This window comes from Mesoplodon mirus (assembly GCF_964341445.2).
Source record: "Mesoplodon mirus genome assembly, chromosome: 6".
Classification (NCBI taxonomy): domain Eukaryota; kingdom Metazoa; phylum Chordata; class Mammalia; order Artiodactyla; family Ziphiidae; genus Mesoplodon; species Mesoplodon mirus.
This window is the reverse complement of record NC_138982.1, coordinates 88,616,294-88,738,189: the sequence shown is the minus strand read 5'-3', so window position 1 is coordinate 88,738,189 and position 121,896 is coordinate 88,616,294. Positions and strand designations below refer to the sequence as shown.

The following is a 121,896-nucleotide window of genomic DNA, read 5'->3' as shown; positions in this document are numbered from 1 at the left end:
AGGTTACACATTAGATCTCGTAATATACTTTAGTGGATGCAGACAAAAATATAAATGACTTGTAAATATTTAGGGGTTGTTGGACTGTATCCTTGTGAGGCAACCTTGTCTTGAGGCTGGGCTCTGAGAGGCCTGACTCATATTAGGGTAACATTAAAAAACCTTTAGTTTGGGTTTGCAAGGCTCTCTGCTAGGTCCCTTTAACATTCACTATATAGTAATGAGGCAGCTTCAGTTTCTGAACTGGAGCCGGTGGAGGTAAATTGATTCCTTTCCTCTGAAAGCTAGCTTGAATGTGGCAACCAATTCTTCTCAAGCGGGAATGTAAGGGGCTGAAAACTGGCTTGGATGTACCTCTGGATGTTCACCTGCAGAACAACTAAAAATGGACAAAGAAAACAGCGATGTTGCATCCAAACCTGCTGATGTGAATGTAAGTACATTGAGAGAAGCCTTCTCTGTTACTCGAATGCCATTTATTGCTGACCCTTTTAGTAAAATGAGACTGAGTTACTTTGCAAAAATAAAGGAAACAATAATAAAATACTTAGCCTTCCTTTGGAACTTAATGGATTTTACAAATTTGAGCTTGTTTTAAAGTGCTGTACTTGGCAATTGATTTGCAGCTGTTTTTCTAAAACTCCAGGGAAATGGTACTGATCTCTCCACAAATTCCACTTTAAAATTTAATCAGGGCTAACTGAGACTGCCTATAGTGTGTTCCCGCACTTAAAGACCAAACCTTGACCTTGTCAGTTGTACACGGGCTAGCATTTCTGTGTGTCTTCCTTTTTTACTTCTTGGGGGGAATATTTGAAAGTAACTTGACACCATAGTCAAGTCATCCAACAACAGAATGTTTTTCTCTTTAGAAACACCATCCTCAGTCCTGCAGGACATCACATTAGCTGAGATCTGGTCTAGTTCAGTTTCAACAGGAGGCATATAAGCTACATTTCACTCCAGGGGTTGACAGGAGTGTTTGGCAAAAAGAATGAGGGAGCCATGAATAATTTAGAATGTTCTTGGCCACATATTATCCCATTAATTGGTAAGATTAAAGACTGGAAGACATGTACTTTGTAGGGAACAGTGAGAGAGAGAGAGTAAGAGAGAATGAGAGCATTCTTAGAGGAGAGCTCGAAAGATTATTTCTTTGGAACTGGTGTTCCAGATTCTTGCCTTTAAAAGAATGTGTGTTTAAAAGTTATTTTGTCACTGAAGTTTAGTTACCCTGACATGTATAAATCTCTCCTTCAAAGAAGTTAAACTCTCACTTACATTATTAAAGAATTCACAGCATCAGATGACAGAGGATAGAGGAGAAAAAGAGGAGGGGAAAGAGTTAAATAATGTATTTTTTCCTTTTGCACATAACACCTTGCACTAAACCTGGTAATTTTCTAATCTAACATGAGTCCCCTATTTCATTCTTTATCTTTTAATCATCCTTTCATTTGTATTGAAAACCTGAGTCACTGACCAGTTCAGTGGCTGGCTTCGAAGTGCATGCCTGTGAGGCGGTGGTAAAGCAAGCAGTTTGATCCTTGTCCTGCATCCCTACACAACTGAGAGCATCATCCTCAAATTTTTCTTCCGACTGAAGCTGAATCCGGCCTCTGTAACCCCAACACTGAATTAATTTTTGGAGACAGAGTTTTGGGTGAAGTAGAAAAGAATAGCTTTATTGCTTTGCCAGGCAAAGGGGGCCACAGTGAGCTAATGCCCTCAAAACTGTGTGTCTCAACCTGGAGGGGATAGTGAGGAGTTTTATAGTAATGGTTCAAAGAGGGCATGATCAGCTCATGGACAATCTTCTGACTGGTTAGTGGTGAGGTAACTTCTGGTTTCAACCTGTCTGGGGTCTACGTGTTTGTGGGCAGCATACTGTTAATTTCTCCTACCTGATGGGGGTTTCAGTATCTGAAAAACAGCTCGTAGATACTGTTATGTATATCCCTTGATGGGGAACCAGGACCCTGCCCCAAGGCTGCACTATTGTTTCTTTTGACTTTTCCTCCCTTGTCTCCCTTCCTTAATTAGCAACTGTTTGAACCAGCTTGTTGGAACTCAGGGAAGGTCATGGAGGCTGAATGAAGCCTATTTCCTGTAATCAAGAAATACGGGACACAGAAAGACTTTTGTGCCCAGGAGTCCCACAGGGTCCTGCTCAGTATCATTACCACCAGGTCCCGAAGGCATAATTAAGAAATCAATTAGTTTCTCTGAGGAACTCACTTCTATTCTTACTTTCAATCTGCCTCAGCCCAGAAGACACTGACTGTGGGAGAAAAGCTACATCGTACAAACACACACATCCCCAGAGTGGTGGACAGATGAATCAACCCCCATAGAATCCTGTCTGACCTTCAGGTCCTCTAGTCTACACTCCATAAAATTCAGGCCTATCCTCTACAGTGTCAGTTTAGCAGAGTTGGAGAGTTGAGGGGACCAGCTGAGGACCTGGGAACTGTTTCACTAGAGTTCATGTACCGCTTGCTTTTTTCTGATTGGTCTTAACTGTGTGATTCAATGCAAGTCAATGCTTATGTAAATAATTTGACTTATTTAGGCCTTTTAGCACCAAGATTCTCCTGACTAGGTGGTTGCATTTAAGCTCTAGACTACTTCTAACTGTTAACACATCTTTCATTCTTTTGAAGATATCCAATATCTCAGTTCAGGTGGTCAGTGTCCAAGGGAAGCTGCCAGGGAGACGACCACCAAGAAAACCCATCAACAAACCCAAACCCAAGAAGCAACTCAAGAAGAAAGCTCCCTTTTGGAATGTCCAAAACAAAATCATTCTCTTCACAGTATTTTTGTTCATCTTAGCGGTCATAGCCTGGACACTGCTGTGGCTCTATATCAGTGAGTTGAAATCTGTGTACCTTTGGGGTTAAGACTTGCCCTGTGAGTTCTGCATCAGCAATGCAGGCCCGATCTGACCTTGGGGGTTTCTGATAGAATTTTCTTATTTCTCAGACTGACAGTCATTTTCAAAACTATTGAGGTTTTAAGGAAGAAGCCAGAATTGTCTTTCCCATTTCTTCTTTTACCACCACTGCTTTCTTCCCAGAGGAGCAGAGATGGGGGGATAAGATGAGAAGAGCTGAGGAGAATGCTCAGGAGCTTTTGACTCGTTCAGAAATGTAATGCAGTTTTAGCTTTAAAAAATGAATGGAATGCTAAGCTGTTTTATTTCCTCATCCACCCACTGCCTGTTTCTAGGCAACCTTATATTTCTAGTTCCCTGAGCTTCATTTTACTCATGCGTCTTTCTCTCCTCTGATTTTTTTTTTTTTTTTTTGCGGTACGCGGGCCTCTCACTGTTGTGACCTCTCCCATTGTGGAGCACAGGCTCCAGACGTGCAGGCTCAGCGGCCATGGCTCATGGGCTCAGCCGCTCCGCGGCATGTGGGATCTTCCTGGACCAGGGCACGAACCCGTGTCCCCGGCATCGGCAGGCGGACTCTCGACAGCTGCGCCACCAGGGAAGCCCTTCTCCTCTGTTTTTATGTTTTTGTTTATCCAATTGATTGTTTTTGTCAGTCTTATTGATCCTTTTGGATAGGAGTCATAACTAAGTTCTTCCTTAGAGAGTACTTACCCAAGCAGCTCAGTAACTACAGCATTCATTGATTTATGTTGGACTTCCCACCCTACGCATATTAATGTACTTGATACAAGATATGTGAACTCTCAAGGATATTAAAATTTGGTTGGAAAGCTAGATTTATAGGCAAAGAATGAATGAATATTGTCTTGAACAGTTCAGTTCATTTACATATAGAAATTGACCACCTGTAATTTGTGTGGCACAATATAAGATATCAGGCACACCAAGATACATCTCCTACCTTCAAAAAGCTCTCAGATGCATTTTTCTACTTTCAAAAAATCTCATAGTTCAGTATTAGAGAGGGAGCGAGAGTTGATTTTTTTTTTTTTCTCAAGCAATTACTTTGCAATCACAAAAGGGAGACATCCAACAACCTGCCCAGGGATAGAGTCTAGATAAGGCTTCATGAACTCCTTGAAAATTCATTTGACACATCTTGGGAGTGCCCACTATGAGCTAGGCTCTGTGATAAGCATGGAACAGAGTGGTAGACAGGAAAAAATCTGTCTTTACGACTAGTGGGGGCAGTCAAGTCAATGAGCAACTAAGAAAAACACAAAAGACACACAACCTCAATCCAGAGCAAACCAGTTTATTTCCCTTCAGTTCTCTGCCAGCCCTAAACTGATATATTTGCATTGCCCTTGCATTTTTGTACAAGGTTTTGGGACATGATTGTGAAGAGTTAATTTGTTGGTTGTGTGAAAATCAGAGAAGGGCATTTCAGAAAAACAGACCAGTACAAACAAAGGAAAATAAGTGAGAATTGTTCAACAAACAACAGGGGTTAGTTTTGATACATGAAATTTGGGCATGGAGGGTGGCCTTGAGAAATGTTAAAAAACAAAAATTCAACCAAGTAAATCTGATGATCTAATTGGCTTTATTCAATGGCTCATGAATCTGGCAGCATCCCTTCTAGTAAATAAAAGGGCTCTCTGAGGGGGTGTACAAAATGGAAGGTTTTTATAGGCAGAAGGAGGGTGGGGCAAGGAAGCTATTAGCAAAAGAAAAGAAAGGATTGTTTCAGGCCAGGCCATCAAATTTTGGGTGAAGGGAACAGCAGGGGTTTTTATCATGCAGATTACCACACTAGTGTTGATCAGAAAATTTCTGTTTAAAGGTCACATTCCTGAGAGAATTTGAAACTGTAATTAAGTCTTGGTTTGCAGTCTTGGGAGCAAAGGACTCCATTTGGGGCTTGTGATTTTTTTTTTTTTTTAACAGAAATGAGATGGACAGCTCATCAGGAAGACCATGTGTTACTGAATGTAAGTTTGTGTGCTCAACACACAGTGAGACCAAACGAACCAAAATGGAGCTTGGATCAGAGAAAGGTTTATTGCAGGGCCAAGCAAGGAGAATGGGTAACTTGTGCTCAGAAAAACTGAACTCCCTGATGGTTTTGGAGGAGAAGTTTTTATAGACAAAATTTGGGGTGAGGACTGCAGGGTGTGTGACTTTCCTCAGATTGGTTGGTGGTGAGGTAACAGGGTGGTATTCCAGGAACCTTGTGCTCATCCTGAAGTTATGATCCTCCACCTATGTGGGGCCTTAGTTCCTGCAGAAGAACTCAAAAATACTGTTATGTATATTCCTTGAGGAGGAATCAGAATCCTGGACTATAGTTTCTTGATTGTTCCTTTGTTTCTGCATTCCCTTACTTCCCTGATTAGCAGCTGTCTGAATCTGCTCTTTGTATTCAGGAAGGTCTAAGAGGCAGAAGACTTTTTTTTCTTTTTTGCAAATAAGTAAAAAGGGGACACAGAAAGGCTTTTGTGCCCAGGACGGCCCCAAAGGGTCCTCCTTAGTTTCACATGGAGGGCTTGTATGTTAGGCTGAACTCAAGAGTTAGACAAATGTAATCTGGTTGAAGGCTAAATTGATCTCTCTTGCATTGCTTATCCCTTGATTACTTACTGATAGAAGAAGGATGTGTGAGCCTCTAGGTAGAAGTCATAGCTTTCATTCAAATTTTAAAGAATCTGCAACAGAAAAAAAAAATCTAAGGACTTTCTTGGTAAAAATCAAAGACAAAAACAAATATTGCTTTATACAAGAGGCGTAGTGAGGCAAGGTGATTTGTCCAAGGTTACATTGATCTCGGGTGGCCTCGGCCTGCAGTGGCTTGAAGCAGAGTTTTTGTTCCCGTCCAGGGATTGAGCCAGGAGAGCACTGAATCCTAGCCACTAGACTAGTGGTCAGTGACAAGGCCCTGGCCCTATGGCTTTGCAGAAAAAAGAATTCCCACAAAGACAGAAAGTAGTGAAACAAGTAAAGTATTTATTAGGGGAAAAAGAAGTACAGTATGTGTGGATAGACACACAGGCAGGCTCAGAGAGAGAGTCGCGAAGTGGCAGTTTGAATCACTTTTATGGGGCATTTCTTCCATGTTTCCTTTGGCCAATCATTTTGATTTGCTTAGTTCAGAGTCCATATTTGGTATATCTCAGGATCTTCCCATGTGTGCGCGTGCATCTCTTAGCCAAGATGGATTCAACCAAAGAGGCGTATGGGTAGATTTTGCCACTTGGCATCACTCCCCTTTTGACCTCCAAAGAGCCTTTCTACGCATGTGTAGGCGGAGAGGTCTCCTGACTTTGAGAATAAAATATGTGGTCTCTTATCTTCTATCTGGACAGGGCCCAGCCTCCTCTCTCAATTGTCCTGTTATTCCCATCTGGATTATGGTCCACAGGGAATAAACTCAAACAGTTTGCCCTGAGGGCCCATCTGTCTCCCGCCTCAACATAACTTTTGTTGAACCTAAGTTCATGTGCCTGATGTACAGTGAGGCCAAACAAATCGAAATGCTGGAGTTTGGAGCAGAGAAAGTTTTATTTTAAGGGCCAAACAAGGAGACTGGGCAGTTCATGCTCAAAAGACCCTAACTCCCTGATGGTCTTCAAGGAAGAGTTTTTAAAGGCAAATTTTGTTGGGAAGGGCTATGGGGTGTGTGACTTTCTTCTGATGGTTGGTGGTGAGGTAACAGGATGGTATTTCAGGAATCTCAACTATCAGCCTTCTGGTTCCAACCAGTCTGGGGTCTACGTGATTGTGCTCAGCCTGAAGTCAACATCCTCCACCTGGATAGGTCCTTTGTTCCTATAGAAGAACTCAAATATATGTATCAGATTATTAGTTTTATCCCTTAAGGAGGAACTAGGACTCTGCACTATTGTTTCTTGACTGTTTTTCCTTTGTTTCTGCATTCCCTCACTTCTAATTAGTAAGTGTTTGAATCTGCCTTTTGGAACTCAGGGAAGGTCTGGGAGGCTGAAGCCTTTTTCCTACAAACAAGAAATGGGGAAAATGGAAAGGCTTTTGTACCCAGGAGGGCCTTGCAGGGTCCTGCTCTGTTTCAGTCCCCCCTTTTCTTTGCTACTCCTTGATCTTGAGGTGAACAAGTACAGGACAAGAAAGGGAGTAAAGTTTTGGATAGAGAGCTTAGTCATAAACTTGACAGAGGAGCTCAGTTTTAGGGGCCTCAGTTTCATAACTTCAAAGAACCAATCTAAGACAGGAGCTCAGGCCTCCAGCCCCTTCCCCACTCTCCACAGCCTCACTACACTACAGGGCTAATGTGAGCCTGGATGGGTCACACAGGGAGGCTGCTCCCTGTCCTTCACAGAGGCTGCACCTTTTTAATTCAGCCATCACTTATTTAACATTCCCACGCACTGGGTATTGTGCTAAGAGAGATTATTCCCTCCTTCTCTTCCTCTCTCTCTTCCTTCTCAGGAACAATTACTGAGCTTGAAAGCTAAGTCAGGCACTCGTTACCCTGACTTGGGGTTGAAGGACAAGAATTTACTGTTCATCTAGAAAGACAGAAATGCAGACAGAAGCTATGATACCGTGGGGTATGTGTCACAGGAAAGAAATGTATGTATCACAGCCATGGGAGCCTGGGAGTGATGCCTCATACCCGTAAGACCTTGTAACAAAAAGGAACGGCTGAAAGGAGAGTCCCTCATCTCCCTAGGCTATTCTCAGGTGCCTGAAGGCAGCTCAGACACAGCAATGTCTTTGTCTGTCTTCGCAGCAGTTTCTGGCCCACCTGATGCCCAGTCCCCTGGTCCTCGAGGCCTGGGCAGAGTTTTTGAGCAGGAGTTGATCTCAGGTGGCCTCAGCCTGCAGCAGCTTGAAGCAGGATTTCAGTTCCCTGGCCAGAGTTTGAAGTCAGGTCACAACAGTGAGAGCACCGAATCTTAGCCACTAGACCATGAAGGCCACTGGCCAGTGATAAGACCCTGGCCCATGGCTTTGTAGAAATGAATTTCCACATAGAGACGGAAAGTAGTGAAACAAGTGAAGTGTTTATTAGGAGAAAAAAGAGTAAGTGTAGATAGACGCATGGGAGGACTCGGAGAGATGCACCCTCGTGGTAGTTTGAATCACTTATATGGGGCATTTCTTCTGGGTTTCCTTTGGCCTATCATCTTGCTTTGCCTGGCTCTTCCCACCAGGGAAGTCCAGAAGAGATGTTATTAACTACATTTAGAGCTTCACAGTCTGTAAAATATGAAGCTATCTAGGATTTCCCCAGTGGCACAGTGGTTAAGAATCTGCCTGCCAATGCCTGCCAACGCAAGGGACACGGGTTCAAGCCCTGGTCCGGGAAGATCCCACATGCTGCGGAGCAACTAAGCCCGTGCACCACAACTACTGAGCCTGTACTCTAGAGCCCGCGAGCCACAACAACTGAAGCCCGGATACCTAGAGCCTTTGCTCCACAACAAGAGAAGCCACCACAATGAGAAGCACGTGCACCGCAACGAAGAGTAGCCCCTGCTCACAGCAACTAGAGAAAGCCTGCATGCAGCAATGAAGACCCAATGCAGCCACAAATAAATAAATGAAATACAAATAAATTTTTTAAAAAGACAGCTTAAAGAAGCTGTCTAAATAAAATCATTTTAGGAGCCCGATAGTGACATAGATCAGACAATGCCTCACTGTCACACAGATGGAAAGACTCCTAACCACCTTCTCTCCTCTCTTACAGGTAAGACAGAAAGCAGAGATGCTTTTTACTTTGCTGGGATGTTTCGCATCACCAACATTGAGTTTCTTCCTGAATACCGACAGAAGGAGTCCAGGGAATTTCTATCAGTGGCCCGGACCGTGCAGCAAGTGGTGAGGTGATGGGGGGAGCTTGAAAGGCTGGGGAAGGTGAGGTCAGGGGGTAAGGGATGGGGGGTTGGGGTTACAGTGTCACAGGTGAGCAGGGTGGATGAAGGAAGAACTCAGGGAAACATGGAATTTAGCTCATCTTGGTTGTAAGATAAAATTGTTTATTTGATAGAATTGCTTATTTTTTTTTCTCCTGAAAGTAAAAAGAAATGGTTCTCTGAGCTTCACTTTTTCTTATCTATAAAATAAAATAATTGGATCAGGTGATATTTAAAATGCCTTCCAGTACAGAAATCACATGCATACTGATTAATTCTGTGATCCATACAGATTTATTTCAACCTTGATGCACTGGCATCTCTTCACTTAAGAAAACAAAAAACAAAACAAAAAAACCCTTTCCTATTGTAGAACTGGTAAGTATTTATTGTAAAAATTTATAAAATTTACAAAAGTACTTAAAAAATATAATCTCCTTTAACATCGTCTCCAGAGATAGAGCCCCTTTTGATTCTGGACCACATAGACACAGGACATAGGGCAATATTGGAGTATTAGTAGATATTCAGTTTTATAATCTGACTTTTTCCTCTTAACATAAGATTGCATGTTTCTACGCAAGTTCATATTCTTTAAAAAGCATAAGTTTTGATAGCTTCAAGTTGGCAAGTCCCTTTTTATTGGATATTTAAGTTGTTTCCAATTTTTGCTATTAACAGATAACACTATAACAAAACCGCCATGTAAATTGTGTGTATCTCTGATTACTTCCTTAGCTGCTTTCCTAAAAGTATAATTGGTCACATAGAAGAATATTTATCATGGCTCTCGTTACCCATTACCAATAGAAAGTTTCTGCCAGTTTGCGTCTGCACAGTAATGGAGAGGGTGGCCTAGCAGTGGCGACTCTCCTGCAGTGACAGGCACTCTGCAGTGTAAAATGAAGAAGGGCTGAGAGCGAGCGAGCGAGCAAAGACGGTAGCAGGCATAGTGGCTTTTATTGATTGAAGGCCTCCTATATACTGGGTAAAGTGCGAAACCTTTTACCATTTCAATATATCAATTATCCCTCAAATTAGCCCAAGGAGATGGACATTCTTTTAAAATCTCTTTACCATTTTTTTTCCAATCCCAGGCAGTATTCTTCCTTCAACACCCAAAGCCATTCCTCTCTACTGCTGAAGTTATCCTTCAAAAATAACATTTCTCCTTTGGCTTAAGGATAAAATACTGATTCTTAAGAATAGCAGGATAAAATACTGATTCTTAAGAATAGCAGGATAAAATACTGATTCTTAAGAATAACAGGCAAGCACTTTTCTAAATCTGTCCCCTGATTGTCCCAGTCTCATTCCTTACCACTTTCTCCCAACAGAAACCTTGTGATCTAAGGCAGTCATTACTTGTGTTATGAATAATCATTGCATTTACATGTCTGGCAGCCCTGGTTTCTGCTGCTATTCACTCAGGACCTAAAGGCGTCTGTCCAATTTCTATGGAGTGAAATTCCACCCGTCATTCATGACCCGTCAAAAAGCCTCCTTCTCTGTGAAATCCTTCCCGGCCTCCTGCAGAGTCAAGGCTGCCTTTGTGTAGACCCTGTTTGTATAGTTAGTATTGCATTCAATGCATTTTGTTACAGTTATTTAACATCCCACCCAAAGAGGTAGGCATTTTGATCACCACTTTACAGATTAAAAAAGAGAGAGACAGAAAGAGAAAAACAAATACCACATGCTAACACATATATATGGAATCTAAGGGAAAAAAGGTCATGATGAACCTAGGGGCAAGAGGGGAATAAAGACACAGACCTACTAGAGAATGGACTTGAGGATATGGGGAGGGGGAAGGGTAAGCTGTGACAAAGCGAAAGAGAGGCATGGACATATATACACTACCAAACGTAAGGTAGATAGATAGTGGGAAGCAGCCGCAGAGCACAGGGAGATCAGCTCGGTGCTTTGTGACCACCTAGACGGGTGGGATAGGGTGGGCGGGAGGGAGGGAGATGCAAGAGGGAAGAGATATGGGGACATATGTATATGTATAACTGATTCACTTTGTTATAAAGCAGAAAACTAACACACCATTGTAAAGCAATTGTACTCCAATAAAGATGTTTAAAAAAAAAGAGAGAGAAAAAAAGAAAAAAGAAGCTCAGCAGACCTCGGTAATGTGTTCTGTGTTGCATAGTGAATTTAAACTCCATGGCCCATTTTCTTCTACAATGCTATATTATTTCTAAGGTTTTTCATTTTTTGGTTTTTTTTCCTGGGCAATTAGGTAGGTGATTTTGCTATTATGTAAAAAGGGGACTACAGGAGGAGAAGATTTGGCAGAAGAAATTGGTTTTAGAAATGCTAAGTAAGGGCAAACAGTCAATTGACTGAAATAGCTCTCTTTTGAGATCCTTTTATGGTGTTTTCAAAGATCTGGGTGTGTCCCTGGAAACTGGAGAGTTCTGCAGTGGGATGTGGAAATTGGACTGTGGGCACCACGCGCCCTCTAGCGGCTAATATACTTTTTCCATGGCGTGCATTGGTAGAAAAGAGGTTGGGCGGAATACCTTGAAAATACGCTTAAAGGAGTTTCACTTATTCATTGTGGAGAAAATTAACTTTTGGAGTAGGCAGAATGCAGCAGTTAAGCTTGGTTAGGGTGTCTAAAGACAGCAATAAATGAATAAAGGTAGCTGATTAATCTTCACAGAGAGCAGAATGACAGTAAGTAACCCTGATACAGGAAGTAAGAATTTATTTGAATTCAAGGAATAATGTCTGGGTTTGGCCTTAGAGGCCTTTAGTTTGAGCCTTGCTTTTCTCCTTGCTAACTGTCAGAGCTTGGACCTACGGCACACTGGGTATCATGAGAGGAAGCCAATTTGAAAGACTTCAGTCATCTTGTTTCTTCTTTTGCAGGTAAACCTGGTTTATACAACATCTGCCTTCTCCAAATTTTACAAGCAGTCGGTCGTTGCAGATGTCAGGTAATGAATGTCCCTTGCTTTGGGACTTCCACGTTCACTGCTGTAAATACCTCAAAAGGCTGTGGAAGGGCTGAAAGAGCGCCATTCTCAAGTAACCACTTAGGGGCAGTTGTGGGTTAATACCCTTCTAGCACAATAGCAACCCAACTCTTTTTTCCCCCTTTTATTTATTTATTTTAAAGACTTTATGTATGTATGTATGTATGTATGTATTTTTGGCTGTGTTGGGTCTTCATTGCTGTGCGCGGGCTTCCTCTAGTTGCGGTGAGCAGGGGCTACTCTTCATTGTGGTGCGTGGGCTTCTCATTGCAGTGGCTTCTCTTGTTGCAGAGCACCGGCTCTAGGTGCATGGGCTTCAGTAGTTGTGGCACACGAGACTCAGCAGTTGTGGCTCGGGGGCTCTAGAGCTCAGGCTCAGTAGTTGTGGAGCATCAGCTTAGTTGCTACGCGGCATGTGGGATCTTCCTGGACCAGGACTCGAACCCGTGTGCCCTGCATTGGCAGGCGGATTCTTAACCACTGCGCAACCTGCAGCTGAACTGTTTGTCACACCATCATGCTGAGTTTTTTTCTTCATTTACCAAAACCTGCTCTCTTTCCAGAACTGGGATCCTAGACCTTTGTATTAAGGCCACTGGGCAAGATGACCATAAATACGTCCACTATATTGGGTGAGGGCAAACAGAAAACACAGACCAGTCAATGTCTCTCAAAATATGTTCAGTAGGGCTTCCCTGGTGGCGCAGTGGTTGAGAGTCCGCCTGCCGATGCAGGGGATACGGGTTCGTGCCCCGGTCTGGGAAGATCCCACATGCCGCGGAGCGGCTGGGCCCGTGAACCATGGCTGCTGAGCCTGCGCGTCCGGAGCCTGTGCTTCGCAACGGGAGAGGCCACAACAGTGAGAGGCCCACATACCACAAAAAAAACAAAACAAAACAAAACACATTTGGGCTTCCCTGGTGGCGCAGTGGTTGGGAGTCCGCCTGCCGATGCAGGGGACACGGGTTCATGCCCCGGTCTGGGAAGATCCCACATGCCGCGGAGCGGCTGGGCCCGTGAGCCATGGCCGCGGAGCCTGTGCTCCGCAACGGGAGAGGCCACAGCGGTGAGAGGCCCACGTACCGCAAAAAAAAAAAAAAAAAAAAAAAAAAAATATGTTCAGTAAAAAACTGGTCACTAGAGATCTTCTGAGAAAAAACGGATCCCATGGTCAAATAATTTTTAGGGAAATTTGTGTGCCTTGTACTGTATCCCATCTCCCCCCACCCCTAATATATCTGCAGAGATTCACAATTCGTTTGGGCAGATTAAAGGCACTGAGAAGTCTTGGAGTAAAGCAATTTGTTTCCTCTCCTTCACCTTCCATTTCCCAAATTATGTACTATAGAACACTATCTTATGTTTTTTTCATAAAATATAACAATATTTGTGCAGGTAAGAGCTCCTACTCCAGGGTCAGATTGAAAATCAAATTAGGCTTGATTCCTGATTTGCTACTCAGTAGCTGTGTGATTTTGAGTTGTAGATGACCTTAATTTCCTCATCTATAAAACTGGAAGCGTAACAAGACCTTCCTCAAAAGATTAAATGGGATAAAGCAGATTTAGCACTGTGTCTGGACATGGTGAGGTATCAAACATTCTAACTGTTGTTATTTGTAATAGCAGTGAATACTGATTGACATCCATAGAAATAGTATATTCTCCATGGAGATGCAAAATATACTAACAGTTCTAGATTTGAACACAGCACAAGAATACACATACCATGATGCTTTCCTTTCCAAATTCCCATGATAGGAGTCAATGGCTTCCTAAAGAAGGAAGTTATGTTCAGTTGAAAGATGGGTTCATTGGCCTCACCTTGAATTTATCACTTGGGTCACTGGCTCCTTATGAAAGTCTACTTCCTAAGAGGTATCCCTGAACTTCTTTCTCTTTTCCCTACAGCAGTAACAACAAAGGTGGCCTCCTTGTCCACTTTTGGCTTGTGTTTGTCATGCCACATGCCAAGGGCCATATCTTCTGTGAGGACTGTGTGGCCGCCGTCTTGAAGGACTCCATCCAGACAAGCATCATAAACCGGACCTCCGTGGGGAGCCTGCAGGGTCTGGCTGTGGACATGGACTCTGTGGTACTAAATGGTGATTGTTGGGTAATTCTCCTTCAAGCACTCCTTCCTACAGCACTCTTGATACTGTCGTTGTCATAGTCAATGTTGCCGTGAAGTACAGTCTTCCCTCTATATCCACGGACTTCGCATTCATGGATTCAGCCAAACATGGATAGAAAACATTTGGAAAAAAAAATTCTAGGAAGTTCCAAAAAGCAAAATTTGAATTTGCCACAGGCTGGAGACTATTTACACAGCATTTACACTGTATTAGGTATTAGAAGTAATCTAGAGGTGATTTAAAGTATACAGGAGGATGTGCATAGGTTTTATGCAAATACTATGCCATTTTACATAAGGGACTTGAGCATTCATGAATTTTGGTATCCTTGGGGGTCCTGGATCCAATCCCCTGTGGATACTGAGGAATGGCTGTATTCTCCTCCACAATCCCAGTGGAACAGGATTAGCTGAGGACATTGGAGCTACATTGATAAAGGAAGTTGCTAAATGTTATATGCAGTGATTAGACAATAGAATTGGGGTCAGAATATACATGAAAATGAATTTATTAAAGTGTACCCTTTTCTATATTTAATTTGGCTTCATGCGTCTTCAAACTAAGGCTCCAAGGGACAAGGTCCTGGAGAAGGAAAATTTTGCTGAGGTTTCCTTCCTTGTTTCTTCCCTTGTTCAGACAGAACTGTGCCTGTGTTCGATAGTGTGCCCCAATGCTCCAAAATGGTCTGCCCAAAACACAGTCAGAATGCAAATTCCATCATTTGTCTTGACAGTAAAGTGGTTTAATTATTGTCTAACCCAAAATTTATGCAGTTTTCTATTTTGATTTAAATTATATATATACGTTAGGCATATAGTAGGTAGTTGATAAGTATTTGTAATAAGTAATGAATCAATAAAAACATCTCTAGTGGAAAATTCTGTACCACATATATTACTTCAGATATAGAACCAATTATTACCATGTTTAGCTGCTTTTTTATCTTCAAAAAATGTTTGAAAGTTGTTACAACAGATGATTTCAAGCACAAAAGTTAAGAGAATTGTTTAATGAACTCTTACATACTTGACTCAGCTTCAACAACTCTCAACTCATAGCTGTCCTATTTGATCTCTAAATACCTAAACAACCTCCCTTTTACCCTCACAGGATTATTTTAAAGTAAATCCCAGATATGTTGGATTGCTTTTAAAGGACAAGATATTTTTACTGAGCAAAATTCTAACAAAATGAAATGCTGGGACTGATAGTATTTTTTCTATGTGCTTTTTCAATGCAGCTGGGCTTCGGTCAGATTACTCTTCAACCATAGGATCTGGTAAATTATGTCTGTGGTTTCTCCCCTGCCCTCCAACCTCCCCACCCCCAACTGCCTCCAAATCAGTATCCTTTTTGGCTGTAGTTTTCCTGTTCACATGATGGTGTTTGTTAGTGTTCTTTCCATTGCAAGTGACAGATATAATATATTCAAACTAGCTTAAGCACAAAAGAAACGTGATTGCCTCATATAACTGGGACATACGTGGAATATGCTGGCTGCAGGTATGGTTGGGTCCAGGTTTTAAGATAAAATATTGTGAAGACTCTGCGTTTTTGTTTTCTTCTGCTGAGACTTCATCAAGTGGGTTCTTCCAATGTGGTGGCATAAATGGCCACCAGCAGATCCAAGCTTATGACTTATCAGTTTAGCTACCATGGTGGAAAAAAACCTCACCTGTATTTTGAGAAGTCCTTGGGCTGAGTTTCATTGTCTCAGATTGGCTGACATACCCACTCCTGAAACAGCTGCTTTGGCTCTGATTGGTCAGTCTGGGTCGTGTGCTCACTTCTGGACCTAGGGTGAGTTTAACCCCAACCAAGCCACATGGACAGGGTAGGAGTAGTTTCTCAAAGTAAAATCTAGGTGCTGTTATCAGAAGACATGAGAGTGGATTCCAGGCTGGCAAAGACAGCAGATATTCTCCATGTGAGCTCTTTTGCTCTTTACTCTTCTATAAAGATTTCTAGAAAAATCATTCCTAAAACAAAACAAAGCAAAATAAAGTTCTGTCTCCACAGACAAAGGCTGCTCTCAGTACTTCTACGCAGACCACCTGTCTCTCCGCTACCCTCTGGAGATTTCAGCAACCTCAGGGAGGCTGATGTGTCACTTCAAGCTGGTGGCCATAGTGGGCCACCTGATCCGTCTCTCGATAGAGTCCGTCCGGATTGAAGCCGACAACTGTGTCACCGACTCCCTGACTATTTACGACTCCCTCTTGCCAATCCGGAGCACCATCTTGTATAGGTATTATGCAGGCACTCTGGTTGGCAAGTGAAAAGAATTTTTAAAATGTCTCTCTTTTGCACTATTTGGCTTGCCTTTGGATTTTTTAAAACCATTTTTGTATATACTCATGACGTCAAAGATTGACCCGTGCCCTATTTAGTGCCCCCTGTATTAGCCAGAGCCTATCAGACACAGTGTTTGCTTTTCACTTGTAGCATACAACAGTCAAAATCATTGGGAACTTCAGTCAATAGTTTTGATACATATTTCAGATTTTTTTTGGTTTAATTTTACTTTCATTGCAATCACAGTGAAGGCTACTGTTTCAATAGAATGTGAGAATAAATATTCTATTATGATTGCATAGCATTAGTAAAACAAATTTTTTTCCTTATAAAGATAACACAATGTTTATTGTGAAAATGAGGTCAATCAGAGAAAACAATGTCAATTATCTTACATTTCCATTACCCAGAATAAATGTCTGTTATATTTTTGCATACATTCTTTCATTCATACGTGTACATAATTACACACATGTATACATATACATATCCTAGTATTTTTTACTCACTAGTAGACATCTTTTTATGAGTGCTTAATATTTTGGTAACCTAGTAATGTCAGTTAGGCTTTATTAAGAATTTGCTATTTTTACTCATTGTGCTAAAAGGCATATGAATTATCTTATCATTTTAAATGATGTTTATGTATGTATATAATAGTATTTTATGTAAGTTTACGTATTTATATTTTGGTGGTGAATGAACATGTTAAAAATTCAAACAGTGTCTAAAGATTTGTAGTGAAAAGTAAGTTTGTCACTGACGCTCAACCCTCAATCACTGTTTTTGGTTTCTTTTCACTATTCCCAGACATATTTAGTTATTATCTCATTTAATGCTCACCACAATGCTATGAGGACTATACTGTTATCATTACTACCATTTCAGAGTCGGGAAACTGGCATTTATGAAGAACTAGTTACTTCATTGCCCAGTTAAGTGATAGAGCTGAGTTCTGAACCCAGTTTTCCCTGGTGAAGAGCCCATGACTTTAGCTATTAAATACCCTGCCTGTATACCTTGTTTGTTCTCAAGGAGTGTCCACTGACAGCCATCCAAGAGAATTCTTCATTAGTCACTAGACAAAAATTTCTGCAGCTATATCAGCTCCGCTCCATCTGTAGTGCCCTCTGGCCACTAATTGATGAAGACCTGGCTGGTAGAGTCTGATTCACAGGAACTGTGTGGATGGCCCAAGAAATGTGTGGAATTAGTGGTGGATGGAGGTCCGATCCTCAATAACCTATTATTTATGTGCTTTTGTTTTGTTATCTGGTTTCAGAATTTGTGAACCCACAAGGACATTAATGTCATTTGTTTCGACAAATAATCTTATGTTGGTGACATTGAAGTCTCCTCAGATACCTAGGCTATCAGGAATCCGGGCATATTTTGAGGTCATTCCAGAACAAGGTAAGCTTCCCCAATTGAAAAAAGTAATGAGAAATACTTGTTACGATAGATACTCCAGTCTTATCTCTCCCAAGGCTGTGTTGTAATACTAGTTGCATTAGTCAGGACCCTGAGTCAGGGTCTGGTTCCAGGAGGGAGATGGTATTCGTTATTCTAACAGATAACTTAATGTAAAGAACTGTTAACTCGTACAGAGGTGTTAACTGGGTAACTCAAAAGGCAAAAAAACAAAACACAAAAAAACTGTAAGGTATCATGGATGTAACACATGTAGGAAACAACTAGCACTGTAGATCTAGAGGAACAAAGGAAAGGAATTGGAATGATTACAGTTTAGGGCTTGGAGGAGGGGGGGTGGTCTGTGTAACGGAACTCAGACCTCCGCCCATCTGGTGTTGGTGTCTATAAATTCGGAGGCAGGTGTTCATGAACCTGGGACCCAGACCTTTGAGGAGAGGGTGCCAGACAGCTGAGCTGGCATCATTTAGGGAGACACAATAAAGCGGAAGTTGGAAAACCTGCTAACAGATTCAACTCTGTTACAGGAAGGAAGAGTAGCTGCGAGGGTGAAGCAGCATTGCTGGGGTGACACTCCCAGGAATAAGAAACAGAGTGAAGTTCTATTCTTCCCTCTCCAGCCTTCTAGTCTCCCTTTAGCACCCCCTACTGGCAGAGCCTATCAGGTAGTGAAGGACAGAAGTGGTTTGTATAGTCCAGCCCAGCCTTGCAGAACAAAGTAGAGAGGGGTGGGTTTGGAGCTGAGGGACAATAGCTCAGTAATTAGCACATTCTTTCATGAATTCTCATTTATAGTAATGCATGTAAGTGCCATCCTAGAAAGTGCTCATGATGCAAAACCCAGAGGTCTTTTTTTGTTTGTTTGTTTGTTTTTGCGGTACATGGGCCTCTCACTGTTGTGGCCTCTCCCCTTGCGGAGCACAGGCTCCGGACGCACAGGCTCAGCAGCCATGACTCACGGGCCCAGCCACTCTGCGGCATGTGGGATCTTCCCGGACCGGGGCATGAACCTGTGTCCCCTGCATCGGCAGGAGTACTCTCAACCACTGCACCACTAGGGAAGCCCAAAACCCAGAGGTTTTAATGGGTTTTTCTAGTGAGCAAAAAGTGACCTCCTCTTTACTCTTCTCTTTTTGACTTGGGTTGACAAAGTCAAACAAAACAAAATGAAAAGAGCCTTCACTGAAACTCTAATGTTTTTGTAATATTTGTTGCCTTGGAAACTGGTCAGATCTTACAGGTCATGTCTTGGTACCTTCTTTATGAGCATCAACAAAGCTAAAGGAGTCAGAACGGGAGATGGGGGTGAGGAGGGAAGAGAATTGGGCTTAAGTAGATGGTGAGAGCTACAGGTTCATCACTATATTAGGGCAGTGGCTCATTTTGATAGGTTTTCCTCTGTCAAATTATTACAAAAAAATGTAAAATTGATTTATTGAACTAGATATTTGAGATAGTATTAGGTTGAAAATTATCTGTAACTCCAAAGGTTAAAAATAGAATTATAACAGAAATATTATAGTGGGATTTGTCTATTCACTCAACAAATATTTACTGAACATCTGTTGTATGCCAGAAATGACTGTAGGTGTTAGGGAAATAGTAAACAAAATAGAAAGAAAATCAGTGCTCTTGGACCGCTTATATTCTAGCAGAAGGATGACCATAACAGTAAGAATAGACATGTAGATTGTCTTATTTAAATAGTATAACACATTATGAAAACTGGATATCTCTTGAACAACAAATACGCACTAATTTGAGCAAAATTAACTCAGGAGCTTTAAAAATATATATTTACAATGCTGTATGTCAAAATATACATACAGTGTTAATATGTTAATTATATCTCAATAAAACTAGAAGAAAAAATATATTTAAACCATGTTTTTTTAAAGAAAGGAATAGCATCCTATAGATCTGTAACCAAAATAAATGATTTGAAATAGCCAGGAGATGGAAGCAACCTAAGTGTCCATCATCAGATGAATGGATAAAGAAAATGTGGCACATATATGCAATGGAATATTACTCAGTCATAAAAAGAAACGAAATTGAGTTATTTGTAGTGAGGTGGATGGGCCTAGAGTCTGTCATACTGAGTGAAGTAAGTCAGAAAGAGAAAGACAAATACCGTATGCTAACACATATATATGGAATCTAAGAAAAAAAATGTCATGAAGAACTTAGGGGTAAGACAGGAATAAAGACACAGACCTACTAGAGAATGGACTTAAGGATATGGGGAGGGGGAAAGGTAAGCTGTAACAAAGTGAGAGAGTGGCATGGACATATATACACTACCAAACATAAAATAGATAGCTAGTGGGAAGCAGCTGCATAGCACAGGGAGATCAACTCAGTGCTTTGTGACCACCTAGTGGGGTGGGATAGGTAGGGTGGGAGGGAGGGAGACGCAAGAGTGAAGAGATATGGGAACATATGTATATGTATAACTGATTCACTTTGTTATAAAGCAGAAACTAACATACCATTGTAAAGCAATTATACTTCAATAAAGATGTAAAAAAAAAAGATTTGAAAACAAGTATAGACTTTGAACAGTATATTAGCTATACATTGTAGGGTACTATTTTTTTAAAAAAATAGTTTAATTTCAAAAATATATAAGCTTATTGACCAAGAAAATGTGCATTTGTAGTTAAAGAAATGTATGCTGTCTATTTCCCATAATCTCACAACTGCAAATCATTGTGTGTTACTGGATATTTTTTTCAGAATGTGAAAACACAGTGTTGGTCAAAGAAATCACTGGCTTTGAAGGGAAAATTTCAAGTCCATATTACCCAAGCTACTACCCTCCAAAATGCAAGTGTACCTGGAAATTTCAGGTAGCCTAGTTTTAACAGTATCTTAGAAAGTTATTGCTATCCTATTTTTAGTAGCTATTTATTTTTGAATTTAATTATACTTATTTTTTTTAATTACAAAAAGAATGTCAGTTAATTTTATAATATTTAAACCTTATTAAAATATATTATCTAGAACATGAAAGTTTGTTGTAATTTCAAGCCGCTGCTCACAAATTAACTGCTTTTTGCAGACTGGGGCTTATTTGTCCAGTTTCTTACTTTGTATTAAAAAGAGCAAAGACATTGTTATAGGATCAAACAATCTATTTTATTATGGTAGAGCTCATTTATTAATTTTTAATTACTTCATCAGCATTATAATGAGAATAATAAAGAAATAATAAATTGAATTAGGCAATATATATTTCAGCTGTATAAGCAAAGCGGAGTGTAAATTTATATGAAATACATATGTCTCCCTCTGGCACTAGACAGGTAGTCCCTGGTTTTTGTTTGTTTTTCAAAATCTCGGTGTGTAACCTATTTTTCTTCTCCAGCTGTTATATTAATGCAGAGGGAGGTCGCCTTTGCTCTTTCAGCATATACATATGAAATCATTTTTGTGGGGCATAGCAGTTAGATGTAAGTGACAGGCAGTGTCTAGTTTGTATTCATTCAACATATTATTATTAAATGCCTGCTCCGTGTCAGGCAGTATTCTGAACACTGGGATGCATGAGATCTCTCTTTCTCTCTCTCTCTCTCTCTCTCTCTCTCTCTCACACACACACACACACACACACACACACACACACACACAAGCTCTGCTGTCATGGAGTCCTCTATAAAGTACGGGGAGACAGGTGACAAAGAAATAAACAAGTAAAATACATGCAGTGCGTTCCATGATGGTACAATGCTATGGAGAATACAGCTGGAGAGGGGCTCTGTAGCTGAGTGGGGGGGTGGCGGTGTGAAAGGTAGGAAGTCTGGGATTTGTTGTCTCAAGTAGGATGGTCAGGGAAAGCCTCACTGACGAGGGGACATTTGCATAGAACCTTGAGACACGAGGGAACTAACCTGGTGCATGCTGAGGGTAAGAGTGTCGCGGGTAAAGGGAAGAGCTGAGGCAAAGGCCCCGAGGAGGCAGGAGAGTGCTTGCTGCATGTAGGGTTCGTGCGCAGTCCTAACAGTTAAATATTGAAATAATTTTATTATACCCAAATCTCTACCTACTAGTAGGCATCCTTAAATTATTTTTTTATCATTATCCCAAATATTTAAAATATAATTAAGACATAAAGGTTCTGGATTCTTGCTCACTGCCAGATTCTTGGTGCCTTAGAGCAGCAAAAGCTCAGAGCCTCAGGTGACTAGCAAGTCTGAAGGTGGGGAGAGGGGTAGATGGAAAGAGAAGAAAAGAAGCGTTGGGGAAAGAGGAGGGAAAGACATCAAACCTCTGCCTCTTCAACTCTCCAATAAGCAGAGTTATCTTCTTTATAATATCTAGAACAAGAAAGACCCCATTCCCAGAAGCTCCATCAAGTGTTTGAAAGTCCTTTGAGATAAAACAAATGTTGATCCCATGGTAATTCATAAGATTTAAAAGGAAAATCCCGAAACGTTGTTGTGATTAAGTTTTAGTCAGGGTACAAACAAAAATATCAGATCACTTTCTGTTTCACTGGGTCAAGGGTTAGAAATGCTGAACAATAGGAAATCTCTATAAGGAAAAGAGCATGGGGGTGGGGGATGGGAAAGGCGAGACAGGAAACACTGGGGACAGACTTGAGCGATGACACCATTCCCCAGAGGTCAAGGTTGGTTGTTCTCAGTGAGGAGGTTAAATAAAGCTGTTGCTTCGTTGGAAGGCTTTGAACAGCCACTGATAGCTGTGTGACAGCACGTTTCTTTTTTTTTTTTTTTTTTGAATTTTTGAATGTTATTTTTTTTTATAGAGCAGGTTCTTATTAGTCATCTATTTTATACACATCAGTGTATACATGTACATCCCAATTGCCCAATTCATCACACCACCACCCACACCCCCGCCGCTTTCCCCCCTTGGTGTCCATACAATTGTTTTCTATATCTGTGTCTCTATTTCTGCCCTGCAAACTGGTTCATCTGTACCATTTTTCTAGGTTCCCCATATATACGTTAATATACAATATTTGTTTTTCTCTTTCTGACTTACTTCACTCTGTATGATTGTCTCTAGATTCATCCACATCTCTACAAATGACCCAATTTCATTCCTTTTCATGGCTGAATAATATTCCATTGTATATGTACCACATCTTCTTTATCCATTTGTCTGTCGATGGACATTTAGGTTGCTTCCATGACCTGGCTATTGTAAATAGTGCTTCTATGAGCATTGGGGTGCATGTGTCTTTCTGAATTATGGTTTTCTCTGGGTATATGCCCAGTAGTGGGACTGATGGATCATATAGTAATTCTATTTTTAGTTTTTTAAGGAACCTCACCTCCATACTTTTCTCCATAGTGGCTGTATCAATTTATATTGCCACCAACAGTGCAAGAGGGTTCCCTTTTCTCCACACCCTCTCCAGCATTTGTTGTTGTTTTTTTCTTTTTTTTTTATTCAAACAGAAAGTCACAAAAATTATAATCATCCTCATCAGTTCACTCAGTCCCAGGTAATTAATTTTTTTTTCATCTTTATCTTTTTTTAACACTTTTATGAATTCATCAGGTTTCCATTAGAGTTCTGAAAATGATTATTCATTCAGTTCAGCAGTATAGTCAGTTACGAGAAACCTGTACTTGTCTGAGTCTTTTCCATGAATTCCTTGAAGATGAAACCCTTTTAGAGGAACATTTTTGCAAAAGCATCAGAGTATACCCAGAACTGTCTGTAAATGACAAAAGACTTTAAAATGACCATAGATAAAGATTTGATGAATGTTCATAATAATGCAATTGACAAGGAAATTTAGTTATTTCGGAGATATACATTTTAAAGTAATAACTAGAATTATAACTTATAACATTATACCAGAACATATAAGATATTAGAAATTTCATGTAATGTCTGAAACATTTATATTGACATATTTCCATACAAATAACCCAAAGAAAGTTTAGTATTAGTTGTTTTTTGTTTATTTTTTTTATATTGCAGGTTCTTATTAGTCATCAATTTTATACACATTAGTGTATACATGTCAATCCCAATCGCCCAATTCAGCACACCACCAACCCCACCCCACCGCGGTTTTCCCCCCTTGGTGTCCATAGATTTGTTCTCTACATCTGTGTCTCAACTTCTGCCCTGCAAACCGGTTCATCTGTACCATTTTTCTAGGTTCCATATACATGCATTAATTTATGATATTTGTTTTTCTCTGACTTACTTCACTCTGTATGACAGTCTCTAGATCCATCCACGTCTCAACAAATGACTCAATTTTGTTCCTTTTTATGGCTGAGTAATATTCCATTGTATATATGTACCACTTCTTCTTTATTCGTTCAGCTGTCGATGGGCATTTAGGTTGCTTCCATGACCAGGCTATTGTAAACAGTGCTGCAATGAACATTGGGGTGTATGTGTCTTTTTGAATTATGGTTTTCTCTAGGTATATGCCCAGTAGTGGGATGGCTGGATCATATGGTAATTCAATTTTTAGTTTTTTAAGGAACCTCCATTCTCCGTAGTGGCTGTATCAATTTACATTCCCACCAACAGTGCAAGAGGGTTCCCTTTTCTCCACACCCTCTCCAGCATTTGTTGTTTGTAGATTTTCTGATGATGCCCATTCTAACTGGTGTGAGGTGATACCTCATTGTAGTTTTCATTTGCATTTCTCTAATAATTAGTGATGTTGAGCAGCTTTTCATGTGCTTTTTGGCCATCTATCTGTCTTCTTTGGAGAAATGTCTGTTTAGGTTTTCTGCCCATTTTTGGATAGGGTTGTTTGTTTCTTTAATATTGAGCTGCATGAGCTGTTTATATATTTTGGAGATTAATCCTTTGTCCATTGATTCATTTGCAAATATTTTCTCCCATTCTGAGGGTTGTCTTTTCATCTTGTTTATGGTTTCCTTTGCTGTGCATAAGCTTTTAAGTTTCATTAGTTCCACTTGTTTATTTTTGTTTTTATTTCCATTACTCTAGGAGGTGGATCAAAAATATTTTTGATCAAAAATCATAAATAAGGGGCTTCCCTGGTGGCACAGTGGTTGAGTGTCTGCCTGCCGATGCAGGGGACACGGGTTCATGCCCTGGTCCGGGAGGATCCCACATGCCGTGGAGCGGCTGGGCCTGTGAGCCATGGCCGCTGGGCCTGTGCGTCCGGAGCCTGTGCTCCACAATGGGAGAGGCCACAACAGTGAGAGGACCACATACGGAAAAAAAAAAAAAAAAATCATAAATCAAAAAGATTTATGTCAAAGAGTGTTCTTCCTATGTTTTCCTCTAAGAGTTTTACAGTGTCTGGTCTTACATTTAGGTCTTTAATCCATTTTGAGTTTATTTTTGTGTATGGTGTTAGGGAGTGTTCTCATTTCATTATTTTACATGTAGCTTTCCAGTTTTCCCAGCACCATTTATTGAAGAGACTGTCTTTTCTCCATTGTATATCTTTGCCTCCTTTGTCATAGGTTAGTTGACCATAGGTGCCTGGGTTTATCTCTGGGCTTTCTATCTTGTTCCATTGATCTATCTTTCTGTTTCTGTGCAAGTACCATGTTGTCTTGATTACTGTAGCTTTGTAGTATAGTCTGAAGTCAGGGAGTCTGATTCCTCCAGCTCCGTTTATTTCCCTCAAGACAGCTTTGGCTATTCAGGGTCTTTTGTGTCATGATACAAATTTTAAGATGATTTGTTCTAGTTCCGTAAAAAATGCCATTGGTAACTTGATAGGGATTGCATTGAATCTGTAGATTGCTTTGGATAGTATAGCCATTTTCACAATATTGAGCCTTCCAATCCAAGAACATGGTATATCTCTCCATCTGTTGGTATCATCTTTAATTTCTTCCATCAGTGTCTTATAGTTTTCTGCATACAGGTCTTTTGTCTCCCTAGGTAGGTTTATTCCCAGGTATATTATTCTTTTTGTTGCAGTGGTAAATGGCAGTGTTTCCTTAATTTCTCTTTCATATTTTTCTTCATTAGTGTATAGGAATGCAAGAGATTTCTGTGCATTAATTCTGTGCATTGATTTCTGTGCATTAATTTTGCAACTTTACCAAATTCATTGATTATCTCTAGTAGTTTTCTGGTGGCATTTTTAGGATTCTCTATGTATAGTATCATGTCATCTGCAAACAGTGAAAGTTTTACTTCTTCTTTTCCAATTTGTATTCCTTTCATTTCTTTTTCTTCTCTGATTGCCATGGCTAGGACTTCCAAAACTATGTTGAGTAATAGTGGTGAGAGTGGACATCCTTGTCTCATTCCTGATCTTAGAGGAAATGCTTTCAGTTTTTCACCATTGAGAATGATGTTTGCTGTGGCATTGTTGTATATGGCCTCTATTATGTTGAGGTAGGTTCCCTCTATGCCCACTTTCTGGAGAATTTTTATCATAAATGGGTGTTGAATTTTGTCAAAAGCTTTTTCTGCATATATCAAAATGATCATATGGTTTTTATTCTTCAGTTTTTTAATATGGTGTATCACATAGATTGATTTGCGTATATTGAAGAATCTTTGCATCCCTGGGATAAATCCCACTTGATCATGGTGTATGATCCTTTTAATGTGTTGTTGGATTCTGTTTGCTGGTATTTTGTTGAGGATTTTTGCATCCATATTCATCAGTGATATTGGTCTGTAATTTTATTTTTTTGTAGTATCTTTGTCTGGTTTTGGTATCAGGGTGATGGTGGCCTCATAGAATGAATTTGGGAGTGTTCCTTCATCTGCAATTTTTTGGAAGAGTTTGAGAAGGATGGGTGTTAGCTCTTCTCTAAATGTCTAATAGAATTCACCTGTGAAGGCATCTGGTCCTGGACTTTTGTTTGATGGAAGATTTTTAATCACAGTTTCAATTTCATTACTTGTGATTGGTCTGTTCATATTTTCTATTTCTTCCTGCTTCAGTCTTGGTAGGTTATACCTCTCTAAGAATTTGTCCATTTCTTCCAGGTTGTCCATTTTATTGGCATAGAGTTGCTTGCCATAGTCTCTTAGGATGCTCTGTATTTCTGTGGTGTCTGTTCTAACTTCTCCTTTTTCATTTCTAATTTTAGTAATTTGAGTCCTCTCCCTCTTTTTCTTGATAAATCTGGCTAATGGTTTATAAATTTTGTTTATCTTCTCCAAGAACCATCTTTTAGTTTTATTGATCTTTGTTATTGGTTTCTTAGTTTCTATTTCATTTATTCTGCTCTGATCTTTATGATTTCTCTCCTTCTGCTAACTTTGGGTTTTGTTTGTTCTTCTTTCTCTAGTTCCTTTAGGTGTAAGGTGAGATTGTTTATATGAGATTTTTCTTGTTTCTTGAGGTAGGCTTATATAGCTATAAACTTCCCTCTTAGAATTGCTTTTTCTGCATCCCATGGATTTCGGATCATTGTGTTTTCATTGTCATGTGTCTCCAGGTATTTTTTTATTTCCTCTTTGATGTCTTCAGTGATCTCTTGGTTATTTAGTAACGTATTGTTTAACCTCCATGTGTTTCTGTTTTTTACATTTTTTTCCCTGTAACTGATTTCTAATCTCATAGTGTTGTGGTCAGAAAAGATGCTTGATATGATTTCAATTTTCTTAAATTTACTGAGGCTTGATTTGTGACCCAAGGTATGATCTATCCTGGAGAATGTTCCATGTGCACTTGTGAAGAAAGTGTAATCTGCTGTTTTTGGATGGAATGTCCTATAATATCAATTAAATCTATCTGGTCTATTGTGTCATTTAAAGCTTGTGTTTCCTTATTAATTTTCATTTTGGATGATCTGTCCATTGGAGTAAGTGAGGTGTTAAATTCCCCCAATATTTTTGTGTTACTGTAGATTTCCTCTTTTATAGCTGTTAACAATTGCCTTATGTGTTGAGGTACTCCTATGTTGGGTGCATATATATTTATAATTGTTATATATTCTTCTTGGATTGATCCCTTGATCATTATGTACTGTCCTTCCTTGTCTCTTGTAACATTCTTTATTTTAAAGTCTATTTTATCTGATATGTGTATTGCTACTCCAGCTTTCTTTTGATTTCCGTTTGCACGGAATATCATTTTCCATCCCCTCACTTTCAGTCTGTATGTGTCCCTAGGTCTGAAGTGGGTCTCTTGTAGACAGCATATAGATGGGTCTTGTTTTTGTATCCATTCCACAAGCCTGTGTCTTTTGGTTGGAGCATTTAATCCATTCACATTTAAGGTAATTATCTATATGTATCTTCCTATGACCATTTTCTTAATTGTTTTGGGTTTGTTTTGTAGGTCCTTTTCTTCTCCTGTGTTTCCCACTTAGAGAAGTTCCTTTAGCACTTGTTGTAGAGCTGGTCTGGTGGTGCTGAATTCTCTTAGCTTTTGCTTGTCTGTAAAGCTTTTGATTTCTCCATTGAATCTGAATGAGATCCTTGCTGGGTAGAGTAATCTTGGTTGTACGTTCTTCCCTTTCATCACTTTAAGTATATCATGCCACTCCCTTCTGGCTTGTAGAGTTTCTGCTGAGAAATCAGCTGTTAACCTCGTGGGAGTTTTGTTGTATATTATTTGTCATTTTTCCCTGCTGCTTTCAATAATTTTTCTTTGTCTTTAATTTTTGCCACTTTGATTACTATGTGTCTTGGCATGTTTCTCCTTGGGTTTATCCTGTATGGGACTCTCTGCACTTCCTGGACTTGGGTGGCTATTTCCTTTCCCATATTAAGGAAGTTTTCTTCTATAATCTCTTCAAATATTTTCTTGAGTCCTTTCTCTCTCTCTTCTCCTTCTGGAACCCCTATAATGCGAATGTTGTTGTGTTCAATGTTGTCCCAGAGGTCTCTTAGGCTGTCTTCATTTCTTTCCATTCTTTTTTCTTTATTCTGTTGCATGACAGTGAATTCCACCATTCTGTCTTCCAGGTCACTTATCTGTTCTCCTGCCTCCATTATTCTGCTATTGATTCCTTCTAGTATAGTTTTCATTTCAGTTGTTGTATTGTTCATCTCTGTTTGTTCTTTAATTTTTCTAGGTCTTTGTTAAACTTTTCTTGCATCTTCTTGATCTTTGCCTCCATTCTTTTTCCTAGGTCCTGGATCATCTTCACTATCATTATTCTGATTTCTTTTTCTGGAAGGTTGCCTATCTCCACTTCAGTTAGTTGTTTTTCTGGGGTTTTATCTTGTTCCTTCATCTGGTACATAACCCTCTGCCTTTTCATCTTGTCTATCTTTCTGTGAATGTGTTTTATGTTCCACAGGGTGCAGGATTGTAGTTCTTCTTGCTTCTGCTGTCTGCCCTCTGGTGGATGAGGCTATCTAAGAGGCTTGAGCAAGCTTCCTGATCAGAGGGACTAGTGGTGGGTAGAGCTGGCTCTTGCTCTGGTGGGCAGAGCTCAGTAAAACTTTAATCCACTTGTCTGCTGATGGGTGGGGCTGGGTTCCCTCCCTGTTGGTTCTTTGGCCTGAGGTGACCCAACACTGGAGACTACCTGGGCTCTTTGGTTGCATTAATGGTGGATTCTGGGAGGGCTCACACCAAGGAGTACTTCCCAGAACTTCTTCTGCCAGTGTCCTTGTCCCCACGTGAAACGGAGCCACCCCCCACCTCTGCAGGAGACCCTCCAACACTAGCATGTAGGTCTGGTTCAGTCTCCTCTAAGGTCACTGCTCCTTCCCCTGGGTCCTGATGCACACACGACTTTGTGTGTGCCCTCCAAGTGTGGAGTTTCTGTTTCCCCTAGTCCTGTCGAAGTCCTGCAATGAAATCCTGCCAGCCTTCAAAGTGTGATTCTCTAGGAATTTCTCCTCCTGTTGCTGTACCCCCAGGTTGGAAAGCTTGACGTGGGGCTCAGAACCTTCACTCCAGTGGGTGGACTTCTGTGGTATAAGTGTTCTCCAGTCTGTGAGTCACCCACCCAGCAGTTATTGGATTTGATTTTTACTGTGATTGTGCCCCTCCTACTGTCTCACTGTGGCTTCTCCTTTGTCTTTTGAGATCATGTTTCTAAATGGAAATCATGTAAAAAATAATTTGTGACCTGTAAAATATCTTTGCATTTAATAAAAATGATGAAGAACTGCATGACTTAAGTAACAAAAATATTGACTCAAATCATGATAAAACCTTTTCTACACAGGAGTTAATTTTATCATCCCCAATCCTTCTTAGTGACTGGTTTGATTTCCAAATCTACTGAAGAACAATCAATTCCCTTCTCAAACTCACTTCCAGCTGAGTTTTTAAGGTCTTATTTATCTGAGAAGGATTAACTCTTGCTCCAACTTAAAACTCATCTGATTCTTCTCTCAAGCTCTCCTGTCTGTTCAACAAATGTTTGTTGAATGTCTGCTGCATGTCACTCACTGTACAGGGATGCCTAGTAGCAAGGTTACCAAAGTCCTTCTCTCACAGAGCTAACAGACTACAGGGCAGGAGGGAGATATTAAATCAATAAAACCAAAAAAGGACTTTGAGGTTATAATATGTCATCTACATTTGTTTAGTACTTCAGTGTTTTCAGCACACATAATTTTATTTGCGCTTCAAAGCATACCTCTGATGTAGGAGCTATATTCTTGTCATTTTATAGATAAGGAAACAGAAATGGGGACAAAGCATTTGCTAGAGGCCACTCCAATAGTAAGTGACCCAGGTAGGATTAAAAGGAATCATGCCCCCTCCATAAATAAATTCAGCAGCCTCTCCTTTTCTGGGCTCCTAAAGATGTTCAGCTTCCCTATCTGTCATAACATTCACTTATCTGAACATTCATCTCCCTCTCTCTTCCTTCTTTTTGTTTTCCAAATAATCAGTTTTGTTTCAGAGTCTTAGAAGAAAAAGTAAAGCAGTCCCTTCAGTTGTTTTATCACAGATGTCATCAGCCCAGCACCATCCAGTTAGGTCCACCAGACATAAACAGGGATCACTGTGGGCCATGCAAGTTCACCTTCTCATGTCACACAGGAAATAGATGGGATTCCCCAGAAGAGAGCCTCTCTTCCATGATTCTGTGGCAAGCATATTTGCCAAAGAATTTTCCAGTGCTCATCTGAGGTGGGTTCTTGTTTGTGTGTACACGTGTACACAACCACTGGCAAGTTAGGGGTTACTGAAAGTAAGGCATGTCCTGCATTTTGTTACCATCACTGACTAGAGAGATATTTAAATACAGCAGTTCCAGATCAGAAGAATTCCTCTCCTTACTTGGTTACAGTTTCCAAAACAAAGGTACAGCGCTGGGCAGTGGGAACAGAGAGTACAGAACATAGAGGGAAATAGCGTACTTAGTAGTTTCACGTTTCTCATTCATTTGTTGAAATAGCTTGCAATACTTTGTGAAACTGCACCTCATCCATCATTTATCAAGCACGGTAATATCAGTAGAGTCTCTTGGCCAATCTAAGCATGAAAGTAGAATTGTGTATGATTCTGTGTCAGCGGAATCAGTGTGCAAGGGGACATATTTCCTTTCACTGTGGAGAGGCTTTTTGCTTGGGGTGCATATAAATCCATTTTGTTTCAGAGCTCTGGAACTCAGTGAAAATGCCTAAGCAAGCTTCTTTGTGGAGGATTGCATTGGAATATGTTCTCATGCTATAAAATTTAATTGATTCCTTAAATATATTTACTATCTTTCAGTTCACATCTTTTTTTTTTTTTTAATGTGAAGAAATAACCAAATGACAAGAGTGAAAAAAATGTGATGTGTGTTCTCATGAGCCTTGTGAGTCTTACGGTGAATGAAAGACAATCCTGTTCCTCTGGGGTTCCCGACATGGGTTTCCAGGCAGTGCTGAGAAAAGGGAGGCCTTCAGAGAAATGCAGGACTGGTTTGAGTTTCTGGTCTGTGTTGGGAAAGTTGCTTGTCTTTGGTTAGTCTAGGTTCCTTCTTCTATAAGATGGGAATCATACTATCTGCCTAACCATGTTGTTATGTTTAAATCAGTCATAAAGTGCCCAATCCATTTCCTCTCAAAGGTAGATTAAGGTGGGAGGGGAACTATATTTAAACACAAGTTAGAAAGAAGCACACCACACAGCAAAGAAACTATAACATAAAATATGATGACATAACTGAAAAACCAAATGTCTGTCAGAGCAATAAAAGTCAATGGACAAAATTCATCTGTTAAAGGAATAAGGCAGTAGGATTGAATTGCAACGTATTACCTAAAACTTAAATGTATGTTGTTTTTAAAAGACAAAATGAATTTAAAAAGTGATTTTGTAAAGTTGAAAATAAAAGGATGGGCAATATCATACTAGGCATATATAAACAATCAGAAAGCAGGGATCACAACCTTAATGCCAGACAATGCTGGAATTATGGCACTCAGTGGGAAAAGGAAGGCAGTCTTCAGTGATAAAGAGGGTGATCCACATAACGATCTACGATTATTTATGCACCAAAGGATATAGCGTTAATACTCATAAAACCTATATGAGGTACAAAGGGAAATGGAGAGTGCTTCAATAAGAGATTTTCCTTTCTCTTGGCTCATGACAGAGACAGTGAGGGACAATAAATAAGGCTAGGAAGAGTATTAAATCATACAAATAAAGAGTTTGGTAATATATATAAACAGAAATTACCCTTTTAAAAAAATGACCTTGGGGCCTTCATAAATTTGATCCCAACAAAATTGTTAGTAAATTAAAAAATTAAATGCTATACTGCAATAAATAATCTGTTATCTAACTCAGGTAGAATTTAAAACCTTGAAAATAGGGAAGCCAAAATTCTGCTCCCTGGAAATGTAAGAACTCTCTCTTAAATAATTCCTGGGCTAAAGTGAAAATTAAAACAAAAATTATGGCATATCAGATGTGATGTATGTGCATGTCATACAATGCCACAACAAGGCCAGTTGCATTGCGTGTGTGTACATGTCAGTGTGTGTGTGTGTATGCGCTCACTTGTGCACGTACCACATAAGTAGCTGCTTCTCTTGTTTGATCTCTTCCAAGAAGACATAGGGATGACTCAGAAACGTCTGAAGTACCAAGGTTTAATATGAAGAGGATGCTGATTCATTCCTCCTTTACCTAAAGAATCAGAATAGTGCCTTAAATAAACTGTCATTATTGTCATCTAAGGAGGAAAGTGTGTAAACTTGCTAACAAGTGGGTGTTTTCAAAGTTAAGCTCAGTTACTTGGAGGAAACTGAAACCTAGAGGTGATCTAATGTATCTGTCTCAGCTCATCACACTGGGGCATCACAGCTGCTCCTTGAGCACAGGGTGTGCTGGGGGGGCAGCTCACTTCCCTCTCTGTCGTGCTCTCCTCTTCAGGTCAGTTTGTTCAGGGGAACTGGTCTACCCCACCAAGGGCCACAGGGCACAATGAATAAAATGCCCTTAAAATAGCAAGCCCAAGGAATGCATTCTGAGTAACAAAATCTTAGTCTGAAACATATTCTTCAACTGAGTCATTTTTCTGACTTACGTTTGTTTTTTATAGACTCCCCTATCAACTCTCGGCATAGCACTGAAATTCCATAACTATTCAATAACCAAGAAGAGTATGAAAGGCTGTGACCATGGATGGTGGGAAATTAATGAGCACATGTAAGTGGTTTCCATATGTGAAGAACCCAATGAAAAGCCTCACCCAGGAGTTCAAAGCCTTGGATTCCTTTCCCCCAGAGAGTCTGCACTTTACTATTTACAGACCGGGGAACTGAGGACTACAGGAGTTAAATAACTTGCTCAAGGTCACTCAGCTCATAAGAGGTTAACCCAGGATTCAAGTCCTTATGGCTCCCAAGTCCCTGTTTCTATCACTGCTCTGTGCTGTTGGGCTATGGATGTACACGCTCCATACTTTACAAAAATAATTGGCAGAAAAACCATTGCAGCCATGGAGGAAAATAGTAAATAGAAGTCCTGATGATTACAAAAGCTAGAAACCATTAGCCAATTCTGTGCAGTAGGAGAAAGAATCTGAGAGAAATTTAGGCGCCTGGGCTTCCCGAACTGATCTAGAAGGTCCTTACTCTCTCCCTTAATTCATCCTTTAGCTCTTGTTATGTTTACTTGCTTCTAAAGTTATAATAGGTCTTGTATTAAAAAAAAATACAGGATGCCCTGTCTTTGCCAAATAGCTTCTCAGTTTACTTTAAGGAAACTTGTGAAGTTAGCCTTCGGGACTTGTCTGCTAATTCTTTGCTCACAGCTATTCCATGAATGAAACCTTCCCTTTCTAAATGATTTTCCTGAACAACCTTCTTTGATTTCATTTAGACTCTTAGATGACTTGCTAAATAGTCATTGATCCTAGAATCAATGACTTGGAATAGAATCTCCCTGATTTAATGGCTTTCTTGGATCCATTATTAACATGTGGCTTGTACTCCTTTTGGGAGTATTTTTGAATCAAGGGTCTATTAAGTAGGAGGCAGACCTAGGTTCAAATTGCAGCCTTGTTTAGTAGCTACATTAACTAGGACAAATTATTTAATCACTTTGTCAGTCTGTAAAATGAGGTAATGAGGTGGGGATTTTTGGTAAGAATTCAATGAAATGATGCTTACCACACACCAGAACATCTTAGCTATGATTAATATGATTAATAGGATTGCTAAGGAAATGACATTGGATGCATAAATACTATGGAATGTGCCCCAAGGCTTGAAAGATATTGCATTTTGGTATTTAATTAGAGGTCCAGAAAACAAATCTTTACCAATCTATTGTAAGCTTGTATGCTTAAAATTAAGCAGTGCTTTGAAAATGAGATGCTTTTTCCCCCTAAGTAACAACCCCTGCCACCCATGATGTATTGCTGCCAAAATATGAATAGTTTCCTCCTGCAAATACCAGGAAAGCTCTCTGCCCTAAATACTTTCCCTGAAGGACCAGCTCTTCATTTTGTCTTGTGGGTTGGCTGAAATTCTATCTGATTCTTTTGATACTAGTTGTACCCATGGGATTTAAAATGCCAGCCCTTCCCATTATCAGTCCTTCTCATTAGAAAGGCTCTAATTGAACTAATTCCTGGCACCTTGCTGCTAAGGTTAGCCTAAAGGCTTTGGGTCTGTCATGGAGAAGGAAGAAAAAGTAATGCTGACACCAGGAAGCCTAGTGATCCTGAATTCAGAGAACATAGGGGTGGGATATGAGTGCTCAGGGCACCTAGAATGCAGTATATAAACCTGAAGAAATGGACAGCCTTCCTAAGCTTTTGTCCAGCAAAGTTCCGGAGGGCAAGGCTGTTGGTGCATTAGAAAGTGCTAGGGTTTAGTATCCGGTGAACTGTGTCCTAATGCTGCCTCTGCTTACTTACTATTTGGACTTTAACAAATTACTTCACCTCTTTATGTCTCAGTTTTCTTACCTGTCACGTGTCTGCCCACGTAAACTAACACTTGCTGGGTTTCTCCAGTCTCTCGCTTTATTTTACTTTCATTTCATAAACCTCCACTATGCCCCATTACATACTGTCCCCCTGTAAACTCCAGCCCAAGCATGGTTTCATGCTTGACCCCTTTCCTCTTAACTCCTCTTTAATGTCGAAGTGAGGCTAATCTTTGCAAGAAAACTCTAGTAAATATTAATGGAGAATTCCAATAAAAACTATGAGATACAGATAACAATCATCATGATTTTAGAATGCAGGCTTCTGATCCCAAGATGACCAACTAGAGTAGACTCTGGCCCCAAAAGCTTGACTAGGCTTTCAGGCACCTCTCAGATGCTGGCTTCTGCTTAGCCAGGTGGCCACCTGCAGCTGCTGTCTCTTCCTCGTAACCCAGGGGCTGGTCTACCCGCCGATCAGCTCCTGAACTTCAGCCAATTGCAAAGATTTGTCCTGAAATATACGTGAATGTTTTGAACTGTAAAATGATAGGTTATCCTTGTGCTCTTCACACTGAATGCCAACATCTGACCCATGAAACGTGTGGTTCCCAAATGCTTTGGGGACCTGGAGTGATGGGCATTCACAGATTCCAGTGGAGGACGTCCTCCTTCAAGCCTAGTGTCTACTGTTTCCCTTTGAGAAACAATAGACACCTGGGAAAGTCTTGCTCACACAAGACAGAAGCCTAACTCACCATGGGCCCCAGTGTAATTATACTTCATGTTCCACTAACGGCAGTGCTCATGCAAGGATAACTAGTAGGGGGGACATTTTCTCCTAGGTGATGAAAAGAAAAACCAAGGTAGGGGGATATTGCGGATGGACATCACTATTTTGAAATTTTGCCAAGGACAAGCCCTGAAGTGCATATCAGAGTTCAATTTAGATTGAAAGATTGTTGTCTTTTGCTTTAAGTGTTGCTGGAATTCTCTGCACGTTTTCAACCTGAGCTCATGGATTCCACTCTGCCCTGTAGAGAGATTTGTGGCCAGAGTAGGCAATTCTTTTTTTGTTAGGCAGTTATTTATGTTCAAAGAAGAGAGAGGCGTAGGAGAATTAAACCCGTATTTCTTCTAATTATAAGTATTGGTGAGGAAAACAACAGGTAACAGATAGTTGGTAGACTGCTATTGTTTTATTTAGCAGAGGAGAAAATCAAGGGGACAGAAGTGATTCAATGGCAATCACTTAGCATAGGATGGATAACTACCATCAGCTCTACCATAAGCATCTCCGTTTATGAAGCTTAAATGACCAAAGTATCAGTGAATTCGCTGATGACAGAAGACAGGAATGCAGTTGACAGGCCCTCATGCTGTGTGTCCCCCTACCCTTACTCCTCAGGTACTGCGGCTCCTACATGGATCACCAGACGATTTTCCGAGTGCCCAACTCCTTGGTTCACGTTCAGCTTCAGTGCAGTTCAAGGCTTTCGGACAAGCCACTTTTGGTGGAATATGGCAGTTACAACATCAGTCAACGTAAGCCGGGGATCAGCCCCTTAGAAAACCATAATGAAGGGTTAAACAGAGGCTAACACTTTATGACTCTAAACGATGAGAATTTAAGGAATGAAAACTCCTTCTTTATTTCTGCTATTGACTAGTATACTTTTATAATAATATTTAAATAACTATATAGTAGGAACAAAATATATGATAAATATTACATACAATTATGTATTTATTATGCTGAAGTTTAAATTATAGAAGAAATAATATCATTATTACAATTGAAAAGTAGTTTCTTACATTATTCATGAAATATAGGACAATTTCTTGATTCATTGTTCTTCTTGCTGGCCATAATTTTTTGTAAATATGAGGTTTACGCCAACATTTGATGGATCGGAGGGCAGCAGTTGCAACTTACTGTGGCTTCTGATGCATAGAAGGACTGGTCTTTCAAGGAGAGTCCAAATATCAGCCTGCAGAGTGTTGAACTTCACACTGAGAACTGCTGGAACAGTGGCCAGGAAGCGGTCAGCAGAAAAGGCAATGTCTGAGGGAAGTCATTAGTGCTGGAGAGAGTAGATACTGACTCAGGAAATTCTCAACCCCTTTTTTTTTTTTTTGTCTTAAACAGTAGTCTCTGAGGTTTAATAATCTAATTGTATTTTTTGGTAGTAGAAATTAAAATATATGACAATTCAAATAGGAGACTTTCGTCTGTATTCCACCTACAGTCACTTCTCCTGCCACTGGGATGCCACTCTGTGCTTGGAGAAACAGTGATTGTGTCTCAACCCATTTTAAAAGAGGGAAAATAAGAGTTGACCACTTAGGAATCCATGAGGTTAAGTCCTGAGAGAAAGCTCAGTTAGACCCTTCCTACTTTGTCAATGCTAATATACCTGCTTCTGGATTCAGAATTATTACACTTCTGAATATCAGAATATTATAATTCCCATCAATGATACAGGTAACTAGTAAGCTATCTTTTTTTTTTTTTTTTTTGTGCTGTATGCGGGCCTCTCACTGCTGTGGCCTCTCCCGTTGCGGAGCACAGGCTCCGGACGTGCAGGCTCAGCGGCCATGGCTCACGGGCCCAGCCGCTCCGCGGTATGTGGGATTCTCCCAGACAGGGGCACGAACCCGTGTCCCCTGCATCGGCAGGCGGACTCTCAACCACTGAGCCACCAGGGAAGCCCAAGCTATCTTATTTTTAACTCTTATTTCAAACCATGAATATTTCCTAGGAGCTCATGCTCTCCATCATGTGCCGTTGAGTTAGTGGTTGACCTGACCATGCAGCCTCCCCATTCTTTTGCACGAAGCACAGGCTAGGTAGCTTATAAAGAACAGAAATTTATTTCTCACAGTTCTAGAGTCTGGAAGTCCAAGATCAGGGTGCCCGGCATGGTTGAGTGAGGGCCGTCTTCTGGTCTCAGACTTCTCGTTGTGCCCTCCCATGGCAGAAGGGGTGAGAGCGCTCTGTGCGGCCTCTTTTATAAAGGCAGGCACTCATCCCATTCACGAGGGCTCTGCCTCCATCACTTATCACCTCCTGAAGGCCCTGCTTCCCCCTACCATCACCCTGGGCATTAGGATTTCAACATATGAATTTGGGGGCTGGGGAACACAGATATTCAGACCACGGCAGAGAGAAAGGATTTACTATTACTATCATGTTTAGCTATAAGCCCAGGATTAAAGATTCCATTCCAGGGAATGGATCTTTGATGAGTAGCCTGGTTGAAGTGCCCTAGGAGTCCTGAGTTTTGAAACCAGTCACTAATCTCTCTAGGTCCAACTTCTAAGATCAGTGGTTACTAATACATTTTGCCGTAGAGATCCCTTGAAAATGTAATTAAAGGCACAGACCATCAGAATAATGCATCTGGTCATAGGGGATTCAGAAACACCAGAAGGCCATTTAAATTCCCTGGGGATTCTAAAGACTGCACCCTGAGCCTACTGGACTCAAAGGCATCTTCCAGCTTTCTCTTTCTTCAAGTCTGTGATAAAGCCAGTTTGCTGAGTCGAGGATGGAGGTGTAGGAATTTGTACATGTGACCTGCCTGCAATGTTGACTCAGAGCTTCTGGTGGATTAGTTTGATTTCTTTGTTCCTAAATAGTCCTTTCTGGTCTTTCAATTACTAGCTATAGCTTTGCTTTGATGGAGAAATTGTATAATTACTACCGCTATGTTGCCACTCAGCCACTTAACAATTCACATTTCTTTGTTAATGTGGTCTGGTGACTTTTAGGGACCCACACAGATTTCCTATGTCTTATTGTCTCTAGCCTGTCCTGTTGGATCTTTTAGATGCTCCTCCGGTTTATGTGTCCCTCAGGCCCAGCGCTGTGATGGAGTAAATGACTGCTTTGATGAAAGTGATGAACTCTTCTGTGGTGGGTATTTAAGCTTTTACTATGACTTTCTTAGGAATAAATAGCTTGTCAGGATCACTGTTGCTGCTGATGCACATCCTGGGTCTTTTGTAGCTGTTATCTATTGCCACATAATAAACTATCCCCCAAACTCAGTGGCTTACGACAATCATTTGTTCTGGATCATTCATCTGTGTGTTGTCTCAGGTATGACCAATCTAGGCTGGCCTCAGCTGGTTGGCACTGCTTTAAGCCGGAGCCTCCTGAGCTTGGTTCTTCTCAGGTTGGGGTTGGTTCTACTCCTCATGGTTCTTTTCCTTGTTGAGCTAGTGGCCTGGCCCTGGCAGTGGTAGAAGCAAAGGAGGGGTGACCAAAAATATAAGGTTCCTCTTAAGTCCTGGTCTTGGAGCTGGCACATCATCACTTGTGTCATATTCCATCGGTCAAATAGCTGAGGCCATAGTCAAGGGGCAGGGAAGTTTATTCTGCACACTTTGGGGCCATGGCAAGGGTGGGGATGCATAATACTATCATAGAGAATGAGGATCTATGGTTAGTAAATCAATCAGCCACAATCTGAAACATAATCCTATTTTAAAGCACGGATCTTTCCTCTAGAAAGAAGTTCAGAATCTGCAGAGAAGTAAACACTTTCAGCATGCTCATTTATGGAGCACAGGTGTTGAGAATAAAAGAATTGATTTTTTTTTTTACCAGTATAGTTTGCATCAACATCACATTGGTAATAACTAAGTGGTGGGGTTTTGGATATTCTTACTTTGGGCAGAGAGTCTCTGTATTGGTTTTTCATTACTATTTGCACATAATTCCTGAATCTATCTCCAGTTTCAGGGAGTAATATGGGGAGAGTAGTTCACTGGACCATATGACACCACTGGCAACCCTTTCTCCTAAAGATCCAGAGTTTAATTCCAATACAATTGCAATGATGAAGCTATTTAATCTTTCTATATTTTGGAGAAATATTAAAGTTAATATAACTAACTGAAAAATTATGTTCATAAAAAAATAACCTGTAACTCTACACCCCTTTTTTTAATTGATAAAACCCTCTTAACTTAGCCTTCATTAACAATTTAAATCTATAGGGTCTTCTATTTCTTAAGAAAATAAATACCATTATATAGTGATTGAGGTTGCTTTTGTTTTTTATGTTATTTTTATTCCCTACTATTATGCTCCAAATGAAAGTGATTATTGTTACTTTGTAACAAGGACTGTTTTTTAGTAATTATCATTTCTCATCATGCCATGTTGGGAGCTATTCTCTAGGAGTTGCCTAGGTACTAGATACTCTCAGAGTAAATAAATGAACTATTTCAGGGCAGCAACGTCCTCCCCCCTGCTCCTCACAAGACATACCTCTGAAAAAACAGGAGCAGATAACAAAAATGATAACTTTTCAAAAAACCAGAAATGTCTAAGGAATTATACCTTCTAAGAGCGCTTGCTACTATATTGTGTCTGTCACTGGTCTAAAGGCAATTCCCGAAAATATTCCAAAAAGAAAAATTGTAATAGATTTACACTGGTATTTCCTAGTTCAGGGAATGAATGTCTCAGGGTAAAATAATTTTAAAGAGAGTTTTCCTTACCAATAGACTACAAGTTTGTTGTTCTTTAAGATCTCACATTCGTTAATCTAGTCTACAAACTTTTAGTGAGCACCTACTATTTGATCAGGCGCCAGAAGAACAGAGATGAGTAAAACAAAATCCCCAATCTCAGGACACTCCACTTTGTTTAGGAAGATAGACAAGTCCAATTTAGATAACAGTTTATGATTTTTATTTTCCTTAACATCTTATGATGCATTTAATTGTAATTAAAGAAACAAACCACCAGAGTTTAATGTATTTCTCCACAAGCAAAAGTCATATCTGAAAAATTCAAAGTGCTAAGAATTACACCAAAATTTAAACATCTGCTTTTCCTCATGGAGGTGTCAGTTTTGAGAAAACACATGTTTTGTTTTGTTTAAGTCATCTTAACCATTTGCACATTTTGAGGGGCACTGCTGGTCATCAGGGAGTCCCAACTGATGTCTCGGGCTCACGAGCTTTCTGCCTGTTCTCCTTCCAGTGACTCTTAGACCTGCCTGCAACTCCAGCTCCTTCAGGCAGCATGGCCCTCTGGTCTGCGACGGCTTCAGGGACTGTGAGGATGGCCGGGATGAGCAGAATTGCACTCAAAGTGAGGAGGAGCCCTCTGCACTTTGCTGTTCTTCTAACCAGACTCTTCTAAGCCCAAATCAAAATATCTCTCTTGGGTTAGGGCAATCGGCTTGTCCCAGTTTCCCCACGGAAAATCCCAGGTCCAGGGAATCCTCCTGGGCCCAGACAAAGTGGAAGAGTTGGTCACTCTAATTGGGGTGGAGCGTGTGTGTGTGTGTGTGTGTGTGTGTGTGTGTGTGTGTGTGAACTCTGGGAGATTTTCCTTGCTGACTTGCTTCTAATGCTGTTCACGACTCAAGGAAACTGAGGATCGGATATAGGGGGATTTGCCAGATACTGTGATAGGGTATGATCTATTCTGGCCCCTGCAAAAACACACACTGCCAGAGTTGTGAACAAATGTGCAGTAATTCACAAAATCTGTCCATTCCCCCCCACCCCCAATGGTATAAAAGACTGAGTATGGTGTTGATTTTTGCTCAGAAATTTTCTTGGAGAACAAGGTAAAGTAATGGCAAAGAAGCCATGGCTTAAGCCACCGATATGGCCAACTGCTTGGCATCTCCCCTACAGTGGAAGAAAGGAGAAACTATTGGGTTGATTCTCAACCAGTGCACCTGCCTGCCTTCCTTTCAGTGGCTCTGCTGAGATGCAGGGACGGGACAGTGTGGGGTCGCTTCATTTCCCTCTGCCATGTTTCCCAGAGCAGCAAACACCGATCCTGTGGCTAAGCCATCCGTTGTGGACGGAATTCAGTGTCATTCACTCAAATCTGTCTCTGAGTAGGAAAAATCCTTTCTCCTTTGCTCATTTTTAGGTATTCCGTGCAACAACAGAACTTTTAAGTGCGGCAATGATATTTGCATTAGGAAACAAAATGCAAAATGTGATGGCACTGTGGACTGTCCAGATGGAAGTGATGAGCAAGGCTGCAGTGAGTAGAAACATGTTCCTTCTGATCCTTTGTATTTGTTCCTCAGTTGGTCTGTTTTTTCATTTTTATTCCCTTCTTGGTGTAATGCCCCAGGCAGAAGTTGCCACAGGCCAGGGAAGAATAGTAAACATTGGTGAACTGAATCTGAAATGGTTTCTCAGAATTAAAAATTCTAGGGTGGAGTCTGTCTTCTTTCTTGATAATAAGCATTCATGCACTAGATGTTTATACTGAGAACTTTCACTTTCTAATAACTCTAATCAAGGGATAAGCTCTTAAATTAAAAAACCTATGAGAAAGGAAATAGGTACTGGAATGCCATGGATGACTTTGTTAATTATGCCTTATGTTGTGATCAATGTCAAGTGCTGGTTTGTTCCTTAGCTATGACCTGGGAACAGTAATCCACCCTATGTTATTATTAGTTGTGTGGTTTCTAATTGGCCATGTGCCAACTTGTTAATTATGTATCCTTATCAATACTATTTACACTGGAAAATAATTGCTCTGATAACTAGTTTTTCTTAGCTAGGTTTTTTTTTAAATTAATTAATTATTTTACTTTTGGCTGCATTGGGTCTTCATTGCTGTGCGCAGGCTTCCTCTGGTTGCGGTGAACAGGGGCTACTCTTCGTTGTGGTGCGCAGGCTTCTTATTGAGGTGGCATTTCTTGTTGCAGAGCATGGGCTTTAGGCGCGTGGGCTTCAGTAGTTGCAGCACGCAGGCTCAGTAGTTGTGGCTCATGGGCTCTAGAGCACAGGCTCAGTAGTTGTGGTTCCCCGGGCTTAGTTGCTCCACGGCATGTGGGATCTTCCCGGACCAGGGCTCAAACCCGTGTCCCCTGCATTGGCAGGCAGATTCTTAATCACTGTGCCACCAGGTAAGTCCAACTAGGTTTTCATTTGTTTGGGACTTACAAATTCTCTCCCAAATCAGCACAACTTCAAGGACACTCTTCTCAATTCTGTTGCATTTGGAACTAATCTTTTTTCTCTACCTAACAACCTGAACTCCACGGCTCCTGTTCTTATCAGTACAGCTGTTACTAATAGGTCCCCTCCTCCCCTCATGTGTGTTATTGTACAGAGACTCTGTGTCAAGGCCTAATTTCAGGAGGGAGGTAGTGATTTCTTGGTGCTGGTTTCAGACAGACCCCCATCTCGCCTCTCTAGATAAGCAGGGGATTTCAAATTGCTTATCTGGTTAGTCAGTTCCCAACCCAGCTCAAAACTTGACTGGATTTCCAGTTTTTCTTCCAAGTCTGCCTTTAATTCATGTGACCCTTCCTCTCCTAAAGGCTGCAGCAGGAGTCCCTCCACCCTCCACCGCATCATCGGGGGCACCGACACCCTGGAAGGGGGTTGGCCATGGCAAGTCAGCCTCCACTTTGTTGGATCTGCCTACTGTGGAGCCTCAGTCATCTCCAGGGAGTGGCTTCTCTCGGCCGCCCACTGTTTCCATGGAAACAGGTAGGGCATCTCAATTCTTACTCTGAAGTGACCACAGACCACAGACCATACACCTGCTCCCATGTTGTGGGAAGAAGCTCCCTGTTGGACACATTCAATCCATTCAGTTGGTGGTTTTTTATTTTGTTTTGTTTTTGTGACATCAATTGTATGCCAAACATTCTTTTTAGGTATTATTGATATAAAGAGAAGAACACAAAGGAATATCAATAATGAACAGGCTTTTACCAGACTGAGAAAATAGGATAGGGCTTTCAAGTCAGAAGGAATTCTGTGGGAACGTGTGAAGACCATAGAGTATGGGAATGTGTGGAGAATGGGTATTAAGGGATTACTGGGGTACAGGTATCCCTATTTAGAGCGTGAGGGTAGCGATTCTGCATCCAATTTCCAGTGTAGAGGTGGGGAGGATTCCCACAGTCCCAAGCAATTCTCTGACATTAGCTGGGTGTCCTATAATTCAACTCAATTCTGACTTTGTCTACCCAGATAGACAGATTAAACAGTTTAGGGGCTCAGTCCTACAAAACTACCCCTCTCCCCCTAATTCAGATGCCAATCCAAAGCCTAGGTTGTCACCTGATCTTCTGACTGACTGGTTATAGAGTGGAGGTTCTAATGACCCCCTCCTTGGATTTTATTAATTTGCTAGAGCAGCTCACAGAAGTCAGAGAAACATTTTACTTGTTGGCTTACTAGTTTATTATAATAAGATATAACTCAGGAACAGTCTGATGGAAGGCATGCATAGGGCGAGGTATGAGAAAGGGTACAGAATTTTCCATGCCTTCCTGGTGTGCATCACTCTCTCCGAATCCCCATGCATTCACCAACCGGGAAGCTCTCCAAACCCAGTCCTTTTGGAATTTTATGGAAGCTTCCTTACAGAGCCGTGATTAATTAAATCATTGGTCATTGGCCATGGATTCAACCTCTAGCCCCTCATTCCTCCCTAGAGGTCAGGAGTGTAACTGAAAGTTCTAACCATCCAATCACATAGTTGGTTCTCCTGGTGACCAGCCCCCAGCCTTAGCTGCAGTCCCAAAGTAACCTCATTAACATAACAAAAGACACATTTGCCCCTCTCATCACTTAGGAAATTCCAAGGGTTTTAGGAGCTCTATGCCAAATGGAAGGAAAGCCAAGTATATATTTCTTATTATAAATCACAATATCATGGAGGGATCATGAAAAAGTCCATTAGGGTTGTCGTCCGAAGAGCTCTGTCTGCCATTACTAAATGGGGTTATTATGGGGCAGACACTCTCCCAGCTAAGGGTGAAAAGAAAGCTCAGAAAACAACTAAAAAGTAACCTTATTTGGAATCTATTGGAGCTTAGGTACAAAAATATGCCATTCATTTCTCATTCAGAATTTTTTAAAGTGGAGTATTTCAATGAATTTACACAATTAGAGTATTTGTTTCTCCTGGAAATTACAGGATTCTTGTTAATGACTAAAACGGCTACACTTCTGTTCCACCATTAGTCTTTTATGCTAAGAAACTGCTCCAAGTAATACGTGACCCTCAATACTCCCCTGGGTCCCCAGTGCTGCCCATGAGATGTCAGCTAAGCAGATAAGGGGCCACACTCTTTGGGATCTGTCCTTATTTTTCTTCCAAAGCTTCCACATTCTCTTCACCCCACCAGAGCAAGGCTGCTACACCCATGGAGACAGAAACCTCAGGTGGAGGTTACAAGACCCTCGGTGACTTCATGCCAGGATACTGGGGTCAGGATTAGAATTCTGGAAGGGCTCATAGGGAGTGGGACCCTGTGAATAGTCAAGTTTGAACAGTTAGAGCAGTGATCTTTAAGGCTTCTGGTAGTTTTCAAGAAGAAGTTTCCTTACATTCCTGCTTGGAATACTTTGATTTCTAATCTATTTTGGTATTCATATCATTTGAATTTGGTAAAAGGATCCCCAGACCACCGTCTTACTGGCCCTGTCTGTCTCCATCAAATACCACTGTCAGCTTGAATAGGGAGAAGGTAACAAATGAATTCCAGTCACTACCAATCTTGACCTGTGTGTGATTCCTGAAATACTGGTGGCAAGAAAATTGCCAGCAGGTCCTTAGAGTGTGGTTGAGGAAATTTTCTAGAACTTAACTATCATCCACCAGCCCTGCTCTACCTTACTCCATCTTTGGTTTTACTAAGGGGACAAGGGAGGCTCAGAGAAGTTGTGTTCCTTGCCATGCCCATGGACAGAGGCAACGTCTAGGATAGGGACTGAAAGTCAGACCTCCCTTCCTGCAGCCCTCCTCCCTCTGTGGAGTGCTCTTTTCCAAACCATGTCTGGTTCTTCAGGCCTCTGACTCTGTGCTTCATTCCTTTTGTACCAGACTCTCCGACCCCACACCATGGACTGCTCACCTTGGCATGTACGTGCAGGGGAATGCCAAGTTCGTCTCCCCAGTGAGAAGAATTGTGGTCCACGAGTACTATAACAGCCAGACCTTTGACTATGATATTGCGTTGCTACAGCTCAGTGTCGCCTGGCCTGAGACCCTGAAACAGCTCATTCAGCCAATATGCATTCCTCCTGCTGGCCAGAAAGTGCGCAGTGGAGAGAAGTGCTGGGTGACCGGCTGGGGGCGAAGGCATGAAGCAGGTATGTATGTGTCAGTGAACACCATGCCCTCCTCTCCAGATCATAGTAACTCGTGTTGGTGTAGTGCTTTAGGGTTCATGGAGAGGGTTTTTATATATGATCTCATGGAGCCTTCTAAAAACTCTGAGAGGTGGAATGGAGGAGAGTATTATAATTCTTGTTTTATGATGCTTTCCCCTTGCCTCAAAAAGAAGCAGGACCCACTTCTTAAGGGAAGCTCTTTGAGCAAGGCAGGGCTGGATAGATAGTATGGGCCCTTTGCAAACTCAGAGGGGTTTGCTAGTTCCCTTTCATCCAAAAAAATTGACTAATTTTCATAAAGAAGAGAAGGATACTCTGTCACACACAAACACACACACCTTACTGTGTCAATTCATAGACAGTTGTCTGGAGGATGATACGAGTATGTCCTTTACAAGGGCAACTAACTGGCCAAGTGAATGAGAGTGAGGGCTGAAATCCAGCCTGCCCTTAGCTTACCAGAGTGCAGATTCAGGCATAAGGGGTTAAATCAGCCTAGAATTGATCCACGCAGAGGGGATGCCTTTTTACAATTCTTCCACCCAGAGGGGGCATCCTTTTTCATATGCACAAAGGTCAGACTTTATGGTAGGGAAGTTCCTACATCTGTCCTGCCAAGGTTTTTATGGCCTAGGATTCTAAATACACAGTATGGAGAGGAATCCAAAGTTTTAATCCAAAGGTTAGAGCTAATGCTTTCCCTTGACCTCCCAGTCATCTTGGATTCCCTTGCAGTCATTTCCAAGGGCTTAGGACAGATACATTTTCTGTAAGTCTTGGCCTTGCTTTGACACTCTCTAAAGATTCACTATGGGCAGCTTCTCCAGTGCTAACTGCCTACATTTAGTTATTGAAATCATGAAATTCACCACCTGTTTGGCCCTCCTGAGGGAAGGCAGATCACTGCTCGAACACCTATAATCTATCAGGACTGTGCTCAGGACTTTAATTACATCATCATATATCACAAGAGGAAAGAGTCTATTCAACCACCATATCATGGGACATTTTCTTTACAAGCATGAGTGTGTGAGTGTTTATTTTTCTGAATCATCTTAGCTACATAGGTTAGAAAAGGAAGTGAAAGGGCTATATCCACAGTATTATGTTTTTATGGTTCCTAGGATACTCCCATGTGTCAGTTATCATGCTCCACTTAAGGGGTCTTCCTGACCAGTGAGTATTGGTAATAACTGTTGCTGATTCACAGTCCTGAAGGCAGGAGGTACTTGGTGAAGGAGTATGGCACAGTAGCTCAGATGGTCGAGTCAGGCCTTGGATCTGAATCCTGCTCTGTTACTCGCTATTCTTGTGCCACTGGTTAAGACCTTTATCCTCTTAAGCCTCCATTTCTTCATCAGAAAAATGGTTATCATAATAGAATTTACCTAAAAAATTGTTTTGAGGGTAAAAGGAGAAAATGAGTAAATTGTCTAATAAAGTAAATGTAATCATTACTGTGATTTCTACTTCTATGTGTTTTCCAGACAATAAAGGCTCCCCTGTTTTGCAGCAAGCAGAGGTAGAGCTCATTGACCAAACCCTCTGTGTTTCCACCTATGGGATCATCACTTCGAGGATGCTCTGTGCGGGCGTCATGTCAGGCAAGAAAGATGCTTGCAGGGTAAGTCATCTTACATTTCCCTTGCCTAACATGGTGTACTTTCCATAGATGCTTTCATGTTTAATCTATACAACACTGGGTAATAACTCGGGCAGGGGCCTACCTTCATTCATATATTAATTATAACCCAATTGTCTGAGATCAGGAAAAGGTGACTAAATAGTAATTGGATCTGTAAAACTCATTTTCTAGTCACCATGTATTTTCCTCCAACAATTAGGGAATGAAGTCAGCATTTATCATTCTGCCATGATTTTCTTATAACGAAAAACTAAAAAACAAAGCAGAACGCACACACACAGTGTTTTAGGATCACTACCTATTTCTTAGCAGTGGCCATGTACCTTCTAAAGAAACAGTGTTTTATTTACTTACTCCTTTAACGCATAGGCTGGGGGAAAGGAAAGCGGAGTGGGAGAGGTGACAGGGACACTCATTTTTATGCCTCTGGATAGGCCTCCTGACAGTGGTGAAGTTGAAGGTCACCTTTGGGGGGACATTTCTATGAGCCTCAGATTCCAATGTATGCAGATATCTATTTGATTGACAAAAAGTGAACAGGTGATTTAGAGAATGAGGAGGGCAGGGGAGCTGTTCCCGCATCTTTACATAACCTTAAAAATCATCTTATTATAATACTGTAGTGACTTCTATCTTCTAAGCTCCTATTTTGTGGCAAGCACTGTACTAGGTCCTTTACATAAATTCATTCAAATTATTTTTCATCCCCATTTTATAGAAGAGGAAACTGGGGCACAGAGAGCCTAAGTAAATTACCCAAGGTAACACAGCTAGTTGAGCTGGGATTTGAACCCTTACCTCTTAATGCTAAAGCCACTATATTTTGGGTGCTTCCTGCAGCTAGTCGGTTATATAGTCCTGTTCCCCATAGCCACCCGGGTTTAGAGGTTAAATTAGACTTCGTAGAGTCGGTGTGGCAACAGTTAAAATAAAAAGATCTCAGTCTCCTACTAGTTAGAATTCACCTAATCAGGTTTAGAATTGTAGGGGTGGCATCCAGGGACACATTCGGAATGCTTTTTTTATCTTTGCCTCTGAGTAAGGTGTAGCTTCAGGTATGCTCCAAAATAAGAAAATAAAAATCCAGATATTATACTTTAAATAATGAGCACTGTAGGAATTCTGTTTAAACATTGAATTATTTCAGCCTTTGCTTTTGGAGTTAAGATGTCAGAAAGGACTCTCAAGTGAGGGTGATTTCTCTGTGATAACTATCAGCCAGTGATCCTTGGGGTTTCGTAATTGGACCTGGCTCACTAAACAGGGTCTCCTTTTCTTTCTTCCTCAGGGCCATGAGCCAACACTAAAGTTGCATGGCCCAGAGGTAGAAGTGTACCTACCTTCCAAGATAACCATGCCTCAAAAGGTTACTGTGAGGATTAAATGACCCAAAACTGTGATTAGCACATACCAGCACTAAATAAATGTTAGCTATTATTATTATTGTCATTATTACTACTATTGAGGTTTGTTATTTTTTTAGAGGTATGTGAGAATTGTTTCCTCTGCAAGAATCTTCTAATGTCACTTTTGGCCTAAAGAATCTAGTTTCTTATGATGAATGCACCTTTTTAATTATAGGAAAAATAATTCTAAAATGACATTAGAAGTTTCACATTATTTCTTGTTACTTCCCCAAACTGCATAGTAGTTAGCCAAGCAAGAACCTGTCAGAGTAGGAGTTTGCTCACAATTCATTAGACATCTTAATGCAAAATTGATGATCATGGGACAAATGTGCTTTTTACTTACATTATCTTCTTGTGTAGGGAGATTCGGGTGGACCTTTGTCCTGTCGAAGAAAAAGTGATGGAAAATGGATTTTGACTGGCATTGTTAGCTGGGGACATGGATGTGGAAGACCAAACTTTCCTGGTGTTTATACAAGGGTGTCAAACTTTGTTCCCTGGATTCATAAATATGTCCCTTCTCTTTTGTAATTGTGCAAGTTTGATTTTTGACTATGTTTTATGTGATAGATTCTTTAAAAAAGAATGCAGTAATTATCAGTAAAATGAGATAATATTTTTCTTCTGGAACTCTCAGATTGCATACATTTGGTATTGAAAGACAGAAAGATTAATATGTATTTTATTCCCTGAAAAATTGTCTCAAGGATAGAGCTGTATTCATTCTTAAGCATCAAAGGGCCATTGATTCAGGAATGGAAGAAAACTAAAGTAATGTCATGAGCCAAATATCTAAAATAAGATAAAAAGTGGGTGAGAAGCTCAAGAATCCATACCTTACTTTATGTTCCTATTCAAGGGCATATATTTATAAGGATCCAGGCAAAACTGATTTATTGAAATAAGTTCCATTAAAAAAACCATGCCAGATCTTCAGTGTTCTAATGAAATTAAAAGCATAAAAATGACTCCTTCACAAATGCAAACAAAGCTAAACTCAGTTATTGACAGAGGAAGTACCTATATTGTTATTTTCCAATCCAATCTGTCTAACCATATCACAGGACTTTTCTTTAGCTGTAACATGGTAATATTGTGTGCAGAGAAACCATCAAACAACTAACAAAACTTATTTGTCAATTACTAATTAGTAATCTTCACTAAAATGATAGAATGAAACATTGTGGTAGTTAGATTAAAAGCACTTACAGGGGATTTAAGAAAATTGTGGCAATGCTGGTCAGCAGTTGAAAGACAAAGGAATTTTTGGACGACTGTTTTGAAAGTGAAAAATTTCAGAATGTTATCATCTGACTTCTGATCCCTTTATAAAACTCCAGTGGCCAAAACTTTCTTTTATTATCAGAGCCGTGTAATACCTAGCATAGTTGTAAACCTATAGTACATGCTCAATACATCATAGTTATTGATTTGTTTTATTTTGTTTGTTTGTTTGTTTTTTGAAGATGTTGGGGGTAGGAGTTTATTAATTAATTAATTTATTTATTTTTGCTGTGTTGGGTCTTCGTTTCTGTGCGAGGGCTTTCTCTAGTTGTGGCAAGTGGGGGGACTCCTCATCGCAGTGCACAGGGCTCTCACTATTGTGGCCTCTCTTGCTGCGGAGCACAGGCTCCAGACACGCAGGCTCAGTAGTTGTGGCTCACGGGCCTAGTCACTCCGTGGCATGTGGGATCCTCCCAGCCCAGGGCTCGAACCCGTGTCCCCTGCATTAGCAGGCAGATTCTGAACCACTGCACCACCAGGGAAGCCCCATGTTTTGTTTTTATTTAGAGTGTTTCACACATAATCTCAGAATAAACTTTTCATTAATAGAGGCTGTACTTAACAATATCACCAAGTAGGTAAAAACAGCAGAAAGGAGAAGAATGATATTATTTTTTTCCCTGGGACAAAGTCAAAGAAAGTAATAGCAATGTTATTTTTAAGTAGGGTCCAAAATAATGAAACTGGATTTCATAGGACCTCGGAAAATCTTAATGTAACAGCAAAAGAAGAGAGAGTAAAAGGTGTCATAACCCAGATCAGATAGTAAGACTGAAACCTGGATATGATTTCTCTGAGATAGTGAATGTTTTCCATTTCACAAAACATATTTTGATTTGCTAAAAGACTGTTTCCTTCAGATAAAGGAAAAATGTTTTAATGATACACCTCTGAATATATCCCTGAGGATTCAGTAAACTGGCTGTGGCATAGTGCAATTCAGAGGGCCAAGTGTTCTCCTTAATCCACAAAGGGAGATTTAGCTACTGAACCCGTGGCATAGAAGAACAAATTAGGCTGACAGTTCTTAAAACCTAGGTTTATTTTGCCTGGTATTGCTGTGACTTAGGTACACGGTGAATTGTACTTTTTACTTATGGTGATTTCTAAGGAGATTTACTATTCAACAAAATACCTCACAACCTTGCATAAGTTTGTGATCTCAGTTAGGAGATGGAGGATGGTTAGCATGATCTATCAGATTCATCAGAGGGAGTTTTCAAACCACGCATACATGCTACTATTCTAAGCACTTGCTGGTGCTAATGTGAGTGTACCATGTTCCTCATCAGTGCAGACATGGGGAAAATGTTGAGAAACACCAGTTTAACTTACTTGGCTACTTCATGCCAAGATGCCTTTAGAACCTGAATGATGTAGGAATATCGACTTTATTTTTGCAAAGGTGTGAGTAGAGGCAAATTCCAAGACTGGTTTAGTTAACAGAGTGGAGTGGTCTCTAAAAACAAAGGAGCATTTTCATGTGCTAGACTATTGGGGAGAATTTGTAGGGACTCACCCTTCACAGTGCCTGGAAAACTGCAAAATGAAATACCACAAGCCAACCAACTATTTCTCATTTGTTTTCTGCTTGATTATCCTGAGTGGCTGATCCAATTGCTCTAATTGCTGATGTTCAGCATAGTACTGCTTGCCATCTGTCAACATATGGTACAAAATGTGGTGTTTTGAAGAGGCATAGATCTATTTGAAGCTAATGAGATGCTTTGGTGACCTCACTTTAATGATGTTACTTTGTTTTATATGATAACCATTTAGGAAATTATTTGCTCTTAAAGGAGATGAAGAAAGAAGAACAAGTACTATGACAAGAAAAGCAAAGTTGAAAATCTTATATACTGGTCAGCAAGTCTTGGCAAGAAGTATGTTTGAATTTTTTAATGTTATTTACATTTGACCCCCTTGAACGAACTAAAGTACTTGAGTCAATAATAATTTTTAGATTATATTAAAAAGAACTATTTGTGCAAGAACAGTATACTTTTAAAAAGCACATTTAAAGAACTATTTATGAAAGAACAATATCCTTTAAAAAGCTACCCCTATAGAAGTCAGTTTTGAAGAAAATGCAAAAAGAAATCTAGATAGAACTTGATTCCTCATTCACAAATCCTAAACTTCAACAAGAATTATTTAATCTAAACCTGGTTCTACCTCCAGGGAGAAACACTTCTTCCTAAATCATCTGAATCTTCAGTTTAGAGTCAGACTGGCAGGATAAAAAAAGTCCTCAAGTAGAAGTTGGTACATTCACCTACATTCTAGGTCAGCTGTCTCGAGATGAAGACATTTGCAGTTATCAGAAATCAGGAACAGGTTGCAAGTAAGAATTTAAGTAGTTCAGGCAATATGGGGAGGTGTGAGCAAGTGTCAGCAATCCAGAAAATGTGACAAGACAGGAACACAAATCAATATCAAAAGAAAGTATATTGAATCAAAGGTTATTGCTGGGTGCAAAGAGTTTGGGGTAGGTGGGTATTAGTTACAGAGATACTCATAGTTATGGAAAGGAAAGGAATATTTACTGCGATTCTGCTTTTACCAGGTACAGTAATAAATGCTTTATTTTAATTACCTCATTTAATCCTCCTAAATCTACTGGTTAGGAATCATTTTATAAGGAGGAAAGAAGCTCATAGACTTTAAACAACTTGCCTAAGAACACACAGTTAGTGAGGGTCTAAATTTGATCCTAACTCTTCTTGTCTTCAAAACCTATACTACCATAGGGATGTCAACAGTGTACAGGGCTAGTCTTATGAAATTCTGGAAATGCATTCGAGTCTAGATAAGAGAATAAATAAACCTCACCTCGTGGTACTCAGAAGGCATTGAGAGACGTGGTGTAGAATATGCTTGTGACAGGAAACAGTAGCTTTCTGGTTCTCTGGGAGAGTGAAGGAGATTTTAGACATCTGTTCATGGAGAAACCAGGCTTGGAAGATAGCTACAATCCATCCATCCTACACAACAGAGGGAATCTCCCACTGAGAATGAGCTCCTGCAGTCAAATGAGGAAATTATGGGAAAGGTGGTCTGGGGCTGAGTAAGGCTAGGAGTCAGGATTAGAGAGGTTTTAATGGTTCTAGTCAGGGTCTAAGGCCCTGGGTCTAGCAAGCTGTCATTATCGAGAATATTCAAATGAATCAACATTTACAGAGGTCACTGTGCTGGATACAGAGCGGAGTACTGGGAACATAGATACCTCAAGGAGATTAAACAAATGGTGGAGGCAGACAAGGAAAAAAAATTCCTGCTTATATTCCATTTTAGCCATTCTGGCCTCTTTACTGATTAGCAGACAGTAAAAGTCAGACAGGCTCCAGTCTCAGGTCCTTGGTCCTGGAGTTCCTTCTTCTTTCAGAAATCTGCAGAGCTAATTCCTTGCCATCTTCAACTCTTTGCTCAAATTTCACTTTCCTAATGACGCCTAAGTTGGTCACCTTATTTATAATTGCAACTCCCAACGGCACCGCTCAGCTCTCCAACTTCCCATACTCTTCTTTACCTCTTTTTTTCCCCATAGCACGCACCACTTCCTAATATTCTAAAAACATTATTTAAGTTTGCTCCCCCTTAATAAATATTAGTTTCACAATGGCAGTGATTGTGTTTTATTTAGCTATCTCTTCAGATACATCTCAAGCACCAAGAAGAATGCCTGACACATAGCAAGCATTCAGTACTACTTGTTGAATTAAATTAGACTGTATATGTGACATGGTTAGTACAGGAACAACGTGTATGGGTAGCAGAGTGTGGATAACTTTTGGTGGAGGAAGGGAATCAGAGAAGGTCTATTGGGAAAAGTGTGTTTCAGCTTGGATTTAAAGATGAAGGGGAGCTGTCCATACAGAAAGTGGGCTGGAGTGGAAGGAAAAACATTTCAAGCAGAGGGAGCATCATATACAAAGACGTGGGGAGTGGCAACAGAAAGGGAGAGGGAAGGACCAGCCAGGAAGAGGAATCTGGTCAGACCAGAGGAGTCTACTGACTACTGAATGTCTGAGAAGGAAGACTAGAAGTTAGTTATTGCAGGGAAAGGTATACATGCAGGTTCCTCTCTCTTTTCACCTCTGATTCATTCTCTGCTCTTAGCCTGGGAGGCTGACCCCCAACCTCCATCACCAGTTTCCAATGGGAGTTAACGGGCAAAACCCTGGCAGGTGGAGAGAAAGATCAGAGAATTTTTCCTCTCTCCTGGACTATAGTCCTGGCAGTGGCTGCAAATTTTTGTGACTACAGATCCTAGCAAGAGGGTCCAACCGATGGTTCTAGTTTTTAATCCAGCTCTAGTCCCTTTTAAGCCTCAGGGTATGGAAGGCTTTCTGCTGTTGCTAGTCCTTGGGTGCCTTGGTGCCCCTTTTTGGTTCCCTTAGCCCTTGCTCCTTCATTAGAAAGCCTCTTACAAAATCCCAGCTGAGAATGCAGACTGAGTCCTGCCTTTTAGGGCAGAGAAAGCAGAAGTCAGTGCCCACCAGCAGCTGAGTGGCTACAGTTAGCACAACCCCATCCAGCAGGCAGATGGAGTCCAGAGTCCAGATGAGCTGGCAGCAGGCAAGAGACAACTAGAGACCCGATATCTAGGCAGTGTCTGAACAGTAGGCATCGAGGGTGCTGGATTTTTGGACACAAGTCAACATCTTCTGAAATGGAGCTGATTTATATGTGCCAGGTCCATGTCTCAAGCTCATCTCAGTATGTATGTTTGTTGGGGGCAGGGAAGTAGGGAAGCAAGCCAGCTCTGAGCAGAAGCTTGAGAGGATCAGCACACCCTGCATAGCAAACATAATTTCAGGCTCTCAAGACCAGACGTTCTGAACTATGGACTGTGGATTGTGAGTGGGTGCATATACTTTTTCCTCAGGGTGTGTGTGTGTGTGGGTGGTGGTGGTGGTGATGGTGGGATATCTGTGACTCCTCTTCCCAAAGGTAGATAATAGCCAACGTTTATGAATGTTTGCTCTATGTTTGAGTGCTTTGCTGATATCAACTCTATGAATCGGGCAACAACTCCCTTAGGGGGGTACTAACATTATGTCAGCTTTCCAGATGAGGAAACCGGGCACAGAAAGACGAAAGTCCAAGGTCTCGCAGTTAGGAACCCTGTGAGAGGGGATTAATCTGGGCAGCCTGGTTCCTGAGCCTGCTGTTCCCTCCACCACTCATTACGGTGTCTTTGCCTGACTCTGGACTCGTAAGAGGAAGGAGTGTATTCGTATTATGCACCTTCATTGGCTCGGAACCTCGCACGATGCCTGGCACGCAGGAGACAGTTATATGTTCATAGTTATATATTGATTAAATGAATGAAATTTTGCTAGGCAGCGAAAACTGGGGCAAGCCCGTGCAACAGACAGCTCCTGGAGGAGGGTGGAAAGTCCATCCATGCCACACTCCGACGCCCAATCAGGCCCTCGGCTCAGCTTCTGCTTTGTATATGTACAAATAGCAAAAGGCAGGGCAGGCAGCGCCCTGAACAAACCAGAAAAACAGCCCTTTTCCGCTGTGTTCCGGAGCTCACAGCAGGCCAAGGCTGCGGCACCTGGCGGGAGCTAGGGGAGCTTCCCGGGCGTCAAAGTCCGCCTCCAGCCCCCCACGCCCACCAGGCCCCGCCCACCTCCCGAGGGCTCCCCGCCCCGCCCACCGGGGACGTAGGGCGAGCCACGCGCGAGGCCACTTTGCACCCTCGGGTGTATGCGTCCTGCTTCCTGGCGGGCTGTTTAATCCTCTGCCCGTCCATGGAGGGGCCCAGGCCCCCATCGCCAGGAGATGAGCTGGAGCTCTCGGTAATCCAGGGGCAGCCAGACGAGCAGACGCCTCTCAATGGAGCCGTCCAGGGCATCTTTGCTCTGGAGGAGGAGCCCTGCCCAGTTCAGGTAAGGTCGTCTTCGCTATGGCGGCGTTATCCGACGGGCTCTGAGCCAGGCTGCCGGCCAGGACCCGGGCCTGGCACAGTTTCCGGTTTCCAGCCAGCTCTCTGGGCGCAGCAGACCCCAAGCGCCGGTGGTGCGCGCTGGAATATTCTGAATGGAGCAGACACAACAATGCCCTCTACCCTGAGCCTGCCCGAGGCCCCTCGGATCCCTCCGGCTCCAAGGAACTTGAGGAATCTTATCCGGGAGGTGTGCGGCTCCTCTCTTCAGAGAGAGAATCCCCAGAGGTAGAGGTGGTTTTAAAAAGTTATTTAACTTTTAATTTGGTTTTTCTTTTTCCAGTAGGGAGAACCAGCGATAACTGGTGTCCCCTTTTCTTGAGAATTCTTTGTCTTCCTTTCCTATACTGCCTTGCTACTTGCCCTCCCCTCCCCCCTCCCCCAGCCTACACCCACCGCCCACCATCCCCCATCCCGGCTCGCCATCCCCTGGGTCTACACTTTCTGTCTTCTCTCATTCTGGCCATTTGATTTCACAGGAAGAGATGTAGGGGAGAAGGGAGAAAAGAGCAAGTACAGAAGACCTGGGGGGTGAACTTGCCCCGCTCAACTAAGGGAAATAATTTCCAAGTTCTTGTCTCAAAGAACAAGACTATGCCTCATTTGCTTTGGCCTCATCTCAGTTTCTAAGAAAGTCACTGATGATGTTTAGGCTGAACTCTTCTGATTCAGGTCTAACAGGGGCAGGAAAATGATTCATTCTGATCAAATGCTTGTAACACAGCAGAGACTTTGAATTCTACCTTCTGATTAACCCTTCTAACTGGCTTGATGTTTACTTGGTATGTGGAACTCCGCATATATACACATATGGTTCCAACCTGATTTTTCTAGGGCCCTCTCCTCTACTGCCATCCCTTTGGCAGCTCAACTGTTGATTTCGGGGGTAAGAAGGAAATTCAGAAGTTGAAAGCATTGCTTTTGCTTTCTCCTTGATTCCTAGTAATACTGTAAAGTCTGCTTTTATAGGTACCCTGGAGAGTAATTTGGTACCTTATATTTGAATGAAAGATGAATACCATAGAAAAATGAAAGCTGGAGGAAGATGATTTGATCTCTGTGCAAGTGGCTGCAACTGTGGACTTGCTGTATGCATCCTCCAAGGCAATGTCTAGGAATGGGAATTGGGAGTACTTGCCTCATGTCAGATAGACCCAGGACACCCCACGGACTCCGTGGTTTGGGACTGAATCCAGAGATCTGAATTCTGGTGACAACTTCCCCATTAAAAGGTGTGTCCCAAGGCAAGGCATTAAGGTCTATATTTTCCCAGCTGTCAACTGGTGGTAATGTAATGTGGCCAACCAGTCTTCTTTGTGAGGCCTGGGAATGCATGTTGAATACAGTGGAGGAGTAGACCGTGCAGGACACATACAGGGTGTCAGTATTTTATTATCATTTAACCTACCTGGTAGAGATTGCTTTTTCATGTTTTAATTACTTCCTTGTTAGCCAGGTGTATACAGATATCTGAGACTTCCTTGTGAACTAGCTTTGTAGGAAATACAAAGCTGTGTAGGAAATAGGAAAGCTGTGTGAGGGACAGAATGGCGTGAAGATGAAGGGTTACATCAGCACTTGGAGAACATTCTAGAAATGCGTGAAGAGGAAAAATTTTTTAAAAGAGGAAAAAAAAATCCTCATCTAATGTGTTAATCATTCTCTTTGGTTCCATAGAATCAGTTGAAGTGTATTTTAAATAGAAAAGTCAACTAACGTAGCCAGAAACACAAGATCCAGACTCTTAAGACTTTTGTGTGTAGGTCTCTTTAAACTGTATGTTAAGATTTCTTTCCAGTTTTGAAATGTAGCATTAAGCCCATGTGTTTTTATTAAACATATGTTTTGTACCTATCATGTGCCAAACACTTCTGCTACATAAATGCATTTAATGAGCACAACAAACTTCAGAGGAAGGGGGTGGCATTCTGATTTGACAGAAGAAGAAACTGAGTGAAGAACTTGACACTCAGAGGAGTTACCAAAATACTCAAGTTCACCCAGTGGTGGCTCTGAGGTTGAACGCAGGCTGTTTTTCAAACCTATGCTGCTTTTGTTGATTTATTTTATATGTCTATATATGTACATAATTTTAATATATATATATATATAACTTAATTTATGTATAATTGCCTGTTATATATTATTACTAATTTCTGTAAGTTGTGGAACATAGGTGAAATATGAGGAATTGAGTAGCATATCTGGCATGATGAGGGAGATGTGAGCAGATGGGTAGATGCGTGACGAGCAGGGAACAGTTTGGGGATCATCGGGAAGAAGACATCCCATATCATGGGTATCTTCTTACTTGGAAGGGCTAATCTGGGAGGGTATTCAAAGGCAGTAGAAAGAACCTTCTGTTTCTTGATTTGGGTTTGGGGCTGGAGGGAAAAGGATTGTAAGCCACTGAACTTCACTTTGCCTGCCATCACTGTAAACATGGCAATATAGCTGGGTCAAAACTGGAAAAGGCGTTAGGGCTAATTGAGTAAAACTACTTGTCTTTTATGGCTCATTTCATGGATACTGAGCTCAGTTTTCAGGTAGAAGTCCCAGAGGCATTTTAAGGGATGGCAGCATCATTTTAATAATAGCGATACTAATCCATGGGTAGTTTTGAGTCAGGCAATACATATATGAATGGGCTAGCTGAAAATTAGCCCATTGACGTACGTTGTTCAGAATTTAGGACAAGAATCAACTGGCTCTTCCGTGTTTGGGTCAACAAGTGGATTAAATCCCATGATGAAGGTTACAAAGTATAGATTTTACTGTGTGCTAAGAAAAGTTTCCCCTGATCTATATAATACCTTTTCCTAATTGAGCCAAAGAGAAGAAAAGCTTTTTGTATCCAAGAGATATGTAGTCCTGCCGTTGTTTCAGGACCTTATGTCATGTATTTGGACCTTATTTGAAGAGGGTTGTGAATATATCTGGGGGAATAGTCAGAGGAAAGTCACAAAAATTCTTGGGCCATATACTGCAATCATAGAGTGTAAGATGCAGTTGGCAAAAATCTTCAGAAGCCACTCTGGAGAAAAACCTGCCTATGGCCTCTCCTTATGACCTAGAATTTGGGCAAGAAATGCTAAAGAAGGCAGTGAAGGAGGTGTTGTGTGTTCATGGCTCAGTGTGCATGGGTAGCATGCATTTGCTGGATGAGAGGCTTTCTCAAGGCAGGGTGGACTCTCCTGGGGGCACCTCAAAAAAACAGAATTTCTGTGTTGATTCTAGTGCACAGAGCGCTGAGAAGCACTGTACTCTGTTGATGGGTTGGGTGTGTCTGACAGACCATTTTACGATGACTTAAAATATGTGAAGTTTACTCATTCAAAGGATAGTGGTCTCTGCCTTCGGGCTGATGACAGGAGAAGGGGCCAGCCTGTAGGATGGCAGTGATGGGCTGGACAGGAAGAGGCATTTCCTACAGAGGAGGGCTATGTAATTCTGAGCTGAGTCCCTCCCCCAGGAAGTCAGAGTATTGGTCTCCTCACACCACCAGCGTCCTAGTTTGTGGTCTCTAAGGGATAGCATAGGTGAAGGCACAAAGGGCCAAAGAGGTGCATTGACCCTCCTTCATGGGCTCATTTGAGACTCCAAACCATTTCATTTTGCACTAATCTTAATGGTTCCTGCTGTGCCTTGTACAAGGACTGAAAATGGCATGTGTCTCAGGAGCTCTGTAAATAGGAAGATATGTTTCTGTCCCCTGAGAAGTTCAAGGCTTCTTGTACTGGGACTCCTCTTTCTTGTGTGTCTTGTTGAGCCTCTAGCTTTGGTGACCTTGGAGCAATGCTCAGTCTGTGGGTAGGGGTGAGCGGTGGTGCCATCCCTGGACTCCACACCCACTTACCTCAAGAGGGTCTCCCTCTGTCCAGATATTGACAGGGCCTTTACTGCACCCCTCATACCCCACCCGAAGGGCCAGTGCATGCAGGGGCTCCATAGTGTGACCTCTACTCTAGAACTTCTCAAAGTGCATTCTCAAAATTTTGGGCGCCCACTGTAACTAAGCAACACACATTTATTAAGGGCCTGTTACTTGTATGAGGCAGAGGTATGGGATATAAGAGTGGGGAATTTTAAGAGCCACCCTTCCTTCTATGTGGTTTCACTTTCCCTAGAGAGATACGGCCAGTATCTGTTTATAGTCGGACCTGAAACCAGACAAGGCAGGCAGTGGCAGCGGCAGATGAGCTGTGTGTGCTGGGAGATCTCTCCACGGGTGGGCTGGTAGGGAGACCTCCATGAAAGGAGAGATTTGACCAGGTTCCTGAAGGTCAGGGAGGCTCCAGACCAGGGGCCCACCTCTCGTAAAGCAGCTGATTTGCCTTGGGAAGTCTACATTGACAAACAGGGGCTGCTCCCACCTTCCCTGCAATCTGATCCCCTGGGTCCAGGTAGGGCCTAGGTGTTTGTTTGTTGTTTAAATTGCCCTTCACGTGGTTCTGATATGCAGGCTTGGACCCTCTCATTGAGAAAGATTAAACTGTAGTCCTTACGTGGACAGTTTCCTTTTCTGATGGCTGCCACTAAAATCACGACAGAAGAGAAAGTTAACGAGGCACGGATTCAGGAAGTGCCTGCGGCCGCTTGGTGAGGCAGGTGAATACTCCACGTAACCACTGGCTCCTGTGTGTTGAGAGCCAGTGTCAAGTGCGCTCAGGGGCTCCGAAGTTGACCTCCACTCTACCCTTGTTTAGCAAGTGCTTCATGTGCGTGATCTCTAGTTTTTATAACAGCCCTGTGAGCTAGATTTATTACTTATGTGTTTTACAGGTGAGGACCTTGGGGCTGGTGAGTTTCAGTAAGGAGTTTGCTGATAGTCACCCGGCCTTTAAGTGGTATAGCTGGGATTGGGATCCTGATACAGAAACACATTTTTTCTGCATCATATTGCATTGTTTTCTATGGTCTCCATGTAGGAAGTAGGAGGAGAGGAATGGGACCTTTTAGGGGCAGGTGGCAGTACTGAGAGTGGAGGTGGCCGGGCACACTCATAACCTGGAGCCCCACACAGTGCCTGGGGGACGCTCTAGACCAATGGGAGAGCGAGTGAGCGGGGCAGTGTCACGCAGCAGGGATTAGTCCTGGCTAATCTCTCCCAACTGCATCTTTGAAATGGGTTAATAATACCTCCCTTGCAGGGCTGTTCAGATGAAGTGAAACGGTGTTGGTGTTCAGTAGACCAGAGCGGTTGAAATTATTTACTTTAACCCCACCCTCTGCTTCACTACACACACTGCAGCTTATTTTCTGGCATCTCTCCCGTCCTTGTCCTCCCTTTCATTCCCTTTCCAGGCCCTTATTACATAGAGTCTGGGCCCCAGCAGAAGGTTCTTAGCTTTTTCTTGGTCTAAACTAGACATCATTCTCTTAATCTTCTACTCAGCTTTTGTGTGCCAAAAACCTTCAGTGAGTTCCCAGTACACGCAATTTAAGTCCAAACTGCTCTGGCAGCATTCAAGACCCTCTCAAATATGCTTCAACCTTTTCACTCCCTCTAATCTTAACTCTCATTACTTGCCTCTGAAACCCACCTTCCTATCAGGTGCATCTCTTGGCCAATTTCATTATGAGTCGACACGGAGGATATTCTTTCCTGGGTTTGGAATGCCTTTCTCTGTCCATCCTTCAAAATCCTGCCTGTCCTTCCCACCTCAGAGTCCCCAGAGCATTTTCTTGCTGACTTCTCTGTGAGGTTCCATTCTGTCCTTTTGTAAACTTGACTCAGTAGGGTGGAGCCCCTTGAGGTCAGGATCTTGCTGCCTTCGTTTCTGTGTCACTGGCCCATAGTGAGCATTTAAAAATGTTTGTTGAAACCAAATGACTGCCTCTAAGTCTCCCTCTGCTTTCCAGGCTGACAAGGAAAGCCCTTGGAACTCCTGTAATAAGAACTTGGTTGGAAAGTGCAAACTGTGGATGGTCCTCGCCTCTGTTTTCCTAGGTCTCGTTATAGTCATCATCATAAGCTTATGTCTGATTGGAGGTAAGAGGATTTAAACATGACTAAGTTGATGCATTTTGAGAACTCATGTAATGCTTATGACTTAAACACTGAAATCAAAGACGTACTCACTGCTACTTCATTGTTTATAATATGAATTTAAAACTGGTTTGCGATATGTTGAATAGATGGGAGATACATGATTTTTGCTTTTCTTTTTTATTTTCTTTTTTGTGTGTTTTATAAACTCTGGGAAAAGTATGGGGGTCATTGTTTTACTTTAAACTCTACCCATTGGATGTTGAAGATTTCTTAAATTTTTAATTTCCATAAACACTATGTTTTATTGTATCTTACCCATGCGTGTTTGAAAAGGTTTTAAAATAATTTGTTTAGTAAAGATAATTATTGTAAAAAGGTAATTATTGTATAACGATAACTTTATCTGATATACCTAGTATATTATTGTAATGGTAAAATGATGAATAATGTATTTGGAAGCATTTAAAAAACTTTATAGAACCATGTATCTGTAAGCTGTCATTATTTTAACTTATTTTAGAAATCACTGTTATATTTGTGTTGTATATGGTACAAAACAAAAACTCACATGGTGCTAAATATATATTTTACATGCATTATCTCATTTTATTTTTTATTATGAATATGAACATAGTACATGTTCAGTTACCCATAAAGCCCATCCACATTATTAATATTTTGTTATATTTTTCTCTAGTCTTTTTCTTTTTTTAAAAACAGATTTATTTATTTATTTTTGGCTGTGTAGGCTCTTTGTTGCTGTGCGCGGGCTTTCTCTAGTTGCGGTGAGCGGGGGCTACTCTTTGTTGCGGTGCGTGGGCTTCTCATTGTGGTGGCTTCTCGTTGTTGCTGAGCACGGGGTCTAGGTGCGTGGGCTTCAGTAGTTGTGGTTCACGGGCTCTAGAGCGCAGGCTCAGTAGTTGTGGCGCACGGTCTTAGTTGCTCCGTGGCATGTGGGATCTTCCCGGACCAGGGCTCAAACCTGTGTCCCCTGCACTGGCAGGCAGATCCTTAACCACTGCGCCACCAGGGAAGCCCTCTAGTCTTTTTCTTACTTGCATTTTAAAAATAATTTGCGATCAGATTGTTTTTTATCATCCTGTGTCTCACCTTCAGGATTTTAATGTTACATTGAGATCATTTTGCCAATTCATTAAAAATTATTTGTGAACATAATTTTTATAACTGCATGATGTACTCTTCCACATTTTTTTTCCTTTTTTTTTTTTTTTGCGGTACGCGGGCCTCTCACTGCTGTGGCCTCTCCTGTTGCAGAGCACAGGCTCCGGACGCGCGGGCTCAGCGGCCGTGGATCACGGGCCCAGCCGCTCCGCGGCATGTGGGATCTTCCCGGCCCGGGGCACGAACCCGTGTCCCCTGCATCGGCAGGCGGACACCCAACCACTGCGCCACCAGGGAAGCCCTTCCACATCTTTTTAAAACCTTTTAGGTAGTTGCTAATTTTTTTATGATTATCAGTATTAAGGTTTTTATGATGCATACATATAGCGCCCCCCCGCCCAGTGGGCAATATTTCAATTTCAAAATAGGAAAGAAGAAAAGTGCTTTCATTTCTATGTATGGGTGATTGTAGGGTACAGGGGTGTGAGGGGGGCTCTTCTGGAACTGGGATACTTGTGAGGGTGACCCACTCACCACAAGATAAGGGTTGAGCTGGACTCTCCATAGCAAACCAAGTTACAGGATGAGAGCAAGAATGGCAGCCCCTGAGTTTCTCCAGAGGGGGCCCTGGGAATTCTCCTAAGGAACTGCAATTGTCATTCACCTCTTGTTCCTCCTTGTCTCAACCCTTTCATCTCCTGTCTCAAAGTTTTACAGTACCTGAAGAAATAGGAAAACTCTGATGAGGTGTGCCAACCTCTAGCATGTGAGCTTCCCAGGCAGGCAGCATGTTTGCTTAGTTACTTAAGGCAGTGTTGAGGTGGAATGGCTGTGTCTTTGAGGCCCGAGGCTGGTCCTGACGTAGGGAGAAGTTGATAAGAAGTGCTGCCCCTCCTTCATCACACTGAGGACAATAGCTTTGGTATGAGTGTTGATACTCCCTCTTCCCATCATCTCCCACATGTGGATATTGAAACTGAAATTGAGTCACACAGCCTTGTCCTATCACAACCAGCCAGTGCTGTCCTAAAAGTTGGCTGAACCATCGGCTGGCACCTGGGGCCTATAACAAAGGATGATGCCACAGATTTGGTTGGTTTGATATTTAAGATTCTAAAGCTCAAGACCCAGGGATTTCCCTGACGGTCCATTGGTTAAGACTCCATGCTTCCACTGCAGGGGGCACGGGTTCAATCCCTGGTTGGGGAACTAAGATCCTGCAAGCCGAGTGGCCAAAAAAAAAAAAAAAAAAGCTCAAGATCCAAGAGCTGTCTTCCATTTTCATTCTCAGAAAGTCATTTGACCTCTTCAAATCACGAAGAGCAACCTGCAGAAGAAGGGATTCCATTTCCCTCCACAGTTTCTCAGGGGGACGTGAGAGTTCACAGGATCAGATTCAGGGAAGAGTTTTTTAACACTTGCGGTGCAAACTTTGTTTTCAATTTGGTTATAAAATTGTGTTTAAAATATGTTAATGCCATAAGAGAGATTTTCAAACTTTTACTTTTTTTAAATCAGGGAAATACTTTTATTTTACTTGGCATCTCAACTTTCAAGAGTTTGGGCTTGTGGGGAGGGTCTTAGTAGGCAGTGGCGGGTGTAATGGGTAAAAAGGAGCAGGGGCAGTACTCCCTCCATGACAGTCCCAGCCTCACCCAGAGCAGCTCCGCGGGCACTTCTGGGATGACAGTCTGCAAAAATCAGCCATTGTCCAATTGTCAAGCCCGTTGATATGAATCCAGTATTGGTAGAACTTCTGGGCGCTGTGCAGAAAATGCTGCTGTCTGGGAAAAGGGCAGGTGGGAGAGTCGAAGGCTGTGCATTCGTTAATGAATGTGGGAGGGGCGATATGTGGGTAGGGGAGAAAGAAATCCAGACTATTAGGTATATTGTACAGCATGGGGAATATGACCAGTATTTTACAATGACTGTAAATGGAGTATAACCTTTAAAAATTGTGAATCACTACATTGTACACCTGTAACTTATATAACATTGGACAGCAGCTCTACTTCAATTAAAAAAAAAAAGAATGAATGTACATTCGTTAAGAAGTGATGCTGTCTGGTTCATTAAGAAGTGAAGTTTCTCAGGACCTCCATTTGCCATTCCCCTCCTCCTTCCCTTTCTCCCAACTCCTTACTCTCCTGTCTTGGGGCTCTGCAGTCCCCAGACTGAGGCTCAGAGGTGGAGGTGATAATAAATGTGGAGCTGGAGTGGACCCAGAGGGGACACTAAATACATCCCAGTACGGAAAGATATCCAATTTGGGGAGGGGCCAATAGGGTACCCAGAATGAGGTGCCCAGTGGGGAGCTGTAGCTTGTCACTGACATTGATAGGAATGGCCATGATGTGGTGATAACACAAGCAGACCAACCTGTGGTCAGGTTTATTATTATTAATTCTCTACAGACCGTGCACCCCTTCTTGCCTGCACCTGGAGTGGGCTCTCCCCCGACTCTGCCCATGGTACGCCACTGAAGTGATGGCAAATTCAGGATCACGGCTCGGCTTAAGGCACTGAGCCTGGGCTGTGTCCCCAGTGTGGAGGAGAGGCTAGCACTCCACCAGGCTCACAAGAGACAATGAAACCTTCTTGAAATGGACAATTTGGGTTGGCAGAGGGGAGCGGGCAGAGCTCAGGGAATCCTTCCCGTTAAGTCTAGAGGTCTGGTTTTGTCCCAGCTCTTTAGGAAAAAAAGTATTAATGGATTTTCTCTTTCTCCCTAAGGAATTATAACTTCCTTGGTGTGAAGGGTAAAGGAAAAAAAAAAGTTTTCTCTCTCTCAAAGTCATTTCCTGCCTGGACAATTTGGAGAATCAGATAAGCATCCTCAAGGATTCTGCTTTCTTTACTAATTTGTCTGAACAGTGAGGGGAGAGACCCTAGGAATGCCTTAACTGGTGAAACCTTTCCTTGGTTTGGGCAAAATATTTTAAATGTTACAGAAACCAAACTGTGACAAGTAGGTGGATGCTTAGAAATATGATTTAAAGGTGACCAGTTTTAACAGTCTAGGAACCCTTACGTGATGTCCCCCAGCTCTCTTACCATACGGGCTTTTCTCTGAGTAGGGGAGGCTCTGGTACTGAGATGCAAGCAGGGACTTCCTACGTGATGCTGTATTGGATGGGTTTGTTTTGCCTTGAGTTGGGAATAAGAATCACATCTTATGACATCACATGGTCCTGGCAGACAAGCAAGTTGCACAGGTTGCTCCCTGGTATAGGGTGACTCATGGGAAAATCCTAGGCAGACAGCAAGCCCAGTATCTTGAAATTTCTTTGCATTTTCACCTGCTTCTCTTTCCCTCACATCTCATATGTTCTCCTGCCTTCCCAAAACTGGCCTCTTCACCTGTGCTCTCCATAGAATCCTCTCCAGCTTCTTCTGACCCGAGGACCTTCAGATAGCACCCTTTCTTTCTAAGCATCCTCTTGGGCCTCTTCAAAATGTGCTCACATAGTCTCTCCTTCAGAGCAATCTTCCATCAGCATCTTGCTACTTCATTTATATATTTCTCTCTCCCTCTTTTTTTCACTGGCAAACTTCTAGAAAGAGAGGTCTGTATTTGGATCTTATCTCCTGCTCACTCCTAAACCACTGTATCCATTGGTCCCAAATTGTTCTTCCAAAGGTCAACAGCACGTGTCTGATCATAAAACCCAATGGCCTTTCTCCCTTCCCCTGCCCTGTTTGCAGCCTTCAGCTCTGTCCACTGTATTGTACTCTTCCAGGCCTTCAGAACTCTGGACTTCAGGACTTTATTTGTGCCTTTGGCTCCATGTTGTGACTGCAGGAAGCGTGTCTTCAGCCTTCTCACTTTTCTCATTCTTCATTCTTTCCCTTGAGAAGCACATTTAGTCCCAAGGCAGCAACCATCCCCTCTCGGAGGTGCCCCCTGGAATAGTTTTCCTGAGTTTTAGTCATGCACTTTGCTGTAGTTCTCTACCTGGAAATAACTGTCATCATCTTTATCATTATCCATGTGAAACTACTAGTCATGTGTATCCCCTTCTCTACTGAGCTCACCTTTTATAGTTTCATGGTGAGTCATGAGGCCAGGTTTATATCATCCAATTGTGTAACTTTAGGCAAATTCTTCAACGCTCTTGGCCTCAGTTTCCACATTTGTAAAATATAAATGATTTCTGAATCTGTGTCTATAAATGTACCTTGACCCTCCTACTTACTAGCTCAATTGACTGACCTAAGCAAATTATGCATTATTTCTAAGCCTCAGTGTCTTCATTTTAAAAGAAAAACATTAATATTTAATTAATAGGGTTGATTTGAGGATTACATGAGGTAAAAACTACAAGTGCATAGCAGGGTATCTGTGCATAATGCTTAATACAGTAGCTGTTATTCTTCCTGTTACCTAGGCTTGATACTTTGGAACATTTTTGATTTCTTCTTCTTTCCTATAGCTAGATAATGACCAGGTCTTATCAATCATTCCTTGGTACTGTCTTGATAGAAACTTTCAACATTGACTACCTGCCTACTGCAAGACTCTGTGCTGTATACTTTATACATGGTGGTTCTTATCTTTACCGTCACCTACAGTGTAGGCATTTCTGTTGAGGAAACTGCTTCAGAGATTTAAGTGACTTGCTCAAGTAACATGGCTAATGACTAACTGAGCTGGAATTCAAACTAAGTCTGGCTGCCTTTACAGCCAGCTCTGTTTCCACCTCTTCTCCCTCCCTTCCTTCCTTCCTCTTCCCACTGCTGTCAATCAAAATCTGTCTCTCCCGTTCTTATCCAGTGGCCTCTCTGCCTCCAATCTCCCCCAGTTCCATTTCATCCCATCTGTCACCAGCAGATTTACCCTCATCTCCTTCCTGGGAGGCATTTAACAACCTCCATTATCTCTTGAAGACATCTGGCATTTAAGGCCTACCTCTCCAGCCTCATTTCTTATATTGCTGCCTAAGAGCTGTTTTTGTGTGTCTCCAGTGTCCTTTGTGTATGTACTACAATTTTTTAAAGACGTTTTCTCTACATGGAAATACTGATTAGGTTAAATCCCATTAAAAACATAAAAATTCTGCTGACTGGGTAAGCCTATTTCTTTTGCTGTTGTTGTTATTTTAACAAGCACAACTATTTAGCCAGGTCGTGTACAGATTCATTCAGATAATACAAGTTAAGTATATGTCATTAGAGCTATTATTGGAGACCTCTTTTTGAACTTGGCATTTCTTTCTTCCTTTTTTTAAAAAAATTATCATTTATTTATTTATTTATTTTGGTTGTGCTGGCTCCTTAGCTGTGGCACGCAGGCTCTTTAGTTGCGGCAGGCAAGCTCCTTAGTTGCAGCATGCATGTGGGACCTAGTTCCCCGATGAGGGATCAAACCTGGGCCCCCTGCGTTGGGAGCACAGAGCCTTAACCACTGGACTACCAGGGAAGTCCTGAATTTGGCATTTCTTAATAAAAGGTATCCAAATTGGAAAAGAAGTAAAACTGTCACTGTTTGCAGATGACATGATACTATACATAGAAAATCTTAAAGACACTACCAGAAAACTACTGGAGCTCATCAATGAATTTGGTAAAGTTACAAGATACAAAATTAATACACAGAAATCTCTTGCTTTCCTATACACTAACAATGAAAGATCAGGAAGAGAAGTTAAGAAAACAATCTCATTTACCATCGCATCAAAAAGAATAAAATACCTAGGAATAACCTACCTAAGGAGGCAAAAGACCTGTACCATGAAAACTATAAGACACTGATGAAAGAAATCAAATAAGACACAAACAGATGGAAAGTTATACCACATTCTTGGATTGGAAGAATCAATATTGTCAGAATGACCATACTACCCAAGGCAATCTACAGATTCACTGCAATACCTATCAAATTACCAATGACATTTTTCACAGAACTAGAACAAAAAAATCTTAAAATTTGTATGGAAACACAAAGGATCCTGAATAGCCACAACAATCTTGGGAAAGAGAAACAGAGCTGGAGGAATCAGGCTCCCTGACTTCAGATTATACTTCAAAGCTACAGTCATCGAAACAGTATGGAACTGGCACAAAAACAGAAATATAGATCAACAGAACAGGATAGAGAGCCCAGAAGTAAACCCATGCACTTATGGTCAATTAGTCTGTGGCAAAGGAGGCAAGAATATACAATGGCAAACTTGGCATTTCTTAGTGCCCTTGAGTTCAGCAGTGCTGTGACTCCTGTATCCATTCTCTGGCATCCTTATTCCTTTCTGAGGCAATGATATCTACTCTGGAAATGTATGTGGTGGGTGTAGAGCTCAAAGATACCCACTGCAGCAGCATTTATAAATTGGAAAGATAAAAACACTGAGTGGTTTTAGAACATTAGTGCAGCCATTAAATAATCTTTGCAAGGAATTTTAAACACGTGGGGAATGGCTTTTGATATGTAAACAGCAACAAAAGGATCAAGACAGATAAGAAATGATGACAACAAACAACAAAAAGCAGTATATAAATTACCTTCTCATTAAGACCTCAAATATATAATATAAAATATAGGGGGGACCTTTTGATTAAAGATTTATTAGTAATTTTTTTCTTGCTTTGCTACAATTCCCTATACTTTGCAAGTTTTCTGCTTTGATGGCATAACTTTTATTTTCAGACAAAAATAACATGATGACTTACAACAAATAAGGATGCAGGGATAATTCCCTGTGTTGGGGTCCCCAAGATCAACCCCAGATTCAGTGATTTGCTGGTAAGACTCGTAGGACTCAGCATATAGTCATAAACATGACTGATTTATTACAGCTAAAGCATATAAAGGAAAATATGGAGGCAACCAGGTGCAAGCTTCCAAGAGTCTTTGCCCAGTGCAGTCACACAGAGTGCACTTAATTCCTCCAGCAATGAGTTGTGACAACATGTGTGAAATGTCCACCAGGGAAGCTCATTAGAGATTCAGTTTTTATTGGAGTTGGTCGCATAGGCAGGCTCTGCCCGGTACCTACCAAAACTCCAGACTCCCAGAAGGAAAGGAGAGGCTCAGCACAAGCCACACTGTTTCTGCAAACAGTTGAGGCACAGCCAGCCACTCTTACCAGGAAACGTGGGAACACTCCAGAAATCCAAGTTCCAGATTCCAGCCAGGGGCCAACATTGCGCTGGCCTTGCTAAGGCTGGCAGCCTGCGGCCCGCTCTGTTAATTCTCCTGCACATTCCCTTGCTTCTCATGCCTCACACTTCAGACTTCCTCAGGGAATAAGGACCAGGACTCTTACTTCCATCATAAACCCAGAATTGATGACACTGTGGCCTTTTCAGAGTCCAGTAAAAGAAGCTGATAATGTTATGTTTGAGGTGTGGGATTACAGAAAAAAATTCACGGCAAACACCTGGTTCCAGTCACCCACGCCTTTCTCAGGGCCGGAGAGGTTGGAGTGACCCCGGCAGGAAGCCAGGGGAACATAATTAGTGCCAGCATGCCAGCTTTGAACTCCTGGCTCCGACTTTGTGTGTTTTTCCTTTGGCTCTAACTGCTTAAAAAATCAATTAGCTCATAGTCCTTAGAACACAAGCAGCCGACTGTTGTCCCAGGAATGTAAGTCCCGTGAGCCCTGGGGCTCTGAGTGCAAACAGAGTGTGTCAACATCCCCGCCCTGGGACATCCTGGAGAACGATGATGACTTCATGCACACTAATCCCCAAGCTATTCTGCTGGATGATGGTCACTTCCTCAGCGTGTGTACAGAACCGAAGAGGATTCAGCAGAGTTCCTTGCTCTGCGCCTTGTCCCCCGTCCCCCATTGTTTTTTGGCCCCTCCAGAACGTCTCCAGCGTCAGCCTTGACACCTGTGCCTGTAGCTAAGCTACAGGGTCAGTTTAACAAAGGAGTTCATGTTCTTCCCACTTCCTCCCACCGCCCTTCTCCCAGTCTGTGTTCAGTGGAATCTGAGCCCCCCATGGCGTCAAATAAAACAACAAAATTTATATCATGATAGAGGCGAGCCCTTGTCTTTATTCAGCCTTACTGAGAAGAGAAAGCATTTCTGCTTATTCTTGCTTTCTGTGTCCAGGCTTTATCCTTGATGAATATCCGTTGTTTGTTTTTAAGTAGAGCAGCCAATGGAGTGAATAAGTTTATTATTTTATGCATGTGTTTACTTTTACTTTTTATACCCCCCCATTCTCTTTAGTAACCTATATCGATGAGGATGAAAATGAAGTACTTGAATTGTCGTCTAATAAAACATTCGTGGTCATGCTAAAGATTCCAGAGGAGTGTGTTACTGAAGAGAAATTGCCTGACCTGCTCACGAAAAGGGTAAGATACCTTATGCATTGTTACTGAGTTCTTAGCATTAGAGTATGAATTCTGGAACAGTTGGCTTAGAGCTAGCCGGTAAGTAGCTTCAAGCTTGCATTCTTTGTCTGCGTAGTGGCAGAAACCGGTGCTTAGAAATGGATTTTCTGTACTGCAAAGCCAGAGGGAGGAGCCCTGGCCTCCAGCTAAATGCATCCTGGAGCACAGTGTTCTGTTTCTCCTTCTGGTCTTATACTTGATTCAACCTGAAGTTCATTGAGGGTCTGCGATGTGCTCAACAACATGCCCGGTGCCAGGGTCACAAAGTCTGTGCCCTCAATGGGACCTCACAGTCCAAGGAGAGAAAGCAATTCAATAGTTATAAACAGTGTGATATGTTCCATCACTGAGATACGTACAGTGTGTTTTATATAACCACGGAGGTGGGGATGGAGGCACGTAGGGCCTCCTGGAGGAGGTGACACTCAGGAAGAATCTTGAAATATGAAGTAGGGGTGTTCCAGATTAGAGAGCAGGGAGTACTAGGGGATGTGCCCAGCAGTGTGCTAGGGCCCCTGCATACTGTGTAGCGGACTTGCAGAGGTGAGGCTGAACAGGAGGGGACGGGTCAGATCATGAAGGTTTCTGTGTTCTTCGGCGAAGCCCTGAAAGATTTTAATCTGCAGGCTGACATGGTCAGCTTCTGATTTTAGTTGTTCTGTGTGATGAAGGAAAAACACTGGAAGTAGAGCGCTTGGTTAGAGGGTGTTGTAATAAGTTGGGTGACAAATGAGAGAGCCTTGAACTAGGGCAATGTCAGGGGGAGTAATTAAGGTTCAAGTGAGATTTCAGAGGTCTTCTCCCTCAGTAGGACTTCATGGCTGGTTGGATGTGGGTCTGAGGGAGAGCATGGCTCCAGGCTCCTGGTTGGGTGGCCACGTGGGTGGACGGTGACATCATTCACGAAGCAGGAAATGCAGGAGAATGAGCCTCTGTGCAATATGGGGGATCTGCAGCCAGACCACGAGGGTTGGTGGGCGGTCCTGGTCACCTTGTCAAAGACAGGGTGGTTCACAGCCAGACCCAGAAATGTTTTTGATAAGAAAACCTAAGCAAGACTAGCCTGCCGTCTGTTACCCTCTTCCCTGCAGTTGATAGTTTGAATGGAGTGAGCCCTCTTTATTTGGCTTCCATCTGATTCCATCTAGGTCACCCCAGAGTCAGTTTCTGGGCAGCCAGGTGCATACCGTTTGATTGCTCCTTTGATCACAGGAGTTTGTACCTTGCGAGGATTATTCCAGGTTTCTCTTCCTCCTTCTTTTCCTTGTTTATATCTTATCTGCAGTTCCCTTTTCCTCCTTTCCTGCCACCTGCTTGCAGAGCAAGTTGCTGAGTGAATAGCCTGTTGCTACTTTCCTCTTGGTTTCCTTTTTTTTTTAATTTAATTGTTTGGCCACGCCGCATGGCATGCAGGATCCTAGTTCCCCTACCGGGGATCGAACCCGCACCCCCTGCAGTGGAAGCTCGGAGTCTTAACCACTGGACCACTAGGGAAGTCCCTTGGGTGCTTTTTGGATGGAGGGGTTTTGCACTGGCCGAGCAGAAACCAAGTGAGTCAGCATCCACATGTGTCACCTGTTACAGACTGGACACTCTATGTCAAAGGGAACTGGATATTAATCACTCACTTTAAAGCCATATCTCTTTTGCACAGAAGCAGGCGTGAGCAGATTCTACAGGTGTTTTTAACTCATCACCGTGTAGTGTCTGAGGAACAGGGACTGGCAGATCTCTGGGGCAAGTTCACAGGCCTCTTTGAGCTTGTTCCTGCTCTGATAAATGGAAATCACCACACTTTCCCTGTATATCCACAGGTGCATATGAGGTGCGTATAAAGAACTTTGTAAAACATTTTTAAGAAGAATTATCTGACTTGCAGATGATAAATGTAAGGTGCAGTGAGCTGAAATGACTCCTCCCCTTGACTTCCCAATCAAATATGTTCAGGAACAAAAATGAGGAACTTAGAGATATTACTATCTAATTATCAGGTCAAGAACCCCTTTCTTCCACTTAGGCCAGTTTCCAGAAGCTTCTGGACATGGAAGGTAAATGGGAGTCGATATTGAAACACTGTGCCCTCTCTTTTGCTTTACTGTCTTGCTTTTCTAAACACAGTTTTCCTGGCCCCTCTCATATCTCACTGCCAGTTTCCTTCTCTTAGGGTTGGGGCCGATACTCTGCTTAAGCCAGCCCGTTAGCTCTGTGGTGTCATAGCTCAGCCCACGTGCTTGTTGCAGAATTAGCGTTGGCCCCTTTGATGATGCAGGGAAGGCATCCCTCTTCCTCTGGAAGCTGTTTTCTTTTGTTTTTGTTTTTGTTTTTAACATTATCACTTTTTAAAAAGTCGAGGTGTAGTTGATAAACAGTATTATAAGTTTCAGGTGTACAACATAGTGATTCACAGTTTTTAAGGTCACACTACAATTATAGTTATTATAAAATATTGGCTATATTCCCTGTGCTGTACAATATATCCTTTTAGCTTATTTATTTTATACATAGTAGTTTGTACCTCTTAATCCCCTACCCCCATCTTGCCTCTCCCCACTTCCTTCTCCCCACTGGTAACCACTAGTTTGTTCTCTGTATCTGTGAGTCTGTTTCTTTTTTGTTATATTCAGTAGTTTGTTTTATTTTTTACATTCCACATATAATTGTTATCTTACAGTATTTGTCTTTCTCTGTCTGACTTATTTCACTTATTTCATAATACCCTCGAAGTCCATCCATGTTGCTGCAAATGGCAATATCTTATTCTTTTTTATGGCTGAGTAGTATTCCATTGTCTATTTATACCACATCTTCTTTATCCATTCATCTGTTGATGGACTCTTAGGTTGCTTCCATATCTTGGCTACTGTAAATAATTGGAAGCTGGTTTTTGCTGAGCCACTGTGCCTGACTCTGGTGATCAGCTCACTGGGCTCTGAGCTCAGTTTGTACCCAGCCTCATAGGCATAGTGTGAGAGACACCAGAGCAAGGGGTGAGGAGCCCCTCTTTTCACTGTTTTGGTCCCAAAGTGGGTAGTGAGGTTAACAGCTCCTAAATATGTAAATATGTCCTAATTATAGCAGGGGACCATGCCACCAAAAAGAATGTTAGAGTGGACACTGAAAGTGGTCTAGTATACCGCTCCATCTCTTAACGTAAAATTTTAACTTAAATTTTTTTCTGAGTACTTACTATGTGCAAAACACAGTGATTAGGGCCCTAAGGATTAATAAAGGAAGGATGAGAGGGAGGGAAAAAAGAAGGAAGGACAAACATAGTTCCTGACATAAGAAGCTCAATCTTAAAGGAAGAGAGTGGCATTATTGTTGTTATTATTGTTATTATTTTCAGCTCTTGAAAAATAATCCCGTTTGTAGCATCCTCATCTTCTTCCCTCTCCTTCTGAGCAGCCTTGGGAGAGCCACTTTCCAACCTCCCGGGTTTTCTAAATGACTGTCAGCCTGTTGGCAATATTCTTTTCTCTGGGGCTCAAAAACTATAAGATGACCCAGTCGTTTTTCCCCAAAGTTCTTAACACTTAATGCTACTTTCCTCCTTGATATTCAGAAGGATCCACTTTCCTCCTTGCTTCACCTCCACTGGGTGGTGTGATAAAACATGAGGAAGCTGGCCTTAGTGTCTGTAACATCTAGGATTGAATCCCTTACTAGCAGAGTGGCCTGGGCCATGTTTTGTAACCTCCCCGAATGCCTGGAATTTTTTTTTTTTTTTTTTTTTCCCGGTACGCGGGCCTCTCACTGTTGTGGCCTCTCCCGTTGCGGAGCACAGGCTCCGGACGCGCAGGCTCAGCGGCCACGGCTCACGGGCCCAGCCTCTCCGCGGCACGCGGGCTCCTCCCGGACCGGGGCACGAACCCGTGTCCCCCGCGTCGGCAGGCGGACTCTCAACCACTGCGCCACCAGGGAAGCCCTGGAATTTTTTTTTTTTTTTTTTTTTTTTGATCAGTGAGAAAGGGAGAGATAGCAGAGATAGCAATGCCTCTTATGTCAAGATTCTTATGCAGATCGTAGCAGTAGTGACAGGATTAGAAGAGGTGCTCTAATCCCATCTTCTCTACCTTGGAGAGAATGAATTGCCACCAGTGAGTTAAGTGGGAGCGAAATATGGATGCAGCCTCCATGAGATTCCGCTTGGAATGGGTGGGAGACAGGTGGGCAAGTTTTCCTCGGGAGTAGTTCTGCTGCTTGCTGCTGGATAAAACAGTGAGGCACCGAGCCGTGATGGGTGCCGCGGGGCGTGCCAGGCTCAGCATGGGGGAAACCGTAGGGGTGGAATTTCTAGAACAACATCAGGGCTGAGGCTTTAGGCCGGCAGGAGTGGGTCTGGCTGGGTTTTCAGAGGCCTGGCCGTGGGCTTGCTTCCAGCCTCAGAGCTGGGTCCATGCTGGGGGGTGTACCCAGATCCCAGCACTGTCCTCCTGCCTGCTAAGAACAAGGCATTTAACCTTCAAAGTAAATTTTAAAGAGATGCAAAGTAAATACATTCAGCCACAAGTTCTCGGGTACTATAGGTGAGAATTCACATCTCTGAAACATGATGAAAAGACTAATCAAAGACTGGGAGAAGATATTTATGACACAAAACCAACAGCTAGTGTCCAGAATGTAACACCAATCAGTTTGGATAAGAAAAAGACAACCCAAGAGAAAGACAGGGCCCTAACAGGCAATTCAAAGGTGAGAAATCCCACAGAGTTAATAAACACACAAAAAGATACTCAACCTCACTAGAAAGCGAGACATTGCCAATGAAAACGATGTAAAACATGATGTTATACTCATCAGATTGGCAAAAATGGAAAAATCTGGTAACATTAAATGCTGGCAAGGCTGTGGGAAATAGAGCATTTATACATTGCTGGGAGGGGAGTAAAATGGAGAGCAATTCAGAAAGACTTAGTTAAGGTGGAGATGTGCTAACTCTTGGACCCAAGTCCATCTCTTGGTATATGGCCCAGGGAAACTCTTAGCTGTATAAGAGAGGCTCAGAGAGGTTCAAGCAGGATCACCTCAGCATAGTTTGTAGCAGGAGAAAATCGGAAACAAAGCCCATGGCCACCAGTAGGGGAAGGGATGAGGTGGAGCAGTCATTTCATGGAATCTCTGCAGAGTTAGGAGTCAGATTGAAGGACCTCCATCTAGATGTACCATTATGGGTAAACCTCAAATGTGATTTTGAGTGAAAAAAAGCAAGTCAGAGAAGATTATGTAGAATATGGTATGTTTTATTTGAATAAAAATGTACATTAAATTTATGTATAGTTATGATTACACAGGGGAGTGTTAGGTTTATAAAAACATGCATGGAAAGGATGCATGCCAGCTTCAGGACAGTGTTTAGTAGTGGGGAGGGAGGGAGGAAAAACAGAATAGTGTGTAGGAATAGCTTTAGTTGTGTTGAGTTTCTTCACGTACAGGGCTCAACTAAATATGGTAAAATGTGAGGGCATGAAACCAAGGTAGTTGGGAACACAGATGTCATTATTTTTTATGGTTGCAACACTTCATGGATAAAATAAGAGCTCCATATCTTTGCGATTGTTCCCCCACTTGGTCCCATTATCCAGAAACAGCGTGGCTGTTTCTCCTTGGAGTGAAGCTCTGGAGAAAGGAGAGAAGAGGCCCTTGTTCGGTGATGTGCGGGGCCCTGAGCGACCTGTTTTGCAGTCTTCCTAGCCCCACGGGGGTTCCCTCCTTCCCATGGCGCTTCGGGTCTGTGTGGGCTCAGGCTGCCAACCAGTAAGGCCACGGGTCTCAGCGCAACATACGAGATGTTGAAAATCCCAGCCTGGTCACTTGGTCCTTACAAATGAGATCCCTTGAAATGAATGCTAACTTGAATTTTGGTTGGTGAGGGGCCCACGCCTTCCTGTTTCTTCATCCAGAGCCTCTAGGTAAGTTAATTCCTCCCTAGAGTTGGATCTCCTTTGCTTAGGAGTAGTTTTGCTTTGTCAGGTGTTATGCAGTACGATCTGGCAGTACTGTGTGTGGTTGTTAATTTGGCCCTGTTTGTTTTAGATCACAGATGTGTACAGTTCATCACCAGCTCTGAGCCGTTACTTTACTTCAGTTAAAATCATAGACTTCAGGTAAGAATGTGGAGCATTATATGCTGATGTCTCTCTGGAAATCGACACTCATTGCTAGTTACCAAAAAGGACTTCCCTAGGGCTTCCCTGGTGGCTCAGTGGTTGAGAGTCCGCCTGCCGATGCAGAGGACATGGTTCGTGCCCTGGTCCGGGAGGATCCCATATGCCGCGGAGCGGCTGGGCCCGTGAGCCATGGCCGCTGAGCCTGCGCGTCCGGAGCCTGCGCTCCGCAGCGGGAGAGGCCACAACAGTGAGAGGCCCGCGTACCGCCAAAAAAAAAAAAAAAAAAAAGGACTTCCCTAATCCAAAAGCACGGAGGGGACCAACGGAAGATAGAAGCATAGTGTCAGTGCCGGGAGGGTCTTTGGAGGCCAACTAGCTCAATGCCCTTATTTTATGAAGGAAAAAAATGAAACCCATATAAATTATATGACTCAACACAGTTACAGGGAATAGAGGAAAAGCCCAGACAAACCATTTCTGTTTCCCAGCAGATGCTCGAATAAGCTAAGAGTAGAAATAGAAATAGATCTCAGATAGTGCTGTGATTATGTACTGGCTTTTGCTTTTGAGGAACACAAGTCATATACAAGTTCATGCTCCTTGTAATATTAAAAAATAAAGATACATGCTACTGGAAGAGTACACATCCTGCCTTCCCCTGCCCCACTACCCCTGGACACTTCATGTGCCAATCAATTCCGCAGTGAATTCCAGTCCCTTCTACAAAATGAACAACAATCACTGGTCTGTGTGATTTCTTCTGTGCATGTATTTACCATATATACTTTGTGTATTTTACATGTGTAACATATATGCATGCATACGTATTGTTTCCTTTTTAGTTTCCTCCTAATCTCTAATGTTTTTATATATGTCTATAGACACTTAGGTAAAATGTGTATGTATGTAGAAGAGTCATTTGATTATCCTTTTATATTGTTAGGACAAGATTTACAAGGCAAAGCTTTATTACCTGCTGTGCCTAAGATATCCCTGGAATGTGACCATCAAAGGCAATTTTACATTGAGGTTCCTCCTCTCAAACCATAAATTTCCCAAACCTGGGAGGGGAAGCACGCGAAGCACTGGTGCCCAGTGGGGTAAGACCAAAGGGATTTGGAGTCTGAAAACACAGTGGCAGGTTGCCTTGTCAACAACACTATTCCTCCCTCTTTGTGGACCGCCGGTGTGCATGCTACCTTATGGTGACACTTTTGACCTAGCCTATCTTATTCATAAATTACTGGTATTAAAACGCCAAAAGACAAGGGAGAAATGCATAATCAGACCCAACTTTCCTCTTAGTGCGCTTGCCCTAACTTACAATTCAAAGACAGAGGTGAGAGAGGAAGGATATTCAGAGCGTAAAGGGTCTCACCAAGAATCCAGCCCGTATTACGGGTCTAGAGGGGGTGGGATTGCATAACGGGTTGGGGTATAAACACTGAGAAGAACTCATCAGAAAACTGAGTAAAACAAAATCTGAAGAGTAATGTGAGAGAATCTATTTTTAAAAGTTATTTGAAAGAAAAACCCAAGGGTTTTAGGATTTTTGGATAAAGAAATTCTGCTGGGAAACATTTTTGTTTCATTTTTTAAAGTCCAGACAGTCTCAACAGTGTCGAACTGAGAAACAAACGCATTGCCTCCAAAGCCTGCTGCCACGTGTGGGCAGGAAGGAAGCAGCGGAATCCCTCGCAGACGGGCTTGTATCCATGGTGGATCCCACCTCAGTCCTGGACCCACCAGCAGGAACCTGGGAAAATGTCCTGTGGTTCATCAGCTTCTGGGCCCACTGTAGTGGTGGGCAGCTGAGGCAAAGCCCACAGGGTTCTCTGCTTCCCTGAAAAATCCCTCCTCTCCCCTCAAAGTTCAGCTTTATGTCAGTTCCTCCAGTGCCCTGACTTGGACGCACTAGGAAGGGCTGGCCAGGCCAGGTTAGGCAGCACGCCCCTCTTATTCCGCTTCTGGCCTGGTCTTCTGCAAGTCAGCCTCTGGTCCTTTCAGTTAGCAAACCCCAGTCCTTGCCTGTGGGTGTGCAGGGTGGCTGCGTGTCAAGATGTTGACCATCATTAGCTATAATTAGAGGGTGAAGCACAGGGAACAAGCAGTGGCACCTGCAAACCAGAGTAGCTGGCTTAGAGTTTGAAAGCACATTTTCACCTGTCTGTAGAGGCATCCTCGAAACTGTGAATTTCTCTAGAGTCCCGAGTGTACGTTATTTGTATGAACCTCAGGGTTTGGCACACCTCTTGGCTGTAGTGGAGTTTATAAACTCAGCTGTCAGCGCATCAGTCTAAGAGTATTGGCCTATGTGACCTCTGTCCACAAGAGGGCGCTCTTTGCCAGGGACAGTGTTCTGATTCACTCCTGGGACTGGCTTGTCTGCAAAACTTGCCCTTATGTAAAATAGATAGCTAGTGGGAAGCAGCCGCATAGCACAAGGAGATCAGCTCGGTGCTTTGTGACCACCTAGAGGGGTGGGATAGGGAGGGTGGGAGGGAGAGAGACGCAAGAAGGAAGAGATATGGGGATATATGTATATGTATAACTGATTCACTTTGTTATAAAGCAGAAACTAACACACCATTGTAAAGCTATTATACGCCAATAAAGATGTTAGAAAACAAAACAAAACAACAAAAAAAAACAAACTTGCCCTTGGGTGAGGGTCTCAGATGTGGCCACTCTTAAATATTTTATTGCTGGCTCTTAATCTGACCTTTTTAAAAAATCTAGGCCTTCTTAAACCAAAGGATATCTGTTGAGAAATCTAAATGTTAAGGTAGCATTTAACAAGCTGTATAGACTGTTGATTAGCTGAGGATAGCCTCATGATTATTTTTATTTTAGAAATGGGATAGTATGTTCTAAGAAGATGAAAACTACCTTTCCTTAGGTCCCCTTACTGAGAGTTGGCAAAACCTTAGGAAGTGGACATGGGACAGAAAACGTTTCTCACTTTGGGGACAAACCAGGGAGGTATGATTTGCTGCTGGTTCCCAGGGTCATCTGTGAGAGTTTAGGAGTCTGCATCCAGCCAATGGCAGGGAGCTTTGGGCCCTACCTTGAACATTTTATAGGTTAAGTAATGAACTGGTTAAACTGAGTAGCTCTGACATGCACTTGTTGGGGCAGGGAGAGGCTGTGGTGTGAGAACCGGGAAAAAAAAGGGGTTCCCTGGCCTGCCTCAGGGGTAAAGCCTGGTGCTGGGCAGCTCTTGGAACCTCGTTGACAATAGCTGAGTCAGGATCTCCCCTGCATGGCCTCTCCTGGCGGACTCCTAGGGGATGGGTTCTAGGTGAAAGGAGGAGGTTAGGACCACCTCAGCTTTGTGGGATGGAGGCATTGATGAGGGGGCTTCTAGGGCATACTACTCTTTGCTCTTTTGTCCTAGGAGGGAATGCAGAACTAAAAAGATGTTTTTCCTAAAATCAGTTTCCTGAGTTGCAGTGTGATTCTGTTGATGTTTTTAACTGTCTCTGTTTTGGTTTGCCTTTCAGTGGTGAAAACGCCACAATAGCCTACCACCTGCACTTTGGGTTTCCGTCGGAAGACCACAACTTTTTGAAGTACGTGATGAGTGAGGAGTTGGTGCTGGGTGTTTTGCAGCAGGATTTCCATGATCAGAACGTATCCGGTTGTGAGACTCTGGGGCTCAATCCAGCGTCCCTCTGGTTCTCTGGTAAGTCGAGCACAGCAGAAGGCAGAGCTGTGACGATAAACAAATGAACCAGACAGGGCAGATGGCTCGATTTGCTTTCTGAGCAGGTGATGCTTCACGCTCCGTGGAGGTCACCCAGTCCCTGCCCTCCGTGAGCAGACAGAGCAACTGGAAAAATGTTACGGAAACAACTAAACTATAAACATGAGGGTCGCTACGTGTTTCCTTGCTGTGGTTCACCCACCTTCTAAGCCCCATATTCCACATCAGAATATCATTAGAAACCTTCATGGAAACACCGTGGTCTCACAAGAGAAGCAAGTGCTGAAGAGTTTGAAGTAAACCATATAGTTCAGTTGTTGAAAGATGACCTCAGTAGGGGGATTCTATCTCTTTTTCTATTGAAGGCCACTGAGTCCATTAAGACAGGGGTCCCCAACCCCCCCCGGGCTGCGGACCGGTACCGGTCTGTGGCCTGTTAGGAGGCGGGCCGCATAGTAGGAGATGAGCGACAGGCGGGTGAGTGAAGCCTCATCTGCCACCCCCAGCACTCCCCCTCGCTCCCCAGCGCTCTCATTACCGCCTGAAACACCCCCCCCCAACTCCCACCTCCACCCCCAGTCTGTGGAAAAGTCGTCTTCCATGAAACCGGTCCCTGGTGCCCAAAAGTTGGGGACTGCTGCATTAAGATATTAATAGAGGGACATGAAAAGACAAGTTCGTCTCTTTCCATAGAAGATTGTAATACATTTACTCATCTACTTTTAAAACTAAGAAAAGGATGGGGAAAGAGATATGTTTTTTCACAAGCATAGAGGATACCCGACTGGTCAGAATCTGAGAACGTTGTACAGAACCTGCCAGAAAGGAAGGTGGAAAGGTGAGATGACCGCCAGCCTTCGAGACCTCCTTCCCTCACGTCTGTCTGCACTGAGCTTCGGCCTTACTTCCCATTCTTCTCCTCATTTCCCACTTCCGATTCCTCACTTGGAGAGGTTTTAGCTCTTGTTGAATGCCAACGGTCTTGGATGGTTTTTCAGCCACAACCCATCAGAAACACCCTGCACATCAGCAGTGGTAAATACTAGTTGAATGAATGAAAAAGGTGAATGAGGGCTTCCCTGGTGGCGCAGTGGTTGAGAGTCCACCTGCTGATGCAGGGGATGTGGGTTCGTGCCCCGGTCCGGGAAGATCCCACATACCGCACGCAGAGCGGCTGGGCCCGTGAGCCATGGCTGCTGAGCCTGCGCTCCGGAGCCTGTGCTCCGCAACGGGAGAGGCCACAGCAGTGAGAGGCCCGCGTACCGCAAAAAAAAAAAAAGGTGAATGAGAAGGAGGTGTGGTGAGTGGCACGGGGCCAGCAGCCGAGGGTCAGGAGAGTGCAACAGATTATAAAGCGCACACGTTACCACAGGCTGTGAGAAGAGGCGTTTATTGTGATGACGCTTGATTCTTGGGAACGGAAAGTGGAAGTGGACTGACCTTGGCCTGGGAAGGCAGAGAGTTTTATAAAGCAGTTCTTAAAGCTCTCTTTTTCCCGAATGAATAAAAGGAATGACTTTCAGAGGGCCAACTTTTAGCTCACTGGGAAAGTCACATGAATGAATAGTTTCTTCACTGAGCATCTAAATAAATGAAGTGTGTCTCTGGGCCAGGCAGATAACATACTGTGTGGAGTGAAGAGGTTCTGCCCCCTGTACAGGAAGTTTACAAAGAAAGAAGGGGGTGAGGGGGAGGGAGAGAAGGAAGGAAGGAAGGGAGGACCTTTCAGCCCACTCCTGTGCACGGCAGAGAGAGGGGAGGCCCACCCTGCCTGCTGTGTGATGACTGACCTTGACTTTTTGAGCCTCCTCTTCCCAGCACTTTCTAAATGAAGGCCAGGGGGTGGGAGGAGAGTGAGACAAGGTTGAGGAGGATTATGAGGCCGGCAGGTCCATGTTATGAGGGCAGGTGGCTTATGAGGTCTGACAGAAGACCTGGAACTGAAACTCAGACTCTGCATCGGGGATGCAGGCCTGAGCAACACTGTTTCTGCTCCTCAGGAGACGGTACACTTTCTCTCAGGCATTTTTCCTGGGGATGGGGGTTTCTGTGACCGCCCCCCAACCTTGCAGAGCATGGGCAGTGTTTGATATTTTCAGGACCATGAGTATCAGTCTCTTCTCAAATAGAAGGGTAGACAGTGACCATTTGGGAAGCGAGGAAGGGAGAAGAGAGATGCAGAGAAGGCAGGGAGGCAGAGGGAGGGGCAGCTCAGAACCAAGTCCAGAGGGAGGGAAGAGAGGGGTGTGAGGCCTCTGGGAGGGACCAGTGAGGCCCGGGGGTCCCGACGCCAGCTCCCTGTGTTCGTAGGCACGGTGGGCTTGGCGAGGTATCCCCCCGCTCCTGTCAGGAGCTGGGCAGGCACCGTCCCACAAAGATGATGTTCTGATTCTTCAACGAGCAAAGTTTTTTTTTTTTTTTTTTAATGTTTTCCTCTTTTTATTTAAATTTATTTAATTTTTTTTTTTTTTTTTTTTGCGGTACGCGGGCCTCTCACTGTTGTGGCCTCTCCCGTTGCGGAGCACAGGCTCCGGACGCGCAGGCTCAGCAGCCATGGCTCACGGGCCCAGCCGCTCCGCGGCATGTGGGATCTTCCCGGACTGGGGCACGAATCCGTGTCCCCTGCATCGGCAGGCGGACTCTCAACCACTGAGCCACCAGGGAAGCCCATAAGTGAATTTTTTAATTTGTATTTTCTTCCAGCTTTATTGAGATATAATTAACCAATAGCACTGTGGTAGTTTAAGGGGTACAGCATAATGACTTGACACATGTATTAGGAAATGACTGCTGTGGTAAGTGTAGTTAACAGCCATCATCATCACCTCGTATAGTTACAAAAGTTTCTTTTCCCTCATTACGAGAACTTTGGGGATCTGCTCTCTTAGCAGCTTTCAAAGGTACCGTGCAGCAGTGTTAGTGTTAGTCACCATGCTGTACACTGCATCCCCAGGACTGATTTATGTTGTAATAATAGGAACTTTGTGCCTTTTGACCACCTTCATCCAATTCCCCCTTCTCCACACCCCACCCCGGCAACCACCAATCTGATCTCTTTTTCTATGAGTTTGGTTTTTTAAGATTCCACATATAAGTGAGATCCTGCAGTATCTGTCTTTCTCTGTCTGACTTATTTCACTTGGCATAATGTCCTCAAGGTTAAGGGAATTTTTTTATTGGATCACTGCCCCCACCCCCCTTCTACCTTTGAGCTTCTTCACCTAGTGGAGGGAGGGGTCCAGGGACAAGGAGGGGAAATCTGTTTTACAATGTAAAACAGCTGCATGAGTTATTTTGGACGTGGGGTAAGTTATTTTGTAGTGTTTTCTGACATGTGAAGGAGTTAACCAGTAGACTGAGTAAGGAACAAAAGCAAAAACTGATTAATGTGAGAGAGAAGAGGAAAAAGCTCTAGGCAATGAGAATAGTGAATCTCGTTTGCACGGATTTGGGGTAAACGGGTGGGCTGGCTGCTGGCAGAGAGGCCAGTGTATGCATTCTGCCCTTGAAAGGACTGCCTGGGGTGTCAAGGGAAAACATTTAGGTTGTTGGTAGATTCCCCAGGAAACACAGAGTTTAGCCAAAGAGCACTGCTTCTCAGCCAGGACAGTTTTGCCCGCTCCGAGGTATTCGGCAAAGTCCAGAGACATTTTAGTTGTCACAACTGGGAGTGTTTGTGGGAAACTAGCATCTAGTGGGAAGAGGCCAGAAAGATTTTTCTAAACCTCTTACAATGCACAGGACAGCTTCTGATGGCAAAGAATGATCCAGCCCCAAACATCAACTGCCAGAACCCTGCTGTGGCGCATGTGGGTCCCCTATGTCCTGTCCCGAGTCATTGCCTGGGTACCTCTGCTTTAGTCAGGCCAGCTGTGCACCATTTCCCTCATCAAAATGTCTCACTGAATATTGTGCTGTAATAAAAATGAAAATTTAGAGGTATTTTTATGGTTAGATTATGATAAAAAGACTGTTAAAATGTCCTCTGCATCCAAAATACCTCGTCAAAATGTCATTTATCATGAATTATACCGAAGCAAATAAGCAAACAATGTAATTTGCCTTTTGAAAGGAATTCAGAGTTGTGTGCCTCTGCGTGCATGCGTGCGTGCGTGTGTGTTTGCGCATGCGTGCCTCTGTGTGTGCACGCATGTGTGCACCTCTGCATGTGTGCCTGTGCGTGTGTGCGCATATGTGCCTCTGCGTGTGCGCGTGTGTGCGTGCGTGTGTGCGCGTGCATGCGTGTGTGTGTGTGTGTGTGTATTGCCTGAAGAGTAAACCTCCTCTGTTAGGAATTTACAGATATTCCACTTTTACATTAGAGTTTATAATCAAACCCAATGAAATAAAATAAAAACATAAATGTTTAGAATAACCATGCTTTTTAAAAAATGGTGACTTTGTATTTTCTTTTCAGAATGAAGTGGTCGAGGTCGATCTGTGTCTGAAAGCAGCACTCCACTGAACTTTGGGATGAGGAGAATTCATTCCGTTTTACAGAAGAGATCCTGTGAATTAACGTAGAAGGACTCACAGTGACTACAGGGCTGGAGACGGCCCTTTTTCTCCTGATTCTGCACAGTCAGAGTCTGGCACTGCGTCCAGCAAAACAGCACCCAGGGCTGCCCCAGCTGGGTCCAGAGGGGGCGGGGTGACCAGGCGGCGGGTGGCCCTGCAGGGCCAGGTCGCTGCTGTTCTTGAAGCACTCTCTGCCTCCACCCACACGTGGACACGCTCTCTCCAGGGTAAGGGTGGCCTTTGAGGCAGGAGCCCGCCAGCCTGAGCCCGTGGCGAGAGAACGGGGAGAGGTGAGGTGAGGGAGAGCTGAGCCAATCGCTCCCTGAAATCCTCCGTCCCACCCCGATGTCTGATCTACCTCCAAGCAAGGCTGTGAGGAAAAGGTAGGCATTTCACCAGATGTAAGCAGCATCGTCTGTGTCTCCTTCCATAGCAGCTTATCTCAGCAAACTAGCCTTGGCACTCCATCCAATGTTATGTAGAGCTACAGAAATGAGGTGTGTGTTTCTTTTTTTTTTTTTTTTTTTTTTTTTTTTTGTGGTATGCGGGCCTCTCACTGTTGTGGCCTCTCCCGTTGCAGAGCACAGGCTCCGGACGCGCAGGCTCAGCGGCCATGGCTCACGGGCCCAGCCGCCTTGCGGCATGTGGGATCCTCCCGGACCGGGGCACGAACCCGTGTCCCCTGCATCGGCAGGCGGACTCTCAACCACTGCGCCACCAGGGAAGCCCCATGGTGTGTGTTTCTTATTTCCCTTCTGTGTATAGTTCCTGTGACTCCTGAACACCTCTTATGGAAACACGGGTCCATGTTAATTTTGAACACGCGACTCTCATTTTGGATAGTTTCTCCATTTATATTTTCATCAACTTTCATCAGAGAATCATTAAGACTGCTTACCATCTGCTCTAGGTAGTACATGTTGGTTTTTGTTGTCCAGAGTCACTAGCCTTCCTGTAGGATTCAGTGTCTTCAGGCACTGATTGTGTATCTTATTGAAGATGGTTGTGAAATAGGAAGAACCACGCTCAGAAATAAACTGCTGGAAGTTTAACGTCAGATCCTTTTGGAGGGGTGAGGGTGGAGTGAACAAGAGCGACTCTATTGGTCGTCTACGGATATAGAATTACCTGTCATGAGGGAACAAAGTGTCTTGTTAGGAAAATGGCTTTGCTGGAAATTTCCAGGAGAGTTTTGTGGTCAGGTAATGAGAGGTTCTCAGCCTCAGCATCTCAGTTAAATTGGCCCTGGGTGGACGTCAGCCTGGGGGCAGCTGCGTTCTGGGATGTGTTGGAGTACGAGTCTCAGGCTAGATTTGCCTGGGGCTCTTTATGACCCAGGACTCCGCATAATGTGAATGTGCTTTGTTATTTAACTAAAAGATAACATTTTTTGAGGATAGTTCCTCCAACTAGTGAAACAGGTGAATTTCCCTTCTTCCTCTTATTTTATGTGTCAAACCTAAACCTTCATGTTTGTACTTTTAAGAAAATAATGAAGAACTTTATTTTTGCCTCCGCATTGCCACGTTGACCTTTGCTGCGTAGGGGTTGACTCTCCAGGGCCAGGATTTGGGTTGGCATGTTCTAGCAGTAAATGGTGTTGGAAGTGCCCTTTTCATTTCCCCAAGGGCAGCTTCCCCTTCTGAGTGAATAAGATTGAACTGGGCTGGCCTGTGTCTTCCTCTCCCTGTTCCTGTTGCCGGGGGAGCAGGGGAGGCGGCTCTCCACTCCACTTCCCCCCAACCCCCCCCCCCACACCGGGGCCCACAGGCAGGACCAGGTGTCTGAAGAGCCTGGAGCTGGAAGGAAGGGCTGTTTCCTGTCTGGAGGCGGGACCGGGTTTGGTTCTGATCTTCCCGTCTCTTCTGGAAACCACCAAGATGCAGGCACCTTGTCTTGGGTTCTGACCACTTGAAAGTCATAGAGAGGATTTTCCGTTAGTTTTGACTCTTCTGCCCAAATGGTGTGGAAAGAACTGAACTTTGTGACTAGAGCATTTTGAGGTGTTTGGGGGAAAATGGCATTTATATACTGTTGTGCTATAGGAGATGAATTGATTGGCCATCATACATCTTCATGATGAGCATAATGAAGGTACATAAGAAGGTTTCAACGAATATCTGTGGTATCACTGAAAGGCTTTTTTTGTTTGCTTTGTTCTGTTTTGTTTTGTTTTGTTTTTTTGGCCACGTGGCTTGTGGGATCCTAGTTCCCCGACCAGGGATCTAACCCAGGCCCTCAGCAGTAGAAGAGCAGAGTCTTCACCACTGGACCACCAGGGAAGTCCCTCACTGAAGGATTTGAGAAAAAAAAAAACTGGTCTCTTCTGGGAGTCACTTAGGTACAGGCAGAAAGGATGCAGCCAGATCAGTGGAACCTGCCCCTCCTCCCATTACCGACAAAAATTCTAGCCACGTGTCCTATTCTTTTCTCCCTTTCAATTTAACTTAGTTCTGCAGATTTCTTAATGTTCTGTGTTGCAAAAGGCTATAGAATATACCAATGAAGAAGAGGATGATAATAAGGAAAAAAGCCACTGGTCTTATTACGGAGTCAGGCTCTGCACAGATGAAACAGGAACAGCATGAAAAAATAGGTGTTAAAGGGCTTCCCTGGTGGCGCAGTGGTTGAGAATCTGCCTGCCAAAGCAGGGGACACGGGTTCGAGCCCTGGTCTGGGAGGATCCCACATGCCGCGGAGCAACTAGGCCAATGAGCCACAACTACTGAGCCTGCGCGTCTGGAGCTTGTGCTCCGCAACAAGAGAAGCCGCGACAGTGAGAGGCCTGCGCACCGCGATGAAGAGTGGCCCCCGCTCGCCGCAACTAGAGAAAGCCCTCGCACAGAAACGAAGACCCAACACGACCAAAAATAAATAAATAAATTTAAAAAAAAATAGGTGTTAAAAATAAATATAGACAAACTGCAGGGTTGTGTGATGGTCAGAGAAAAGGGTGAAAAGTATACTTTAACTGGAGAAGGCTTTGCCTAGGAAGTAGGACTGGAGCTAAACCTTGAAGCAATGGTGGGATTTGAATAAACAGATTTGCTTTCCTTTACACGTTTGTGTCTTAGGATGAGCTGCATGTTTTCTCCTTTCCCCTTTAGATGTGGACTCTGGACATGGATTCTGCCCTATTCAGAGTCTGATTAGTGGTGAGAAAAATGGAAGAAATCTCTGTGTCTTGCCTTCTCTGCTCCCATTACTGTTTCATTGTTTTAAGATAAGCTAATTCACACTATTACTGCATCGCCAGCAGCAATCTTTCCTTTATGGTTAAAGTTCATTATCCTCTTAGTAACAGAAGGCAGCCCACTCATCTTATGGTTAGGAAACCAAGGTCTGGAGAGGTGGAAGGACCAGCCCAGAATTCCACAGTGTTGAGGAGCAAAGTCCAGCCTAGTGGGCAACCACACATGATGAATGGCCTCCAACTGGTGGGGCACCCCAGGGTCATGCTCAGTTCAGGCTTGGCTACCATCTGGGAATCCATGAGGAGCACAGATGGTGAGGGGGAAGGGATGGGTTGAGAGCTGTGATTATCAGACTGTACAAGACTCTCTGGGGTGATAATGACCACTCAACGCTTCACCCAGTGCCTCACAAAGGAACCCTCTGTTAGGAAAGGGGGAGAGACTTACACAGATCCATTGAACTGTTGACAAATCTGAGGCACCCTCAGATCAAGTGGCTTTCAAGTAGCTTTCTGAACTCAGGAGGTTGGCTTGGAAAAGAACAGAGTCAGATAAATGTAAACAGGATCTCCTTTTTCTCTGAAGGCTCCTGTGAAATCTTGGGGACTCAACTTTCCTGTTCTACCTAAGCCTTTCCATTCCTGAGCATATTTGAAGCATCTGCCACCCAAGGTTGTCTTAAAAACGTGAGCATTTGAATTTATTTGTTGTCAACGGTAGGTTTTCCTGACCTATCTTTGTCTTTTTCTTTTACCTCTCTTCTGTTCTATGTAAGAATTTATTCACAGACTAAGAGATTATTTATAGCTACTAGTATGAACTTAAAGCGGAAACCACAAAGCCTGCAGATATTGCACAAAATATGCCTCTGTGAACTTAGGCTATGTATAGTTTTAAGATCAACATCAGGGAGGGGAATTTTCTGATTATATATGTGACTTAAGGGACCAATTTAAATCCTCAGTCTCAGTTTCTTATCAAGAACAGGAATCCTTTAACTTAGGGGTTGCATCCCCAACGCCTTGAAATTGTATATAGATATGTGTGTGTGTGTGTGTGTGTGTGTGTGTGTGTGTGTGAATGTACATTTTCTGTAAAGAGGGTACCCTGCTTTCATCAGAAATCCTGAAATCTATGGAAAATAGATCAGCATTATATACAGCCCTAGTAGGTATTTCAAAGCACTCCCAAAGGGTTCTCCTGCTCAAAAATAATTCCCTTTCAGAACCCCTCTAAATTTCATTATAAGAACAATTTTCTTTGCTTAAGTATTTATACTTAACATGTTCCCTATAAAACATATTTGGGACAAGTAATTATTTCATGGGGTAAGACTCAAACAACTACAGCTTATCATGTTGTACTAAGAATATTTAAACCAATCAACTTCCACAGTGGTCCAACGTCCAAGTGAAAAATCCCAGTGTAAACCCCAGCAATTTTGTGTTTCTGCCTCGCTGGAAGACTGCCAGGTGGCCCTGCATCACCAGGCACATCAGCACATGTTTTTCTATAGACATCATAAAGAGTTTTGTATCCCTTTACTCTTTGATATCGTTTGTTCAGAATCTGTGACAGATGATGTACATACATTGAATATAATCCTCCTGCTTATGGGTGATGGAACTGAGCCCCCAATCTACATGCTGAAGTTCTCAGAGGGAGGAAGAACGGGAACCAGGATTCGAATCATTGATTATCTGACTCCAGTATCCACATTCTTTGCCCTAAGCCATGTTACATCTTGTACTGTATTCCCTGCGATCATGCATGTCTCCTTTTGAACTTGAGTGAATCCCGGCCAAAGGTCAAAGTTAGGATTCCATGTGGAAGAATTTTGCTAAAAATAGGAAGTTAGTGGAGTATAAGATATTAAGATGTGATTGGCTCTTAGATCAAGACCATCAACTGGCTGAAGTCTCAGCAAACCTGTGTTGACACATCCAACCTTAAGCCACTGGATTATCCCTGCTGGGCCCCTAGCACACTTTAAATAGCAAAATTATTTAACTTTGGTTCGGTTGGGGAACAAAACAGTAATTAAACTCATAATGCATCTACTGCTTACCTCAACAAACTTTTTATTATTTTAACACCCCTAAAATTAGGACAATAGCTATGGGTTAAATAAAACAGGAAGTTGAGAACACAGGTGTGCATATAGAAATAGTCTAATTTGCTAATTATTCTTGCTCTCACCCTAATTTGTGGTTTAATATTTCCATACCATTTTATTGGTACTAGCTCTTACGGGTTACAGCAATACCCAAACACACTTTTGTTTAGTTTATCTACAGTTATGATTATTTAAGGAAGGGGTCTGCAAACCTTTTTTCTGAAAAGGGCCCCAAAATAAATATTTTTGGTTTTGCAGGATCTACAGTGTGCATCACAACCTTTCAACTCTCCTGAGGTTGAGAAGCCACAGACAGTACATAGACAAATGAGCAGGCTGTGGGCCAGTGAAATTTTATTTACCAAAAGAGCGAGTCGGCCAGATTTGGCGTGTCGGCCATAGCGTGCTGACCCCTGTTTTAGGGGATAGGCATAATTGTAGAAACACTAAAAGAAAGATAAGGGAAAATAAATAATTAGGGCATAGGGAGAAATGCTCATTAGAGAAGAGGGGTGTGTGTGTGTGTGATTTTTCCAATGTGGACACTATTCATAGTTTATACATGACATATTATTTAACACATACATATACCCTGTAGTAGAGGCCCTTCTATGTAGTAATATTGGAAGAGCACTGAATTGGAAGCTAGGAAATCAGGCTCTAGGTAAAGTTCTGCCACTCACTTGAAATGTTACATTGAGCTAGTTATCCTCTTTGAGCCAGAAAAAATAATGGGATTAAAGGATCTCCAATGGTCTACCTTATCCTTCTCTGATGCTATGATTTTCCTAAGATTTCTAGGGAGAAATACAAAGTTAAAAAATATGGATTAAAAATATATTAAAAATATGTAAAAACTTGGTCTGGAACTTACTAATTCAACCCATGTAACCAACCACACCACCAGAGCCAATGAATCAAAGGACACTCTGCGAAGGACACTGCTTAGAGGTGTGGAGTAAGAGGAATGCCACAGGTGCCCACCCGGAAGGCTATGAGTGAGGAACTGGGTCTACACACACGTGTGGAATGAAGACTCCCCTTTGGGTGCACTTACTATGATGGGTGAAGCTTCCCTGTGACTTCAGAGGACAGTCATGTGGACATTTTATAGGAAGAACCTGGACAGAGGAGCAGGGGACCGGGGAGTTCTTCCCACCACTGAGTAGAATGGCCCATTTCTTAAAGCCACTTAGACCCAAAGATGGTCACTTCCTTCTCAAAGAGTGGGTGTTTGGGATAGTTGGTTGATCTTTGGATGTTGGACACTGAGAAGGATCTAGGAGGCCCTGAGGCTTGCAAACTACATTCTCCAGTGACCCCTATAGAAAGGGCCGTTGTGTGTGTGTTGAGGGGGAGATAAGCTGAAAGGGCTTTGTGCCCCATGCCTGCTTCAACCAGAGCTCCCCATCCCTGGCTTTTATTTGCTGGTATTAAGTGCTGATCCAACCACTTCATTAGAAATGAGAAGATTGAGCCTGAGAAGGGGGCATAAGTGGATGTGGCTATATCAGGGAGTCAGAGAAGATTCTACTGGGCATGAGAAGTTTATATTCATCTTCTGGGGAGGACGGATGCCTAGGGGCGGAAGGCACGAAGAAGCGAATACTCAGTCCCGTTTCCGCCCAGCGACTCTCTGGGTCTCTCAGCCTTGAGGGAAACGTTCTCATAGTACTCCTCAGCAGCGTTCCCTGATGGCCTTTTCCCGAGGACGCTGTGGTTGATGAGGGTGTAGCACAGATCCTCCGAGGAGCCCTGGTCAACATTCTCCTGCTGGTCAAAGGACAGCCATCATCAAGACCTGGCCATTCCCTTTATACTTCGTCTCAACAGAGGTTCAGCCTTGGGCAAAGTCTGTCTTCCACGGCCGCTTCCCTTCCATCTCTTGTGTCTGGTTTTCCTAAATGGCTGCCGCAGCCCAACCACTAACCCAAGCTGCGAGAGTTCTCATGCTGCTCAGAGAACTCAGCCTACTCAGGCATGCATTCTCTGCCCCACGTCCCAGAGTGACCCCAGACCACACTATGTAATTCCCAAAGTCTCAGGACCCTGAGGCTGCTCATTCTTATATAAGAGAACAATCTGAAGACACCTTAAAGTGCTTGGGTTATGATATTTAACCACCCATTCTAGAGATATCTGCATTATTAAAAAGAGAATCCATTTAAGAGAAGGTCTCATTCAGTGAAATCTCAGGAGATAAAAAGCAAAACAGCAAGGTACAGGAGAAAGAGCATGGATTTGGGAGTGAGACTTGTTTTTGAATCATGCCCCTGCCATCTTGTCGGCTGTCCGGCTTTGAGGGAACATCACTTAATGTCTCAGTTTTCTCATCTAAAATGGGTAGGAAAATAATAGTACAAATCTTACAGAGTTGTTGTGACAGTTACATGAGATGATGCATGTGAAGCGCTCAGCCCACTGCATGGCATAAACCAAGTACTCAATAAATATTAGTTCCTTTCAATAAATTGTGCAATAGAGATGGCTGTTGCTTCTGCTGTCAGGTTCTGCATATGTCCCTGGGCTTACAAGCACTGGTGTCTAAAGAATTCAATATTAAGGTCAGAAGGGGTCTTGAAGATCTTCTCCTGCTATCTGAGGTGTCTGCATTTCTACTGTCATCTCAGAAAAAGTCTCAGAAATGTTTGCATTACCTGGATGGGAGCAGAGGATGTTTCTTCATCTGGAGAAAGAAAATACACTTAATGAATTTCAGGTCATGGGGAGATTTCTGGGAGGGGAGGAAAGGAGCACTGAAAGATAAGCAACCAGAGAGCCAAGGAACAGCAGGGGGAGTCTTCCAGGCTATCCTGAGCTTCAACACATCCCTGGGGAGTGACAGGGCCATCTAGACAAGAAACAGCCAGAGCTGTGCTGAGACCCTGAGTGGAGGGAAGCACATTCAGTGGGTCTTTGGATAGGAAGTCACACTTCCCTCCCTTCCTCACTCCTTTCCTTCTCTGTCCTTCCTTACCTAAAATTTGTTGCATGTCTACCCTGTACCAGGACCTAGAGAGACAAAGAAGACTCAGACAGTCCCTGTCCTCAAGGGGCTCACAGGCAAGCATAGGAGGCAGACAAGGACCTAAGAGAGATCCACAATGCAGAGGAAAGCTGTCGTTTCTACTGTAGGTGACAGGGGATGATGGCAGTGTGGAAGCTGGTGCTCAAGGAAAGCTTTACAGAGAAAGAAACTCTTAAACTGAACATTCCCATTTTTGAGACTGCTGGCAGAAACAAACATAAGCAGACCAATTATTCAAAAGCCAGTGTACTTAAAACCAGCTGGCTCTGGCCACTCAGCAAAGAGGCAAACACACTAGCTCAATAAGCAAACATGAGAACCCACAAAGAAGCCTCATGACATCACCCTACGTGGGAGGTGGTTGTGCTGATGCAGGCCACCTTGCTGTGTAAAGATTTATATTCCCTCAGTACTGACATTCCAGATTCTCACATCTCTATAAATTCCACTGGCTATCTAGGACTTCCGTGACAGTGCAAGAAAAGGGTGTATGGGGATCCAAGATGGTGGCGTAGGAAGACCCTACAATCAGCACCTCCCATGGACACACCCAATCTACACCTACATAGAGAGCAATTCTTTCTGAAGAAGAACTGAGGGTTGACTGAACAGCTTTGCACAATAAATGACAGAAGGACCAAACAGAGATGGGTAGGAGAGACGGCATGGACAGGAACCCCATCCTTGATACAGCAACCTGCAGGAGGGAGGGGTATCACTGAGGGGCCCATGCGTACATTCACCTCCCCCCCGGGGTGGGGCACAACAATAAGAATAGTGGTTTAAAAAGCACCTAGACTCTATGTGAAGAAATCCATTTACTACCCCTAGAGCATCTGCCAAATGGGCAGGGAACTACTGGAACACTCCTCAGGTTCAAAGGCACTGGAGAGCACCATTTTTTGCATTCCTCCTTCACCTTGATAGCACAGATGGGAACATAGTCCAGGTGCTCCAGCCAGGCTGCCAAGATTGCCCCTGCATGCTCCAGGCCCACAGAAGCTCCAGACGTCCCCCAAAAGCAACAGCAGGGGGGTGTACTCCAGCTCTCCACCCCCGATTCCTACCCCAGCTCCAGCCATCCCACCAAAGCTGCCCAGCACATACAATCTACACAGAGGCTACTCCTGCCATACAGTCTACACAGAGGCTACTCCTGCACAAGGCCATGACTGCAAGACTGGAAGAGGTAGCTGTTTTGACTAATTCATAGAAACAAACACAAGAAATAAAATGAGGAGACAGAGGAATGTTCCAAATGAAAGAACAAAATCACCCCCCAGATACAAACCCTAATGAAATGAAGATAAGTCGTTTACTTGATAGAGTTCAAAAAAATGATCATAAAGATGCTGACCAAACTCAGGAGAAGAATGGAGGAACACAGTGAAAACCTCCACAGGGAATTAGAAAATGTAAGAAAGAAAACCAATCGGAGATGAAGAATACTATGACGGGAATGAAAAATACACTAGTGGGAATTAACAACAGATTAGATGATACAGAGGAAAAGATCAGTGATCAGAAGACAGAAGAGTGGAAATCACCCAATCAGAACAGCAAAAGGGGAAAAGAATTTTTTTTAATGAGGATAGTTTAAGGAATCTCTGGGAAAAACATCAAGCAAATTAACATTCACATTATAGGGGTCCCTGAAGGAGAAGAGTGAGAGAAAGGCAGAAAATGTATTTAAAGAAATAATGGCTGAAAACTTCCCTAATCTGGGGAAGAAAACAGATATCCAGGTCCAGGAGGCAACAAGATGAACCCAAAGAGATCCGCACCGAGACATATCATAATTAAAATGGCAAAAGTTAAAGATAAAGAGAGAAAAGGCAGCAAGAAAAAAACAAGTCACATCAAGGGAGCTCTTATAAGACTATCAGCTGATTTTTTAGCAGAAACTTTGCAGGCCAGAGGGAAGTAGCATGATATATTTGAAGTGCTGAAAGGAAAAACCATAACAACCCAAGAAAACTGTACCCAGCAAGGTTATTATTCAGAATTGAAGGAGAGGTAAAATTTCCCAGGCAAGCAAAAACTAAAGGAGTTTATCACCACTAGACTGGCCTTACAGGAAATGTTTAAGGGTCTTCTCTAAGCAGAAAAGAAAAGATTATAACTAAAAATAAGACACTATATGAAAGAAAATATCTCACTGGTAAAGGCAAATATATATTAAAGCCAGTGGAACAGCCACTTAAGAAGCTAGTATGAAGGTTAAAAGACCAAAGAAGTAAAATCGACTGTAACTACAATAAGAAGTTAAGGGATACACCGAATAAAAATGTGAAATATGATGACAATAACATAAACATAGGTGGGGGGCAGTAAAAATGTAGTGCTTTTAGAATGCATTCAAACAAGTAACTATCAGCTTAAAACTAACTGATATATATATATACACACACACACACACACAATCACAAAAGACAACTACAAGTAAGCCAACACACACACATAATCACAAGAGACAACTACAAGCAAGCCAACAAACTGGACAATCTAGAAGAGATGGATAATTCCTAGAAACATCCAATCTTCCAAGACTGATTCAGAAAGAAATAGAAAAAATGAACAGACCAATTACTAGTATCAGTAGAATCAGTAATCAAAAAACTCCCAACAAACAAAAGTTTAGGGTGAGACGGCTTCACAGGTGAATTCTACCAAACATTTAAAGAAGAGTTAATACCTAGTCTTCTCAAACTCTTCCAAAATACTGAATGCTTCCACGCTTATTTTACAAGGCCTGCATTACCTTGATACCAAAACCAGACAGACACCACAGAAAAAAAAAATAGTACAGGCCAATATCCCTGATGAACTTAGATGCAAAAATCTTCAACAAAATATTAACAAACCAAATTCAACTATACTGTGGTCAAGTGGAATTTATTCCAGGGATGCAAGGATAATTCGATATGTACAAATCAATCAATGTGATATGCCACATTAACAGAATGAAGGATAAAAATCATATGATTTTTATCCTGATTTTTATTAATCACCTCAATAGATGCAGACAAAGCACTTGACAAAATTTAACATCTATTTATGATAAAAACTCTCAACAAACTGAATATAGAGGGAATATACCTCAGCATAAAGGCCATATACATCAAGCTCACAGCAACATCATGCTCGATGATGATAAGCTGAAATCTTTTTCTTTAAGATCAGAAACAAGACAAGTATGTCCAACACTCACCACTTTTATTCAACATAATATTGGAAGTCTAGTCCCAGCAACCAGACAAAAAAAGAGATAAAGGGCATGCAAATTAGAAGGGAAAAAGTAAAACTATCACTCTTTGCAGATGATATAATACTATATATAGAAAACCCTAAAGATGCCACCAAAAAACTATTAGAACTAATAAATTCAGTAAGGTTGCAGGATACAAAATTAACATACAGAAATCTGTTGCATTTCTATACATTAGTAACAAACTATCAGAAAGAGAAATTAAGAAAACAATCCTATTTACAATTGTATCAAGAAGAATAAAATACCTAGAATAAATCTAACCCAGGAGGTAAAAGACTTGTACTCCGAAAACTATAAGACATAGATGAAAGAAATTGAAGACCATACACAAAAAATGGAAAGATATACTGTGCTCATGGATTGGAAAAACTAATACTGTTTTTCACAGAACTTGAATAAATGATCCTAAAGTTTGTATGAAACCTCAAAAGATGCAGAATAGCTGAGCAGTCTTGAGGAAAGAAAAGCGAAGCTGGAGGTATCATGCTTGGTGATTTCAAACTATATTACACTACTATAGTATGCTGTTACTATAGTAGTACTATGGTACAAATACTATACTACTATACTGGATATTATTTAAAAGACAACAAATAACAACTGTTGTCAAGGATGTGGAGAAATGGGAAGTTTTTGCACTGTTGGTGGGATTGTAAATTGCTGCAACCTCTATGGAAAACAGTATGGAGTTTCCTCAAAAAATTAAATATACAACTACCATACGATCCAGCAATTCCACTTCTGAGTATTGAGCTGAAGAAAATATAAGAACTAATTTGAAAAGATATATGCACCCCAATGTTCATTGCAGCATTATTTACAACAGCCAAGACAGGGAAGCAACCTAAGTGTCCCTCAGTAGATGAATGGATAAAGAAGATGTGGTATATGTATATACAATGAAATATTACTCAGCCATAAATAGAATGAAACCTTGCCATTTGCAGCAACATGGATGAATCTAGAGGGTATTATGCTGAGTGAAATAAGTCAGACAGAGAAAGAAAAATATCGTATGATTTCACTTATATGTAGAATCTAAAAAACAAAACAAATGAACAAACATAACAAAATAGAAACAGACTCATAGATACTGAGGACAAACTGGTGGTTACCAGAGGGGAGGGGGCGGGGGTGTGAGTTAATAGGTGATGGAGATTAAGTGGTACAAACATCCAGTTATAAAATAAATAAGTCATGAGAACATAATATGAAGTATAGGGAATATTGTGAATAGTTCTATAATAATTTTGTATGGTGATGGTATATTATATATATTTGATATATATGGTATATATATCAAATCACTACGTTGTGCACCTGAAACTAGTATAACGTTATACGTCAATAACTTCAATAAAATTTTGAAAAAGAAAAGGGTCTGTGAGTTTCAGCATTAGAGGTCTTATTTCTACCATTAGAGGTCTATTTCTATTTCTGTTTCGCTGTGATGGAGATTGGGGTTTCCTGCACCCATAATTCCCCTGGGTGAAAAGGCTAAGGGTGGGAGGGCTGTATGATTTTTTTACACACCAATAGGGCTTGTTTTTCAGAGTCAGAGTGAATGAACCAGCCTCTCCTCTTTAAACCCAGGAAGGCAAAGGCAAAACTCATTTGTTTTTCTTCTTTAGAAACGTTGTGGCCTGTCCTCAGGCCTCTACTTCCTTTGCTTGCCCCCTTACACGTGACACTCTTCACCACCCTCTCCTTCAAATGCTTTTCTTTCCTTAACTTTACCCCTGTCCAGTCACCAGAGACCGTTGTATCAGCCTCCTAAGTGGTCTTCCAGCATCCGCTCTTGTCACTCCCTCCTACAATATGTTCTCTGCACAACAAACTGGGTGATGTCTTTAATGCAAATGTGGTCATACTTGGCCCTTGTTTAAAGCCTTTCAGTGCCTCCTGTAGCTCTCAAGACAAAAACCCTAACCCTAAACTTGACCCCAAGGCCCTGCCCCTCCTCTGTGCCCACACTGGCCTCATTGCAGTTCCTTACATGTGCCTCACACCTCCACCTTTTGCTTTTATTGTTCCCATTTAACTCCTTCAGCCTGCAGACCTCGGGAAATAACAGAAGGCTATGGAGATCGATAAGCCCCTTCTTGCCTCAATGAGCTCCCAATTTAGTGGAGAAAAAGAGACACGCAATTGAACAAATTGCAGCAAATGTGTGAGTGTTATACTAGAAATATGCCCAAGGAGCTTTGAGAGCAGAGGGAAGGGGCAGCTTGGAAACCTAAGTCTGTCAAAAGTAAAAATGATGTGAAAGCAATGACTTACGTTGCTTTGGGGAGTCTTGTCTCTCTTTAAAAATGTGCATTTTTTTCCTATAAAAGAAAAGGAAAAGAAATCAGTTGTTTTAATATTCAGAAACTCTCAAAGGGAGTTACACTCAACTATGAAAACTTATGCTTAACTCATTTGTTAAAGTTATAAGCCTCTTATAATACCTCCTTCAGCCAGAGACATAAGAGGATAGGAAAAAGAAAAAATTAAAGATAAGACCGAATAGAAATCTACTCCTTTGCGTTTCTCTCTCTCCCTTTTTCTCCTTCCTCCTCCTTTTTCTGAGGCTGGTATGGAATTGATTTATAGATGGAGAACTATGGTTATGTTATACATAATTTATTTATTTATTTATTTATTTATTTATTTTATTGGCGGCATTGGGTCTTCATTGTGCACGGGCTTTCTCTAGTTGTGGTGAGTGGGGGCTACTCTTCATTGTGGTGCACGGGCTTCTCACTGCGATGGCTTCTCTTGTTGCGGAGCATGGGCTCTAGAGCGCAGGCTCAGTAGTTGTGGTGCACGGTCTTAGTTGCTCTGCGGCATGTGGGATCTTCCTGGACCAGGGCTTGAACCTGTGTCCCCTGCATTGGCAGGTGGATTCTTAACCACTGGGCCACCAGGGAAGTCCCCTCAACATAACTTTTTGGAGAGTTTCTTCTGACAAAATTTCAATTTCTTTTATATCAAGGAGCCATTGCTATATCCAATCCCAACCTCAATCCCAATCTATGATATCCAAACAAACAAGCAAGCAAGCAAGCAATCAAACATCTCCTGTATGAGCACAGAGGTGACTGCACTGTACTGATGACCCTCGGAAAAACACAGTATAAATATAATGGCAGCCAGTTATCATCACAGGAGACAAGGACAACATCTGCTCTAAGGAGAATGACCATATGTCCTGGTTTACACAGACAGTTTAGTTAATGTTGTTATCAATCATTTAGTGACACGTAACTATTTTTAGCCTCCTTTTCACTCGCAAAAGTTTCCCAGTTTGGACAATGAATTATATGGTCATCCTGGCTATACGTTCGCTGTGCAAGGGACGGAAATGCATGCTTCTGTCCCAGGTAGACGCTGGGATTTGCAGTGTGATTAAGGGGCCTTTCTCTACATTGATAGCCAGTTTCATCCTTGCTTCTGAGGCTTTTCTGTTTGAAGAGTGTGTAACCACCCATGAGACTATTGTTCCTGTTTCTCACCAAACTCAAAGCATCACTTCCCTGACTGACTCTCAGATGATGGTGCCTGGGCTAGTACCCAGCTTCCACTGTGGCCACAGACAGTGGGTAATTCACAGGTAACTTACAGCAAATACCACATTGAAACTACACTTATAGGGAAATAAACCCTGAAAACAGTTCTCCACTCACCATGGAAGGCAGAAACACCCATCAGCGATGTGGCAGTCCCAGCATCTGAAGTACCCAAGAGATGACACAAATCACAAGTTTAGTTTCTGCAGCTTTGTTAGGGTGACTCTCTTCCCTTTGTCATTTCTGTGAAAACCCCTTTTCTTTTCTCCCCCAAGAGAATATTCATTCTAGGTGACTTGGACACATCTGTCATACTAGAATGGCTTCGTCCTTCCAAAAGACATTAACTGGACCTTTGGAAATACGACATTATCAACTCCTAATCAGAGAAGGAACTTTCTGTTGTGTTCCCAGCAAAGAAAAAAGGCTTGCTTATCTCCAATTCCAGCGATTTATGTGGCCTCTTGTGATGAAGGACACACAGAGTTATCTCCAGGAAATCAAAGTAAAAGTGTGTGGACATTTGAGAAATTTCTTCTAGGCACCGATTAGGCAATATTTACATAGGATCCCGCTGCACTCTGAATTTCTCCTATTTACACTCTATTATAATTTTCTGCTCACTTGTCTATATCCTACACTAGAAGGTGAGTTTCACAAGGTTGGGGACCATATTTGTCTGTTCATCATGGTATAGATTACCAGCATATGCCACAGTGTCTGGCACATAGTAAATATATTTTCAATAAGTATTTGATAAATGAAGGAGTGGCTAAGAACAGAGCAACTCTAACTGGCTCAGATCATCAGATCTGCCTTATTGACCTCAAGGTATAGCTATATAAACAGGACTTGTTATCTCTTTAATGGCAGAAAGGCTCAGGGTCTCTCTGTGGTCAGACACTGAGGCTAAGTCTGGGCATCTTTCTAAACTGAGGCATGGTTAACTACCTACACAGTTGACTGGGAAATGCCTTTATAAAGTACTGCATGTACCAGTAACACTATGTAAAAATGTTTGGAAAACACCATCCAAAAATATCTCCCCCAGTGAGCTTTTTCAGGGTGTTCTCTTGGAAAGGGCAGTGGAAGAGAGGCTGCTGCACTTGAGCTTGGCTGTGGGCACCAGCGTGCTGAGTCTTCTGACAGCTTCTCGGGTCTGTGTACCATTAGAGCCTTTGGGGCTGAGAGGTATGGCTGTAGTTCTTCCTCCTCTTCAGGCTTCGTTCAGGGTTCTTTAGCCCATTTGCTTATATCTCCTATTTCTGCCATTAAAGAAACACCAGAAGGAAACCACTAAATCACGCTCTTGCTAAGAAATCAGGTTCGCCGAGGAGATATGGGAGTGAGATGAAAGGAGATGATTAATTTTGCATTACTGGATCAATATCTCTGGACTCCCTGAGCCACAGTTTCTTTATATATAAAATGAGGATACTTATACCACTTACTTCATGGAGTTGTAAGGGTCACATAAAGTTAAGTATGCACAAAAGCTATTTTCAAACTGACTATTTCCCCCAGTCAACTTTTCTGCAATATATTCTTGCATTTCAGTTTGGAGTTTTGGTATGGGGTAGGTTCAGGCTACATGCCAGCAATTCCAGGTTCCTGTCTCTTACACAAAGCTTCCCTGGCTCCAGTCTGCCCAGTCTCTCCCTTCTGCTAATGCCCATAGCCCTTCCAGTCTGTTTCATCCTTTGGACTGTATACTTTAACCTAGGTCCAATGATACACACCAAATATTTGATCCTTAATTTGCACTGAAGTAAAGCACCCTGTTGGGGGGATGTCTGTGTAGGCTTTGGCTGTGTAGCTGCCTTTTAACTGATACTCTTTCAAAAGCTTCTCCTGAAACCATGGAGAAAGTGTAGATAACTCTTCATGCCACAGAACAACTGGCTTTGCCACACTTCGGGATTCTTGGATTCAGGGACACTAGTTCCATATTTTAGCGATTCCCTGACACTCAAAAGGCCTGGTCAGAAAGGACTGATGAGGAAGACTTTGTTTAAGAGCATCAGGGTAATCACAAGTGTCTCTCTGCACAGCCCTTTCAACAACTGTAGCCATGTGGAGGATGTGGTTACCTCAGAAATAGAAACTCAGAGCTTAAAGTGAAATGGCCAGGATGGAGCTGGAGCAGAAAGGTTCATGAAATCGACAGACAAAGAGACAACAGGAAATAAGGGTCTTCTTTCCAGCTGCTAGGAGTTACGCTAGATTCCTAGCAAAATGGCACATCTTCTGTCCAAGGTTTCAGAGTGTTTTTGTCTTTTGTCTTGTCTTCACGTTTACTATCATTACAACTGCTGCTGTGTCTAAGCAGGGTCCTCTCTTGGGGCGTATGTGAAGTCCAGGGCCTGACAGACTTCATTCCTCACAGGCAAAGCCTGGGAGAAGTTTTGTTGGACTTGCTCTCACCTGGCTGTTCTCTGTTTGGGGCTTTGATTTCTCAGATTCCAGGGTGTCTCTTGAGAGATCTGCTACCACCCAAAACTCAACATATCAAGAATGAGCTAAGTCTTTCCTTTCCAGGCTTCCCACCTTGCTTGATACTTTTTCCAACTTTCTTCATTTCTGCTATTTGTGTGTAACTCCAGCATTGCCTCGGCTTCCTCTTGTTACCCACCCATCTGTTAATACGCCCTTCTAAAGCATATATCTCAACCTGCCCTTGATTTGACCTCCCCTCCATTGCCGTAGAACAGCCCTCGCAACGTTCTCCAACAACTGCTGTACGTCACCAGGCCCCAATCATTTGTTCCCAAATGTCCAGACAGCCTCATGACAACTGCAAGAATATCAGTGTACAGAGAGGCTTATCCGCTCTATGCAGTTTCAGGGACTGTACACAGGAGCCGAGAAGGGCACTGGCCTTGTCTCATGTAAATTGCAGTTTTCACAGAAAGCATCAAGGCAGAGAACATGGGATAAAAGGGAAGGCAAGAATTAAATAAAGAAAATAAATTGGCTCATTGTTTGGGTTGGGTTTCTGTATAACCATCTTTTTATTTGTGGGGAGTTTAGGGTATAGAGAAAAAGAAACTAAAAATTAAACACAATTTACTATGTGCTTACTATATATATATATATATATATATATATATATATATATATATATACACACGTATATATATGCACACACACTATAAATGCTACTTACTATTACATATATATATTACTTACTATACATACTACTTCCTAAATGTAAATAACATATACATTTTCTATGTTATATTTCACTTAATCCCAGAATAAATCCATGAGGTAGATATTATGATTCTATGTCTTCCCCAGGAAGAAATTGAGGTTAAAAAATTTGGGCTTGGGCTTCCCTGGTGGCGCAGTGGTTGAGAGTCTGCCTGTCGATGCAGGGGACACGGGTTCGTGCCCTGGACTTGGAATATCCCACATGCCGCAGAGCAGCTGGGCCCGTGAGCCATGGCCGCTGAGCCTTCGCGCCTGGAGCCTGTGCTCCGCAACGGGAGAGGCCACAACAGTTAGAGGCCCGCGTACCGCGAAAAAAAAAAAATTATGCAATTTGTCTGAGGACAAGTGGGAATACGTGGGAGAAGCTGAGTTTGCTTCTGGCAGATTCATCCTCTGAAACTCTGAGCTCCTCTCATGAAGGGAATCGGTGCCATTCTGCCTGATGGTGGGAATTTCCCTGCTTTTTGTAACAAATTTGATCTGGAGAGACATGGTGGAGTGTGCTGACTGGATGATAACCAGGTGATAAAGGTGAAGTTGAAAATCAGATCCAAGTAAATATATGACTTTTGAGTATATTAAGGAAGACATTTTAAGTCAGCATAGAAATGAAGATGCTGCGCCAACTGAGTAACTATGTAGAAAAATATGTATTTCTATCTGACACCATATAATGAATGTATGATGCTAAATGTAAAGCAATAAAACTATGAAAATTATACGGTGGATTTGTCTTATTTTGGGATGGGGAAATAATTTTAAGCATAAATTGGTAGGAACCAAAAAGTTTTCTAGATTTAATTCAATTATGTTTAAATATATAAGAAAAACATAAAAATTCTGTATGGTACAAGACACTCAGATTGGACAAAAATATTTTTGGTAATGTTTATGAGAAAGGGCTAATTTCTTCAAAGTAAAAATAGCTTTTACAATCAATAAAACTAAGTAGACTGAAATCCAAAACAAAAGCAGTCAAAAGGCATATTAGCTCTTCACAGATGAAAAAATACACGTCTCTGATATAGACAGTAAAATAAAGATAATGCTTCTAATGTTATAAGTAGTTATAACTGTGACTTCCCAGTTTATTTTCTTGTTTATACTTTATTTATTCTCCAATTTCTTTTACAACTAACATGTATTAATGTCACAATCCTTCACTGCCTCACCAAAGTTCTAAAATACAAAATTACAAATGTAACATCAATCATAACTTTCTCAGTCACATCATATCTGTATTTTGTTTTATTTTTCTTTTCAAGACAGTATTTATTTAGGTTTCCAATCATTCATTTGGTATTTATTGAGTGCCTACTATATGCCAGAAACAATGTTAGGAAACAGAAATTCAAAGATGAATAAGAAACAGTCTCTACTTTTGAGGACCTCACATCTAGACATAAAAATACGGACTTATAATCTGATAGAAGAATGCTAGAGTTTCAGACTGAGGGCTGTGAGGATCTGAGGAGGAGAAATCCCAGACAACACTGACCTTCAGGGAGGGCGGGAGATATTCCTCAGGTTCACCAAGCCTCCTTTTGCATGTGGCTCTTTGGAGTCTATGTTCTAGCTCTCAATGGCATGAACTGAGCTCTCGGACACCAAACGCAATCCTGTAAAGACCACCCCCCAACTCCCCAGCTAGCTCATTTTCTCCAAACCACCTCACTTTGTACCATAGGGATTCCCTTGTTTTGGGTGGTACTAATTTTTACAATGGCTGCTTTGACATTAATGAAGATGATGGTCCAAAAAAAGAATATCTTCCAATTATTGAACCCTACTCTGTATCAGGTACTATGCTAACATCACACACACTAGAACCCTCCAGCATAGGTATTGTGTTATTATTTCCAGTTTTCATGAGGAAACTGAGGCCCAGAAAAGTTAAGCCAAGTTCTCTACCAATTTCAATGACCTCTGCTTACCTGTTGCAGGGAATGTGCACCAGGTAAGGTCTTATGCTATCAGGAAGGTTGCTGTTTATTTCGAACTTTAATAGTGACTAAAAGGGTGGTGGTGTCTTTAACCTCAGAAGAGCATACCTTCCGGGCCTCCAGAAAGTTGTTCCATTTCTTAGGGAGTAGTCTATTGCACAGAAATTCCTTGATAAAGTCTTGCCTTTCAGCTCTCCTCCACCAGTTGCTCACTGTGATTCTGGGGAGAAGGCCAACCTATAAGGAATTGAACATGTTCTCTGGCACATAGTAGGCACTTCATTCTTGCCAGTCCCTTACCCAATTGCTTTCTCCCCAAGAGTAGGCCTCTTTTTCTCTTTCTGGCTGCATTGCCCAGACCCATCTCCTCTGCTCCCCATTAGGGAGTCTGGGCTCACCTGTTTTCCCTCAGCAGAGAGTTCCCCATCCTCTCAGTCCTCTTGGTGCCTTCCCCTCGGCTTAGCCCTGTGTTCTGACCAGGGCTGCTCCTGACTTAGAGACAGGGCTGCGTTGCTCAGTCACCAGGGCAGAGAGAGCTGAGAGGAGAGTATCCCTTTGCAGAGGAGAGGAGGAGCCCGGGGGGAGGAGATTCAGAAGTGCACACATGTACAACTTCCTAAAATGTCGGAGGCTGAACCAACTGGGTTATTGCCCTTAACCAGAAGTCGTTAGTCAATGAGAGTTTTGAACAAATGGGGAAGCCCCATCTGCAATTGTAAGCAGGCCATGGGGGTTTTTCACCTCAGATGCCTGAACTTATTAAAGCACTTTGTAGTCCTAGAAACATCAGACGGGGGGAACTTTGTTTTAAAACAAAAAAGCTTAAAAATCAAGCCATAAACCAGTAGAAAATATTAGCAAAACATACATCTGGTAAAAAGATTTTTATCCAAAGTGTGTAAAGAACTCTCAAAACTTACTGAGGGGGCTTCCCTGGTGGCGCAGTGGTTGAGAGTCCGCCTGCCGATGCAGGGGACACGGGTTCGTGCCCCGATCCCGGAAGATCCCACATGCCGCGGAGCGGCTGGGCCCGCGAGCCATGGCCGCGGAGCCTGTGTGTCCGGAGCCTGTGCTCCGCAACGGGAGAGGCCACAGCAGTGAGAGGCCCGCGTACAGCAAAAAAAAAAAAAAAAAAAAAAAAAAAAAAACAACTTACTGAGAATAGAACAAACATCAAATAACAAAATAGGCAAAATATTTGAACAGATATTTCATCAAATAAAATACACAGATGGCAAACAAATTCATGAAAAGATGCTCAACACCATAGTCATTAGGGGTGTAATAATGTAAATCAAAACTACAATGCAATACTTTTGCACATCTATTAGAATGGATAACATTGAAAACAAAACCAAAAACTGATAATACCAAGTGCTGGCAGAGGAAGTGGAGCATCTAGAAGTCTCACATACTGCTGATGGGAATGCAATATGGTTTAGCCTCTTTGGAAAAGAGTATGGCAGTTTCTTATAAAGTTAAACATAGCCTTACCGCACAACCTAGCAACCCCACTCTTAGGCATTTACCCAAGAGAAATAAAAAATTAAGATCTCTAAGAATGTGTATGTGTATGTTTATAGCTCCTTTACTCATAATTGCCAAAAACCCTCCAAAACAAAACAGAAAAAAAACCCTGGAAATAATCCAGATAATCTCAAGTAGTGAATGGCTACACAAACTATGTCACATCCACACCATGGGATTCTGCCCAGTAATAAAAAGGAATGGACTACTAATATATACAACAACATAGATGATTCTCAAATGCATTATGGTGAGTGGAAGAATCCAGATTTAATATCTACCTTTTGTGACATTCAAGATGAGGCAAAACTGTAGGGATAGAAAACGCATCAGTGGTGGCCAGAGAAGGGGTAGGGGAAGGTTTGATCTTCAAGGATCAGGAGGGAATTTTCTTGTTATTGTTCTGTATCTTGTGGTGGTGGTGACATACATGACTGTATGCATTTCTCACAATTCATAGAGCTGTATACCAAAAAGCATGCATTCTACCATATGTAAATTATCTCAGTAGAAAGAAAGGTTAAAAAATGAAAGAAATTAACTTGGAGACAGGAATTACAGATTTTTAAAATTATTCTTATAGCTGATGGCTGGTTCAAGTTTGGCCACTCATTTGTTCCTTCATTCTTTCAACAAGTATATGCTGAGCACCTACTCTATGATGGGCACTCTGGGTTTAGCGGTGAACGAAGCAGATACAGGTTTGCCCTCATGGAGCTCCTTGAAATGAAATGAAACAAAGTGCAAAAGACCTTGCTGCTTGTCCTAGAGTCATGGAGCAGTCATACCTGCCACAGGCAGGGCAGTGTGGGGAAGCGGCTTAGAAGAAACCATGTTAGAGAAGCTGGGGTACTAGGTGTGCAACACCAGACCCATCACACATCACTCTTGCCCCCATTGCTGCTCTCCAGACGTCAGGCTGTCTATGTGGGAGGTTTCCAGGGGCACTTTATGACAAATGGGCTGAGAGGTGGACAGCACTTGCCTAGGAGGACAAAGTATTCTGGAGTGAGTAGGGCTTGTGAGAGGGGAAGGAGGGTTATGCCAGTCTAGGAGGGCTCAATGCATGAAGTAAAATATATTATGATTTATAACATTTGAGTCCTGCAAGGGAAAATACAAATGAAAGATAAGAGCCTAATTCTCTCTGTTGAAAATAAGGGCAGAGACATTTTCCCCTCCCTTTTTTTAGAGCATTTATTTTAGAAAACTTGTAAGTTCTTTCTCTCCATCTTTAAAATACATGTAAATTTTTAAAAAATTGAATAAACAATCCAGGAACATTTCCTCCAGGACCTGGGGCCCATCTTTTTGAAATGCAATCACAAGGAAGATAAGGCCCTTATCTCCCAGTTTTCTTGGGAGAATAGGAACCAAACTTCAGCTGGCCCCTGGCTCCAAATTTCAAACCTACCTACAGACAATAGGATAAGAGGAAAATTTCTCTTTTAAGGACAATCAGCAAACACATTACCAAATGCATTTAGGGTGAATAATGTGTGACAAATAATGCAGTCAAGTCCTCTTATTTGAGGACTAGACTTTGTTTATCTTGAAAAAGTGTATACAATGGATTGTATCTGTTTGGCTACATAAAAAGGGCAAGATTTCTTTGTTTCTGTAATCTCCTTAGCGGATTACCTATGATTCTCATTACATTCTGGTTTAATGCTTATTCAATAATAAAACTTTCTCTTCCTTCTACTTCTGTGGAGAGATTTTCTGGGGCAGCAGGAGATTGTGTGTTTTTAATTATATTTCTCCAACAGAACCTCCATTCAATTTTTCATTAATCCCTTGGGTAATTTATCCTAGGAAAGATATTAAGATAGCAAATTTTCTTATCTTGGGAATATCTGAAATTCAGGAAACCCTCTCCTCAGTAAGTTAGTTGAACAGTGAAGAAAGAAAATTCTTAACAAAGCATATCTAAAAATTAGGGATGTCTACTACATACAGATCTAAGAAATCTGGGGCTGCCCTAATCTCTTTCTCCCATTCTCCTGTGTCAAAACCACTTCCTTTCCCAAGTTGAATAACTACAATAAATTTTAAGGAATTTCTTCCAAGTTATCTAAAGCTTTCTATTCTGTTGTGGGGAGAAAAAAAACAAAACTAAACTAAACTTCCTCTACCCTTCTAGGTTCTTCTGGCTCGTCTATGAATTAAATCCACAGGAGACAGATTAACAGGGAAAAAAACAAATTTAATTATATACTTATGGGGGCTCCATAAGAATATGAGGCCCAAGGACAAGTTAGGCAGCTGAGGCTAATATGCCTTCTGAGAGAAGAAGAAACGGGTAGGGACTTGAGACTTCAAAGGGGAGGAAGGCAATTCACATGGAGATGGAGAAGTAAATGTTGGGTAACTAATGTTTGCTGGGCCATGCAGAGACAATGGGACACAGACAGGACTTTGGGTTCCAGGCTCTGCTGAACTCCCCATACTACACGTAGCCCGAATTCTTTGTAGGTATCTCTGGTGGTAGTGCTCTTCCTGGACCAGGCTCTTTGTCTAAATTCTTTTAGGCAGTTAAGGAGGGGGTGGGTAAAAAGAAAGAGTTCTTGAGCCTTTTGCTTTTTAAAAAATCTCCAATCCAAATAATTCTCAAGCTAAAGGGATAGTCTAGGGTGGCAAGTTTTGTTCCCCTACACCATATATAGGAAATCTGAGATAACAGCCAATGGTCTGCCATTCTGTGTGTGAAGAAAGTGGGGTGTGTGTGTGTGTGTGTGTGTGTGTGTGTGAGAGAGAGAGAGAGTATGAAGGTGTCTTGACACACTGTTATAACTAACCTTTCTCTTCCCTATTACTTTCAGGAAGAAATTAAAAATTTACTTTAAAGTCCCTCTCCTCAGTGGCCTCTCTACGTGTTGTACCACCTAGAGGTCAGAAGCAGGGAACCAGAGTTTTTCAGCATCATGGAGGAAAGACAAAATGGACAAGGGAGTTAGCCAGTGAGTAGGGCAATTGCTGACTCCTCACCAGTATAAATTAAGTTATCCTAGACATTGGGTAGGGCAGCTTGAGGAAACAGCCTGGACGGTGCCCCAAGGGTGGCTTAATTAGTTCCAGCGCTGAGCAAAGCCTTCTTTGCGTTCAGAGAGTCAACACCATAGGGGTGAGTGTTGGAAATCAACCTTCTATTGTAATTTAAGAAAAGGCTGGGGATGGCTCCCTAACTTTCAGCATTGAGTTTTACTCAGGCCATTAGATGGAGAAGCTGAGCTGTGGAAGCGTTAGCTACTGATCATGAAAATTTCTTATGATTGTGTAACATAGCAGGAAGGAGCAGGACACGTATAATATGCACATTTATTGTTGTGAAAACAACTCTGGACTAAATAATCTACCTCTGCTCCACAAATGAAAGTCCAGAAATACACACACCCACGCAAAGAAGTCAAAATAACAAATCTTCGAATCATACATTCTCTGTCCTTCTTGGTGCTTACTCCAGTGCCTAATACATATGAGAAATTATATGAATTAAATTCTAAATAAAAGCCTGGATGTTTGTAAGCAGATGATGGTGAAATCAGAGGAAGGTTCAGTTGGAATCTTTAAGTTAACTTTCTTATCCTTAGGCATTTCTGTAAGAGAATTAATTACCAATGCAAAGCCTGTTTTGCTATATCTCCAAGATCATAGGATAGTATAATCAGAATAATCATTTGTTGAGAGCTTTCTATAATCTACATACTGCGTTAAATGTTTCAGGTATAATTTCTTATTAGTTCATGCAAGAATTCTATGGGATAAATACCATTTCTTCTATATTATGGATGAGGACACAAGGCTCACCGAAGTCAAAGGACTTGCTCAAGACACCCCAATAGTAAATCTAGGATATAAGTGCAAACAGGGCATGCAGTTTATTCATTTTCTTATTCAATAAGTACTTGTGGAAAGATGGCCTTGACTTTGAACTTAGGTCTGTATCACTCCAATGTGTCCAGAAAGGCTGAAACCTATTTACATGTCTGGAGTGTGTTATGGCTTCCCAATTCTTGTGTGGCTTTTGTCGACCAAAAAAAAAGCACAACATGAGAGCTGTGAGTTTAGTTTTATTTGGAGATTTATTGAGGACTATAGCCTGGGGATAGCTCTGAGGAGCTGCTCTGAAGATGTAAGGAGGGAGGTCAGTACATATGTGATTTTTGGAGAAGGGGTACATGCAGTCAAGCACACATCTCAGTGGAAGGTTGCTGCTAGTCACAAAGAACAGATATCTCTGTTAATGACCTTTCTAAGTACAGGAAGATACAAGAAATTAGGTTTATAAAATTTTCTCCTGAAAATATATGCCAATTTTCCCAGAGCACAGAGTGCCTTATTCCTTATCTCCACCCTGAACCCTTTTCAGGGTGTGTTGAAAGTCAGCAACTGCAGTGGCTAATGACTCAATCCTTGTAGAACCAGATGGCGAGTGACATTTAGTTGGCACTTTCAACTTCAGACTGACTTCAGCTGCCAAGGCTGGTTAGAGGTCTTTTGGATAAGAGTGATTCTTTGAACTTTTTCAGTCTCAAAAAAACAGATGGTATAAATCAAGCCCTAGGTAGTCCTTTTTAGACTTTTGTGATTAGAGATGGGAGCTGGGAGAGCTATTTATGCTAAGGAAAATCATTTTGGAACATTTTATGACAGGGAAAGAACTGGTTTATTTAAGAATTCTTATAGAGTCAGGAATATAATGGCTTAGTTAAGACATCACCATTCTGCCTTCCCTGCAAAAAGTCTCATAGAGAGGGTGAAGGCTGCATGATGGGATAATATTGAAAGGTCTTCCTGAGTATAATTTTCTAACTACTTACTTTTGGGTACATAATATGAGTTGATTAGGAATCCTGCCTAATGTCAGAGAGTTATGTGTTTGAAAACTATGACTGTTAATTGCTGATATTCCTCATTAAGGAGTATTTGGTTTTATTTTTTTAAATGGTATCGAAATATAGTTGATTTAAAGTGTTGTGTTAATTTCTGTACAGCAAATGACTCAGTTATACACATATATATTCTTTTTCATATTCTTTTCCATTATGGTTTATCACAAGATATTGAATATATTTCCCTGTGCTATATAGTAAGACTTTGTTGTTTGCCCATCCTATATATAATAGTTTGCATCTGCTAATCCCAAATTCCCAATACTTCTCCCTGCCCTGCAACCACAAGTCTGTCCTCTATGTCTGTGAGCCTGTTTCTGTTTCATAGATATGTTCATTTGTGTCATATTTTACATTCCACATATAAGTGATATCACATGGTATTTGTCTTTCTCTTTCTGATTTACTTTGCTTAGTATCTCTAGGTCCATCCATGTTGCTGCAAATGGCATTATTTCATTCTTTTTAATGGCTGAGTAATATTCCATTGTATATATACACCACATCTTCTCTATCCATTCATCTGTCGATGGACATTTAGGTTGTTTCCATGTCTTGGCTATTATAAATAGTGCTGTTATGAACATAGGGGTGCATATATTTTTTCAAATTGCAGTTTTTTATGGGTATATGCCCAAGAGTGGAGTTGATGGATCATATGGCAATCCTATTTTTAGTTTTTTGAGGAGCATCCATACTGTTTTCCATAGTGGCTGCACCAATTTACATTCCCACCAACAGTGTAAGAGGGTTCTCTTTTCTCCATACTCTTTCCAACATTTATTATTTGTAGACTTTCTAATGATGGCCATTCTGATCAGTGTGAGGTGGTACCTCATTGTAGTTTTGATTTGCATTTCTCTAATAATTAGCAATGAAGAGTATTTTTCATGTACCTCTTGGCCATCTATATGTCTTCTCTGGAGAAATTTCTATTTAGGTCTTCTGCCCATTTTTTGATTGGATTTTTTGTGGGTTTTTTGTTATTGAATTATGTGAGCTGTTTGTATATTTTGGAAATTAAGCCCTTATTGGTTGCATCATTTGCAAATATTTTCTCCCAGTGTGTAGGTTGTCTTTTCATTTTTTTATGGTTTCCTTTGCTGTGCAAAAGCTTATAAGCTTGATTAGGTCCCATTTATTTATTTTTGCTTTTATTTCTATTGCCTTGGGAGACTGACCTAAGAAAACATTGGCATGATTTATGTCACAGAATGTTTTGCCTATGTTCTCTTCTAGGAGTTTTATGGTGTCTTGTCTTATGTTTAAGCCTTTAAGCCATTTTGAGTTTATTTTTGTGTATGGTGTGAGGGTGCGTTCTAGCTTCATTGACTTATGTGAGGTTATCCAACTTTCCCAACACTGCTTGCTAAAGAGACTGTCTTTTCTCCATTGTATATTATTGCTTCCTTTGTCAAAGATTAATTGTCCATAGGTGTGTGATTTTATTTCTGGGCTCTCTATTCTGTTCCATTGATCTGTCTGTTTTTGTGTCAATACCACACAGTTTTGGTTACCGTAGCTTTGCAGTATTGTCTGAAGTCTGGGAGGGTTATGTCTCCTGCTTTGTTCTTTTTCCTTAGGATTTCTTTGGCAATTCTGGGTCTTTTATGGTTCCATATAAATTTTAAGATTATCTGTTCTAGTTCTGTAAAAAATGTCATGGGTAATCTGATAGGGATCACATTAAATCTGTAGATTGCTTTGGGTAGTATGGCCATTTTAACAATATTAATTCTCCTAATCCAGAAGCATGGAATATCTTTCCATTTCTTTGAATCATCTTCAGTCTCCTTTATTAATGTTTTGTAGTTCTCAGCATATAAGTCTTTCACCTCCTTGGTGAGGTTTGTTCCTAAGTATTTAATTAATTTATTTATTTTGATGCGATTTTAAAAGGGATCATTTGTTTATATAAGGAGTATTTGGTTTCAAAAAAGAGGTAGGAACACAGCTCCAATACCTCTCTAAGTGAGCTTTGGGGGAGGGATGTTAGCATATGACTTGCTGGGGGCAATAATAAAACAGAGGATTATTTTTAATGGTAATGGGACTATTTGAAACAAAATGGGAATTTTTTCAGCTCACTGAGAGGGCTCCTACAATGTACCCAGGAAGGTGGATGGTACAGCACTCTTCCCTGTCATTTCTTAGACTACTGTTTCAGAATGAATGACCCTTGGGAAGAATGTTCCTTCATCAGCAAAGTTTTCTGTTTTTCATTAGTAAGACTAACATAGAATATAGAAGGTTAAGTTATGTTTCTGGAGGGAAAAAAAATAATTCAAACTAGGTTTAAACACTGTAAAAGTTAAAAGCTAAGTTAAAAATAAAATTCCAAGACCAAGTAAAGCCCTTATTTAAAAATATTAAAAGCAGACAATATTCTGGGCCTTGTAAGCAAATAAGTGGGCTTCCCCTGAGGAGTCAAGGGGAAATGAGCTCTAAGCACCCTTCTCAGGCCAAAATCGGCATTACATTCTTTCTGGTGAAGGAGGAGGCCTGGGCACACCATCACCATACCCTGCTGAGGAGGGTGGGTATACACCTTGCAAGGTGCTGCAATTATTTCATATCTCAGTGCCTTGTTCAGGCTTCTTTCCCCATGTGGAAATGTTTACCTTCAAGGACACGGACCTAGCCAGACACTGACAATGACTAATATTTTTTGGAGTGTATCCTTCTCTTCTCCATTGGCTTAGATTTCCACCCCCCCCCAAAAAAATCTAGAGAACTTAAAAAGCATTGTAAATTATTCTGAATGTATTTGGGTGATTTGAGTACCAGTGTCATCACGTCTAGCTGTGACTTTGAGCACTTTTCTGAATTCTTTAAGCTCCATTACTTTCTCTTTAAAATGGGATGATGACAGTACCTACCACCTAAAGTTCATGTAATGATGGCTTAAGCTGAAATGAGGGCAAGACCCTCAGAAGAGTGCCTGGTGCACACTAAGCTCGCTGTCAGTGATGGCTACTGGTGGAGAGCACTTCTTCCCCCTCCTGATTTCTGGTCCAGATTGAGGGCTTCACTCTCCATTGCCTTAACACTCCTGGCCTGTCACCACCTCCTCATTCACTCGGCTGAGGTGGAGAGGCTTATCAGGTTAATGAATTTGGAAGCAGAGTCTGGATGTTCTTTGTCCAGCCCCTTCTTCCTTATTCCTTTTAGGGGCGAACTTGCCCTTAGAAATCTTATTTTCTACTGTTCTCAGCTATGCAGTAAGCTTAATGGTAAATGTCTACAGTGGTAAATCTGTCCAAATCTGGGAGTCAAAGGCAACCATGTATCCCATGTCAGCTCAGTCACTAATAAAGGTGTGTGTGTCGGTGTGGGGAGAGTGGGATGTGTGTGTTTTAGGTTCTAAGTGCCTTAATCCTCTGTCTTAATTTTCACTTGGTTCAAAACTCAGGAGAGGAAGGGTACTCATTAATAAGATCCCTCAGGTATTATGCTAAGTGAAATAAGTCAGACAGAGAAAGACAAATACATATCACTTACATGTGGAATCTAAAAAATGAAACAAGCTAGTGAATATAACAAAAAGGAAACAGACTCACAGGTATAGAGAACAAAGTAGTAGTTATCAGTGGGGAGAGGGAGAGGGGCAATATAGGGATAGGGGATTAAGAGGTACAAACTGTTATGTGTAAAATAAATACGCTACAAGGATATATTGCACAATACAGGGAATATAGCTAATATTTTATAATAACTAAAAATGAAGTATAACGTTAAAAATTGTGAATCACTATGTTGTACACCTGTAACTTGTATAGTATTGTACATCAACTACATCTCAGTAACAAAAAATAATGTCTCTTCAGACATTAAAAGAGCTGCCATGTAACTATCACTGGAAAAGAACTGGTTGAGTTTAGTTTTGGAGAGAAGTGATAGCAGTTTGATTTGACTTTCCCAACAGCAACAAACCAAACCGTCTTCTCCACAAGCACATTTTGTGAATGGAGTCTCTACACTTGGATTCTGAAAACTGTGCCTCCCACCAGTTGTAGCAAGAAAAAAGTTTGGAATAACATTTCCCAACCCCTGGGTGGGAGCATGATCCTAAAGACATATATTTAAATTTTTATAAATTCTTCAGATACTTATTTAAGACTTACCATACTGGAGGTATATATGGTGAAATAGCTAATCACAGGCTTGTTTTCAACTCTCTGCTCTGCCTCTTACTAGCTGGGAGGTTTTTGGCAAATTGCTCACACTCACTCTTTCAATTTACTCATTTGTAAATTGGAAATAATAGTAGCTACCTTACGTGGTTGTTGTGAAGATTATGTACGTTCATAACTGTACAGCATTTGTCATATACCAGCATACAGAAAGCACACAATATCTCTTCACTGTTAAGATTATCTTTTAAAATTATGTGCTGGGTATTGTGGTCATTGTTGTAAATATAATGATGAACAAAATGGACACTGGCAGTTTTGCTTAGGACTGAGTTACATGGTTCAGTCTAAATCCATTTCCATTCTTTGCTATTTTAATTCACTGAGTGCTTCCAAGATGAGTGAAGTGCAATGAATGACAAAAATCAATACTTGGTTCAAGAGCAACATTTAAAATACATTTTAATAGCATTTAATTTTCATAAAGTGAAGCAAACCATTTTTGCTTTAAGAGTAATATGCAAATTATTGAGGCGGCATAAGCTTATTTTCTGGCTCTAAAACTAAAACTCACACTAAAATTTTCTGGGGTGTTTTACATATTTTAAATAATACATATTTTAAATCAAGGAAATTTTGCAGAAAAAGTATTTTAAACGGAACAGTTGCAAGGTCCAAACTTCTTTCCTTGTGGCACCAAGAACATTTGCACAGGATCCAACTCGAAGTTTCTCCCTCGAGGTAGGGAAATGCATTTCAAAAACAGGAGGCATCTCATGACAGCAGTGCCAATGCATGTGTCAGTCTTCAAAACAGTCTTGTCAACCATTTCTAAAAAAAATGGAAAGGAAAGAAAACAAAGGCAAAAGAACTGGAATCGTTCAACATTGACCCACAACCCGGGATAAGATGTACTGGAGGGTCATTTTCATTCTCACAAGAAACATCTGGTCATTATTGATGAGGCCAAGGAAGGAAGTTGAGCAAGTGAGTGTGAATCATTCATCCTCATAAAGGGGTGGCAGCATCATTTAAACTGGGAGTCCGAATCCAAGTAGCCCTTGACGTCTGCTGAACCGGACAGGGGTATTTTATGCATTATCAGGAGGAGGGTTTTCCATTGTGGGAATAACTCACTGGAGTCATTATCACTCACTGAGTTTCAACTCTGGCTCTTACCACTCCCTTTCCTAACACTATGGATTGCTGAGTGTAAATGGTGGTAGAAAAGAAAAGACAACTTTAAAGTAATTTATATTTGAATAATCCTTGATAGTTTTACAATCATATTTTTCATTATAAGAGTAATAAAACTGCATAAAATAAGAGAGGTAAATAAGACCATCCCTACTCTCACCTTTCCACTTAATTACATCATTTGTATTTATCTTTTCTGGCCTTGTTTTATGCTAACAAAGTATAAGTACAGTTTTGCCTTCAGCTTTTATATTTTACATTGGACTACTCAACCAGTCTTTTTCATGGTTTTATGATAGTCCGTGTATGGATGTTCTGTAGTGAAATTATACACTTTCTCATTGTTGAACACTTAGGCTCTTTTAAATTTTTTGCCCCTAGAAATAGTAGTGTACTAGACATGTTGTACATATGTCTACTTGAATACTTTGGATTACTCTCTTTGGATTGATTTTTACTCTCTTAGGATTTCAATTTTCAGATTAATTTTTGAAAAAACGCTGAGCCCAAGTGTGTAAGCATTTTCATGACTTTTGTTAACAAATTACTTTTACTTATCCACCAGCTAAATATGAGAAAACAAGTATGACTCTATTTTCAGTTATTTCAAAGGAAATAATTCTACCATTGAATAAATTTTTTTCATTTAAAAAAACAAATGTTAATATTTCATTGTTATTTAGTTTTGCATTTTTTATTTTCTCTATATTCTGGGTATTGTCTTTTCCCTGAACTGGCTGTTCATAAGTTTGCCTGTTGGAATCATAGTGTTTTCCTCATCATTTTGTATACATTTTTCCCATGTGTTGCAAATGATTCTTGCAAACACCTTTTCAATGGTGTATTGTTAACTTTTAAATCTAGTTTTAAATATGATGTTTGTCATAGGAAGTGGTATGCAAGAGCTAACGTTTTTTAAATGGAGATAAGATTTATCTGAAGGTCATTTTTAACCCGGTGATATTCTTAATGTAACATAGAGTCATATAAAGCACTTATAAACACATATTTCCCCAGAGACACCACATTTTGAATGGCCAACAGTCAGGCTGGTCTACTCATTTTCCCCCCAAAGTCTTGCTCTCTTGTGTCTTCTATTCTGAGTGTCCGCCTCATTTCTCTACAAAGACTTTGTTTATGCTCAGTAGCTACTTTTTCTTTTTTGAATTCATTTAGCTTCAGTTGACGCTGTCCACGGTGTATCTCGTATTGTTATTTTAATTGTCTTCTGTGTGGTATGTTTTGTCTCCTTAACTAGAACATAAACTTTTGAACATGAAGTCATAGCTTATTGCCTGTTTACATCTTCCACAGTGCATGGCTGCCTGAAAAATGACCTGCCAAATTGGGAGCAACCAGTGTTGCATATGAGACTAAATAGCAGAATATAGAGAGGGAACCATGAGACTATGAAGTTTTCAGAAATCCAGATAAAGGAATCTTATTTTAAAATTAATCTTCCAAATTAGAATTTAGAGCTAGTGCCATTAGAAGCATCTCTGGCTAGTGGAAGGTGGTATAATCATACTATCACACAAAGGCAAATAAACTGGCTTCCTTCTACATCTCTGGGGACAGGTGTGCTCCTGATCATGTGGGAGAAACTGAGGCAGCTTACCAGACTTTCATTTAGGCTTATTATAGGCATCCTCATAGATGTTCTTATCCTCCGTGGTCTTAACAATTGATTCTGTAGGCTGTTGATTCTAAAAATGGAGATAGGAGTCAAAGTCTGTGACTGTTAATAAGGGTCAGATTTATAAAGCAGAGCTGGTGTCAAATCTGGTCTGTAGATCAGGGCACCTAGAACTGGGACTTCTGCCAGTGACAGCACTGTGTGGGGTCCAAAACATTTTGTAAGGAGCCACTTTATGTTGTGTCAGGCTTTTTCATTATGTAAAGGTAAAGCTACAATTCTGGGGAGGTAGTAGTAGGGCAATGGTTTGAGGTGAGTAGGAAGAGAGCTGGCTCAGAAACATAGCCAAGATCTGACATCAGGGAGAAAAAAGCATTTACTAAATAACACAATTTGTTGATCTCTGTATGTCTCAGTAGCTGATGTTTCTACCATTTAATGGACTGTCTCTCACTTTAACACTACTTCCCCTATGTTAGCAACCATCACGCAATCCCTTTTTTAATTAAGAAAAAGCAGTATTTTGGGGCAAAATGTACCGGGAGAGCACTAGCTTCCCTGCCTCTTCCCTCCATCCCCTCAAATATGCTATTAACATGAATCCTACAGGCTTGGCAGCCTGCCAGGACTAAGGAGAAAGATGGCTTAATCGGTAAGCTAGACGAAGCCATCTAATATTTTATCTTAAGTGTCTTACTCCTCTTTCTTTGTTTTTTAATTGTAATTTCCCTTTGTTATTTCCTAGTCTTCAGCAGCAACTGTGTTTGCGAGAATTAGAGGAGGTGACTGTATCCATTTTTTTTTCAAGAAAATTAACATGGGGAGAGCAAAAGAGGTTTGGAGAAGTAGTTTACAATGTTAAGAAGGGGTTAACAAAGAATAATAGACATTCTGTGTATGTATTGCTTGTTATATGTCAAATACTATGCAGCGTACTTCCCATTTCTTTAATCCCCATGTAGTCGCACTACATGAAATAGGCATTGTTATTATCCCTGTAGTATAGACAGGGAAAAAGTGATGCTCAGGCAGGTTGAGAAACTTGTCCAAGGTCACATGGCTAATATGTGATGGAACCAGGAGACAAACCAGAGAATTTCATGCTAGAGCCCATACTCTTAGCCCCAAAGATATTGGGTCAGGAGTTCTAGGTAACAAGCAACAACCAGGGCGGGTTTGAGGAAAAGCTTCCCCAGGAAGACTCCAAAATACTTAGGGAGAAAATGAACTTCCTGATTTTATGCAGAATGAGAACATGTGTGTTAAAGAAGAGTATTGGCCTCTTGAAGATCTGACAACTTCGACACATTTGAGTTTAAGACAGACATGAGAAAAATACCTTCAACATCCCCCATGGAACCTATAATCACCTTTCATTCAACATACAGTCATGAGGAGAGTTTCGGGGGAAAGGGGGTGTGTGTTTTGAGTTTGGTGCCTACTTCTAATAGAGCAAATAGACTTAACTGATGTAAAACATTTTAAACAATCAAATATACAATTTTCTGATGTATTTGTAGTAGATATTTCTCAGATTCTGGGAATGATAATCAACATCTCCTAGAAAAATACAACCAGCTTGGAAAAGACAAGAATTAAAAATAAATTTTTCCTGAAACTAATATGTCAAATATGCCTCAATTGGGCTTCCCTGGTGGTGCAGTGGTTAAGAATCTGCCTGCCAATGCAGGAGACATGAGTTCAAGCCCTGGTCCAGGAAGATCCCACATGCTGTGGAACAAATAAGCTCGTGTGCCACAACTACTGAGCCTGCACTCTAGAGTCCGTGTGCCACAACTACTGAGCCTGTGTGCCACAACTACTGAAGGCCGCATGCCTAAAGCCTGTGCTCCCAACAAGAGAAGCCACCACAATGAGAAGCCTGCACACCACAACGAAGAGTAGCCCCCACTGGCTGCAACTAGACAAAAGCCCACGTGCAGCAACAAAGACCCAACACAGCCAAAAATAAAATAAATGAATTTTAAAAATATGCCTCAATTAAAAAAAAGAAAATTTATTTAAAAAAATTAAATAAACTCTCTACCCCACCTGGAACTCCCTAAAATCCAGTCTACAGGTAGGCTGGTG

The 121,896-nt window shown here is 41.9% G+C and overlaps 4 protein-coding genes across 6 annotated transcripts in view; 2 read left to right on the top strand and 2 right to left on the bottom strand.

Moving 5' to 3' along the window:
* Positions 1-376: 376 nt before the first annotated feature.
* Positions 377-49,698, top strand: TMPRSS7 (transmembrane serine protease 7). 3 transcript variants are annotated; one of them, XM_082625737.1, is made up of 18 exons: positions 377-433; positions 2,664-2,871; positions 8,631-8,761; positions 11,680-11,747; positions 13,697-13,890; positions 15,161-15,199; positions 15,940-16,168; positions 17,498-17,628; positions 20,386-20,498; positions 33,051-33,157; positions 36,294-36,430; positions 38,697-38,804; positions 40,887-40,997; positions 41,796-41,912; positions 43,210-43,381; positions 45,732-46,000; positions 47,509-47,645; positions 49,436-49,698. In XM_082625737.1, exons 1-18 carry the CDS (start codon positions 386-388, stop codon positions 49,604-49,606), a joined length of 2,490 nt encoding a protein of 829 aa, XP_082481863.1. In that variant the 5' UTR covers positions 377-385; the 3' UTR covers positions 49,607-49,698. The 3 variants fall into 3 exon arrangements, with proteins under 3 accessions (XP_082481863.1, XP_082481864.1, XP_082481865.1); XM_082625738.1 differs by lacking the exons at positions 377-433; positions 2,664-2,871; positions 8,631-8,761 and adding an exon at positions 11,308-11,484; XM_082625739.1 differs by lacking the exons at positions 377-433; positions 2,664-2,871; positions 8,631-8,761; positions 15,161-15,199 and adding an exon at positions 11,308-11,484.
* Positions 49,699-55,900: 6,202 nt separating this feature from the next.
* On the top strand, positions 55,901-89,162 carry LOC309807012 (TPA-induced transmembrane protein). Its single transcript, XM_082626171.1, has 7 exons — positions 55,901-56,259; positions 62,178-62,307; positions 71,607-71,734; positions 77,807-77,877; positions 81,384-81,565; positions 86,004-88,700; positions 89,003-89,162. The coding sequence occupies exons 1-6, from the start codon at positions 56,122-56,124 to the stop codon at positions 86,006-86,008; spliced, it is 654 nt and encodes a 217-aa protein (XP_082482297.1). The 5' UTR covers positions 55,901-56,121; the 3' UTR covers positions 86,009-88,700; positions 89,003-89,162.
* A 3,289-nt stretch (positions 89,163-92,451) lies between these two features.
* GCSAM (germinal center associated signaling and motility) lies at positions 92,452-103,962 on the bottom strand (the record flags this gene model as incomplete). The annotated part of the gene is given in 8 exon segments (XM_082624360.1): positions 92,452-92,919; positions 92,923-93,007; positions 93,009-93,187; positions 94,072-94,100; positions 99,994-100,040; positions 101,382-101,426; positions 103,689-103,750; positions 103,897-103,962. Coding segments are annotated over 8 exon segments (561 nt in total). The 3' UTR covers positions 92,452-92,871.
* Positions 103,963-119,794: 15,832 nt separating this feature from the next.
* SLC9C1 (solute carrier family 9 member C1) overlaps positions 119,795-121,896 on the bottom strand; it is a gene marked incomplete at its 3' end in the record, with an annotated part of 106,126 nt that continues 104,024 nt past the window's right edge. The window contains exon 27 of the mRNA XM_082624359.1: positions 119,795-119,875. Within this exon, the coding sequence (XP_082480485.1) occupies positions 119,795-119,875 (81 nt within the window). The remainder of the gene's footprint in view (positions 119,876-121,896) is intronic.

Bases quoted from the DNA above. Each gene is read 5' to 3' on its own strand.
- TMPRSS7 (XM_082625737.1), top strand. From the start codon at position 386: ATGGACAAAGAAAACAGCGATGTTGCATCCAAACCTGCTGATGTGAAT. The intron at 15,200-15,939 runs GTAAATTATGTC...CTGTCTCCACAG, and splicing joins CTCTTCAACCATAGGATCTG to ACAAAGGCTGCTCTCAGTAC. The intron at 43,382-45,731 runs GTAGGGCATCTC...CTTTTGTACCAG, and splicing joins CACTGTTTCCATGGAAACAG to ACTCTCCGACCCCACACCAT.
- LOC309807012 (XM_082626171.1), top strand. From the start codon at position 56,122: ATGGAGGGGCCCAGGCCCCCATCGCCAGGAGATGAGCTGGAGCTCTCG. The intron at 62,308-71,606 runs GTAAGAGGATTT...CATTCTCTTTAG, and splicing joins AAGCTTATGTCTGATTGGAG to TAACCTATATCGATGAGGAT. The intron at 71,735-77,806 runs GTAAGATACCTT...TGTTTGTTTTAG, and splicing joins CTGACCTGCTCACGAAAAGG to ATCACAGATGTGTACAGTTC.